We start from the raw sequence: 125,835 nt of genomic DNA on the forward strand, positions 1-125,835 counted from the left end.
AAGAAAACGACAGGAAGAACTGAGACTTTCCCGGTCCTTTATTTTCCTGAATATTATTTCCTCGAGCATTTTCTTCAAGCTTTTTTTTTTCTTGAACCTGTATCGCCCAAGTTCCGGTCCTTACTCCAGTGTCAGTTGCGCCATTTCATTAAGGAAGGACCAGCCAACCAACCATCCGACCAACCTTTTGGGGCTGCAACACTGAGAACGCGTTGATTAAATGTCTGCATGCTTCACATGAAACCTTGGATAAGACTAGTTGTCACTGATGAGTGGTAAGCTGTAGATGTGTGCGACAACCCCAAAAATATGCATTAATTAAAGAAAAGATTGCGTCGATTGCGCGGTTAGCTATAGCGGGAATAGCTGCATTGGATGTTGCCTATGTCGTCATTGGAACGCTAATTCAATCAGCAAAAATCAGCAATGAAGTTCGGTATTCAAATAGTTTCACAACATGCCTACTAAATCATGCTGTCTTTAAGCACAGCTATATATATATATATATATATATATATATATATATATATATATATATATATATATATATATATATATCGGTAGGAGCCATATTTTTGTTTTTCACATGAAGGTGTCAGCGCCCGCATATCTCCCGCCACTCGACATTAGGGAGTTTTCCGCACCCAAAGTTAGGCGACGAAAAGTATCCGGCGTATGAAAGCACGCAGGAAGGTATATAAAATAAAGCAAAAGGCCTGCAAAAGGACGCAAGCAGGGCGTGGGGGTTTCCGTGCACGCAAAATCGCTTGCGTGCGCCGTTTGAAACACTGCCCTATGTCCTCTGCAATATACAGGATAAACAAGATACGCTGAAAACATGAAAACAACACAAAACCATCGCACCCCACTGCTCTTGGTGGACTAGAACACATTCGATAAGTGGCGCATTTCACTGCCAAGTAGCGATACACAAGGCATGCTAACACGTGAATCACGTGCCGCGTTGGCGTATATAATAAGCTTCGCTAATTTCACGGTCACTGTGTCTGTCGTTTACACGTCACCGCGCCTTGCCGCGCTGTTCGACCCCTTTCAACTTGCCCTAGCCAGTGCAGTTCAGCATACTCCAGGAGTCCCCCGGGAGTATTGATGGACACGCTTTCACCTGAAAACTCGTAACGCATCCGCGAAGCGACTATATTAAACGTGACGATATCGTCAGCTGTCTCACAACTTCAGTGTCTGCAGATAGGCGAAGAAGTCACTCGAATGCGACCTGCGCAACGTCAATGGCCACACTGGCTGCGTCCTGATAGCCAGCTGCGAAGCCAGTTGTGTCGTTCACGAAGCCGTGCACATCAGACAGTTCATTCGGCGAAATGGTGAAGTTTATCAGCGTCATGTAGAGCACGATCACCAGGGCCTTGGTGATGAAGCCGGGTACGATCTGCCAGAAACACATGCACACAAGTGTTTAGTGCGCGCTCGTGTGCTCCCGGAGCATGGAGGACGCGGTATTTTCAGGTACCAACGTATGCCCGAACTTTGCGAAACCGAATATGGCGAAATATTTCTGTAGAAACCCGCAAATTCGCCGAGGTTGCTCAGTGGCTGTGGTGTTGGGCTGCTGTGCGGGATCGAATCCCGGCCACGGCGGCCGCATTTCGAAGGAACCGAAAAACGCCCGTGTATTTAAAATTAGGTGCACGTTAAAGAACCCCAGGTGGTCGAAATTTCCGGAGACCTCCACTACGGCGTGCCACAAAGTGGTTTTGGTACGTAAAACCCCATAATTCTAATTTTTTTAGAAACCCGCAAGGTGCAGCCAAGGCCTCCGAGATTGGGCGGCGCGCTGCTGATCTCGGAGGATAAGGGAAATTTTTCGTCAACCCTAGCGTAAGCCTAAAACTACAAAGCAAACCCATGCGGGTTTGTCAGAAAGAAAGCTTTGCAGTTGTATAAAAACTAAGCATGGTCCGTGAATCGAATCCAGCCACTAACCATTGGTCAAACACGTATTGAACGTCATTTCACAACTTGACGGGTCTGTCTCAGAGCATATATATTCTGGCATACGGCAGTAGTTTTCGATGCGTATGAACTGTGAACTTGGTTTACCATTATTACCAGTCTGGTCGTGTAACTAGTTCGCGTCAGCGTAACTCCATACAGAGGGCACAGATTAGTACAACGGGCCTGGAACAAAAGTTCGATTTTCGCGCGAAGTAACCTGCATGAGATCACTGCGTTCCGGAAGTAGCATCACTTTCGTTAAGCCGTTGGTCCCTCGAGTTATAGGTGACGCTGAAGTACCCCGTAATGTTGCATAAAAATGTTTCACAGCACGCTGGAGCATGGTGGGACATGCCACTGCCCAGTTTCAAAGGAGAATACAGTCCAACGTCACGTAATGTTTCTAGGCGGACTCATCATAGGCCATTTAACGGTATTTTGATATTAACGGTAAATTAGAGTGGTCGATCCGGTCCTCTGAGTCGGATTGCAAAAGGCTCAAGTCCGAGTCAGAGAAAGCACACGCAACCTGAACCATTCCGTTCAGTTTCCGGAGCAGTGACAGGGAAGGACACGATGGCGTAGAGGAGCTACCGGTGATGTCTGAGTGAATACCGCCGCATCACATTGCATCACGGTGAACTAGAACATGAGCCACATAAGAAATTTAAGGCTACGAAATGGCGACTACAGAGGCCATCGCTTTCAGCGTAGTCCTACGTCAGTACAGCAACTTTTCAGCACTATGATGAAGGCGCTGTCGCTATTTGCCTCTCGACTCAAAGGAAGAACTGAAGGTGGTGCTAACAAAAGCAAACGTTTTGTTGCGATGCACACAAATAATCATCATCATCATCGCCATCATCACCACCACCATCATCATCATCAGCCTGGTTACGCCCACTGCAGGGCAAAGGCCTCTCGCATACTTCTCCAACTACCCCGGTCATGTACTAATTGTGGCCATGTTGTCCCTGCAAACTTCTTAATCTCATCCGCCCACCTAACTTTTTCCGCCCCCTGCTACGCTTCCCTTCCCTTGTAATCCAGTCCGTAACCCTTAATGACCATCGGTTATCTTACCTCCTCATTACATGTCCTGCCCATGCCCATTGATTTTTCTTGATTTCAACTAAGATGTCATTAACTCGCGTTGGTTCCCTCACCCAATCTGCTCTTTTCTTCATATCATATTGACCGCAAATAAGACGGGGACAGAGGGAGAGAACACAAACAGCATGGGCTCGTGCTGTTTATGTGTTCTCTCCCTCTGTCCCCGTCTTATTTGCGGTCAATATGATATGCAGTAAATACCAACTAGGCCAAAGTGAAGTTCTTCTGCTCTTCTCTTGTCCCTTAACGTTTCACCCATCATTCTTCTTTCCATAGCTCGTTGCGTCGTCCTCAATTTAAGTAAACCCTTTTCGTAAGCCTCCAGGTTTCTGCCCCGTACCTGAGTACTGGTAAGACACAGCTGTTATACACTTTTCTCTTGAGGGATAAAGGCAACCTGCTGTTCATGATCTGAGAATGCCTGCCAAACGCACCCCAGCCCATTCTTAGTCTTCTGATTAGTTCAGTCTCATGATCCGGATCCGCGGTCACTACCTGCCCTAAGTAGATGTATTCCCTTACCATTTCCAGTACCTCGCTACCTATCGTAAACTTCTGTTCTCTTCCCGAGACTGTTAAGCATTACTTTAGTTTTCTGCAGATTAATTTTTAGACCTACCCTTCTGCTTTGCTTCTCCAGGTCAGTGAGCATGCATTGCAATTGGTCCCCTGAATTACTGAGCAAGGCAATATCAGTGAATCGCAAGTTACTAAGGTATTCTTCATTAACTCTTATGCCCAATTCTTCCCAATCCAGGTTTCTGAATACCCCCTGTAAACACGCTGTGAATAGGATTGGAGAGATCGTATCTCCCTGCCTGACGCCTTTCTTTATTGGGTTTTTGTTGCTTTCTTTATGGAGGACTACGGTGGCTGTGGAGCCGCTATAGATATCTTTCAGTATTTTTACATACGGCTCGTCTACACCCTGATTCCGCAATGTCTCCATGACTGCTGAGGTTTCGACAGAATCAAACGCTTTCTCGTAATCAATGAAAGCTATATATAAGGGTTGGTTATATTCCGCACATTTCTCTATTACTTGATTGATAGAGTGAATATGGTCTATTGTTGAGTAGCCTTTACGGAATCCTGCCTGGTCCTTTGGTTGTCAGAAGCCTAAGGTGTTCCTGATTCTATTTCCGATTAGCTTAGTAAATACTTTGTAGGTAACGGACAGTAAGCTGATCGGTCTATAACTTTTCAAGTCTTTGGCGTCCCCTTTCTTATGGATTATGATTATGTTAGCGCTCTTCCAAGATACCGGTACGCTCGAAGTCATGATGCATTGCGTATACAGAGTGGCCAGTTTTTCTAGAACAATCTGCCCACCATCCTTCAACAAATCTGCTGTTACCTGATCCTCCCCAGCTGCCTTCCCTAGACTATTCTCTCTTCCAATATCGCCGTGCCACTGGTACTGCATAAATCTCTATAGAACTCCTCAGCCACTGGAACTATCTCATCCATATTAGTAATGATATTACCGGCTTTGTCTCTTAACGCATACATCTGATTCTTGCCACAAATCACGACAGCACAATTACGAATCCGCCTAAGCGACCGAAATAGCACTGGCAAAAGCAGACTGACGAAAGCTGCACAACGCTCACGCGACCGGAAACCACCCGTATCACGTCTGTGGTAGCATTTCTGGGCGCCCCAAGTCGGATTTCAGCAATCTGAAATAACCAACCGAATGTAGTCGGAGCGCACGTTTTCGATCCCCCGAACAAAAGGTTGCCGCTTGAATGCTCCGAAACGGCAACCCGAAGATGTGAAACATACGCCGCGAAGGTAGAAAAGGGGGAGGGCGGGGGCAACAGGCTTAATGGCATGTGCCACCACACCAGAAGGAAATGCTGAATGCACGGCAACCATTCAATCAGCCATTAAAAGAAGTGCGGTTTCAACTATAGCGAGAAGCTGCGAAGGGACACATTAGCTTTTCTTTTCATCAGCATAATCATCATCATCATCATCATCGTCGTCGTCATCGTCGTCGTCGTCGTCGTCATCATCATCACCATCATCAGTCTATTTTATGTTAACTGTAGGACGGCGGCCTCTCCCAGCGATATCCAATTACCCCTAATTTCCAATAGCTGATTCCCAATTATGCCTGCAAATTTCCCACTTTCATCACACCACATAATTCTCTGGCGTCCTCGACTGTGCATACCTTCCCTCGGCACCCATTGTGTAAGAGACTACCGGTTACCTGACCTACGCATTACATAACGTGCCCAGCTAAACTTTCGCTTCGTAATGTCAACTAGAATATCGGCTCCCTACGTTTACTCTCTGATCCCCACCTGTCTCGCTGTCTCTTAACGGTACGCCTAATATTTCTCGTTATATCGCTCCTAGCGCGGTCTTCAACTTCTTCTCAAGGTTCGCTGTTAACCTCCAAGTTTCTGCATCTTATTTTAGCACTGGTAGAGTGCAATGATTGTACGACTTTCTTTGCAAGGATAGCAGTAAGCTACAGGTGATGGTTTGGTATTGCTTGGCGTATGCCCTTTAACCCATTCTTATTCTTCTGTAAATTTCTTTCTCGTAGTGCACTATAACGTAAACGTATTCAAAACTGTTTCTATTCCATTTCTGCAATCGGTCTTCCACGATTGGTGAGACATCTTTCGGGACAACCGCACTTCACTTGATAGTCACCCGACGTCACGAAATCCGCGAGAACTCCCCATCTCATATGACGTGTACACACTCATCAGGCATGACTAGAGCGAACAAACGATTTTTTCTTTTTCGATTCTACAAATTTTTTTGCCGTTAGCCCGCCGTTGTTGGTCAAAAAGCTTTCGAGCTGTGCCCCCTCCTCCTACTTGTCACGCGGCATCACAAACCTGCGAAAACTCACCAGGGGTGGCTTGCACGAACATTTAATAACGAAAATATAACGAATTTAAGAACGCGTTCTTGAATGTTCCGTAGACAACTCCTAGACCACACTAGAACGCATTCCTAAATTCGTTATTATTTAATTATTTTATTAACGAAAATATAACGAATTTAAGAACACGTTCTTGAACGTTCCGTAGACAACTTCTAGACCGCCCTTTAACGCGTTGTTAAATTCGTTATTTAATTATTTTAATAACAATAATAAAACGAATTATGGAACACGTTCTTGAATGTTCCGTAGACAACTCCTAGACCGCACTAGAACGCATTCCTAAATTCGTTATTTAATGATTTCATTAACGAAAATATAACGAATTTAAGAACGCGTTCTCGGATGTTCCATCGACAACTCCTAGACCGCACGAGAAGGCGTTCTTAAATTCGTTATTATTTAATTATTTTATTAACGAAATTATAACGAACTTAAGAACGCGTTCTTGAATGTTCCGTAGACAACTCCTAGACCGCACTAGAACGTGCTCTTAAATTCGTTATTATTTAATTATTGTATTAACGAAAATAGAACGAATTCAAGAACGCGTTCTTGAATGTTCCGTAGACAACTCCTATACCACACTAGAACGTGTTCTTAAATTCGTTATTATGTAATTATTTTATTAAGGAGAATATAACGAACTTAAGAACGCGTTCTTGAATGTTCCGTAGACAACTCCTAGACCGCACTAGAACGTGTTCTTAAATTCGTTATTATTTAATTATTGTATTAACGAAAATAGAACGAATTCAAGAACGCGTTCTTGAATGTTCCGTAGACAACTCCTATACCACACTAGAACGTGTTCTTAAATTCATTATTATTTAACGAGTTCATTAACGAAAATATAACAAATTTAAGCACACGTTCTTGAATGTTCCGTAGACAACTCCTATACCGTACTAGAACGCGTTCTTAAATTCGTTATTATGTAATTATTTTATTAAGGAGAATATAACGAACTTAAGAACGCGTTTTTGAATGTTCCGTAGACAACTCCTAGACCGCACTAGAACGTGTTCTCAAATTGGTTATTATTTAATTATGTTATTAACGAAAATATAACGAATTTAAGAACGCGTTCTTGAATGCTCCGTAGACAACTCCTAGACCGCACTACATTATTTAACGAAAATATAACGAATTTAAGAACACGTTCTTGAATGTTCCATAGACAACTCCTATGCAGCACTAGAACGCGTTCTTAACTTCATTATTATTTTTGTTAAATGTTCGTGCAAGCCGCCCCAAGTCAAAGTTGATGTGTGCGCAATAAAGATGCCATATTCTGCTGAGAGAGAGAGAGAGAAAACTTTTATTGTGAAGTTTGAGTGGAGTTTACTTTCCCAGCGGTGTGGGCTAGCGTGGCATCTGCTTTGCCGCGACGCTATCAGCCCATTCCGCCAACCGTATCTGGTCTTGCGGGTTGGAAGTTTTCGTCTTCGTCTCCCACTCGTCATGTGTGGGAGCTCGCCTAAAGAGTTCTCTCGGGGGAGGGTTCTTTTGGCATCCCCAGAAGATGTGATCTTGGTCCGCCAGGGGGCAGCTACAATGTTTGCAGTTTGGTGGATATTCACCACCGGTCATCGCAGCTAGCCTTTTTGGACTAAGTACAGATCTAGTCTGTACTCTCCTGAGGTTAGTGGCCTGTATTCTTGTTAGTGTCTCGTGCGCGGATGGATATATTCGCTTGGATTCGCGGTAATAAACGGTCATTTCGTTATAGGTGTGGATACCTTCGTGTCGGTCAACCCCGTCGGGCAAGCCCACCTCCCGGTTACTAGCTGCTCGGGCGGCTAGGTGGGCGGCCTCATTGCCAGGGTTGCCCGCATGAGCGGGTACCCACACCAACTTCAATTGATTGAGATTTTTGTTGATGATTCTAAATGCTCGAGGGGAAATGAAACCTGAGGTGTAGTTACGAATCGCTGTTTTCGAGTCGGATATAATAATCTTGGTGCCCGGAATGGAGGTGCCCATGGCGATGGCGGCCTCTTCCGCCTCCACAATGGAATATGTGTTTACCGTCGCACAGCTGATGGTGTGTCCGTCGCCATTAGTGACGGCTATGGAGTGTCGATCATCACTGGTGCGAGCAGCATCCACGTATATGGCGAGTTGGTTTTTGTAGCACTGCCAGAGTGCCGCCGCCCTAGCTTTGCGTCTACCGCTGTTTTCAGTGCTCATGTTTTTCGGAAGCGGGGGGATAATGATCTTGGTCCGGATAGTGTTAGGTATCCGCTGTCGTTGCGGGATGTCTAAGGCTGGGCGATACCCTAAGGTGTCGAGGATCCGCTGTCCCGCGTGTGTGCCGGATAATCGAACTGTTTGAGCCCATTTGTGGGCCTCTATGATTTACTCAACGTTATTATGCACGCCTGGACTCAAGAGTGCCTCCGTATTAGTCCACTTTGGTAGCCCAAGAGCCTGTTTGAATAACGTTCGGATTAGACCGTTCATCCGTTCCAAATCCCTCTTCCTGAGATGCAGGTAAGGGCAGACATACGCCACTCTGCTCAGAAAAAAAGCCTGGATTAGCCTGCAGGCATCTTTCTCCTTAACTCCGTGCCGTCGGTTGGAGACCCTCCTGAGAAGGTTCTATAATTGCCTAGCTGCAGTTTGGAGTCGTGCTACGGCTTCTTGGTTGTGCGTGTTTTGCTGGATCCACAATCCTGACACTCTGATTTTAGGAACGGGTGGGACCGGTTGTCCAGCTACCTGCACCTGAATGTGTGCGGGCATATTGGCAGCCAGATTTGCGGGATTTTTGTTCCGGACTATAAGCAATTCTGATTTTTTCGGCGAACAGCTGAGGCCATTGTTGCGAGCGTGTTTCTGCACTGCGTCAGCCGCTGCCTGCACTGATTCTGAAATTTCTCCATCCGACCCAGTGCACGTCCAGATTGTTACGTCATCGGCGCAGATTGCGTGCCTGATATGAGGAATCTTTTTGAGCTGTCGGGATAAGCCACTCATGGTGGTATTAAAGAGGAAAGGAGAAAGTACTGCTTCCTGTGGTGTACCTCTAGTGCCGAGCTCTATGGTTTTACTTTCAATATCGCCTATGTTTATGGTGGCAGTACGTCCCTTGAGGAATGTGGTAATATAGGTAAATGTTCTCTTACCTATGTTCATGTTGGATACGTTTTCTAGAATGGCTCGATGTGAGACATTGTCAAACACTTTGTGTATGTCTAATGCTAACACTGTTCGAGTTGCGCGTATAGGCGCTGGGTTAAGGATATCATTTTGTACTTGCCGCAGTATGTCTTGGGTGCACAGTTTGGGTCGAAAGCCGATCATTGTCTCTGGGAAGAGGCTGTTGGTTTAGGCATAGTCAACCAGCCTATTAAGAACTACATGCTCCATAGCCTTACCAAGATAAGATGTAAGGGATATGGGTCTGAGGTCCTCTAGACTGAGTGACTTGCCCGGTTTAGAAATGAAGACCACGCTAGCGTGCTTCCACTCTTGCGGGATAGTACCGTTTTGCCAGTGCTGATTAAAAAGCTTGGTGATCATTGTTATGGTAGGGTCATCTAGATTCTTGAGCATTTTGTTGGTGATCTTATCTTTACCGGCTGATGATGTCGTGCGTAGGCAGCTGAGAGCGGCGCGTACTTCGGCCTCGGTGATATCTTCGTCTAATGTTGTGTTTTCGTCTCCTCTGTACTCTATATATGCACCCGGCTCCCGTTCTGTATTAAGATAGTGCCCGATCAAGAGGTTTACGAATTCAGAGTCTGTTCCCAGGAAACTGTGTACGATTTTCTGAATCCTTTTATGAGCAACACATTTAGAGTGTTGTGGAGCTAGCATGTGTTTAAGCAGGGTCCAGGGGTAATTTTTACTCAACTGGCCATTCATGTTGTCGCATAATTGGTTCCACTGCATAGTGCTGAGCTCGCTAGAGTAGTCCTGAATCTCTTTCTCTAGGGCGGCGAGTTCGTGGCGCAGCGTGCGGTTGATCTTATTCTTTAGCCATCTCTGCTGAAGGTCTTGATGCTTTTCCCATAGACCTAGGAGTTTTGAGTCTGGCACGGGACCTTCCTCTTCTATCGGTGCCATGGTTGTGGCATTGTCCACATCCTGGATAAGCTCTTTCGTTCACTGCTGCTGAAATCTGCTGAATTTTTTTTTTTCTTCGGAATAGCTGGACACTGCCCCGTTCGGCCTACCGACCACTCGAACGCTGGCTACTCGAAGCTGCCGGGGAGCATGAATTTATTTGCATATAATAAGCATTCTTGCGCGGCAGCATAACATTGTGGAGTCGTTCTGGCACTTTTACGACATCGCACTGCCAACTCTTCTTCACGCAGGATCCGTTCTAGTGGCATTTTTAGCCCTTCAGTTGCACATCGCCGCGATTTTCGACCAGCCACGGCAAGCTGAACAAGGTGAAGCGGGTCAGTTGCACACGCCGGCACCACCCTCTTAATCCGATTATTTACTTTCACTAGACTAACTCGGCTCCACCGAAATTCTACCAACTGCTGCGTGCTCCTCGCCTCGTGTCAGCCAACTAGTTAAAAAAAAAAAACGGTCATGACATGCAATGCCGTTCGTTTTGAAAGCAAACAAAAGTGACTTCCTATAAACGAGGAGAGCGTTTGAGTGGTGTGTTCAAGTAACGCTGCGGGTCAACGCTCTATGCTTGCGTCGGCGTTTCTGTAAATTTGACGTGAGGAGATTGGAACAAGAAATTGGAATGGTTTTACACTATAGGGCCCATGACCAGCGTTTTCTTTTTATGTCATAGGCTTACCTCGGTGACGTTACGACTGGCCCCGATTGTCGTACGAACACGAAGCGAAGCAAAGTGGCACGTGACAACACCGCGCAGAATATGGTTGGCTTTGTGTGACCGACACTCATGACAATATACAACGACCTCCCGTTCTGCCTGCTCGAAACAGGAAGTGTTACTTTGGGCAGTGACAAAATCCGCCATGTTGTCAAATTCGCCATCTTGTCAGCTCTGTTAGGCTCAGAGGGCTGCTACGGCTTCTCTGATTTGTTCAAAGTGCCGCTATTGCAGAAGTTGACAACATGGCGGCATTTGAGAATGTCCACACCAGCACCCAGGGGATGAAAATTTCTGGCAACGTCGCTGCAGCCCACTAACCATTTGAAGCGAAGTCATGCTGCCCAACTCAAAGGCCATAGCGTTGTTTGGGCTCGCCGACGGGAGGATGAGGCTCAGCTGGCACATCACGCTCACCGGAAGTAGGAACAAGTGAGGTTCTCGATGCAGCTTGCGCGACTGCGTTGCATCAAGTGAACAATGCCGTGCCTCGTTAGCTCTTCAGCGCGTTCCAGCAAGGTATTGCGCGGGTTATTGGCTGCTCGTTTTGCGCATTCATCTCAGGGTAAACGGCAGTGTTGCTTTACTGCTTCCGCGCCCTTGGATGTGCACCGGCGTTGTGCGATGAGGATGTCTGCGACGTGCCTTACGGAAGTTCTGACAGTTCACAATGCGACGCATTCGGTGCCTCTTTACCAAGCACTTCGCAATAAGTAGATTACTGTCTCGCCTCATTCTGGGCATATTATATTAAAAATTATATTATGCAATGCCACGTACTGTGGAAACCGGTGTTAGCGAAGCTTTGATGAGCCTGCAAGACAAACCCGCTCAGCACACCACCGAAAAACTCAGAGCACTTCGGCGACGAACGCATCCTAACCAGCCCGTAACGGGTCTCCAGTCGCAGTGACGCACCTTTCAGGGGCAATGTTCTCGAGCGATTAATTTCCGATGTACTATAAACTTCGCGCGAGATTTGGCCTGTGTGGGCACCGGCTGCGTCGAAATAGACGGCCGATAGCGCACCTTTAGCACTCTGCGAAGATAGCGAGCTTGGCACAGTGCCAGCCACGTTTTCAGCCATATACACCGACACGTCGGGTGCCGAGTCACGCGAAATATCGGCAAAATGTATTTGCGACCGCCACAGTATGGTGCCTTAAGTAGCGACAGCTTTTGCTTGGCGAGACGGACGACGACACGCCAAATCACGGAGGGGTAAGCAAAGAAACCGTTGCCTTAAAATAGCAGTATCACTGACGGGTCTTAAGACAAGCAGGTTCTACCGACAGAACCACCCAGTGCTATATGCGTTAGTAGGGTTGGCAATATCGATGGATGATTAATCGATTAATCTATTAGATGTATCCGGCAAAACAATTATTCTTCATCGATGTCCACCTTTCACTTAATCGACATAATCGATTAGACCTTAATGAGAGCAGCATTCCGGGCAAGTTGGTAATCCAAGCCTCTTGAGGATCAATGCACGATTGTTTCCCGTGGCAGTACGCAGCTCATCCGTGAGATATCTGAAGCGCAGATGATCGCGAAATTGGGTGATGCGTGTGTTAGCTTCCCGTCCCTGGCTCTCACAGAAAAAGAATTAAGTTACATGGACGCGGCATCACATGACACGTAACCATGTTACATGAATTCGCACTTCATTTCCTTGTAAGCGCATGCGCGATCTACGTTGCCTACCATGTATAAAATGACGCAGTGGCACAATAAACTTAGTTGAAAGTTTGCGCTTGGTGTGTCGTTTTCTCTCACGTCCGTGTCGTTTTTATGTCGCGCAATATCATTTAAGCGATTAGACGTGTTCTATAAGTCGTTTTGGAGAGCTTGACAGGAGTGGCGTGAAAATTTTGAAATCACACTAGAATGGCGACGCACTACCACTGACTGTCTGGCTGTAGTAAAGCGACTGCCGACTGTTCGTTTTTTCGAGTCCCGAGTGACGCCCAGCCGAGCAGTTCTGTTATCTTCCCCTACACCAGACACACCACCCCGCTACCCGAAGCCTCAGGCTTGAAATGCCTTCGAAATTCAAGGCATACTATAGCAACCCCGTCGTTGGATCGTCGTGCCACTCCCAGTCCACTGAATACGTGACACACAGCAGGCGCGCCGGCATGTAGCATGTATTTGACGTAGCGATGGAGTTCATGTCGATTGCAGCAAATCTATAGCGTCCGAGTACCTACTTTCGCATGCTGGTTGTGTGCCATTCAAATTTTATAACATATATTGTTTATATTTTCTAAAGCCACCGGCGACAATTATATTAGTGTTTAACAAGTTAAAGATTATCCTTTATCAAACGTTTATAGACTCGTGTTTCAAACTTGGTTCCACCTCTCAATCATTAAGGTATGGCCCTACAAAAGTGTATAACTGTGGTTCGAGCTTTCTGAAAGTGCCGGGCAAAAATTTCCATTAATCAATTATACCATGACAAACCCTACATCAAAAGCGATTAATCGACTAAAGGTTAAAATGACGCATGATTAACCGTTATTGTAATAAAACGATAATGACCATCCCTACCCGTTAGGCCACATAGGCATGCACAGCACAAGAGAATAACAAGCTTATTTCACTCCTTCAAGCCCACGTGAGTCTAGCGCCTCGAGACGGTCGGCGCGTACGTCGCGTAAGCGCGCCTGCTTCTCTCATCCTTCCGTGTTGCAGCCAGTGCTTTGACACGCTGCGTGACAAGGCACCGATTTTAGGAGCGGCCCAGGTCGTAAAGAAAGATGTAACAACGTAACGCTGCATAGCCGGATTGCGATAAATTAACCTCGATGCCTGCGTTCTCGCCATCGTCGTCAACTCCTCGTCGTGTCGTCGCCTTGTTGCCATCACCCACGCTCGCTCTACGTGTTGCGCCATATGGTAACACATCGCGGAACCTCAAACGATGCTCATAGCCACGTGCCTGTCATATACAGGACGCAATTTTTTTAGCTGCACTGACTCGTTTTTTAATCGCCACTGTCAGATAGCCCCAATTCTAACCCTCAGTCTAAATTACTCGACGAGGCTGCGATTACTTCTAAGAAAATTTAAAATGCATAATTAAAGAATTAACATAACTAGGCTAAGCAACATTTTATGTAACTTATTTTAAGGCACATATTTGAATCTACGAATTATAACCGGCGAGTTCGCAAGGTGTATCCACTCGGAAGGAATTCTCAGGGCTGTTTCGACATATTTCAATATGTCCGACGAAATGCATTGGCATTCCAGTTATTTCTTTAAAAATGAAGGTAACTGGAACATTTCATCGGAAACTTTGAAAATTATTATCTCGAAACTGATGCACTCCTGAGAAATCGTTCCAAGTGGCTTGCGGACTCACCGGCTATAATTCGTAGATATAAATATGTGACACAAAATAATTATGAAGTTCATTAGCGTAATGATTATATATATATATATATATATATATATATATATATATATATATATATATATATATATATAGTTAGACATAGCGTTGTTTCGGCTCGCCGACGGGAGGATCAAGCTCAGGTGGCACATCACGCTCACCGGAAGTAGGACTGAGTGTGGCTCTCGATTCAACTTGCGGCACTGCGTTGCACCAAGTGCCCTGCCTCGTTAGCTCTGCAGCGCGCTCCAGCAAGATTTTGCGCGGGTTATTGGCTGCTCGTTTTGCATATTCATCCCAGAGTGTATAAAGACGCGCGTGGACGCGAAAAAACAAACCAGCAAGAACGCAATTTTAAGCGCGTAAGCGCTTCTTTTGGTTATCGTGTGCGCGTTTAACCCATGTTCCAATGCAAACTTAATTTTTTATGGCAGTAGTAAGCATAAAAAGATACCTGTTTCTGAATTGAAAGTATTGAGAAGCAACTTTAATCTCTACCCGCCGCGGTAGCACACACTGGCGTTGCGCTGCTGAGCTCGAGGTGGCGGGTTCGATCCCGGGTGCAGCGGCCGCACTTCGATGGAGGCGAAATGCAAAAACGCTCGCGCACCATGCATACGGCGTGCCTCATTATCAGATCGCCATTTTGGCTGATAGAACCCTAGAAGTTAAAGAAAAGCTGGCTCTCCCGTAATCGAGAGTAGAAGCAACCATGAAAGGGCCACCGGCAAAGTAGATTGGTTGGACATGATACTAGCCACGACCTTAATATAGGTGTAGTGCACGTTCGCAACGGCGCACCCCACCACACCACACCGCACCACACCATACTCCACACCATACTGGTCCATGTGGACGCAGTCCTTTCACTGACAGAACTTCATTGTAAGTCTCGTCAAGCAGCCATCCACGGAGCGCCGGACGCTACTGGCTTGGACGCTGCCGGACGCGTCGCAGACCTCCCGGACCGCATCGTTGAAAAGACCACAGGCAACTCAGTCTCAGCGCCAAAAGATGACAATAAAGTGTATAGTTGCCTGCATCTGCATTCTGAACGTCGCTATTGGAAATGACAAATAAAACTTGAGCGTACGAGAAGTTACAGCTTGAGTGGTATTGTGAACGAACATTTTGAAGAACTCGGGAGCAATACTTTTTTTTGTAATGTGTTTGAGAAGTAACTAGCGTATGTATACGCTCTTGACGGGTTGCCCGGATGAACTCATTTTGTTCTCACAACTTGCCCGGATGTTTTCTCTTTTGAGTGCCCGGATGAAGGATCTGGTTTTTGGCTCGGGGTCACTTGAAGGTCGCCGACAACGGGAGCTAAAAGCATTTCATGCTTAAAATAACTCTAATATCAATTTTTTTCCACCTGTTTCTATGTTCCTGTTGTTCCTACGTTCTTCTTGGCCTCCGGCATACTAAAATTTCTGCTATAATTCTAAAATAAAAACTGTACAGCTTCATTCTGAGCACTTTCTACTTTTTCTATGTATATTTGGGTTCAAGGATCCACACCATGCTGGCATATCAAAGTATTGACCGGACGTTGATAACACACGGCAAAGCGTTGTAGCTTTCGCCACAAAGTCCTTTTGATTTCCCTTCATAAATCCAACGGCGCGAGACGCTTTGTGGAGAATGGGATCAATGCGACGTTTCCAAGGTAAATCAGCGTTATCATGATAAATTCAATATATCAATAATAACAAGATTTCACGATATATATTAGAGTTGGGAATACATTTTACGCTGTTACCGCATTCGAAATCAGCATGGTCATTGAGCGCAATCATTTAACTTCTTGGCTATTTTTGTAGATGCCCTTTTCAGGCAAGATTGCTGAATTTTAACATATTACTGGGCTTGTTAATGCATCTCGACTGTATGGTTCGGCCAGCACAACGTAGTACAGGAACCCATGACTTTCTGTCGTGCACGTGTTATGTTATACTGGCCGAACAAATTGTCGAACTGTTCACAAAGCAAACAACTCATTCCGTGCTACTGTTGTGACATTCCTCCAGCTAAACACAACACCTACAAGCTCAGTGACGATAGCGTTCAATGCGGGTTCGGAGTGAGCATCGTTTAAAATTCACCGACGTACTATCCTGTATCCGATCCTGGTGAAGTGGCGTAGCCGGCTCTTGAATGTGGTCAGCTCACCGAAGCAGCCCATAATCAGCACCGAGATGTATTGGTGGTAGAGAGGCGGCATGCTGAGGTTGAACAGCTTGTCCTCGAGCATCTTGTACACGCCGTTATTCTGCGAACGGCAGTGGTGAGCCGATACCAAATCATGTTGTGCTTCCATTCAACCAAGTGCTAGCGCTTAGTTGAGCACATTTCACTGCCGGTAGTGATCTTAGGAATACATGTTGAACACGAAAAATTTCGTACATTCCGAAGCTTTCAGGAATTAACAGTTGAAGCAGAAAACACAGGTATAGTGGAAGCGAAGTGGGAAGAGTACGATAAACACTCGCCGGGACATATCAGATCGCTCACCGCAAGGCATGAGTGTCCGAGCCGTCAAAATGTCGAAGTGTGTGTGCTCTTCAAATAACTGCATTTGTTTAAGACAGAGATCAAAAGAGCCAACATTCCTGCGCTTGAGTTCCACAAAGCTCGGAGCGTAATCATGAAACGAGCGATGTAGGTCATTGACGTTTGGAATGACGCCTCATTTTCTTCGCATCCATAGAGACCAATTTCGGTTAACCCGGAGTGATAAACGAAAACGCCACAGCGCCCTCTGTCTGGTGCAAGGTGCTTATGCACGTCATCTAAACTTTAAAGGCAGAGTGATGATCGCTCAGCCAGAGGACAGTTCCCTATCCCAGCTCAACGGGGTTATTGAAGGGTGCCTGACACGGTCAGCCAATGTTCGTACTTCAAGGTTTATTGGAGTGTTTCACCACAGTGCCTACAGTACAAATGCCACACCACAGTACGATTGCTTGCGCAATAAATAGCTACGAGGGGCCTGCTTTGTACTACACGCGGTGGTTGCGGATGTACGCATGGCGCCGCATTGAGTGCAATGCGGTATACCATATTCAATGGACACGTGAAGGACAAAATTGAGATCACGTGAGAGTGAAGAGCACAGAAAGCCGCACCCAAGGAGCTGACGAGCAACTCAGAATAGTATTCATCTCACTTGGGCGAACTCGTTCTCACTAACGAAAAGTACGGGAGCAATTCACGTGGCGAGCACCGTAAATGGTTGTAGGATTGAATGAATTGGCTAACAATTGGCTAATATCGCGTTGCAGGATTACCATGCGGCCCCGAACAGTCGGCGACCACTGCGGCAGTGTGAGCGTACGATACGTAGTGTCCATATGGAAACCAAACAAGCAACAGATGGCAGAATGTTTCGCGCACAATAATACATGACTACAGGAAGCCCCAAGTGGCATTTACCGCATTAACTTAATGCTGCTCACTGAACAGCGGTCACGAAACGCCCCCGTATATGCAACCACTCACCTCTATTGCCGTGGTGACGGTGGAGGAACTGCCCAGGATGAAGATGACGCCCCAGGGAAGGCGCTTAAGCATGTCGGCCCACTCGATGATCTGCGTCTGGTGTGCCTCGGGGAGGATGTCCGCAGGAAAAAGAAAGGCCAGCATACCCACGATGATGCCAACCGATGCGTCCGTCACCTCCCTTCGAAGCGGAATGCACATTGTAACGTATCTGGCGAGGCAACAAGGCGCGTTGTGGTAAGCGAAAACTAAGCTTAGAAGTCTTATCACGTAGTCTTTTATGGCGACGTGAGCTCTGACAGAGTGTCTGATCGCTTGAATTGACTACGAGCACTAGATTCGATGTGTAGACAAATACGCTCACTGGTCGGCAAATTTTGTCAGTCGACACTTCGCGTGACAGACAAAAGCATGTGGTGCGTGTATTTATGCTCTCAGTGATACCTGAAGGCAACGGTAGTGATCCTTCAAGTGAATAGCAGCTGCTTTTTTGGCGCCTTTATGATGACATTACCAATGACAGGTGCATTCTCATGCAAGTGTAATCGTAATGTGCAGCTGGTTTCCTGCCCATTAGAGGTAAATATTCCTTCTAAGAGAACGCTAAGATTTTAATTAGCACCGTTTAATTATTTTTCTTTTCCCGTACGATAGAAAAAAGAAGTGTTTGGAGATTTGTTGCCCAGGTTGTCCGCAAGTAAACATCTAAAACAATAAGTCATATAGGTGTCTATGCGAAATCAGCCTTGTGTTGTCGCAGGAGGCACATGGCTCATAAAACACCGAAAACATGTCCGTGATGTACCCGCTCCCGCTTCGTCACTGCCTCCCATCCGTATGTCTCCGGCCCTCAGCAAGTCATGTTTGTCCGGGGAGCGAGCCAACAGCACAAAGGTTACTCCGAAAGTTTCGCTTCATGCGCGGTCAGTGCGTAGGACGGTTAGAGTGATCGGAGCATTTAGAGAGCCGGAACGGAGGGCGGTAGTTGCATCTAATTCAGAGTCGAGATGGCACCTCCCAATCCCAGTGTAAGGTTTCCTTGCTTAAAAGATAGCGGGGCTCAAAAGTACAGTGCCTGCACCAAGGTAGATATAAGATGTGTTCTACTGAATGTGAATGTTGCACTGCACACTGTTCTGCCACCGCGATGGCAGAAGGTCGAGCTCCGGCCGCCAGTAACGAATCAGCCAGGCGCCTCCGATAAAGCAGTGAGCGTCGAGCAAGGCGAGCCACCGCGGTACGCGAGCGGCGCAAGCAGCCGCAATAAGCACTTAGATGGCGGCCTGAATTTATGTCGTACGGTAGTCCATCCTACAGTTTAAAAACAATTGCGGAACGTCCTTGAACGGGAATTATCCAAGATATGCTTAGCGGTAGGCCTATGTATTAGGCTTCGGTTTGCTTCTGCTGCTGTTTCAGCTGTTTTGTAAACGTATTGTGAGGAGAGTAATTGTAGCATATGTGTGGGGAATCAAAGACAACGTATATAAATATATACACTCACGTAGTCTTGTATTTCCCATTCCATCTACGTACAGTCTTCTCTTTCCCTCTTGTGTGTGTATCGTACTTCTCCCTCGCGTTTCCCCTTGTGCGTGTTTGGTCCCAATATATACTGAGTACGGGTCTATTGGTGCTGAAGTAAGACACGTACTTTAGCGCCTTTACGTTTTGGATGCCACGTCCGTATACATGATCAATGACTCATCCTTGTCTTCTGCTACGCACGTACGTAGAGGGTGTTTGTCCGAACACTTCCTCCAGGTACTACGGCAACTCTGTTTGCGGGCTTTGATACCTTCACGTTGAAATCACCCACTACAAGCACGGGCGTTCTCTTTTCCACGGAACTGTCATAACCAGGAAGGCAGGAGTTCAGCGCGTACCGTGCGAGACTCACTGACAAAAGTATAGTAATGAGTCGTTATCACGCCACGTCTGCCGGCCACTGCCAAGCGCGCACACAATGGGCTTAAACTGCGCATTCTCCCCCTGTATTGGAAAAGGGTTCAATACCGGGCAACTGTCGGCCCGGTATTACACTATTTCCGCGATCGGCCCACATTTTTTGGCCACGGACAGATGGACAGAATTTTCGGGCCTACGTTCCCCATAATGATATATACGCATTAAAAGGCGAATGTCTGGCAGCAACAGCGAAAAGCCAATTCTGCTCCACGAAGAAACGCTTACAAAAGAAGGTGACCGCGTATTCACGGAAGCTTCTGTCGATCGTCTCTTTTATCAGCTAAATTTGTTAGCCAAATTTTTATGGTCGTTAGACGATTGAGTTTCAGTGTACAGCGCATTGAGGGGCACACAATTAAGCCAGGTGTTTATGACAAGATTGTTGCCTGCTCGCTTTTAGGCCACTGAAATTTAAGCCACATCCCGACCCACATCCAGCTGTCTTTCGGCGCCTAATGAAAGAACCCCGCTACTGTTAGGTAGCCAGCAAATGACGGTTTGGGTCATTTAATGACCCGAACCCGTCAGTCTGGCTCAGTTCTAACGCCCCAGTAATGCAAAATAAAAATAAATTATACAGACGATAACGTTGGCAAAATAAGAATATGGACCATAACAAGCCAAGGAGGGCAACAAACACGATGCTATGAAGGCTGTTCAGCCGCATTTATAAGAAACGGTTTCATGAAAAATATTTGAAAAGCATTGCAGCAATTCTCACCTTTCAATACCGAGCCAATCTCCCCATCCGGTGCTCATGAATGTAGGCTCCCGAAAAATCAGTAGGACCATGGCCGTGCCAACAAGGAAGGCGGCGATGTACTCGCCGTAGCTGGACGTTAAAAGAAAAGCATGAACGCCGCCGGTTTGGAACTATTCTAGGTTTACGTTCACTGAGCATGTGGCGGCAGTTTTTGCCGCAAAAGCGGTTTTACAGCTAAGCCTCGACCATATTAGAAAAAGCTTAAGTACATTTGCATGAAATGCGGGAACAACCATAACCCTTTCGGTTCTCACTTGCTCGGGAAGCTCGCGTCTCGAGACGGTTCAAACGCTTGTTCACGCTCACAAAGGCACAAATGTGTCACAACGCCTCTATGCATCTTTCTGGACTCCGAAACGCACCCTTGGCGATCAGCCATGATCACTTGAGGAATAGAGAAATCTAACAGTTTCAGTTTTGGTTACCGATATCCGCAAGGAGCCACCGGGTTTTGCGATGTTTCACGGCAACCCGCCATGAATCCATCGCGAGAATGCGTTACATCGATGGCGAAGAGGACAACAGGCTGAGTTAAGCCAAAACCGAGCAAGCGTCAGGCATCAGAAACGAGCAAGAAACGTTCATTTTGACCGCGCCACTCGCCCATACCGGGACTCACGCCAACGAGATTCTACTTCTACACCTCCTATTTGCACACAGCTTATTCCTGCACTGTTCAGAAGCATGAGCGTCTGCGGTCATCTAGTTTGTTTCAGTAATCAAATAAGCCTAATATTTTTTGTATGTGAATGGTAAAGACCCCTTGTGCTGGTGAGTCAGCAATTTTAGTGAGTCGCCAGAACGGGTGCTTTATAACTGTTCAGCGTTCTCCTTCGACCCCAACGTATAGTTAGGTGTGCTCTGTCGTTCTTCTCAATGGACTAGTAGAAGCTCATGACATAACATAGGGAAGCGCTGCAGAAAATCATCCGGTCTAACAAAAAAGTCGAAGAACGTGATGTTATGAAGATACGGCAGCCTTGCCATCATTGTCGCTTCAGGCTTTGCTACGTGCGCGTTGAGCGCGTAATCTACCGCCGCCATATTTATACTGGCGGGCGAATTTCTTCCAAAAGTCAAAGTCGGTACTTGGAGACCAATTTCCAAAAGCTACCTTGGACCGCATAGCAAAAGAAAAAGCGGTTAATCACCTCACAAATTGAAAGTCATCGTCGTTAGGCACGATTTATTTATCGATTGGTTTAATATTTTATGTTTATCTATCTATAGGTCTATAGTGTGATGTCTTTCACACTATAACGTCAAATTATATCAGTATGCTGATGACACTGTCCTTGTTTCATACGCTCGAAGTTACACTGACGCCATCTCTTCTTTACAAATGACAACAACAAAAGTAATGGACTAGTTGCGGAATAATGTAGTCGATATCAATGCATCCAAAACTCAACTAATCTGTTTCCACAACCCTGTCAAGCAAGTTACCCTATTGTCCCCATTATATTTGCACACATCACATTGCAATAATCCCTGTTCCTGTGACACTGTGCAATACGCTTGTTCAATTAAATACCTTGGTGTCTTTTTTGACACTGATTTATCCAGGAACTCACATTTCGCACATATTTGTTAAAAACTTCGAGCAGTGTCTTGTGTTTTGAATAATATAAAATTTTACATGCCATTGTCTGTCCGAAAGCTTGCAGTACATGCCTTATGCTACAGTGTAATCCGGTATGGGATATCTACATATGGTCATGGCGCACAACATTTGGTAAACCGGATCAATTCCGTCCTTCGTGCTATTATGAAGCATCATGATGTCTCCCCCAAATCTCATGTGTTCAAAACTTTGTCTTTGCTAGAAACTGTTGTCTTAAACCATTTTTGGATAAGCCAGTATAAAATTCTTTATGTGCCTGTTCGTTGCCTGAGACCAAAGAATCCACGAACTTGTGTACACGTAAAATACAGAACTAGCGCTCGAAACGATGGCACCAAAGCTTCTGACGAAATAAAACAGACACCTCCAACATGTCAGAAGCAGTTCTCTTAGTCCAGAATAATTATTTGATGTGGCGTAACAGGTGTCGCGTTCTAATTATTCCGTAACAAAAACGTCGTCACAAAAGCATAAAGACAAACATTTTGCGCGCTATATATACTTACCGACGTTAAAAGAGCAGTTTTGAAGCGGAACGTCCGCCTCAGCGTAATTCATTATAAATTAATAAATTATGGGTTCGAAAAGGTAATACATTAACTTGCCCTTTGTTGCGTGCTAGTTTCCGAGAGCAGTTTTACTCGTAACTCTGCATAACGCACCGCTAACGCAGTCCAATTTGACTTCTAGCCAAATATTTAGTGCGGTCGTATATGATTTCTATTTGTCGACATGCCCCACAGAACCTGTCAGCCTGTCGTCCAGTTTTCTCTTTTCGCGTACCTGACACGTCCCATGATGTGCAGTCGGTCCCGAATGACGACGTTGCTCTTGGGGGCGGTGGCAGTCTCGATGATGTCGCTGTTTACGAAGACAACGATGGAGGCAATGAAGAGGCACAAACGCACATCAGGAAAACTATACTTATGCCAAGATCCAAAGTGACGGTACTTACTAGTTCCGAGTGTGGATGTAATAAATGATTCTGGCGGCGATGACCATGAGCGTGAAGCAGAACGGGACGTGTACTAGAAGCCACGTGTAGACGTCCAGGGTGACGTTCGGCAGTTTGACGTTCCTTGAAGGATAAAAAAATATATAAATAAATATGAATACACAGTAAACAGCCTGAAGAGCGCCGGTGGGTGTGCGGAAATTCATGGTGACGGACGTTCCTCATAATATATATATATATATATATATATATACGCGTGCTGTCATTACTAAATTAGGTCATAAATTATGAACACCTCAGGCCAGACCACAAAATAATAATAATAATAATGTATGTATATTAATCTTGTAGTACAGGCCCGCATCAGAAGAAACTGGGCAGTTATCACGGCACCTGCACAGGCAGTAATTGAAATAAGCCAACACCGTGCGACCTACTCCATTTTTCGAGCTCAATCGTTAGCTGCATGCAGAGATGTCAGGACGTAATAACGCATAAAACAGACAACTTCATAAATGTCTGGCCGCTCTATAAAGTTAGGCTGGCTCTCTATTTCTATGCGAAGTAAACTGTCCTAGAATGAGAAAAATATCGTCTCCTTTAGCGCTACCACTATACTTATACCTCGTACACTTTCGCCAACGAGGTCCTACATATACGAAAGCTAGTCAAGAGGCAGAACCTGAAATATTCTTCTGCCTAAATTACTCGCGAAATTGAACTTTTCAGTTAGGAGAACAGCCTTGCGAAATAGTCAATACGGAGTCGCGTCAGGAATACGATACTCACATTTCTATGTACTTTTTCATGTAGACGTTAGCGTTGGACGCCCCGTACGCGGCAGCGGCCCCGAAACTGGCGCCGTACGTCAGTGCCAGTAGCACAGCCGCTCTGAGGTCTTTTGCTTTTCTGGGAAGTTAATAAAAACGTAGATATATGTGTATATATATATATATATATATATATATATATATATATATGTGTGGTGCTTTCTAGCAGTATAAATTCCGAGAGAATCACGAGCTCGAGCTGAACTCTGGAGCAATATTGGCAATGAAATATTTACTTATTTATTTGCCCAAACTACGCGGCTGAACTTATCAAGACTGAACAAACCGCAACTAAATAAACCACGACCAAGAAGAAAAAAAGAAAGGCACGCTTACTCTTTTTCCTCCATGATTATTGCTTCAAGCTCCCCTGTAACAGAAGTCCACCCAACCACTCAGAACACGCAGGAACTTTCGCTCTGGGCGAATTTCGATTTCTCTATTGAAGCATATTATACGAGATACTAATAAAAACGCCTTTAGTAGATGAACCGTTGAAATGAGATGAATGAAATTTATTGCAGTTAAGTGAAACAGCTCAAATGTACCGGCTGTTGTACGTGAAATTTTGATTTAGGGTTGCAGATCTCTGAAAAATTTTTCTGAAGATCGGTGAATTCAAGAACATAGCATTATTTGAGAGCATACATGAAAATCGCTATATTGATAACGTGAGTTTATTATAAACCATGTTTACAAGTTCTTGGTATATATAATGCAGAGAGGCATGCAATGTATCAATTCCGCCCTCTTTATTTCAGATTTTTTAGATGTCCCAACACATGAAGTTCACCGTCAGACGCAGTCATTCCTTTTTCTTTCACACTTTCAAACCTTCGACACTTTGTTTTGAAAGATCTGATGCCTAGAGTAAACTTCTGGCAAGAATCGGTAGGTTTACTTTTATTTTAGCCGAATAAGCTATCAAAATTGGTTCAGGGCATTTAAAATAAAAGGATGATCCTTTCATAAATATACAGGGTGCCCCAGATAACTTTAGCCAGATTTTAAAAAATATGCGAATGCCACGTAGCTGGACAGAACCAAGGTAGCGTTGTTTGCCGTTGCTTGGAGATACTCCACCTTTCTTTCATTCCGTCAAATTAGATAGTTAGTCTGAATTAATAACATTCTCAAATATTATAATTAGACAAAAAGTGTGAATGAGAAAATTGTAGAGCAACATGAAAAAAATCCCGCGAATACACGCAAAGGGCCTCGAGCGGCCAGTCACGCGGCAATTTTGCGAGCATTTGCGGGCTTCTTTCACAGTCGGAAAAACACTTCTATGTCGCACTTATTGAGCAACAGAAAGCTGCATCGAGAGTTTTCATGTCGCTTTACAATTTTCTCATTCACACTTTTCATCTAGCTATAATATTTGAGAAGCTGATTCATTAATTAGGACTAATTAGCTAATTAGGCGGAATGAAAAAGAACAATCTGAGCATCTCCAAATGATGGCAAACAACATTACCCTTTTTCTGTCCAGTTATGTGGCATTTTCATATTTTTATACTCTAGCTAAAGTTAGCGGGGCACCTTGTATAAAGAGCAGGTTCCATTTCGTCTTAAATAAGTCCTACAAGCGCCTGCACTTGGAGACTCCGGTGAGGTGCGAATAGCTACTGGCGAAGGTAGCCCAAACACAAGAATGAAAATCGAGTTTTACGTGCCACAACCCCCATCTCATTATGAGGCAGACCGTAGAGGGGAACTCAGGATTAATTTTGACCACCTGAGGTTCTTTAACGTGCACCCGGTGCACGGAACATGAGCATTTTTGCATTATACCAACGTCGGAGTGCGGATGCAGCGACTGGGATCGAGCCCGCGACCTTGCGCCATAGGCACTGAGCTAACACGTGCGATGAGCCGAAGAAAGTTATCAAGGAACTGTCACAAAATCTGCCGAGATTCTCATATCACAGATGAAGACAGACATTAAATGCGGGAACACGTAATGCATGCTACATGTTCAACGAGCCCTTGTGGAAGTGTATAAATTTTATAAGTGAACGGGAAAAACACCGAACGCTAGTGACAAGTCCAGATCAAATGCAAGTGGAAGAGTAATTTGAATAAAAATTGCAACCTCTCCGTATATCTGTATTAATGTTGCAAATATCTGCGTTAACACATGACCAAGCATTGCATAAGCCTTCCTAACATCGCGCGTACTTTTATTCATAGCATTTTGAATGGCGTATTGCGCAAGGGACAATATAAATGACATCGGAAACACTCTATCTCCCATCCAGCTTTCTTGTAGATAATTGTTCTGCTGGTGTCCCATATGACGTACTCTGCCGAAGTTTTCTAGCAGAGCATTCTGAGCTAAGAGCAACATTTAAGCCAGAATTGTGACGTGTTAGTTGCGCAGGCAACTTGCTTGCAAGAAGCATTAATTGATGAAAGTTTATTTTCCACAATAAGCGCAGTTGAACATCATTACTAGAGGTTAATTTGTGTCCCAGCTTTTTCTGCCACAGCGCGAAATCTCAGTTGACAGTCGGCATTTGTGCTCTCCTTCTCGCTTCCTTGTGCCCGTGCTCTAAATTCCTGCCATTTAAAATACTGAATCCTCGCCACTCACTCTACTTTCTATCGCCTAAGGAGTGTCATGTTTTCCTTGTTCTGCGATTTCCTTATATCTGCTCTGAGATTTACACTAGCCGGTTCGAAATAAAGTGCCGAGAGGCCCAGCTAATAGCGAAAATAGCACAATGGTATAATAAACGCCTTGCTAGTATATTTTAAACGCGAACAGTAAACACTTACTGCTAATTTTATTTTGCATGCATAACTTGCCCATAAGTGCACAACTCACGCGCTCGACCTCCGTGCTCATGGGTCTTGTTGACTTGAGCGTGGCCACCTTCTCCGACGGCACTCGCAAGGCGAGAAGTATCTGCAGCTTCCTCGTGGCCTCCCTGTTGATCATTTTCATCGTCACCTCCCGGATCAGCGCCTTGTTGACCGGAAGACTCGCGTTGCTTTTCTGGGCTTCTGTCGCTCTCACCCTTGGGGCTTTTCTCATTGTCCTCGCTCAAGGATCTGGCGTCCCCCTGCTTCTTAGGCTTCCGCGGTTCACTTTGGTCAGGGCGCGCAGTTTCCGCGACGGCAACCTTTGATGCAAGTTCCCGGGGAAGCAACGGCAAGAGTGGCACAGATTAGTTAGGAACTACTCATTCTCTTGGCAAAAAAAAAAGAAATACTACGTGAGCATAAGGGGAGGGGAGAGCGTTACTCCGATGGCCACTGCATATGGCGCGGCCGCGCAAGCCCTATCTTGAAAGCGATCTTCGATGCGGACGGAGTGCGCCGAGTGCTGATAGCTTCGTAAGCGCTGTGTTCTCACCGCTTAGTTAGCGTTGAAGCGAGAGGCAGCACGAAGGTCAACTCGCTCGCTGCTGCTGCCGCACTTCCTCACTCCAGCGTTTTTAGAGTTTCCGAGGTCATCGAGTAAGATATGTTAATGTTTGCTTGTGCACGCGTGACACCATGCTTGTTAATTTAATTAGTAGGCGAATGTTTAGAAGTTCATACGGCCGGTAAATCTACTAGCCTTACTTTCTATAGTCAATGTGATCAGTTGGCCTTGAGAGACGGATAATAAGTGTGGCGTAGAAATGAGAAGAAGGAATAGCTGTGAAGTTGCGAAACCTGCTGCTGATGCTCCTTCCGTACCGTTACCAAGGTGATGCGCTGTCTCTTCGTGTTTGCGACAGGCAAAGCAGTTGCTTTCAATCAGCTTATTTGAGGGCGCCGCTTTATGATGCGGGTGGGAGCGCAGCCACGTGCTATTCTTCATTTCTCGTGGAGTTTCTTTACCAGTCAGAAAAAAAATGTTACGCAATTAGTACATCGTTTAAAACACAGCAATTAGATGTAATTTGGGAATGCCTACAAATGCCTCATTGACATTTTGATAATTACGAAAGTACTTCCCGAGTTATATAATAAATTATAGTTGCCTAATTAAATCACAGTAACGAAAAAAATTATCGCGGCTACACCACTGTACTGGAAACAATATGCGCTAGGTTTTCTTCGAGTAACGCACCTGCTCTTTTTTAAGTCTTGGTGCATGATGGTTGGGACACCCTGGATAATTCACTCAGTAACCGAAATGAGGACAAGACGGATTGACTCCAAATCAGAATCAACAGCAGTCATGCGCAGCAGCGCTTATACTCGGACTCCCAGAGAAAAAAATGAGATGCTGCAGTTTCTTCGGAAAGGCGAATCACTATTAGTGATAGCGAAGTATAAAGCAATTTCACGAAGGAAGATTACGCCACGGAGAGATGCCAGATTCTTGGCGGTGCTAGAGGACTGAGACTGTGAAATTGAACTGTCTCCTACTACGAGGTCTTGCACATACTCATGTAAGGCCGTCACTTCAGTGAACAATTCTTCGAGGTCACACGAAGTTTCTTCAAGTGTAATTGTTCTTTTAGGTGATATATATAATGATATCTGAAACTTGGTTTCGAAGCAGCTACGATGTTGTTCAACTGGAAGGCTATACCTCATTTTACATGAATCGTCAGAATAGGCGAGGAGGCGGTGTCGCCCTTTATACTAAAGATAATTGTTATTATGAAATCGTGCCAGAATTTTCGTTCATAAGTCATGACTACGGTATGCTAACTGTCAAAAACACCAAGAAGGTGTTGTCAGTAATATACCGCCCTCCGAATGGCAGTATTGAGAATTTTTGAGGTTTAGTAAGCTTTTGGAATTCTGCTTTGTCGAAAATGTTCATTTTGTCTGTGGAGGTGATTTCAACATAAATATTTTGGATGACAATAAGTATGTACACGATATAAACAGCCTACTACTTTCATTTGGCTCTACTAATCTGATTACTACACCAACCAGGGTTACTCCTTCCACTTCATCTGCCCTCGACCTTCTCATTACAAATATAGATACACTACGGGTACAATTCCCTATGATATTAGTGATCATTGTCCAGTTCTTGTAGTGTATTCTATGAGTAACAAACAACACAACGAATTACTTACTTATCAACACATTTCCGATGACGCACTGGATTTATTTAGCCATGCTGTAATCACGCGCGACTGGAATTTCGCGTTGAGAAAAAAGAACGTAAACGAAGCATATAACGAGTTTCTTGAAGCTTTTGTGCGCATTTCCATTGCGCATTTTCCATTCAGACAGGTCAGACGTTCAAAAAAGATGCGGAAACCGTGTATCACCAACGTGCATGTCAAGCTGATAAAAAGCAAAAACCACCTTTATCATACTTTCCTGCACTCGAGATCAGAAATTAAACTTAAGGAATTTAAAAGAGAAAAGAAAATTATGGGGTTTTACGTGCCAAAACCACTTTCTGATTATGAGGCACGCCGTAGTGGAGGACTCCGGAAATTTGGACTACCTGGGGTTCTTTAACGTGCACCTAAATCTAAGTACACGGGTGTTTTCGCATTTCGCCCCCATCGAAATGCGGCCGCCGTGGCCGGGATTCGATCCCGCGACCTCGTGCTCAGCAGCCCAACACCATAGCCACTTAAGAGAGAAAGAAATAGATTGAATAAAATACTAAGGCAAGCGAAAATAGTTTACTATCAACGTGTTTTTTTCTGAAATTAACAAGAAGCGTCCGGATGCGGTTTGGAAAGTAATAAATAGCGTCTTAGGTCGTGAAACTAAAAGCAAAATATCCAAATCGATAACTGATAATAATCGTGAACTTAGCGGTAAAACGCTGGCTGACCACTTTAATGCTCATTTTGTAAACGCAGGCCTAGCGTACAGCCATGACCCCCGAGTTGCTTATTCAGTAAATAATAATATTGCTAATACTGTATTTATGGAACCAACAAATGAACATGAGGTGTGTACAACAATAATGAATTTAAATAACAGCAAAGGATTAGATATCGATAATTTACAAATCAAGCCAATAAAATACGTTATGGAACACTTGCCCTTCTTTCGTGCGTTGGTTCACACATTCAATTTAGCAAAAGAGTCGGCCACTTTCCCAGGTCGTATGAAACGAGCTAGAATATCGGTGTTATTCAAACACGGTGATGTAAGTAAAGTCTCCGATTACTGGCCAATATCTGTACTACCAATTTTTTCCAAAGCACTAGAAACAAATTATTTCTACATGCCTAAAAAAATTTCGAGACAAACATGACGTTATAACAAATTCGCAATTTGGCTTTAGAAAGGGAAGATCTACGCAGACAGCTCTTTTATCCTTGAAAGAAAATATTGTGTTAGCTATAGACGATGGGAATTTCGCCCTCGCGCTTTTCATTGACTTCTACAAGGCACTTGATTGCCTCAATCATGAGATTCTTATATCTAAACTTTCTATGTATGGAGTTCACGGCGGTCCCCTCGCCTTGATGAGGTCACACTTGAAAAATAGGACTCAATGTGTGTGTATCGATAATGTCCAATCTTCTTTCTTGTCAATTAAAAACGGGGTGCCACAAGGAAGTTTTTTGGGCCCACTATTATTTAACTTATACGTTAATTACTTTGTAGATATGGATGCTACAGTTTATTTCTTTATATATGCAGATGATAGCACTTTAGTCTTTACTGGAAAGGATGCGAACGAACTAATTATTAGGTGTAATGCACTGCTACGTAATATGTCTGAGTGGTCACAGTTAAATGGAATCAGAATGAATCCTGCTAAGACGAAAGCTGTTCTTTTCAGAGCAAGAAAAAATATTTTTGAACTGGAACATTCAATAACTTATTGAGATGAAGATATTGAGCTAGTTAACGAACATAAAATGGTTTGTATAACTTTTTCCTGTCATCTAAATTTGGATGCTCATTTTAATCAACTTCGCAGTAAATTTTCTGCAGTAGCCGGGGTGCTGGCTCGCTGTGGAGCTCTCCATGCCGGTAAATACCAAGTTACAAATTTATCATGCATTGTTTACATCCCAATTTAAATTATTGTAGTTTAGTATGGGGGACCACAACACAAGCAAACATGAATAAAATAATTACATTACAAAAGGCGCCCTCCGGCACATTGCCAGTATCAATGCCCTATCGACAACAAAAACTTTGTCAGAGAAATACCAAGTTATATAGGTGGACAGCTATTACGAATATCGCGTCTTACATATGTTTTATATTGTAAAAGAAGAATTGAGGAATTGGCTTACATCCATAGCAACCTTGCAGCGCCATAAAATACCAGTACATCTAAGAAACACTGATCCTTGGTATGTACCACGTTTTCGCACTGAATACAAATTACAATCTATTAAACACAATTTACCAAAAATCCTTAATAATTACGCTGACACTGCTAATTTTTATCGCAGGGAACTGAGTCTTTTGTTCGCATGTAAACATATATATTTCATGTATAACGATTGAAAAAATGAATGTTTGATGTTTTATGGCGCAAGGGCCAAGTATGACCAAAGAGCGCCATGTCCGTGGTAATGACTTCGCAGTGTAATCATGAGTTCGATGAAGTTGGTGTGACGTGGCTGTAGAGGGGCCTTAAAAATGGTGATGTATAACGATTATAATTGTGCGGTGCCCTTTGATGATTTTGTTTCTTAATCTTATCAAATATCTTTGAATGTTGTCTGTTTCTGTATCGCAAGACAATTACCCTGTCAATAGGCTTATATTTGTAAATGTTACAATTGTTTTTTGTTTTTTTTGTGTGCGGGTTGAACTGCTTTTGAACTGTTTAATGTTATAAAGTGCTCTCTGTTATCGCCCTGCCATGCACAACAACGTCTCTTGGTTCCAGTTAAGCTGCTTATGGCAGCTTTTAGCCCAGGACGACGTTTCTAGTGTACTAGAAGAATTAATAAAGTTGAAGTTTATATAAGCTGGTAGGGCACCAGCTCCATGCCCCGGAAAATTTAAATCTTTCCACCTATGCTGCTGCTACTACTACTACTACTACTACTACTACTACTACTACTACTACTACTACTACTACTACTACTACTACTACTACTAATACTACTACTACTAATAATAATAATAAAATAATAATAATAATAATAATAATCATTAAAATTAACTTAGCGAAACTCAGACTAAACTGTGCTTCTGCATCATTGTCAAAGTTGAGCGATTATCTTGCAGACCACCAGTAGTGCGAATAAATAAAGCTCTAGGGTTCGTATGCGGCCAAAAGAGGAGTGCCACCAGGTTCGTTCTGGGAACACTGTGGTTTTGTACGGACGTGAATGGTGTCACCTCGGTGAAAAGATATTCTTCGTTTTTTGCTTTTCCCCGATGAATTGGGACACTTACAGGATACTCCCCCCTCCCACCTCACCCCAGGACAACTAGCCTAGACATATGGTCTCTGTTCTGCCCCCGACATATGATGTCACTGTACCTGCTCATGTCGAGCGAACAAGAGGTTTCGCAGACTGTCGCCCCGTTCGGCGCAGAATCTGCTCAGTTGCCACACAAGCCCCGGTTTAGACCACACCCGCCTGAGTCGAAACGAGACGTCAGTTGCCAAAAGCGGGTTATGCCGTGATGTCTCGTCCACCCTGTCTACCCAGGCCTTGTCGAGAGGCGGTCGTCCGGCCTCCTCGCATGTGTCGCCTCCAAGATGGACGTTGTGGTCTGTGAGAGGTAGCACGCAGGCTTCGTCTTCGATCTGCGCGGCCTCTCTTGGCAGGTCCGTCGATTTGCGCTTGCGGCGGAGCAGCATTCGCTTAGCCCTCAAAACATCTTTGCGACGACGGCTACGGTGCTGCTGGCTGCCGGAGAGGCGGCCGCCGAAGTCCAAGACAAAGTCCTTGCCATCCGGCACACCGAAGAATGTCTCGGCGACACCTGGTCCTTCGAGCGTCTGGCAGTGACGTCTCGAAGGGTGCGTCTCGGTCCCGATGGCTTCGCCACTGCACGTGCTCGTGCCAATCACAGCCGTCGTGCTCCACTGCGAGACGCTCGAGTCTCGGCGCATTCCGTGAGAGGCGACAGGACGCCGCTGCTGGCACACTGTTTGCCGCTCTTCAATGAAATGAAAGCACGATACTCTTTCTTCCAGAAAACGACTGCTGAATGCTGATCCTGCAATATAAATGAAAAGAAGAGGCTCGATCATTATCTAAATCAGGAGAAGGAGACGCGCATGGTTGCACAGTGGAAACATCCATGCACCAGTTAACACCGCGCACCTCTCCCTGCGCTCAAAGCATTTTCCAAGGTACGCCTCCGGCTGCATGCTTCACGCCGCAGACACTATCTCCGTACGATAGGCGGAATTTCGATGCCTCGTCGCTCCGTGTAGTAACGCTGGCATCGAGGCATACCAACGCCATTAACAGCTTGACAAACTGCTTGCGCAAACGTCTAGCCTGCTTTGAAAGGCGTTCAGAATTGTCTTTCTTTTCAATGGTTATTCTCAGGGAGAATTCGTTCCGACTGCACTTATCAAGTTCAGTATCCTTTGCACCATAGCCTGTAACGTCGAATGCGCCGACAACTGCTTGCTTTGCTGCTCTAATATTGCGCGAGAAAGTCGCACCGGTAGCTCACGTAAGTTTCCGGTTGACTACCGACCTGTGCGCGAGGTGGCCTACCAAGATCTCGCGCAAGAACTTCAGTGAAAACAACAGATCGATTTCTTGTAATGTAAACATAATGAGAGAGTAAGCCAGGTGAATTCAAAAGCAAAGATGCTATGCTGTAGTTTGAGTAGAGTCGAATCCCGAGTCTTCACGGCGTGAGTTGTGCTTGTTGCCTAAGTTAGGTCACACGCTTAGCTTGCGGAACAGCAATACTCGCACTCCTCGAGTATGCAGACAACAAAACAACGCATCGATGTTAACACACGTCGAAATCTTTAAGCGCGATAGTGCCTGGCCCTATGGTTTTCTTAAGACTGAAGGATCTGAAAGGAAACAAGAGGGAAGGGGGAAGGTCTCTTTCTCTCCCGCTTTAGGATAGATGACATCTACAACGTGAATTTTTGTAGGCTTATCACTGGTGATTTATACAGGCATCTGAGAAGCAAATACGTCAGGCAAGAACTACGCGGGTTCTTGCGCACATGCTGGTGAACACGTGCACTCCTCTAATCGCGAGGTGGAAAAGTCATTGAGGCGCGCCTGCGAGGTCGTTATTAGTGGTATTGTGTCCTTTAAGTTTCCTCCTTCTACCCACTAAAAAGGCTTCGCGCAGTCCTACAGGAACAGAAATTCATTCATTCATTCATTCATTCATTCATTCATTCATTCATTCATTCATTCATTCATTCATTCATTCATTCGCTCACTCGTTCGTCGAATCAAACCGCGCAGCGTCAACGGTGCTGTGACCAAAGCATGAATAAAGCGAACGTTTCGCACACGCGGCATCTTTCGAGTGATGAATGACAAAATATGGCTGGACATATTTTCTGATGAGAATAATCTTCAACAAAAAGAAAGAAGTGGTACCGCTCCGTAGGAGGTCGGAGCGATAATTTGCACGCCCCATTTTTTTAATAGATCAGGTCCACTAACCTTCAGCGAATTTTCAGCGACCGCGAAGAATAATGGGAACGATTTTTTTTATATTCGTCATTCACAAGAAGCCTACAGATAATGAAGCAAAATATAATAAGCTTCAGGAAAAATAGCCGTTTCATGAATTGTTATGTACCAAGTAAGAAAAATGAAAACGAAAGTAGACGAAAAGAATTTGCCGCCAGTACGAGCCAGGCCCGCATCTTCAGCCTCACGCGTGTGATCGTCTACTTATTGAGCTGCAGCGGCGGCTATCACCGGCCGCTCTGTCGTTACTCGTGTGCTACATCTCGCCCTAGTAACGCACTCAGAAGCACGGTGGAAATCTCGTTGACTGACCGCGCCCTGTAGAGTCCAGTTTGGATGAACGAGGGAAAACAAGCGGAATAACACAGAGCGTACGTGAATCGAACTCATGCACAGCCGTGGTCAGAGCAACAGAGTTCACAGCCCTAGCCTCCGATGCGACAACCAGCCGATAAAGTTCCAACTTCGCTGCACAACCCAGATTCCGCTTTCACTCTGTGCATACGTACCCGTATCCGCCGCGGTACGGGTAGAAGCAGTGGCAGCGGGCGGTGCGCAACGGATCACATGCGAGAAATGGACTTGATACTGTTGCGATCCCGCATTCGAGGTGTTCTTGCTGAAGCTCTTAGTCTCCTGTATGTTGTGGCTCTTTGGCGAGAAAGAAACATCGCCGGTGGATTCGTCCTTCTCCTCTGGAAGGCGGCTCCCTCTGGAACCTTTCGCTAGCATGCCGTCATGCGTTTTGGACGTTCTGCTTTTACCGGAAACTGCGGTCGCAAGTTTTGCTCCGTCGCGCTGTTGCCTCAACTTTTTGCTGCCCACTGCTGTATCGTCGTCCGACGGACTATGTGGTCGTTCCGGCGACCTGCAGGAACTGTAAGTTGACGCGGGGTCAACCGGCCGAACGCAAAACAATACAGGCGCGTCAAAGAGCGGACAACATTACGAGGTACTCACAAATTTGTCTAGAACTACGGCGTCATGCCGCAATCCACCGCTCAAGTCTGGGACGTATAACTCAAGCAGTTGTAGTTTTAGGCAAGCTCGGCGGTTGTAGAATGCTGGCACTCGTTTTAAAAGAGCATGCTGAACGCCGTAATTTCAGCCAACATTAGATAATGGTTAGCTTTTTTTATTATCTGCTTGCAGTACCGTCTTCTATGTCCGTAGACTTCTGTATTAAAATCGTCACGAGACGATAAATTCACCACTTTCGCTTTAAATAACCAATTTCTTAGACAGCAGAGGAGATTGTTCCAACAAATGTTTTGGCAAGACAGTGCAGAGGAGGAGAAATACTCCGTGCCTCATCCTATTTCATTGTGCGACGCATTCAGTTATTGCTAATTTCTGCTCAATGGTTAATATAAAAATCCTTAATCGAAATTATCGCATTGCAGAAAGCGACGTCAAGCTCCAAGTTCGAAAAGTCACCAAAAATTCTGTCCGGAGAGGCCACAAATAAGCAAAATTAGGAAAGGAAGTAACCAAACTGCGGCTAATAGCCGTACTTTGGTTACCCTTTGCGCTGGTCAATGTGCGCACGGATACGGCAAGTTCCATTGATATGGAAGAAAACTTTGTATACGACGGTTGCTTACGATGTCGTACGAAGCGTGCACGGTTTTTAGAAATCCAATATTTCCAGCATGCTTATGGCACTTCTGCCTGACACTGATGCCAGAAGCGGTCAAGAGGTAGATGCGTATCAATATTCTACGTCCCAAAAGTAGCCAGTGTGGAGCAGAATAATCAAATATCGCAACCCGGTTTACAAGTTCGCTTTCGATACATCATTAAAAGTACTGAACCGTGCCGTTTGAGCGCAAGTGTTCTGGCTTTTCTCTTCTGGGGTATCTGTACACATCTTTACAGTCGATAGGATTTGCACTCTCGCATGCTGCGAACTGAGCGCTCTTCGAGTCACTGAGAAAACCTACTGTAGCGCGCGCCAGCGTCGCAAGGGCCGAGAAATCGCAAGGTGTTACATACCGGCATGCACAGGGTAACGTGTTCGAAAAGTTTTTGCCGCTGCGACCACGATACAAGCCTATAGGTTAAGCTGGTCTTTTCAAAACGATTGTTTCATTACTGATCCTGCCTTTCTTGGTTTTCAGAACGTTTGATTGTGTGACAATCAGACTTGTACGGAACTAATTGCGCGTAATTAATTACTTGCAATTAATTACGACTTTTTGGTAATTTTGTAATCTAACGATTACTTTGTTTACTCGATAACGCTCGCTGTAGTTCGTTTATTTTTTTCAGTAAACGAGTCACATATAGCCAGTTACATTTTTTTACGAAACAAGCTACACCAGGCGACGCAGCTTTGAGCCTTTAAATTTAGCGGGAACTACACAGCGTCCAAAAGCATGAAAACATGCACAATGGTTACTACCTCCTTCGCACAATCAGTGTAGCGCCGCTACGCCTCGATTGCCTGAACATCGCAGACTTGCAGATTTGCACGCCTCTCTTATAGGTCCGACCTCAGAGCTTTCCTCTTATAATAAATTTATCTCTCTCTCTTTCCTAAAGGCGCTTTTAGGCGGCTTCATGGACGGTAATCGCTGCTACTCAATTATTCTTCGCATAGTACAGTAAATGACTTCTTGGCGGTTAAACGCATATATTTCTACCTGCGTTTTAACATTTTAGAGCGCAGCTCTTTGGCGTCCGTTCCTGGGTTTCGCGTCGTCGTCGGCGTTGTCGTCGGCCTCGTAACCAGCTCCGCCCCCCTTTCATCCCCCCAGCGCTAGCAGCGACCGACTGATACCGCTGGATGCCGCTGACGCCGCTAGAGAGTCAAGATAACGTGACTGCATAGAACACCGTCGCCGCCATCCAGAAAGAGGAGGAAAGGGTCCCCCCCCCCTGTTCTTGTGTGGCGGATAGGGTGCTCTTCAGTTGCCGACGCGCCGGTTATTTCACGTAGGCCCCGGCACGTCGACGAATACGTGACCACCTTCCCACGGCTAGACCTGGTTCTTAGCGCTGCGGAAGCGAGGGTATCATATTGTTTGTGTCGGCATCGGCGGCGTTGTCCCTGAAACCAACTCCGCAGCTGGGGTTGACTCACTATCGGCGTCAGCGGCATCAGTCAGTCGCTGCTATCTCTTCCCTCCTCCCTTTATCGTGTTGTCCGCTTGCTGCGCGCGCTTCTGCCCCCATCGTTTGCCGCTGGGTGTACACGCCGCCCCCCTCCCCCCTCTTCCTGCGAGTCTCCGGTTGTCAAAGCGCCGGCTCGAACTTAATTCCTTTCTTCGCTCCTCCTCCAATGCAACCCCTGTGCGGTGGCAATCAGAGAGCCAGATCGGTGGCGGCGGATGTGTATATGTGCACCGCCCGAGCCGAAATTGCCGCTGCCGTTCGCCCTGTGCGGTGGCAATCAGAGAGCCAGATCGGTGGCGGCGGATCTGTATATGTGCACCGCCCGAGCCGAAATTGCCGCTGCCGTTCGCCACTGCGAAATTATCTTGCTGGTAGTAGCTGCCTACTTCGCCCCTACCGCACTCACGAAAGACGTCGTGCACTTCCTGCAACTCGCATTAACCGTCCATCGATCCACACCGATGTTAGTAGTGGGGGACTTTAATGTTGACATAAAGACAAACAGCAATTTCCTAACACTTATGCGGGAGAACATCCCGTTCCTCTCGCTCGTAACGCGTCCCACGGCTGTGACAACCTCGCGAGGCACTTGTATAGATCTCGTCTTTGAGAATCAAGCATTGGTGTACCAAGTCGAACATATATCAGTCTATTTCTCCGACCACAAAGCTTCCTTCATGACTGTCAAGAACTGTTAGTGGAGTCTTTGTTAAAGGAATACGTGTGAAAAATAAAAAAAAAAATTCTGTGATAGCGCATACATGTGTTGCTCGATTTCTTTGCCTCAATCTATCGAAAAGGTGAAACAGCTTATTTGCTGCGCTCAAATTTCGCATTAGGAAGTAACGTAATCGTCGGTAATTTTTTGGTTAATAAAATTTGTAAAAGTTGCAAATGGCACCCACACAAGTGTGCTTAATAATCTGCACCACTCGAAGAGGAGGACACTGAAATGCTTATTTGACTAAGTAACAAACTTTCTCTAATAAACTAATTCCTTTAGGATACATATTGCAATACACGGGGTGAAGACAGTGATTTCGCAAGGCATGTTCTTTTAGATATTTAGAACGAATTTCATAAGTAGCATCAGCGTCGATATATCCGATATTTAAGTTGCACTAAAGATGCACAGTTGCTCCGCTTACTTCAACAAAACTATTTTTCATGCTTGAAGCTCGAAAGTTACTGAAAGACCAATGCATGTCGTCGTAAACGTTAGGAGTGCATATCTCGAAATTGGTGTCATCTTCAGAATTCGTTCCAAGTGGTTATCACTTTCGACGTAACCAGCTACAATTCCTAAATTGAAATGTGTAAGAAAAATGTTATTGGAAAAATGCTAATCAGCAAACATTTCTTAATTGGTGAAATATTCAATTTGATAATGCCCGCCTCTGAGAGTATGTATCCTATCTAAACAAGCAGAATTGTGTTACATGCCACGGGTGGCTTTTAAAAATTCTGATAGAAAATAAAGGACCTCTCGTATACGTAACTCATATACACCTATACTTGCAATTATACAAACAGTATTTTAGGGCTGAATAATATGCAGCTTTATACTAAATTATTACAGATTGTCCCGCCTTTTCATGGAACGTGAACGTTTTCTGACGTCTGTTAAAATTTGTCGTTTACGTCTAAATTGCTAACATGTAAAGGGCCCCGGGAAGAGGTCCATGAGATGATGGACAAGCGATTCAAACGGCGCTTTTTATAGAGCAATGGCCATTTGTGACGTTGATGACAGGAAATCATCTATGGGCGATTGCTCACTTTTCACTGGCCCTGTCGAGAGCGCCCTCCCCAATCTTGTAAGCAAGGTACTCGTGCGTGACAACACAGCCATTCTCTCCAGCGCGCATAATGAGCGAGTCTTCAGTGTCGCTGCACGTGTCTCCACAAGAAAACGAAGGAAGGTTATCGAAGAAAATTTTGAAAATCCGTAGTGAAGATAGAAAACGTGTGAAAGGCTGAGGCCAGACAGGCCAGACAGGTTTGTACACATTACAGAAAAAAAAGTAACCGATTACAATTACGCTTACTTCATTCAAAAATGTAATCGATTATAGTTAACAATTAGTGCCCGACAAGAAGTAATTAAGGGACAACTAAAATATAATGGCTTACTTGGACGTCACTTTCATTCGAGCTTTTTATATTATTGCACAGATACCGTAATCGGAACGAGCTAGCCTGGCGCATTCATTGCGTTCTCTGTGGCGCTTTCTACATTGCTTATCTTCGCCAAGAATGGCTTTTGAGAAATTTCATCGGTCATCTTTCCTCGTTGTAGTCGTGAGTACATCAGCAGAGATGATGAAAACACACTCGACGTGCGCGCTGAGAGGTAGGGCGGTGCTGCAACGTGTGCTGGCATCCCGCGCACGCGATCGTGGTCACTCAGTACCTAACTCCTTTGCGAAGCGCAGCGCTTCGTTGTTTCATTGTTGCTGCGACTTGAAAAAGACGCTCGCGGTTGGGCCAGTGAAAAGCTGCACGAATCGTCCGTAGGCGACTTACTGGCATTGTCGTCCTAAGTGAATGTGGCCGTCGAGACATACCAGCCCCGATTCTATTCGTCGGCCTACATCTGGTACACCGTTAACACGAGGACAAAATACTGAGCTCCCGGGTTCGCCTTTAGGGACACGCGCATCCGCGAGGCTGCTGCCTAGTACGATCTCGGGCGCACTACTGTAGTTCGCCCCAAATTGAGCTTCCCCAAGCTGCGTCACCTGTTAGAGTGTCTCTCTTGAGTAATGTAACCAATGACATGTAACTGGTTGCTGAGAAAAGTAACCGAATTATAGTGAACGTTACCGAGTAAAAACATAATCGCTAACTTACAAAATTACCAGAAATGTAATAGATTACAAGTAATTAATTGCATGTAATTCGTTACGTACGAGTCTGAGGCCAGCTGATTCTATTTACTGTATTTGTGGAACGTTAGCAAAATAGGGAGGCAAGTAACGTTAAAGCAATCAATTACTTTTTAAGTAATTGCTTACTTCCGTTACCAGTGTGAGTAAGTGGCAACCGTAATAAATCATTTTTGAAAGTAATTGTAATTGTAATCGGTCGCGTTTTTTTTTTCTATAACGTCTACAAGTCTGGTTATAACGTATGTTTCCGTCTACTTGGCTTGAAGCTAAGTAACTTAACATAGATTAAATGTTTCCCATGAAATTCAAGCACCGTGTGTCACTTGTGACCACTCTGACTTGTCGGCTTGTCTTGTAATGCTGGCGTGCCACAAAGCTCTGTATTAGTACTGCCATTATAGCTCAATTATGTCAACAACCTTTATATTAATATTTCCTCTCCTAATAGACGTTTTGCTAATGTGTGCAAGTTATTGCGAGACTAAACAAGGCCAATTATTTTTTTAAATTTAAAGCTCATCATAACAATGTGTAAAATTTGTAAACATTGTGGTGGTGTGAATCACTAATGAAGCCAAATTGTACAATTTGCAAGATAGAGATTTTATGTAGCTGTATGACTGATAATATTCGCTACTAGAATAAGTTATTTTTCTTAAAACAGGAATGCGCCGGTGTCCAGATGACGCATACTATGTCGTGATTATCCCCAGTAATGCCAATCAAAATTTCTTCGATTTTTCTCACGCTCCGGTTTTTCTAAAATTAAGTGCGTATAAAATGTGCTCGTGAAGGTCTAAGCTAGAGTATGCTTCACGAAACTAGAGATCCTCACGTGGTACATTATTTTATCTGTGTTGCAAACCAACTGCAATTTTGTTCTTCATGTTTTAAGCCTTCCGAATCCCTCAAGAAAGCTGGCCTTGACCTTTCAAATTCGTCAATAAGGAAAACAACCACCCTTTAACAAATATTACTTTATACCGAGCCGAACTAAAACGTGGCATTTTACTACTATGCCTCCTTATGTATAAACGCCCAATCCTTGCTTACTAGCTTGTTTCGTCGTCGCTGCCCCTACTATTGTCGGTGAGGTCTTCCTTCTTGCTCGCTCTATGTTTCTGGTTAGCCTTGGTCTTAGGTCCAGAGCTTTTTTTCCCGTTGTCTTCGAGCATTCCGCTGACCTTGCTTCTGTCGCTCTCTCTTCTGCGTCCTTCGCTTTTTCCAACGGGCTCGCTTTCCTGGGTGACCAAGCTTAAATGGGTATCGGTGATCCGATTTTCGCCGTCCGCCGGCAACATGTCCTTCGTAACGGAAACATTCGTAGACGCGCTTCGGTAGTCCGCCGTCTTCAAGGACTTTCCATCCATGGTCTGCATAACGTGCGAAAAGATGTTTCGTGTTACGAAGTTCTTGCGTGCCACCTTTGGACTTCTCAGATCGCCGCAGCTAATGTACACTCTAGCTTAATGTTCTCAGAACGAAGCAGTGCCTTGCGCAAAAATATAATTTAGTGCTGGTTAACCATTTCACAACGTTGCACACCATCCAGGTATAAGACCCTTCAACGCTTCAGATTTGCTGGTATCTATACTGCAGCTGGAAATTCGTTTTTCGTGTGAAGCTGATACAAATTTCGATGGCTGTTCTGGCTTCATGCGCCGAGTGAACGGCGGCAAATTATCTACAAAACTTAGTGTGTGAGCTTTTTCACTCACTCTCGTCTCACTTTCTCGTTTTCTTGTCTGTAATTTGACAAGGCGTTTCTCATGCGAGGATTTTAAACATGACTGCGTCTATCACTGTGCGCTAACGCATTCACTGCCACAAGAAAAAAGGAAGGAATAAACATGACAGTCCCGAAAATCGAATAAGATGTTCTAATAATTAAAAAATTATAATTAAACTCTCGATCACCATTATATTCACGAGCGCGCAAGAGGCGCCCTTAGAAAAAAAAATGCAGACTTGCTGCAAAAATTTTACACACCATGAGTCACCCGGGATGCAGAATATGTGAATACAGGTGACAAACTTTCTGTCCGTCCCTGTTACTGGTAAAAGGGGCAATATATGTAAGCTGGCTGTCAGTGTAGGTACGCTGACGAAGTCAACACGGCTAGAAAGCTTCAATTGACAGACACTGGGAAAATCTTGGAAATTTTCTCAATTTGCGTGAAACGTTGTAATGGTCTTACAACAATTCGGTGTTTCGCGCATCTCCGCGGCCTTTACCGTATTTGCACGTAAATAACGTCACCACAAAATAATGCCCCGTGTGCTCCCACCCTGGCTACGCCACTGGCCCGCGCCAGTGGCGTAGCCAGGGTCGATTAGCTTGCTTTTAATTTAGATTAACTGGCGCATAAGACAAACGAATGACAGATTCGCAGATCTGTCCGCACATCTTCTGATACTCGTGGGATCTGCGAATGGCAGGTTGACTGCGACCAATTTCCGTCCATCATAATGTCACGTGGCGTGGTCAGGCATCCGACCAGCGAGGGCTAAAGAAGTAGCGGAAACCACTCACGGTATCCTGGAGCTCAAGCTTCAGTCCCATCTTCTGCAGGTCAATACCAAATGAGCGCAACGCCTCGGACACCTGCTCTCGACGCATCTGCGGGTTCTCCGCAAGTTTTGCCTCCAGGTCTGCAGGTTCTTGGCCCTTTTGAATGATAGACAAAAGAACGCGAAAGCGTTCGTACCATAACTTATTGCGGACACCACCGGTCATTCATAGTTTAGCATAGGTCGCGCGCGCGCACGCATGCATGCACGCACGCGCACACACACAAACACGCACCCGGCACGCACGCACGCGCGCTCGGAATGGACCATTCGCTTTCCAAAGCTCTCTCGTCTGCGCCCTTTATATCCCGTAACCGTGGCCGGTTATCTTCAACGTAGTCATAGTGGAACGCCTTGACGTTTTACGCCGTTTACTCGAAGCCACATTACGCGAAGGACACTTATGCTTGACCCTCGTTCTGCATCATTTATTTTTTCTGTTCTTTTTCCTCTGTTAACCCTTTCCATCTATGTCGTAAGCACTTTCTTGTGGTCTCTTTATTTCACTATCTCAAACTTACTGATTACGCGTTTTGGATCCTCCCACAGGTAATAAATTGTATATATGGTATGTATGTAAACGTCGAGTAAAGAAACGTCTCAGTGAATCATGCTCTTGTTCTTTAGTATATATATATATATATATATATAAAGTACATGAGTGGGCCAGCTGTTATTTGAAAAAGACGATGATACAAACTGGAGTCGTTTTCGTAAGCTAAAGCTAAATTTTATTCTGCCAACAGTTCCTAGAGTAGAACACTCTTCGCCAGGGCGCGTTGCTTGATTGTGTGGTGTTTCATCGCGGTGGCAAGGTGCTTCCGAGGCGGCGGCTCACTTCGCCCTCGCACACATTTGTACGAGAGGGTGGCCCGCTTTCCCCTTGCCCTCGGCGTGCTTCTATACTGGAGGCCGTTACGGAAACTTGCACGTGCGGCATAAGTCATAAACTGCTGTTTGAATTTTGACGCCGCTGGCGAATGGTGTAGCGCCTTAAACCTAAGCATTGTATGACCTTAATGTTGTCACCTGTGCGGTGAGATTGCATGTGGCATTAAGAAAATAAACAATTATGCACATCGTTTGTTAGTTGTATACCATTTCAATTAGCCGCTTCACAGTAGCTTCGCTTCAGGTAGATTTCACCGCGTGCGATGGATCTGCATTTTTTTTTTTTCATACGGCAACGCACTTGCTTGTCATCGATGCTTCGGATTACACTTTCGCACGACTGCTGTGTGAAATAGACGCTTCACGCAGCGGTGAGCGCCGTTTAAGAGCCCCTCAACAGGTTTGCATTTTGATATCGAACAAGCGTGGTGTGTAGATCAAGCGGTAACGATTGCGTTTGCAAAATATCACACCGATGCGGGGCTCCAAAACGCGAACAAATTCAAACGAAACTTCCCGCAGCCTCTTATAAGATCATACAACACTCGCCAAAAGAGACGTCATACCTCTCGCGCGCCACGCCAGTGTCTCGGCTTGGAACGCGCAAATATCCAGCAGCGAGTACGAACACGTAATTAACGTGAAACGTAGCGTGCACGAAACACGCACGAGAAATGCGACACACATCAAGGAAGGAGAAAAAGGAACCAGGGCTCGCGGCGTACACGATTACGTGGTATCTCGACTCGAGTGAAAATGTCCCTCGCTGACACTGTTGGGAAATCGGTCACAGTCTCTTCTACGGAGTGGCTAGCCAACGCCACCTAAAGAGGGTATAGGTTGCCTCCATGAATGATCGCCTCGCAACATTCCATTAGCTCCTACAAAACTTTCTTTAACAATTCTTGTAATATGACGTTCTGTGGACGGCGCTCTTTCTGGACGGCGTGTGCAACGCCTTCACGTAGAAACCCGGATTCTAATGAAATTAAATTAATGCCGCGCGCTGTCAGAAGTAATAATTAAAGCAAAAACCTGCCGCCTTCACGCCTTCCCCTTCGCTATCCAATAAGAATATAGGCCTTGGTCAACCACTGTACCAAGTGCTGCTTTGGCGACGCTGTCTGTTTGATCAAGACTGACATTTCAGGATAAAAAACGGACGCGGGGTTGACCACGGGGACGCGCCGTATAGCATCTGCTCTGATAAGCTTGCACACTCGTCGCCAAATTGACGTCAAAGCTGCGAAACGCACCTCGTCTCGATCGACGACCATGACAATCTTTTGGACGTTTCCCTCCGTGTCGACGGCGAACATTGGCTCGGCCTCCTGCGAGATTTCCTCCACGGTATCGTTCATGCGCGCCTCACCGGCCACTACGCGGCGCTGCTTGGCCGGGTCCTTGAACACGAAGTCCACCTCGGTCAGGGTGGCGTCCGCTTCCTGCGTCATATCCGGGTGAGTTAGCATGTACCAGTGCACAAAGCGCACATATATTGGCACTGATGAATATCCACAAATTAATGCAAGCAGCACAAGCTAACAGCTATTTATTCGCACGAGAGACGTTCCTCGGCGACGAAAAAAAAAAAATACACGATTAAGGATTTAAAACATGACATGCTAGTGCGTAAGGATGTGTGTAGTTTTCGTTTATTGATACTCGTATGATGATCTCAACTTGTGCGCTTTTGTCACCTCCACCCCACCTCTGTGCCGCCCCGGTTGTAATAAAATCATTTAGGGTTGTGGGTATGCGATGAATGAATGAATGAATGAATGAATGAATGAATGAATGAATGAATGAATGAATGAATGAATGAATGAATGAATGTTCTACATCGCTCTATATTACTACTTGGCTGCTAGGTTGTTATTTATACCTAATGAGCACAGACGAAAAAGACATTCGCAATAGCCTGAGCACGAGGAAGCCATTACAGAAAAGCGGACAGAAACAAATACAAGATGAAATAAGCAGCACAACATACTAGCCCTTGAACTACGACTTTACAACATAGTGATGAATGTTGGTGGCTTTTTCTTTCCAGGATACCCGTGCGCATTTTGCCTCATCACCGAAAGCATCGCGCACCTTCATGCTCAGCGTGCCATGTCAACGCGGTCATCACCTTGTTGAATTTCCGCCAGACTCGACTTTTGTCTCTGCTTTGATTAGTTACGAATTATTTTAATCATAGAGTTTCTCACTACATTACCTAGAGGGAAATCTGGCGCTGCTGCGCTGTGGTATGCATGGGAATGCCGGTATATTGTGGATTCGGATTGGCATCGTTCTCGAAGAGACAGTACACCTTGAAGACGCGCTTGGCAAGTACCGTTCCGTCTGTCACAATGATTCATTTTCTACTAGAACAGCACGTAAAAAGCTGTTTTAGCTTTATTATTACGCGAAAACATGTTTTGTTTAACTATGAGAACTTGTTATTGCGTGTACGACTATATGTTACGTAAAAAGTATCAGCGGGCCGCTAAAGTTGGAGCACAGAAGACAAGGTTCGCGCTCGCTTTGAAACAGTTGGTCGTCTGTTCTTGCTTTTCTTCGCTTGGTCATGCATCGTGGATGAGTAAAGATGTAATATGCGTGAATGAAAACATTTTACGAAGATTTTACTTTGAGAACGCGTTATTTGCGTAGCCATATCCACGTTTTAGACGAAGCCTCTTACAACACCAGCCAACACGAGCCTCGCAGACACATATGCCGTCATTCCCATGACGGCACGGTGCCCCCTTAAGAAACTCCCATAGACGGTGGCGCCAGATTACCCTCTAGGTGTTATAGTGAGAAACTCTATGATTTTAATCTCACAGTAAGGGAAGGGGTACGGTTGCTCAGCCTAACGCGGCAGGCGGTGTCACAGCGGTGTCACAGACACTCATGAGTCCAGAGCAGCATGTCGCAGGCTTGATTGTCGTTGCGGGGATGGCCCAGTTTTAAATTGAACTGATGGGCAGTCAAAAGGGCTTCTGTCAGAATTCTCTGTCCGGTAGAGTGCACACCCCGAGGAAAATGTCATCTAAAATGTTCCTCGGATGGTCGGTCGCCGTAAAGCTCTAAAATTAGCAATGCTAAAATGGTTACATGAGAATGCTGTGCAGCTACATTGTGGCTTTGATGTGCTAATTCTTCGACATATTATCGTTAGCGTCGCAACCAAATGACATTTTCCGGCGCAGCACCTCATGGAAGCTAATGTCATTTTGGCATATCGTACGCAAATGGCGATCAATGGGTCTGCATATATACGTGTGGTAAAATACGAGTCCGTGGAGTTGAACGCACTGAGCAGAAATGTACCGTTGCCAATCATATCTTTTTGCGAAGTAGTCACGGATACAAGGTGCCCTTATATTTTTTTTATCATATTTGGATGGCTAGGTTCCCGTTCTGTGAGCTACCAGACGCACACCGCCCCATGAGGAATGTCAACCTGCAGTATCGTTTGTGCGTCCACTAAGTGCATTGATATCTTACGACGTCTCTCGCGTCAGTGTATTCTGTATTCTACCTTGAAATCTTACTCCATTAAGCGTAGGCCTCACGTTAGCCCAGAGTGAAGCACTGCAACGTCGCGCACCTTGTGACCGGCTCGGACGTGCTCTGCGTATCGAATGCGTAGGTTGTTCGCGTAGATTTCGAAGATGAGCGGATCCACGAAGCCGGCCAGTATGCCCGTGGTCATCGTGGCGTCCACCAGCATGGACACGAGGAACACAAGCAGCATGACGCTGAGAAGCACGCGGCCCACGCGCACACCCGTCAGGCACAGAAACCACAAGCAGAGGCGGCGGCTCAGCGGTGACTTGAGCGCGATCAGACCAACCAGCACGGAGGAGATGGAGCGCAGGATCTCGTCCTACAAAGGACAAGGCCTAAGGTGCGTGTCACAGTGGCGCAATAACGGAAGCGGCCAGCGGCAGGACGCGCGCCACGAAAAATAAAAATCAAGGCAACGTTCTCCTGCCGCAAAACGAATGGGTTTCGAAGGTACTCATCCGGTACTTATGCCGCATGCCACCGATTGCGAAGAAACTAAAAGCGGCCAGTTAATCCACGTGTGCAGGAGCCATGAACAAGTAACGATCCTCTCTCGACACCCGCCAAAAGTAATCGCTGATGACAGCGGCGTTCATCTCCGCGGACAGCGAGGCTGTCAAGTCACTCTCACGGCGGCAGACACACCTGTCAGTGTGCTCAGGCCAATGGCGCATTTTGACACGAGTATCTTCCCTCCGGTAATGTGACCACACCTTGTAATAGGTCGTCCACACGGAATTTCTCCGTTGCCTTGTGAAAAAGTTGCACGGCCCGCAAGACACTTTCTGCCACCGGTTGTTCAGGAGCAAGGTCATAAATGGCATGCACAAACGTATACTAGGAAAACATATTTCAATTACATTACTACATATTTTGCTTTACGTCAGCAAGTAAATGAAGTTGCACTTTTCTAGGCCCTTATGTACGGCCTAGAAAAGATTCTGCCTCTATATAAGGTGTACCAACGCAAGAACTCGAAAGCACCATGCTGAAAAGAAAAATAGAAAACAGCATTCATGACTGAATGTGGGCATACATACTTCTGAATTCAAGACAACTGCAAAATAAATTTTCTTAGCTTGTAGACAGTAGCAAGGCTTACAGGATACTGAAGAACGATATGGAACAGAGGGGCTCAATGTTTTGTTAGTTACAAGCACACGAAGCCAACAGACAAGGCAGGGCATACGGGCCATTAACTCTTTTTTATTAAATGTAGAAATAAATAAAAAAACATAAATAGAATTGGACGAAATGACAACTTGTCGCATTTTGTAGAAACCAGAACATGTATCTTCAGCATTAATTGAGCAGCGCTCTACCAATTAGCTATAAGAGTGGATGTTTGTACGTGTGCTAGATATATCCCTAGCAGCGTTAGCCAGCGCACCACTCACGTCATTGATGAGGGTGTGCGGTATTGTGTTAACCACAGGCGTCACCGAACATGTGATTTGATAAATAGGCGACTGGTCAATAAACATTATCATGCTAGATCAAGGCATCACGGCTCCTATTATCGCAAATCAATCTATAGGAAGCACGCAACGTGAAGAAAGAAGGTTCATGAAAGGAAGAAATTGTCACCCACTCAACTTGCAGCATGATGCTACTGAGGAAACTCAAACGGGTTTCTCGGATAGAACGCTTCTCGGTTGGAAAAAAATTCGTACTGAGGTGGCTTGCTCGAACATTTAATAACGAAAATAACGAATTTAAGAACACGTTCTTGCGCGGACTAGGCGTTGTCTATGGAACATTTAAAAACGCGTTCTTACGTTCGTTATTATTTTCGTTATTAGATGTTCGTGCAAGCCGCCTCTGGTCCGGGAATCGAATCCGGAACCAACGCCTTTCTGGGCCAGTCGCTCTACTATCCGAGTTAACTAGGAGGCTAGCAGATCGCAGCGTGAGACCAAATTAATGCGCAACTCGGAGCACTGGGACACTCCATATGGCACACCAATTCTGCGCAAGGCGTCCACGAGTTGGAGGAAGGTCCATGGAGCGGATAAATTTCTGCGAATCTTTCTTTCGACAAATTTGTATGGGTTTGCTTAATAGTTTCGTCTTCCAAGTCATGTGTATGACATTTCCTGCCTTTTAGAGCTATTAGAGCCGAGACCCTCGCTATTCAATGAGCAAGACGAGTAAGGAGAACCGAGGGACTAGGATTTGTGTTAGGTATACAACTGCATGAACGTTATCCGAAATACTAAAGAGCAACTTTGCATGAACCTAATGCCTCAATAATATACCACGTAAATTTCACATTACACACGTCCACCTGCTATTAAAGAAACGTGTGAACGTAATTAATTTAGGCGCCGAGTTTGTTTTAGCATCACATAATACGTGGCCTCTCTAGCTTGCGTGCGCATGCCTACGATAACTTCACCCTGCTCGCTCAGATCGCGATACCGGATAGCGCTACGCCAATTCGCTCTATCAGCGTTTTTGCTGGATGTGATTGGCACTTGCGCGATTTTCTTTTCTTGCTCGAGGCTTTCTCTCGTGTGGAGAACGTACGTCCAGAGAAAGACCTTATTTTCCGACAGTTGCCTACACAGACCGTTGTATCTCTACTGCCAAAGACAATCCCTTTCATTGACGCCCTCATCCCGAAGCCCCACAGCGATCATGACGCCTTATAGAAAGGCTCCTTTCCTGTAAAGCGGATTTTCGTAATTGCTGGGCACAGCAACACACGCATGCGGTCAGGGTGTGACATAACGCCTTCACGAGTGTGTGGATGATTAAGAATCACCGACAGCCGCAATAACTTCGTGTTCACATCCCTGTCACGTCCGCTCTCTATTCGATATAAATCGTGCTGTTGAAACGCTTGCGCAGAACGACAACGTTATGTTGAATATATGACTCACATCACGTCAGCGCGCGCTGAGGGGATGCTTAAGCCAATGTGAAACAATCAAGTCTGCCATTCTCGCACAAATCAGGCTCTTACGCATTGTTTCAGCGGTATGTACGGGGGAGCAAAAACGACAACTGGCTTTTAGGTAAAATATAAAATCCGTGTATGGGCAGATTCCTCTGCAGAAACGATTATCAAGCAGAAATCAGACACCATCTTAGGTGCTGCTTCTGCACTAGCTCAGCTGGAATGACGGGCAGCGCGACAGCGTTCGTGACTCACGTTCATGTAGACGCCGAAGAGCTTGTGGGCCACGAGCAGGCGAGATATTGGGAACAGGAAGAGCGGCAGCATGCACGAGCACTGGTACGGGATCGGCTCGAGCACGAACAGTGTCACCATGGTGGCAACCACGAACATGCACTGCACATGCTGCGCGAAGTAATCGAGAGTTCGACGGAAGCCCGTCTTGTGAGCAAGGCTTCCGTATGGAAGCCGAAACGTTGGTGTACGTCTGTCTTTGTCATGTTGCGCGAAGCACCGTCACACTTCCGAGGTCTTCATATTCAAGGTTATCCCGACGCCGAGCAATACTCCCGTTTCGCAACATTGTTATTTTAAAGCTTGGCGCCGAATTCACGCCTATTTAATTATGACGATACAACAAACACAGAAAGTTAGTCAACAGCACGCACATACGCACGCACGCACGTGTAGTAGAATACATGTACAGTGTACGTATAAACATTGTGTCTGTGACCAGCATGGGTCTCCGAGTCTACAGTGTGCAAACGTTGTGTGCACAGAAATTATTTCAATAAAATTATCAAGTCAGAACGTGTATTAGTGCAGTTGATTCTGAAACGTAAAATTAGCCTTCTGTTATTTGCTAACTAATCGAAAGCTCTGCAGAGAAAAATGAACTGTGGCCCGCGCCCGCCAGTGGTCGTCAGTGCCATTCATGATCTCTAACAGGGATGCCAGGATTCAGTAATATGATGTTCCTATGCAGTGGCTTCGTTTCTTATGCAAACTGTTCTGCGTGCAATGAACATAGTTTCTTTTATATATATAGCAAGCGTATAAAAGAACAGCGTTCACGGCAAGCAGGCTTCGACTGATAATGCCTTCCAGAAACGTTGCTCGGCTATTCCTTGCGCTCTCTCCTGTCCCACCCTTTCTCCCGTCTCGTTCGCGCTAGTAACTATGTCACAGCAACTGCGTCAACACGAACTATCTCAACTTTCTGCGTTAATTACTATTCCTTACCGCCAGTTTCGAGGCAACGGCCATGATCATGAAGAAGCAGGAAAATGCGTATCCCAGCGCCATTCGGAGGGCCGGCAGGGCGTGCGCCGTCTCGTCCAACTTGTAGCCCACCTGCACCACCTTGACCACACCGGTCTTGACCTTATCCATGGTGGACGTTCGGCTCGCAGGTCACCGGCAGAGCAGCGAGGACGAGCGAAAAGAGCTCGGGCAAAGTGAACAACGTCCTCGGAAGAGGCGCGGCACGACTTCTTGTGGAAGCACGAGGCTCGTGCGGGAGCTCGAGGCTTTCAACGTCCTTGTCTTCCTCTTTACACGTCACGAGCGCTGAAAAAAAAGAAGCGGAACCATTATCTGCTGTGATGTCCACATCAGTGTACTATGCCGCGCGTGCTTTCATGCACAATGCAAAGGATTATCCAAAGAAGTGCTCGTCTGTCCTTATCTCTGCTGAGTGAAAGGATCAACGTACGTTTTAGCTTCAAGAACTGAAGGCATACGAACAATCACTGAAGCAATGTCTGAACGACTAAACACAGGAAATGTAGACAACCACCATACATCTGCACAAACATTTCAAGTTGCGTGCGACGCTCTACGAGCAATCCCAAGATCATCAGCAAGCGCAATTGACATCCCCGACTCATCAAGTCATCTCTGTACCGGACCATTCTGGCTCACCTTGGGTACCAGATTGGCCACCTTCGAATTTCTAGCCAACAGAACCATCATGGGACTCGATTATACAGATCGACGCATTTCCAATCCATCATTAAAAAAGGCGCGTTAAAACGAGCGACAGGGCGAAGAAAGAAGATGGGGCATAGGTGCCTACTAGAACTGAGCGTTTACTGGAATGACCGAAGGTACATACTCAACATGGAAAGGCAATATACATGCCCCATATGCACGTCTCTTTCATTCCTTCTACCTTACATGTTAGACAAAAAAGGGAAAATGTGGCATAAAAATATCACCGCCCAAGCGCTCCGTACAGATCGTCAACCAGTGAAGCTGAAACGTGCGGCCCCAGTTTTTATCCCTGGGCTAATCCCGACGGTTCATTAAACGACAGCTTGGTAGGTTGCCGGATCCTCGGTACGCAGTTTCTGCTTGCGCTCGGCTGCACGAGCCTGTTCTTGTGACCGGGCTGCAGCATCGGCACGGCGTAGACGAGCTCGTTCCCGGTTCTGCTGGCTGCGTTGCTGATCGAAAGCTGCCTGCTGCTCAGGAGTATGTATGACGCGCGGCCTACCTGTTTCGGAGCCGGAGAGAAAGTGCTGCGCGCGCGTTCGCCTGCGACGCAGAGCAACGACCTCACTACTGGCGCAGCCAATCGCCGCTTCTATTTTTTTTTTTTCGCGCATGCGTATGGGGTTGCGCCGGGGGAGTTTTCGACGTACAGGTGACAGACGGACAGACGAATCGGCTAGCCATATACAACTTCGCTGTAAAAGCAGCGCCCATGCACCCCGTACAGATGGCAAACCAGCGAAGCTGCAATGTGCGGACCCGGTGTTTATGCTGACGTCGACGTTGTCGCTGCTCTCCCACGCGGGCCCGAACCGCCGGATCCTGGGTCCGACGTCACCGCTGGCGATTTCGCTAGGCCATGACGTCGGCGGCGTAACGTTGCCGCTATAGCTCCGCTTCGCGAAGTAGCTCGGCCGCATGAGCTGCCGGATCGGCCCCAAATTGCCGCTTGCACTCCGCATCGAGGGCCCGATCTTCTGCCGAGGCTGCTGGCACGAAGCCGACGAGATCTCTCCCGCTGCCTGCTCTCGGCGCTGTTGCTCGTAAGCCAACTGCTCCTCGGGACAACGAACGATGCGTGGCCGTACTATTGGGAATTCGGAGAGAGGCTGCTGCGCGCTTGCTCTGCTGCGAAAGAAAAATGACGTCACTATTGGCGTAGCCAATGGCATGCCACACCTTCCACCAGAGGGTTTCGGTGGTCGGACCGCGAGCGTTTCGCCTAATCATATACAACTTAGCTGTAAAAATTCGGCGCCAAGCCACGCCTAACCTCCGTCGGCTCTACTGGGACTGTCCATGCAGCCTCAAAGGATCATCGTAATTCTGCCTAGTAGGGCGCAAACTCTTAATTTCCAGGAGGACTTATTCCCTCTGGAAAGCAGGGAAGCCATGTAGACGGCTTGCTGCAGTGCGCCCAGGTAAATTATATTCGCAATCGCATCTAAAAAAATTCCGACACGGCTGCGTGCCTTCCGCATCTCTCACCGAAGGTCGACGTTAATGCAAATAAACATTGAAGCAACGTAGCGACACACTGTGTAGCAAACGTCGAATCGAGTCATGCATGCCGAGTGTATGCAGCCGGGCTCCTCTCTTCCCACTCGACAGGCTGCCCCATCTGGCGGCGCCGCCACGACGTCGCACTACGCGGAGCGCGTGTGAATATGTATTCAGACAAGATTTTCTAAACAAACATGACACGGGTTCAATTCCGCCCAGTACTGGAGAAATATAAAAGTATATCTTTATTGTTTATGCCTAGATATACGAATCCAGTGAACCAAGTTGGCGTCAAAGAGATTCATCGATGAGTGGGACACACCCAGCGAACTAAATTGGCTCGAAAGAGGTTCACTGAAGAGCGGCACATACCCTTTGAGCCTCTGCTATCTTTTAACAAACCAAAGCCTATCCACCATTTTCTTACTTTTTTTTCTTTCTTTTTGCCGCCGCTTCTTTCCACTCCGAACAATGTTTCTCATATTTCTGACTTGTAATCTGGGTTTAGCACTCAGGACACCGAGCACCTTGTTCTTTGATGTCCGTCAATTAGGCACAAGCCACGGGTCTATTATAAGTTCACTCAAGTGTCCAGAAGTTTAAGTTGCTAGGGTGCCAACCATAGCGTAAATTATTCTTTCTATTTCCATTATTATTAATAAGCCCTCTCAATAATGTTGTTATGCTTCAGTTGTCTAAGGGTTCGTTTTTTTTTTGCGTTTTATCGCACTTTGTCTTTTGTTGGTTGCTCTTTTCATTAACTCTAGTGTAGCCAATCACCTTCGTGGGTATGAGCTATTTTTTGAGGCGACAACAACAAGAACAACGACCCAAGTTGGCATGAAAGAGGTTCATCGAAGAGCGGCACAAGCCCACTGTCACATAACTAGTGGCCAAAGTTGGTCCGACGGTTGGTTTAGACTCCTGTTCCCTCAGCACATCAGCCAAATGCACTACCCACTGCACCATGGACTACCCAGCGACCCAAATTGGCGGGATAACGATTGAACAAAGATTGCCCTCAGAAAGTGTGTGAAGTGTCCTAATGCTAATTGCATTAAAACCCCCTAGAGACATGTCCTTCTTTTCTAAGCGACCTCCCGTTCCTTTAGTTGCTACATAGCATTAAAAGTACACCCGCAATATTTTGGGACACCGCAGAAACAGTGTCGTAACCACTGCGCCTGCGCGAGCCCTCTAACGGTTCGGCTGATTGATGGAGTCTACTGCCAGAATGGACACCGGTGCCATGTAAGACGCCGCAGAGGTTGGCTGCGAATTAATTTTAACTACATGTGCTTTTTTAACATGTTTCAAAAGATCGGCAGACGAGCGCTTTTGCATACCACATGCACCTATTGAAATGTGGTCGCCGCCATCGGAAACTGAACCCGTCACTTTCTGTTCAGCAATCTGATAAAGAAACACACGTACGATGCACAGACGGCACAGAAACACCATGGCCACTACCTGGCGACTTGTGAAGCTTCGTATGTTGTTCTGTAGGCGGGTCTCTGCGCCCGTTGCCCAAGGTTACAGCGCAGCGGGACTCGGTGCGGTCGTATTCGCTCTTTTCTAGTAAATCGTTAGGAGCAGCAAACACCATGTCTCGCGAGATGAAAAAGGAAATGGAGAGCCTAGTCAAAGTACCAAAGATAAATTGGTATAAAGCTTGACGAGTAAGCAGAAGGTAATATAAAAGCAGTTACTTCATGCCTCGCTCCTGTTTGTTGACCACGTGCTACACTGACGCTCTCACTGACTGTTCCAACCACATTCATGCACACTTCAGGCATTCCTTGTTATGCCCTATCACCGTACGCTGGCCTCATTGCAGCCCAGGAGCAGCGTTTGATGCTGAATTTCTGGAAACATTAAGTGACCAAGCTTCAGACAGTCAATGACGGAATTGTGAAGAACAAATAAAGACGCAAGCACGAAAGCTGGAAATCCAGCATCTCGCGGATTCATGCAAGTCATGTAGCGAGCAAATCGGTCGAATTGATGTGGTTGCACCGGCAACGAAAAAAAAATGTATATAAAATAACTTAGCACCGCGTTCAATAGTCGCGCTCGTAACGACTCTGAGCGGGCACTGGGAGCGGTTTTCGCGATAGCAATCTTCAAGGTGCACATCGATTGCCTGACTCTCCCCAGAAACGGGACTACAGTGGACGCTTAGAATAATTAGGACGTCAAAATCTGTCCAGCAAATCACGCTATGCCCCATTTTATGTCGAAAGAACTCCAAATAAAATACCTGCAAGCTCATGAACTTCTGCGAAGGCTCGCTGATACTGAGTGAAGCGTCGTCATTCATAACGTCTGAAAGGAGGGAAGCGACTGGCCGCAGCTTCAGAACAGCAGAATGGTGAGGATAGCCGTCTTATACGCAATGAAGACAGATGTTGACGGAGCACTATATCTTTCCGTGTTTTCTTTGAACAGCCTAATAGCTGGCACTTGTACAAGGACGAGTATGTTAACAGGACGCTGCGTTTTACGTCCCAGCCGGTGAGTTCTTGATTCTCGCAACTAATGATTCACCTGCATGTTCACCCTAATATGATTAGTATGCTCGCGCTGCGAGCTTCACAAACATAACTTGCTGTTTTCCTTTTGTTGTTCTCTTCAAATAACACTGCCGTGTTATCAGCTTCCTCACATCGCCAATAAAAATCGTGACTCAGACGAATGACTCAAAATTCAGAAAGATAACGTCGATTTAGACTGAATAATGGCGAAACAAGGAGTACATATAAGGAATTATTAGTCGTGTACTAGTCTGTTGTGTTTTTTATTATTATGTATTCTAACGAAAAAAATACGACATGACCTTAGGCCTCGCAAAATCTGAATTAATATCGCATCTCTACTAAAAACACTTGCGCTTGAGGAGCTGACCAGCCATCCGAGATATGTATGATTTTGTGATCATAATAGAGATACAACTTAAGAAATATGCATAATAATAATAACATATATATATATATAAATAATATCTACAAATACATGTAATATGTCGGTGCAGTTGTGCATGTGTTCCGGTGTCATGACCGGTTGCCATGCGAAATTTGTTAGCTTGAGTACGCTTCTTGTGCACGACGATTTGTGTTATGGTTCGCTTTAGCTGGATGCTTTGAACCATTAGCGTGTATGCTTAAGAATGGTAAAAAATCATCGACGATTACGATAATCCCTAATGCGAAATTTGAACGCAGCTCTATGCGTGTTTTCATTTCGCGTTATGCTGACTGGCGTGAACTATCTGCCTCGTGCGGCACGTTGCAAGATGAGCGAAGTGTGGCGCGACTGCCTCGCTAATCAGGAGATCACGAGAGGCAGCGCGTGGGTGACGCGTGGACGCTTATCACAGCAGCCGCCGCAGATAGACCTCCGCTCATGGAGCGCTTTATTTCCATACAGACGATGCGCGCTACTCTGACGCCATTTTGTAGCCATCGTCGTCGCGAACCTCGTCTTGTGCGGTACTTCGCTTTTCTTCTAACGCTTTCGCCATACCTCCCCCTCCGCTTTCCTCCTCGCGCTCTCTTTGCTGTCGCCTTCTTTCATCCCCCACTGAGCTCCTCGTTCTCTCTTTCATCATTCGTTGTGCTCGTTCGCTCAGTTACGAGGGACGCCGACGCTTGCCGCAGGAATGGGCGCCTAAGAGCTGAGTTCTAAAAGGACAATGAAGATTTCCTAATGTATGATCTTCAAACTTCTTTTCCACATTGATTATTGTTGAGTGAGGTCACTGTCATAATCGTTGACATCAATAAACCTCACTACAATGCGTAAATGTTGCGGCATCACGTTCGTCCTGCCTAACTCCTCCGTTGACGCTCCTCACCAACACGAACCTAATTGAAGTAGACGTAGATGGTGTTCCGTTGACGGCATTAATCGATACTGGAGCCCAAGTGTCCATAATGAGCGCTAACCTATGTCGTCGCCTCAAAAAAGTTCTTACGCCTGCCATCACTCCAGCCATACGCGTCGCCAACGGCGCCACTGTTGCCGTCAGGGGTATGTGCACTGCTCGCATAGGAATTGCTGGCCGCAAAGTTCCAGTTCTGTTCACCGTGCTGACCAGTTGCCCTCATGACCTAATCTTCGAGCTCGACTTTCTGATGGCGCATTCTACCCTCATCGACTGTTCCACCGGTACGCTGTGCCTCGACCTTCCTCTTCTTCCAGACATTCGCCCCGAACAACCGAACACCCTAAGCACTACAGCGTTTGTTCGCTTACCTGACCTTAAAGATGCTAGAATGGCGACAATCCCTCCTTCACTCTTAAGTCTACTAGCATTATGTCCGTTCAAAAGCCACTGCGTTAATTAGGCTTATAAATCCACCAAATTGTGCACATCTAGCAGACTATCTTTATGTTCAGCGAGCGTATTGTTGAGTCATAAATTTCCGAGAACACATTCGCGTGATGTTACCAAAACACTCACGCGCGCACATGCGGCGACCTGTAACGGTGCCGATGTCGCAGCGGGATGGCACCGTTCGAATGGCATGTTGATTATGGTACTTTTAGTTATTATTACTGTACTAACAATGAGTAATAAGGAAATGCTAGCTCAGCACCTGGTGAACTCACATGTTCTCGTTATCATGAAAGCAGCGACGTGATGAGAGCGTCAAGACCTCGCGAATCTGTGCATTGTGAGGAACGCGAGTGGACGCAACGATGAAAGCAATGCGCACTTGTGAATGTTTCAGTGGCGCCCGTACTCGGTCCACCTGACAGACAACTACGATGAGGACGAGCTGTGGGGATTGTCCGGCTCCATCGTCGACAACATAACGGCTTCCATGGGACTGCGGTAAGCGGAAACACGTTAACGATGCAGAATGATGACCCCTCGTTTGGCAGGGATCGAAGACAGGTTATCTTAGGTAACCACGGACTCATGGCACGGCTTTTTCGACAAACTGAATATTGTTTTATTGTGCTTTACCTCGACACGTTCAGCGAGGGAGCTGTTATGCCTTGGGTATACGGAACAAAATTTCTCTGCTAAATGTGACGTCAAATGTATATGAATTGCTGCCCAAACCTGTGTAAATCATTTTAATGCCCTTCATTATTTTGCCGAGGTAAGAGCACTTTCACTCATTTCAGGACACAGTTATTTCTGGCACAGGCTAAGTATATATAGGAACGCCGTTTTGTAAAATATTGTCATTGTCATTGTCATTTCTTTGCTGACCGTCCGTACTGGTGCAACAGGAGGCATAATCGCGTGCAGGTACAAGTACAAGGCCCCAAAGGACAATATGTGGGGCTACAGGGTTCCCAACGGTACCTGGACAGGCATGCTTGGGGACCTACAGAGAAACGTGAGCTAGGAGGCACTTGTTGAATTATAGCTGTGTCCGTTGTGCATCATATTTGCACCGTACATACGTGTTGCGGTTGGCGCAGGAAAGCGAACTCGCCGTGGGTCCATTTCTCATCACCACTGTCATTGATGAAGAATTCTTGTTCGGCTCTGTGTTCCTTGTGGACAACTTGCGCTTCCTGGCCGGCCTCAAACAGCCCTTCTTCAGCGCTGTCTTCACCAGGGTCTCCCCTTTCGACATTGAGGTATGCACTGAAGTACACCATCTCCGTTCACAGCGATGGCTGTGTTTTCGGAGGTGCAGTAAGCATTCTGACACATGCGAAGAGCATCACCGGGGGGCCTCGCTTGGTACGTTAATGCACTGGCGTGCATGCAATGCACTCTAGTGCAAAACTACAAAAATACTTCTGCCACGCAAGTCTGCACAAGCAGCACCATAAACTTGGCATGACGCCTGAATCTTTCCTTGCTCTGTAGCTGTGGGTGCTGGTGGGAGTGACCCTCTTGTTGCTGACGTACCTGAGCGTCAAGCTGGTCAGGCTGCCACGTATCCAGCATAATAAAGGCTTCCTGCGGACGTACGGAGATATCTTCTTCATCTTCTTCGCCGCCACCATGCAGAAACGTATGTCTCTTTCAGCGGATGACGGCATGTACAATTTGCCTGACTCAACTTTCTTATCTTTGTAGCCGTGACAAGTCAAACGTGCACACTTTTTGTCAAAAATAAGCGGGTTACATTGCCTGAGACCGTCAAGCTGGCTACAGGCATTTAAAGTGAGTTCCTGATATGCCCCAATTTCCAACACCTAGGAAAATAGAATCTCGTATTCACCACCCACAGGTGTGTAGTGTCAGGATCCCCATGGGAACCACACCACACAACCGAAAGACATATATCATGAATGCACTGAATATCCCGCACACTTTTGACAAGTACTGTACACGTAATTCAATAAGTACACACAAGTAAACCAATATGAGATGAAAATAGTGCGTTCACAGTGAATTTTCTAAATTTCGTGGCGCGCAGAAGTTACGAAACCTGCGTAGCTGTCTCGTCGTTGGCTGACGACATCCACTACTTCTGTGCGCAGACTCACCAACTGAGCACGTGGGTGGGGGCGCAGTGTTCCGCGGCCTACATTGCCTCTGGCTGGTGGCCAGCTTTTTCGCCATGAACTTCTTCACGGCCAGCATGCGCGCCGACCTGCTCGTCAAAGTCGAGGCACCACGCGTACGCACGACTGCCGACGTGCTGCGAAATCCCAACACACGCATCCTGCTGTTCGGCAGCGCTGGCTTCACCGAACTATTTCTGGTGAGCTTGAGAACATTTTACACAGTTCAGAAGAGTCGATCACCGAGAAAATGAACTAAGGCGCGTCTGCCACATGTGTTGCATACGGCACTTCCCTAGTACATCGTCAAAGACATGTGCGGGCGGTCTATTGTGTGTACGTTGCAAATAGGCACATAAGTACTAACATGCTCGTTTCCGAACGTTCCTGTCTGTGTTGCCTGTTGCAGCCCCTCAGAGAAAATGGACAAAAACTTGCGTAAGGAGTCCGGCATGCGTGATCGCGTAACTCACTGCTCGGAATTACACCACGAGCTCTATTCTTTTGCGTTGCCTCAGCTGCACCAACTCAGTACATTTAAAGAATGAACTGCAGATGATGGCATCTAGGGCTGAAATGTTAGGTGAAAGTTGCATTAAAAGGTAACTGTTTTGATATGAGCAGAGTACTAAGACGTGATGTTGCCACTTTAGCGATTTTGTCGCTAGATTTAGCGACTTCCTTGTCTGTTTAGCGCCAGAGTATTTAATTTAGCTAATTTAACTTCAAGATTAGGAAAGTTGCTTCGAAAATAGCCTTTTACAACTTTATTATTGAAAAGGTATTCTGAGTGAACAAAAGCGGATGTATGAAGCGTAGCCTCTGTGGCCAGAGTTTCTTACAATTACTAAAGGGAACACTGGTGCTGCGATCGCTCAGCCACCATGGGAATGAGAGGTAGTACATAGATGTGTCTGACCTTCTTTCTCATGGGCTTCAGACTGTCTTGTGGCTTCCTTTATTACGCATTATCTGCGCCTATATTGGCCTAAAATTTAGATAAATTCATATTTTTAATGCAGAAGGTAATAAGACTCTGCAAGCACGCATAATCGCTGCTAAGTGCTGTGGTTCCGCTTGTCCATGCGTGCATGGAGTAATAGTTTCAATATCGGGCTTCTGTGCTAGAGGTCCTGTGTTCAAATCATACCGGCGGACACTCTTAATAATGTTTATTTAATTGTTTATAACGCAGTACTTCCTTTAAATTGTCATTTAAAGCCAGAAGGGCGAAGTTTAGGCAAATCCATGTACTACCCATCATTCCCACGCTGCTGGCTGAAATGCCTTTGCAGCTCCCACAGACACTAGCGTCACAGTTCCCTCCAGTAGTTGTATGGAACTCTATGTCTGTAAACATGATAAAGCAATGGGTGTATTCAAAGTGTCCGCAGTGTGCTCACAAAATGCATGTTTCTGTTTTGTTTTCATTTTTTACGAGGCAAATTTGAACGGGCATTAACGCTCCTGAGTTTTGCACTTTCACTAAATGCGTTCGATTGGTGAGCATGTTGAAATTTTACAGTGAGCTTTAGAACGCAGCAGGTGAATAATCAGATCGGTCGACTGTAGAAAGGCGTGTTATTAGGTGCAGTTGGGCTTGTTCACGCGAACCTTAACGCACTTCTTCCTTATGGCATGAGTTTTGGACAAATTAGGGGACGTATTCTGCTACGACCAGTTAGGTGATACTAGCGCTTTCGCGTGACGTAGTGCTCAACCAGCCAATCAGCGCGCACCTGACGGTGACACTATCGCCGAAAGTGATCGCCGCAGACAACGTCCCCAGTACTTCGAAGGGCCTTCAGGTAAACCAAGGGATGGAAGCGTAGAATTTGATCTGCATGAAGGTCGAGTAATTGTCATGACAGATTAAAGGGCCCCTCACCAGGCCACATAGTAAATTTCGGTTATACGCTGGAAGTTATTACATGCCCTCTATGGAGCGTTCTGCCCCAAGAATTTTTCAAATTGGTTCATTAATAGCCGATACATAAATATTTCAGTGCCGCGAACCCATGATTTCACAAGACGAGCTCCACTGCATAGCGAGACACTCTCTCCACTCGCCCCGTCTAGCCTCCGCAAGCGAAATTCTTTCCCTACGTTCTCCCATACCGGACCTCGAGGATCGCGTGACGCAAACATCAGTGGCCCCGTCTTCATTTTCTTGTCTCCTCGCTTTTTTGCGGCGCGGCGCACTTAGCTGACGGCGTCGCAGGCGAGCTTTTGCGTTTGTCTCGTTTAGCGCAGCACACAATTTTGCGCGCTGTGCACGAGAACACCTGACTAGCGGTATAAATCAGTGCTACGCGAATACTGAGACAGACACAAGTGGTTCATAGAGCATGATCACACGTTGGAACACGGTAGAAAACGACACACTTTCGTTGTCTAAGCCTGCGACGGCACGGCGTGAGAACAAGCAGAAAAAACGGAAGTACATCTCTCTTGCTGCGGTGCGAAGCAAAACAAGAACACGGGGACATTCGGTTTGTGTGTTTTATTATTTCTTTAAACTTCAATTCGTCTACTGAAGCAACAGATTACACAAATAACAGATGTTGCCTTGAATAATTATCGAAGTCCCGTGTCGCTACGATCGACGTCACAGCAGTGCGATGTACGTAGGCGCACTAGCACGTGTACGTCATCCCTCCAGCCTGGAGCGCGGCGCCCGCGAGGAGGAGGGCAAACGGAGTTCGGTTTGAAATTTCAGCCCTTTCTGCGGCGCGTAGTGATGTAATACTTGGCGGACACGATCGCTAGCGCGCATTGCATGCACGGCGCTTGTCAGCTCAAAATGGCCAGTCCTTGTGAGGGTCCCTTTAACATGCGATCTTGCGCGCCTTGCAAAATTTTTATATTCTTTCGATAGCACCGACTACCAAACAACTTGCAGGTAGAATGGGGACCGAGTGCGTTTTCGTGCTAGGAAAATCAGGTTGCTTGTGTTCTTTTGAAACGCGCTGTATTTGGAACCTCACAATCTGAGGATAAATGCGGAATTTCATCTGTCATCGTCTGTTGTTAAAGCCCAATGCATACTGCTGGTAAGTTAACATCTTATTTCTCATTCACATGGACCCTAGACAAATGTTAGACGTTTCAGGAAATGATTTACGACATTCTAGCTTACATTACAATGTTCCAAAACGCTTACGTTACCTAAAATTTACTCAGAAGTGCTAGTGAAAATTTTAATGATTTTGTAGCAAAATTTTGCATCCGCGCTTAAAAAAATTAAGGCAACACTACTACGAAGTTATCTCTGAAAAATATGGAAAGTTTTTTGTTTGGCATTGCAGGATAGAATTTTACAATAAGTGCGTCTTAGCGCAGTGAAAAGAAAAAGATGACTGTTTGCATATTGGGTTAGAATTCGTGCTTTCGATTTTAGCAAATAATATTCGTTGGCTTTCTCAGAAGCTGAAATGAAGAATTATAGACCATGATTGAATATCGCAACCGACACTCAATGTTGCTGCCACGGAGATTCAGGGGCCCTATAACGTAAAACTATTCCAATATGTTTTTATTCCAATCTCCTGACGTCAAATTTGCGTAACCGCCGACGCAAGCATCGGATGGTGACCCGCAGGGTTGTCTGAACAGATCAACCAAACGCTCTCCTCGTTTATAGGCGGTCACTTTTGTTTGCTTTAAAAACTAATAACATTGCCTACAGTGAGCGGCTTGTCTTATCTAATTGGTTGACAAGAGGCGAGGAGCACGCTCAAGGGGAGAGAGATTCGACAGGGCCGAACCAGTGCACTGAAAATAGACAACCGGATGAAGAGGGTGGTGCTGGTATCTGTGATTGGTCCGCTTTTCCTTACTTAGCTTGAGGTGGCTAGTCGAAAATCGCGGCGACATGCAACGGAAGGTTAAGAATGCCGCTAAAACGGATCCTCAGCAAAGAAGAGTTGGCAGAGCGAGGTCGTCAACGTGCCGAAAGTGCTCAAAAACGTTATACATCCACGCAAAAAGTTTTATTTTACGCAAGTAAACCCATGCTCTCCGGCATGTGTGAGTAGCCAGTGCCGGAGCTATCGGCGGCAGCCATCTTTTATTCCTTTCGGAACGGGGAAAAAATTGAGAAAAAAAACCAGTTTTGTTCGGCATATTAATGTATCTTTAAAGCGTACACGTCACTTTGACGCTGCGAGTTTTCGCGGTTTTGTGACGTCGCGTGACAGGCAGGTGAAGTGGGTGCAGCCAAAAACTTTTGACCAATAGCCGAGGGCTAATGGCGAAAAGGCTTCGAATCAGAAATAACTATTTTTCTTTTGCTCGGTCCAATGATGCATAATCAGTGTGTAGGCGTTATATCAGATGGGCAGTCATCGCGGTTTCCGTGACGTCGCGTGATAGACAGGCGAAGTGAGGGCATTCCAAAAAAGTTTTTGACCAATTGTGGAGAGCTTATTGCAGAATTGGAATAGAAAAGTTTGGAATAGCTTTACGTTATAGTGCCCCAGGTCGCGTACTCGTCTTGCAAGTCCACAATCTTGATGGAGGGAATGCGCGAAGCGGCTCAGATGACCGGTGCATTAAACTGAACGCAACGATTACTTAGAATACGGAATTTGAGCAAATTCAAGTATTACGTCTGTTATTCACATATGGTCCCTAATGCCTCCTACAATAATGTCAAAGAAGACAACGGAGCCTTACAAAGCACCCCAACGAGGTTTTTCCGCGCATGAATCTTTTAGGTTATTCTTTCTCTTTGTTTCTCTCGGCCAATCGTTCCTATACATTTAATTTTGCTCGTTGAGTCTAACCTGTGGCATGCATGTGCAGTACACGGACGAAGCCTCGTACTCGGCCGTGTATGATCGGGTGCGACGCACCAGCGGCGAGCTCCATCCGTCCGAGATATACACGGACAGCAACTTTCGCGACGTTCTCGCACAAAAGACCGTCATGCTTCAGGAGGTGAGCCCCTACCGGCGCTGGCACATTGCACTCATTTCAGTATCTCCCGCTGCTCGCGACAGCGTAGTTCACTGAGCGGTGACGGCCTAGAATGTGACGCTGACATGGTGAATAGCGTTATATTTAAAGACATGTAGTAAGCCAGACTAGAGCCACGTAAGGTACAGCCTTTGTCGGCAATGGGCAGCTTGCCTTTACTTTATTGCGACAGGGTGCACGCATGTATCAGAGGTCGGATGTATTACAAACATAATGTGCTGCCACTACATAAACGTAACTGCTCGTGTCCCATAGCAGACACATAGAGAGCAAGCACTTGCGGTTTTCTAGACACACGTGCAGGCTCGCATAGTGAGCGCGGATCAGACCACATTTGCGGGTGCATCACGGGCAAAATATAATTTTCCGAGTGCGGGTGACTCTCGAATTATCAGCTAACAAAACAATGTCAACCGAGTACATTAAGACCGGGAGACGTTGCTCCCTCACCGTACCACCTCACTTATACGAAAGATTATAACCGAACTTGCTTCTACAGGAGCTAGAAGCAAGTTTTCATGACGATCATAAATATAACAAAGAGGAGTGGTAAGAACGGGCAGTGCTGGTGCAGACTATTTTCGAATATCGACTTCCTTTGTTAGCGTAACTGCATTATTACGGTACATGTCCTTTAAAACTTATATATAGCTCCTTCTAGAAAGCCTCCTTCAAGGTTGCTCCACAATATATGCCGAGTGGCGTACGAACTTGGAAGCTGCAATACTGTAAACCTAAATATAATTTCCCCTTGGACTTGTGCAGTACATGTTTGTTTTTCGTACGCTTTACCACAAAGCCTGACACGGAGCGCTCCTGCCAAGGGGAGCGGAGCGAGCCACCGCGCAGCGCGGGTGGGAGGAGGGCAACGTAGATGCCGCTTTAGTGGCCGCAGACCAATACATAATAACACTTTCGTTTATTTAATGTGTTAATAACACGTTGACTTATTGTAAAATACTCATTGGAAGTTATAAAGAAGTTCACGTTCATGACTGGGCGAAGTAAACTCAGGATCGAGGTGGCGCGTACTATAAAGATCACCTCCCTTGCGGATTACCCGATTACCATTACAATAAAAAAGTTGAAAATGCGCAGTAAAAATTTTCTTTGTTATTGCCAGATCTGGTTTTCAATCGCTCGTTATGAAACATTACAGTCTAATGTAGCAAATATTTTCTTAGGCGTGTCGCTGAAGTGAGACGAGAAAGTCGCTAAAATTCTCGCTGTAACCGTGAAGCGGATTTTAAGAACGTGGGTGTTTAGGAGCACTCTAATATAAGCTAACGTGAAGCAAATCGTTCACCTAGACGTTTCATGTTGGTCTAATGCCCGTGCAACAGAAGGAAAACAGTAAAGTTACTAGCAGGGTATAGAGGGCTTTAGCTATATTAATGTGTGTACTGTAGGGTGGGCGAATATTCGAAGTTTCGAAAACTAATGGTTGGTGTGTAATATTTTATTCGGTATTTGAAAAAGAACTATTCTGCATTTTCGAGTATCAAAACTAACCAAATATTTCCCAATAACCGACTGGTAAAATCGGGTAACTGTTCTCCACCTGCTGAACAAAGTATCGCAAATTATGATACTCAGAAGTAAAACAGCAACAAAGTTTTTGAAGCAATGCAGAAATAAAATTGGTAACGCAAGCTTGGTTTTCGGTCTTGCAGTCTAAGTGTTGTGCTGGTTAAGACTCCTTGGTACATGTACATAAATACCCAAGTATGCATGGACATGGAAGCTGCTGTCGCCGTAACACAATTGGTAGCGCAACGCGCGCATAATGCAAAGGTTGTGGGTTCGGCTCTCACCACCAGCAATTTATTTCTTCCATTTCCCTTGAGCTTCTCATTTTTACACTTCATATTAAAGCTACAAATAATTTCCCTTGCGCTTCGCTTTTCTTCATTGTGTGTTGGTTTCAGATGGTTCTAACTAGAAAATATGTGCGAGCGTTCTTACAAAAACGTTGCCCTTACAAAACCGCGGGCCCCTCGGTTCCCCTTTTTTTCGTCCAAAAGTTTGGAGGACGCTTAAGCTTCGCCTTCAAGAGTAGAACGTGATAGCATTCAAAGATCTCTGACTGCTTCTCACGCTTCCCGGCAAGTGTAGCTTATGTAGCCGTAATGTTTACCGGGAAATGCTGGCGGCGAACGCTATGCACGAAGGCGAGCTTTGTTGTTGTTGTTGTTGTTGTTGTTGTTGTTGTTGTTGTTGTTGTTGTTGTTGTTGTTGTTGTTGTTACCATGTGCGAGGAACCGAGGGGGCCATGCCGCTCCTACTAAGACCGACCTGAAACAGCAGCTGGAAAACGCTATCGCGTTAAATGGGGTTCGCGTTTGAGTTTCCGCGTATCAAAATTATGTTTTCTCATATATTCAAATTGCAATCCAACGCTATCATGTCTGTAGGTTGTGCGTAAGTCGTACATTACGATTTTTTCTGACGCATTTTACTTCGAGAACTTCAATTAGTTCAGTAACTTCTTTGCGCTACACGGAGGGCCTGCGTGGTTAGGTATGCGTGGGTCGGAATAATTATTCTTAAAACGACGCCGGCGCCGGATTTTCTGCGAAACGGGGCCCTTAACGCTATCGCGTTAATACATAAGACCCCACTATTATTGCTTCTGTCCTGCCAATTAGCCTTTCTTTAAGTCTAGTCATGTCGTAGTTTAATCTTTTACCTTAGAACCAGTGATGTTTTATTGTGTCTTTACACCCTTTATTGTGTCTAGAGCACACAAATACCTCATTAGCTTTTTCTTTTCCTTTTTCATAACTTCTAATATTTTTTCAACTATTCATTTTGAATTTTTGGAAGGTTGGTCATACAGCAGCCTATTCTTATAATGCTTGTTTGCCATCATGCTCTAAAGGTTTCTAGCGGCTATTCGTTCTTTTTTTCTTGACGGTTGTAGTGACCTTGTGTTTAAAGCGATGCTAATTGTCCGTGATAGTTGACTGTCTATTCAGTACAAATGTGTTCCTAATTATACTAAAAAAATACTCGTGCTGTAAATATGAGCGTCCGCGTTTGTTTGTTTGATATTTGATTCGATATTCAATACTTGCCACTCGCGTTCGATTCGTATTCGAAAAATTCAGTATTCGAGCGCCTACTTGTAATATTTACGTAACGGATTATGACAGTTTAACTTTTTCATTACATTCACATTGGAAGGTTACAAATACAGCGAGATTCAAAAGAACACAAGAAACCTAGTTTTTCCTAGCGCGAAAGTACATTTAGTCTACATATTATCCCTCAATGATTTGTGCTTCTCGACGGTCGCGGTAGCAGAACTAGATACTGCGGAACGCGCTTGGCCCTTGTTCTCAACGCAGCGATGACAATTACCAGGGCATTTTACAGATAACAGACCACATTTTCTCATAATGCAAAAAAGGGTAAAGCATGCAGACACAGACACAAGAGAAGAGAAGTGGACAACGCGAACGCTTACCCTTTTTTGCATTATGAATCCTTACCAACTAGCTCAGCTTTCTGTCATTCTATGCGCATTTTTTCCCTTGATCTGCCAGAATGCCGCCGTGAAGCACTGATTTGTCCGAAAGCCGTGAGAAATTAAAGTGATTTGTCAAGACGTGCGTTAAAGAGCTCAACCATTCCAATAGTTAGGTTTTCTTTTACGCAGTCGATATGTCTTGTTCACTTCATGTGTTCTAAATCTGAACCCAAAAATTTATTCTATTTGGTTTTGGTAAATCAGCCCTCTGACACGCTTGCGCATGTCAACCAATCGAATGGACTTAGTGACACCGCTGAACATGCAGCGTTTAAACGCATTCAAATAGGTTTTGTAAGTAATGACGAAACCTCAGTTTTGTGAGCACAATGTGAAGGCTATGAAGGACACTGTGCTCTCAAGCACAATCACAATGTGAAGGCTAGCAATGTGAAGGTAACTGTTGCTTCACCATGATCACGGAGCTTATGCGTCGTACATCGGATTTCTTGCACTTAGTATATGTAGCTTTTAAATATTTAAGTGCGTTCTAGAAGCCCATTTTTCAAGCAGCCTTCCCAACTAATAAGTTGTTAAAATATCGCCAATTGTTCATTTCAGTCACTAAATAAATCGCTTATTGCTAAATAGAAACTTTGCCGTAAACAAACAAAAGAAATCACTAAATCTAGCGACAAAATCACTAAGGTGGCAACACTGGTTAAATACTGGCAAATTATAGAAAGCACATCTGATTTTGTTTTTCCAAAGCTGGTTAGGTTAGCCGACCCCAACAAACACGGGTTGATGCAAGGGATGGCGGATTAAACTTGATTTGGACTGCCTAGCGACCGCTTTCTCAGCAATGCAGGCTTGCAAGGCACGCCTTGCGGGCGTCTCGCACCGCGAAGCGCGGTCACCCTTACCTGCTTAGTGCGACCGGCCGAGCATCATCTGCTACAGCACGTGGAGGCGACGCCCGAAACACAGTCCTAGCTGCCCAAGCAGATTATATGTAATACAAGAATCGTACCTATGTGGGCGCAATTCTGAGAGAAAACTTGGCATCAGCGGTTGTTTGGTTGGATTTGTCAGTGTTCAGCCGACAGTGCCCGTTTTAATAAGCGTGTGTGTAGGGGGGTGGCGCAAATGGCCTACTCTTCCCGTTTACTTCTGACTGTGGGGGAGAGAAGTATGCCTCCCCTCCCCCACGGGTAGATGCCCCTATCACAAGCATGGTGTCACGCACGCAAAGGTCAATGTAAACACATCTCACTCGATGACCACGAGCACTCGTTGCCGCAACGACGGCGTGATGGCATTTATCAACTTGATCAGGAACTTTAGGAGCCTTTCAAAACGACCACAATGCCCCCAAGGGTAACCCCCGACATAGAACTGCACCAAAGCGACGCATACAAAAATAGAACAAAGCAGAACACGGCTTGCCGATTTTGTGTTTCTGTTTTCTGCAGGAGAAGGGCACGATGGAGGACCAGATTCGGCGCAATTGTCCCGCCTACATGGGACGGGGCTTCTTCTACTTCAGCGAAGAGTCATTGGGATTGCTGGTCCTATCATGGGTGACCCGCAAAGACTTCGACCCCATAATACATCGCGAGATGAACTACAGGTGCGGATGGAATTTTTAAACCGCACTATCATTATGCTGCTATTTGTCTTGCAATGGCTGGCCTCAGGCCGTTTTTACTACAACATGCGGGCCTGACATATCTTCGTCAGAAGCCTGACGAGTCCCCTCGTCGAAATTACTACTGCTATTTTTATTATTATTATTATTATTATTATTATTATTATTATTATTATTATTATTATTATTATTATTATTATTATTATTATTATTATTATTATTATTATTATTATTATTATTATTATTATCGTCGTCATCACCATAATCATCAACAATAACACACTCTATTCTCTTTTGTAAGAACTCCATTACTCTATACTCCATCTGTACACGCGTTGATTCATGATCTATAATGTATCGCATCTATGTTTTTCCATATTAAGCAACGCGGTCGGCCGTTGTCTTACTAGTTGCCGACATTTCCCTCTCGCTTTACCGAAAGCACACCAGGTAATGCACGCGGTTGTTACGGAGGCTAATAATAACAATCGGTGCTTCCCATGCCAAAGAGAAGAAACTACATAGGAAACCAAAAGTTGTATTAATTCTTGCGCTGCGTATTATCCGGGCAGCGAGTTTTCGTATTGATAATAACCTATATCCTATTTCATCGAAGAAAGCCAGCCCCCTTATGGAAACGTTGACCCCAACGAAACTCCTTGTTCGACCGCTGTTGAGCCCTTCAACACTGCAAGCATCTTCCTGTGATCCCCTGTCTTGTTTCGCTTTGATCTATAGGAATGTGCGCTTGGCGTTGCAGGATCCGCTGGTTGGTGGACACCGGAATGGTGCAGCTGTTCATGCGCGACGTGTCCCCAGGACCCACTGCGTGTTGGCTGCAACAAGGTCAAAAAAGCGACATGGACGGGCGCATGCTGGGATTCGAGGACCTCGAGTCCGTGTTTGTCCTGTACACGCTGCTACTGCAGTTTGCACTCGCTGCCTTCATCATCGAGTGTCTTAGTGCTGCCTACGCCAGAGGCTGTGGTCGGTTCTGCCACGCTGTGAAACGCAGACGTTTCTAGCTTTCTTTATCGCTCGGCGCTGTCGAAGTTGTAAACGCTCGGCTGGCATGGACGATGCGTTATTACGTTTGCACTGCTGCGGCAGTGCGTCAGACAGAAGGTAAAAAGCTACGGACAGTTGACTCTGTAGCGTAGTTTGTTAAAAATTTCGGTTTATGTTTAGGTGCCGTCTAGATTGTGCGCATTAATAAGCAGCTGAACATAATATAATGCCTAGAAAACACTAAGGCAATCTCGCAAACAACTTTTACGCAACTTTCGGTCACTATGCGATACTGAGGCCGTCACATGAATGAATATTCTCGTCCAGACATTCAGGAAGCTAGAGTTATTCTCGCAATGAGACACGAAAGCGCAGCGAGGAAGAACGAAAGGTCGCTCTACACTAACAACTGCATGGCGTTTGCACGAAAAACGTGTAGCAATGATGGCAACAGGTAAAAGGAATACGGAGATCCGAGGGGCTGGAACTTCTGTGGATATGAAGGCGCACTAAATGCAGCAGAAAGTGCACGAGAACACAGGGCGATGCGTAAGACACACTTGGAGGCAGTGACGTACTTGAAATTGTGTTTGTTATTTGAATCTACTTTAAGTCCTGGTGCGGTTATGCGACGACTGCACAGGTGCACGTCGTGCGCGGTCCTTGGAATCTGCCCAACCTTGGCTCCTTGTGCACCACCTTCTGTGCTGGCCTGTACCACTGTTGCTATGCGCGTGCATAGTGAGCTCATTGCCGACGCAGCCATAGGCGCATATTCAACTTCGCGCAAGGAAACGGACGCGCAGGATGAAGAAAACAGCGGCTAGGGGAGACTCGAGTCTTCGCTGGTGAGAATTCAACAGGCGCAAGAACAAGATGCCATGACATGGAGGAGAGAAGAACAGGCCTGGCGACAATGTGCAGACAATGTGGTGTATATTCAATCACTGAATTTTGCACTGTCTGAGGAAGCGTTTAATGAGTATTGTAGCGTGTGTGAATAAAGTAAACACACCACATAATTCGTCGCCAGAACTTTCTTTATGCAAAGAAATGCAGCGCATATTTGTGCATACGATAGTGCAGACCATTCCTGCGAACTGTAAGGCTTGCCGTCTTCTGTCTCCGACGTGTTTTCAACATCACCTGAGTGCTGCGCAGCAAAGGTAGGAAATTTACGGTGGCTGTTGAGGTGTCCCTCGCAGCAGCTGTAATCTGCCTGGGACAACGTCGGTGGCAACATTGACGATGACGAACAATTGCAATGCCTTCATTGTGGGTATAATTCTATTTTACCATTTTTATATAAGAGCAAATTTGTATTTAATTTGAAAACATTCTTTGGAGGAAGTCGTGTCGTTACTGTGGTAGTTAGCGCACTTTAATATGTTTACATGGCGCTTATCCGCAATAGGGGAAAGAAGAAGTTAGCATTTGCCACAGATAATAAAACTAGGTAGATTAGTTATTTGAGCCTTGTCATATAAACGCATAAAACTTGGGGAATGGCCAAGAGTCGGACAGCTTTCGCATATGTTCCAAGTAAATAAATTTAAAAATCCGTAATCTTCATGAATTGAAGCGAGTAAAATCCAAGGTGATTCAGTAAACAGTCATTCTAACAACACAAAAGAAGAAAGAATATATATATATATATATATATATATATATATATATATATATATATATATATATATATATATATATATATTAGGTTTATTGTATGAGTGCCACTTCTTTCTCATCTGCTTTAGTGGTTTACGTGTAATTCCATGCGCAACATCAAGGTGTAAGGGCCTTGGAACCTCCATAATAAGCATAATATACCATGGTTAACATCTGCCGTCTTTTAATCTTATCCACCCGATTCTTAAACATTTTCCCAAAGTGAGTATAACCAGTGGGATAGATGGACAACGACGACGATGACAACAACGGCATCCGTGAAGGACAACGAAACGAAACAACGCCTCTGAGCATCGAGTGCATTTCCTCCACATGATCCCTCGTATGCAATATTTTGCATCATGCGCTAAATGTACAACGCAGAAACACGACCCACGCGGACAAACAAATTCGTCCATTTGTTCGACAACGTGTGCTGCATTTCCATGTCATAGATAGCGCAAGAATATATATATATATATATATATATATCAACCTACGAAGTATATGGCTCATTTGATCCCCCTTTTCTGACTTCACTCGTCTCAGCCCATCGCATCCTACCGATCGCGTATTATTCAATCTGGTAGGCCCATTTGGTGGTGTGAGACGGGTTTCCACCTTCAATAACACTCGCTCTTGGTACATTTTTATCATCTCTTCTCGGCTCTCACCACATTTCTCACTGCGTGATTTTATGCACACTATGCATTGGGGTTCCTGAATATACGTATATCGCTTTAATGAGTGAAAAATGTACCACGAATGCATACTAATAATGAAGAAAGCAAAGAAAGTAATACGTCATGGTGGATATGATGGTCGAAAAGCGAGTTTGTAGAATGGTGGTTCCTGGAGTCGAAGGCGATTTCCATGCGTTCTCTCCCTCGAGAACTGCTGTACTATGAGCTTATAGCAGCTCTGGCGGCAGAAAGATATAACAGCGCCATACTTAGATGGTTCTTTCATGTTAGCTTCAGCGGCCGCATTTGTCGTCACGTGATGATGCATATACCATTAGCATTAATTTAAAGAAAAACGCGAACAGGAAATAAGCGATCAGGACGCCTGGTTTGTGTGATTACATAGAAGTGAAAAGCGCGATCACTGTGTAGCCGGTTTCCCAGTATGGAGTATGCCTAAGTGTTCGTTTCGGAGTAGGAATTAGGCTAATGCTGCTGTTACATTAGAGTAGTTAAGACATCAAATATCGGTCAGGTTCAGGTTTAGTCTATACGTTTCGTTGATGCCATCACAAATACTGTATTTTATTACTCGTATAGGGCTCAACAGTGCTAACATCCGAACGCTAGTAACATTCAAAAAAAGTCTACCAGTGCCCTTGAAAGCTTTAGAAATATAAACTCTACTAGAGTTCCGTGATAGATCCGCCTCTACGGCTTATTGGCTAATAGCATTGCGCTGCTAAGCATGAGATCGCATTTTGATGTTGGCGATATGCAAAAAACGCTCGCGTACTTAGATTTAGGTACACGCTACAGAACCCCAGATGGTCAAAATTAATCCCTAGCCCTCCACTACGGCGTGCGTTATAATCAGGTCGTGGTTCTGGCGCCCAAAACGCCTGATTTTTTTTATTATATATGCGGTCTTTGCAAATTGCTCTTAGTGAGTGAACCGTACATATACACGTGCACGCTCGCGACATATGCATAAACTGAGATTAAAAGCGATCCCTAACATTTGAACATACTTACTTCACGATAAAACGGTCTTCAGCTCAGAAATGCACAGCATAGTGAAGAAAAAGATAGGATATTTTGCATTTTGGGTGCCTTGAGCTGAACTGCTCAGAAAAGTTAGCGCTGCGTTATACCAGATCACTAGCCGACTATGGATTATTGAAAACTCGCCGCCATGTTCTGTTAGTCGCACTGCATAGCCCATGCAATATGGACACAACTTGCGCTCTCCAAGGCCGTATCACAACCATTTATACACGTGAACCAGTATACGTGAATATGCGTGCGTGCTGGTGAGAGAAGCCTTAAGCTTAACTGGAGGGGTTAAATGTGGGAAGGCTTGGCATGCTACTGAAGGTTTACCATGTCACAACAGATCAAAGATGGAGAGCAAAGAAAAAGGCAGCGTGCATCTTCCTCTAGCTACGCCAACGTTCCCTTTCTTTGACATTAAAGAAAATCGAAAGAGCAACTAATAGCTTATCAAGGTAGGCAATATATTTTTCACAGGAAACCACAATATCATAAATTTTTGTTCAGTACTGCAGGTTATCGACTGCCAAGACCAAGGACAAATTATGGGACACACTGCCTAAGCAATTTGTTTTCCTCGCTGAAAAGAAGAAAAAAAGATATTGAAACTGAAATTCATCAAGCATTGTCTCTGACACACTTCAGAAAGCTACATTATAGAACTTTGCTACTAGACAAATCTCAACCTGTTATTTTTTTCCAGATCTCAGGAAGTACGAAACTTGATGTGGTGACACAATTTTGCATATTTTTATGTTATTTATTTATTTGTTTGTTTGTTTGTTTGTTTGTTTGTTTGTTTGTTTGTTTGTTTGTTTGTTTGTTTGTTTGTTTGTTACATACTGACAGTCCCAATGGTGACTATTGCAAGAGGGCAAACCAAAACGAGACAGAAATAACAATTATAGATAAAGAAAGTTTCATTATTCAGTTACAGATTTTATACAATATTATTTGGGGTTGAGGGAGAAAACGTAATATCGTAAAAGGATTACGAACCGACATACAGCCCATAATGATCCCATTCAAGAAGGGCACTAGTACAAAGGAAAAGCACACAAGATTTTAACAGTTGATGGCACTCAAGTTATTTTTAAGTAATGTTCAAAATTTATTCAAATCGTTACTACTAGCTATACATTCTGGTAATCTATTCCATTCTCTAATTGCCTGTGGGGTAAGAATAATTGAGACAGTTTGTGTTGAAACGGTAGTCTTGTAAGGTTAGTGGATTTTTGTGGAATAGTTGTCTAGTTTAATGCTTATATATAAACCTTGAACTGTCGATCTTAAGCTGCTTATGGAGTTGAAACAGCATTTTTAGCACGACAATTTAGCGTGATTACTTACAACAGTCCAGATATTTCAATTAACTCTGAGGGTGGATCGAATAAACCATATTTGTTGTAGACAAACCTAAAGAATTTTCTTTGCACAACTTCCAGCTTGTTAACTGTAGTGCTTGTGGCCGGGAACCAAACTACGTTAGCATATTCTAGGCACTGCAGGTTAAGAGCTCTGGTTTAGGAGGTGCAAAGTGGAGTCGATATTTAAGGAAGAATAATCTCTTTAAGGTGGACGATGTAACATAGTTTACGTGTGCCTCCTATTTAAAGACATTGGAAATCCCTAATCCGAGATACTTGTGCTGCTAATTACGCGTAATCCAGTGGTGTAGAAAAAATTTGGTATGTTTTGTTTACGTGTTGTTCTTCGCAAAGCTGATTTTCTTACATTTAAATTCATCTGCCATTTCACGCACCATTCTGACACTGACATCACTGACATTTAGGCATTGTTTAGGGCGATATAATCAGACGGAGAGTTAATTTCTTTATAAATTATTCAATGAGCGGCGAAAAGCTTTATGTTAGTTCTGATTGATGAGGGTAGGCCGTTAATAAAAATTAAGAATCAATCAAGAATCACTTAAGAATTAACAATCAATACGCTGTCCTGCGGTACTCCTGATGTAACTTGTGTTAACGGACTTCTGCTGATTTATTTTTGCTAACTTTGTCCGGTTGGTTAGGTACGCGCTAATCCAGTCTGTAATTGGTCCTTTACCTATTGTCTCCTGTAATATGTTATTAGTTTTTTATGTGATACCCGGTCAAATGCTTTAGAAAAGTCAAGTGAGATAAGGCCGGTCTTCTTTTGTTCGTCGTTGGCCAAAGAGATATCGTGTATTAATTCGGTTGATTGTGTAACTGTGGGAAGACCTTTACGAAACCCGTGCTGAGATTGTGACAAAATGTGTTCTTTTTCAATGTAAGTAGTGATATGTTTAAGAATAATATGCTCGAGTAATTTGGACATTGTGCTCCTTAATGACATTGGGCGATAGTTGGCTACACAGCTTCACTGCCCGATTTGTGAATCGGTGTCACCTGTGCCATCCTCCACTCATATTTCAAGGAACATGAGGTTAATGACATGTTGAAGATTATATGCAGATGATTGGCTACTCATTCAGCGTAGCGGGTGAGAAACTCTCCTGGTATATTATCAGGCCCTGGTTGCTTTTTGATGTTTATTTTTACAAATGGTTAAAGATACCTGCTTCGCCTATGTGAAGAGGCTCCTTGTAGTTGGCACGACGAATCTAACATGTGGTGAGACGTCGTTGTCTGTGGAGAAAATTGAGTTAACGTAATTCTTAAATAAGTTAGCTCAGCCTCAACTTTCTTTGGAGGACATTGTACGGTCTTTCCAATTTTCATATGGTGCATGATTTAGAAAATTAGGTAACGTGAAAGCAAAGTAGTGATTTCTGGCTGCGGTTATTTTCGACCTCTTTGAATTGATAGCTTCCGCAAGATTATTTCTAGATAGAAGATTCAGTTCTCGTTTAGAAGGTTCCCTGAGGCGCTTTACTTTGCGTTTTCCTGAATAATGTCGCGATTTATCCATGGATTGAATTTTCTTGTTTACTTTATTTTGGTTGGTATGTAGTAAGAAACGCTTACAACGTCTTTAAATTTCTGACACAACGATTCAATATCAGCGTCTGGATTGTAAGCAACCTGCTCAAACGAACCAAATACGTGAGATAGGTGATCGACTATGCTAATATAATCAGCATTCTTGAAATCTAGAAAAGTTCAAACTGATTTGGAGGGCTTTATTTATGCGATTACGCAGCGGAATGGAACACAATACTACCTTGTGGTCCGATATGCCATCCATTAACACAACGTTGGCTTCATCAGAGGGAAAATGGTCGCTAACTAACAGCAGGTCAAGTATATTTGAGGAACGCCCCCTGCACACGGGTGGGCTGCTTAATAATTTGAAAGAGCTTAAATGTTAGCATAGTATCAAAAACGATAATTTTTTTTTTCAATTTGATTCCAAGCTATATTTCAATGTATACTCAGTTTACGCCACAAAAGATGGTGGGTGCTCTTTGCCTCTAATTGCATAATAAATTTTGTTCAGTTATGGGAGCTCTCTTGAACTCAGGATTTCAACTCCATTTCCGTTGTGAAGGAAACATTCGTTTTGTTTGTTGTTTATGTACTTCTTGTCGAGGTATATAAAATGTTTTTGCTAGAGTGCGTGACAATTCATGTCTTATTGAGTTTCTTTTTTTTTATCCGCGCCACGCTGATACGATGTAACATTTGTTGCTCGAATGTAAAGGATATTTGGGATAGGGACCTAGTCAGGTGCAGGCAAGTATCATTAGTTCCTCGTTTCCATGGTCTCTTCCTTTCTCTTTATCGCACTTTTCTTAATGTTCCTAGTGAATCCGAAACAAGTAGACACGTGAGACGAAAATAGAAAGTGAAACTGAAATTAACAGTAAATTAAAATGGGGCGCGTACACGTCGAAACACGATAATTGCATCCAAGTCGTCGTCGTTTTGTTCGCGCTTGAATTTAGGCTGACTGTTCGACACGACGTGTTTCCCACTGCTGGAGCTGGAGCCCGGAAATCAAAATTTTCGCGCACCGCAACATGTGCTGGCAGCGAGCTTACTCAAAAAGTGAATTTGTCCAAGAAACAAAAAAATAAACGATAAAAATGAATGTATTAGCATTAGAAGTGTTCATGTTACATAAATTGTCCAATTTATGCTAATGCTAATGCATTTATTATTATTTTTTCTCGGACAAATTCACTTTTTGCATAAGCTCGCTGCCAGCACATGTTGGGGGGGGGGCGAAAATTTTGAGTTCCGGGCTGCAGCTCTAGCAGTGGGAAAGACGTCGTGTCGAACAGTCAGCCTAAATTCAAGCGCGAACAAAATTACAACAATACAATTACAACAATTACAACATATATATATATATATATATATATATATGTATATATTGAGCTCTGGTGCTTGCAATCGCACTCTCGATGAAGGCCGGACCTCGTCCGCAACGACGATTGTTTTTGCTTTTCTACGTGCGCCTATACTTCTTTCAAATAATTAAGAGGAAACTAGCTCGGGCCCAACTCCGATGCCGCCAATTCAAATACATGTAAAATGCAGAAACGCCTTTCTGAGGTAACCACTGGGCCGATATTAACGAAATTGGTTGCTTTTGAGATAGAAAGTTAAATTTTAGTGACTGTTGGAAGCGGAATTTCGATTTAGGCATTGAATGTTTTAATGAATTTATTTTTTAACTGACAAGTTTGAAAAAGAAATAGAAGCACGAAGTTTACAAGATCGCAGCTCCGCACTTCAATCAGATATCGCAGTTCTGTAAAGTGAATCCATTAGAGCATTCAAAGCGAACAAATTTGATAAGTCAGTTTTTGTCTTACATGAATCTGTCACATTGTCTGCAAAGGTTTTGCAAAAGTCCTACTCACGTATTAGTGATAAATTTGAGAGCCATGTGTAATACATCAATTTTGCCCGCTTAATATATGTTATATGTCCACTTCAATTTACAGATTTTTTATATGATTTTTCATTGCTGACTTACGGAGTTCTAAATATTATAGTTTCGTTTTCTGAAAATTTGCGATATGCAACAATTTTAATTAAAACATTGACGGCCTAGTCAAAAATTCGCTGCCAACAGTCACAAGATTTTGACTTTTTCTTTTAAGTGCAACAAACCTAATCAAATTTGTTGTACTGGCTGCCGCTAAAAGCGATTTCTCCTTTCCCATGTAATTAGACAAAAGCCCCTGACTTAAAGCTTCCTGTTAAACACCGGATCTGAATAACTACTTACTTCACACACACACACACACACACACACATATATATATATGTGTGTGTGTGTGTGTGTGTGTGTGTGTGTGTGTGTGTGTGTGTGTGTGTGTGTGTGTGTGTGTGTGTGTGTATATATCATTCTCATCATCAGCCTGGTTATGCCCACTGCAGGGCAAAGGCCTCTCCCATACTTCTCCAACTACCCCGGTCATGTACTAATTGTGGCCATGTTGTCCCTGCAAACTTCTTAATCTCATCCGCCCACCTAACTTTCTGCCACACTCTGCTACGCTCTTTCCTTCCCTTGGAATCCATTCCGTAACTCTTAATGACCATCGGTTATCTTCCCTCCTCATTACGTGTCCTGCCCATGCCCATTTCTTTTTCTTGATTTCAACATATATATATATATATATATATATATATATATATATATATATATATAGTGCTACTAATGGTAATGGTGACCTTCGGTGTACCACTGTCTGTTGTACTTCGTTCCTCGAAGAGACATTATCTGAGTCGGGTGAGCTGCTGAGCAACACTTTGCAATGTGGTGAAGGTGGCTTAATTAATGCACACGGGACTTCAAAGAGGTGCACCGAAATGCTAACGCATTTCTCTCACATTTACCGCTAAATCGCTACTATTTTTTAAATCAGAACCTCATTAACGTCTGCCCATCCCGACATTACGCGTATTGTACACCTTTATAAATGGAAATCAAACTACAAACCCCATCATTCAGTTTTTAATTATACGTGCTAATAGTGAGTAGTACGACTCTCAATTCTGACGCCAAGTTTTGTTTCCATATTGAAGAGAAAAATACATGACGTTGACCAAGTATAGCCCGCAAATGTGCTAGAAAAAGAGGCGCACATCATACGCTTCTGTATTTCTTACGGAGAACCACGTGTATAGGCTTCTTTATCGAAGCAGTACGTGCATTGAATGTCCAGTGTCGCTGATACGTGCACTGAATGGTTGGAAGCCAACAAGCTTGATTTTGAGACACTATCGCCACGGACTCGCGTGCCGGGCGATTAATATATCAAAGGCCCTTCTTTTCCTAGAGCCAGTTTTAACCGCACATCACGACGGCACATTACAGCAAAGTACAAAGGTTCAGAGCCTCGAGGAAACAAAATTGAGAGCTCTCTTAAAGCGGTTCGCGTCTCACGCACGTGGTGAGCGAAATGACCCTGTAAGACTCGTCAGATGATATCCACGCGCCAAATTATATTCGGCAGAGAAAAAAACAATTTTTCTGAGTCGAAACTCCGCTGTCTTTCTTTTGTGGTTGGTTTCAAGGCCCGTTATAATAAAGCACGCATTCCCGTCTCGCATTCATATCCTTGGCGCAGAAGCGAGATGGTGAGCCTTTTTCCTTCGCAGTTTGTAGCGTTTATTGAGCATCTATTAACTGCCAAAAGTCGAGAAACAGGAACACAGGTTCGCACAGCCGGCTTACTCTTGCATAAATGACATTGTCGCTATGATTTGCCTGACATTAAGAAGAAACGCTTATACGTTGCTACAAAGTAACAAAACAATGACTTTAAATTATATAATGCTAATTAGGTTGCGATTCTTTTCAATCACGACGCTACGACGGCTATACTTTGCTTAGTCAAAGAATATTTTAATATTTTTATGACAGAATGACGCGCACATATCAGAGCGTAGGAAGAAAAAATTACAAGGCCTCTTTGTAAGGAGAGACTAAAATTTGCAGTATACACTGCTGATCGTATCGTAGAAGTGAACCACGTATTCTAGTGGCTGTGACGTAAGCAACAGGCATAAAAGAACCACTGCGACATAATTTTCATTCTACTTTGAGTAAGCACGGTTACCTACAGGCGTTAACCTCCTTACGTGTTGTTACCTCAGACGTGCCATAAGGCACGTTTCTTGGCACACTTCGTTTCTTACATGTAATTCGCATTAACGGTCTCAAACCGCGTCTTAGGTAGTCTATGACGAAGATCTTCGCTTTGCCCCCTCCACTGCACGACTGCTGACATAGAAAGCATTAAACCGACCGGAACTGCAGTATAAGCATGGACAGCATGGGGCCCTCACCAGAGAAACTTAATAAAACAATAGAATATGCTCAAAACTGTGCAGAAAGGCTAATTTTCTACGATGATTCATACCCTTCAAATGTCACCGAGTTGAAATGTCACCCAAAAAATGTGTTACCTTTAACTGCGACGCAAATACGCTATTATCTTGCATTTTTTTACAAGTTTTGTCACGGAACATCTCGCATCTCGTCCGTAAATGAAGCTCATCACCACGCCCGTTCTATTGACAGAGTGTGTAAGCGCGATTGAACGAGGACGTAGAAAGAAACACATACACAGAGACAGCGCTTGAACAGCATTGTATTGAACCATGACAAAGCTGTACGGCCTCCGCTAGCCCATTCCATATGTGCATGTGTGCGCATCGGAATGGGCTTTTTTCCTTAACTTCGACGGATTGAAATGCTTTCTGAATCAACATGGTGCAGCACTCCGATTCTGCTCAATATAATTTAGGACTGGATTGTCGCTGAACTCGTCTGTTAACTCTATCGCTCGTATAAAACCTCTTAAAATGGGGCGATTAAGGTATCGAATATAAATAAGCGAAGAGTCATCACAAACAAAAGCACAGAAGCACGGATAGTGTTGCGAGCGGAGGGAGTAAGTTTTGTCACAATATACAGCTGAACAATTTTTGGTAAACAACGGTAACTGCTGGTAACAGAAATGCGATGAGGATGTAACACACACGCTTTGTCTGACAGCTCGGGCATTTTTCGGATGTCTATATACCTACATTAGCGAAGGCTTCCCCTGCAAGGCATGACATACGATGGTGAACATTACAAGACGTAAAAGGGAATGACGTAGGAAGACCTAGAGGACAAAAGATACCACGCCAATGGCCTAGAGATTAAAGGACGAACTTCTTACCTGGTGGAATAGAATCCCGCAGGGGTAACAGTAGTTATGAGTGTATTTTACAGCGTTTATTTCCTCTTTGCTCCGAGGTAGGCGGAAAATGCTTGGTTATATTTACTAAAAAAATTATGAAGTATTAAATTTTTTAGTGTGCACATTATGTTTGCGGACAGAACGGTCACGAAAAAAACAAAACAGAAAGAAATATAAAGAACTGGTTTGTCACTTGTCTTGATTCATGATAGAATTACAGTTCATACTGCAACATAATTTAACTTTGACAGCCTTCTTTCCCGCAGAACTATGACCCAAATTCACCGAAGGAAAAGAAGAAAAACACGCTGTCTGGGATCTCCCGTGTCTCTCGGTGCGTGTTTCGAGCATGGAAGTAAAGCGAAAAAAAAAAGTGTCGCATGCTACTGCGACTTTTGTCGGTAAATAGTCGCCTCCGCTGGCCGAAACACATTGGGTGACTTCCAAAGGAATTAGTTCAGCCTAACTGTGTTATCATACCCCAGTATATACTGAAGTTCAGGTCCAGCTCGATGAATTCCTTGCTTTTAAATAATCCAGGCTCCATCTAAACGCACAAGCAGCTTTAGGCGGGACTGGTTGAGTCGTCACGACTGGTCGTGCGGCTCGCGTGGCGTCTTTGCCATCAAAGCGAGATATTGTTCGACAGCTCGACACTGTGAAAAATGCCATATACCGTGAGGGTGCCGAAAGTATTTCCGTTCTTTCTTCTTACGTTAGCTGGCTTACTGATTCTTCTCGCCGGACATGACTCTTCTCATAATGCATTCTTCTAATCATGATTCTCACCACACAATATTTCGTCAGACTCTCGACTAAACAGCGGAAATTACTCACCTGCCTCTGCCAGTAGCTCGCGACATGCTCTGCCCACGCTTGACGACAACTTCGCGAATGCATTTAGCAGAAGTGTGTGACTCATTCCTCTTGCTGTAACGCACATCGCAGCCGAGCACCTGGCCACTCTACAAGGAGCGCTACGCCAACTACACGCTGCGCTTCACGTCGACACCAGTGAGTTGCGTTTGCAAACTTAAGAGGAAGCTTTAGCTCGGGTGCTCCTATCTAAATACATGTAAAAGCAGAATTCGTTTTTCTCGGCAACCACTGCACCAAATTTGACAAGGTTTGTTGCATTTAAAAGACAAACTTAAAATCTAGTGACTGTTCGTTTCGAATTTTTAAGTTAGGTTGTCAATTTTTTATTAAAAATTGGCAAAAATCGAAAATTTTCAGAAAACGAAACTATCACGTTTACAACTCTGTAACTCAACCACTAAAAATGATAATACAATTCTGTGAATTGCATCTAGTAGTACATCTAAAGCGGACAAAATTGATATGTTACACATGAATATAAAAAATTTAATCACAGGGAAATACAACTTTTGCAAAACCGTTGTAACCAACGTAACAAATTCACGTAAGATGTAAAATGACATATTGAATTTGTCCGCTTTGAATGATCTAATGGATGCCGTTTACAGAACCGCGATATCAGTTCTTGATGCAGAGCTATGAATTTGTAAACTTCGTGCTTCTATTTTTTTCAAACGGTGAAATATTTGAAAATCGTTTTAAGAAAATTCAAGCCCTAAATCGAAATTCCGCTTCCAACAGTCACTAGAATTTAACTTTCTCTTTCAAATGCCACAAATTTCATCAAAATCGGTCCAGGGGTTATCTCATAAAAACGTTTTTGCGTTTTACATGTATTTGAATAGGCCGCGTCGGAGTTGGGCCCGAGCTAAAGCTTCCTCTCTCTGATTCGGGTGGCAAGCACCTGTATGATTAAGTGACAGTGTTGTGATCTTGCAAATCCCGCGTCGCTTTGCGGAGGGAATTATGAGTGACACAATTATGCGCAAGCTATGCACAGGCATGTTGACTTGTAAACAATATAGACTCCTGATATGATAAAGGTCGAGAAATCGCTAATCAGCACATGTACGTCTCATAACCACATTTTGTTTATTGTTTGTTCCTATGGCCTATTCCGAAAGATTGAGCCCGCCACAATAATTACCATAGCAGTGAGTGAAGCGGCGCTGTGTTCGGTGTGAGAGCGTACCCCGAGTGTATAGAGGGCATTGCAGGCTATAATATACCGGGTGTTTCTGAGAAGACTAGGCAATTTTTAAAGATTGCCTGTGGCACATAACACAGTTCTGGTTCTCCAGCTGGTCTTTTTCGAAGAGGCAAGCATTACTTGCACAAAAAATCGAAATGCATTCTCAACTGATTAACAAAATCTCATTAATTTTTAACAAATTACTGCGTGGACACATTGCAATTTACAAATTGTAGCCAGTGAAACTGCAAGGCATATTCAGTGTAAAATTTCGACAGCATGTTACATTCCTGTAACGCGTGAAGGCGAAAGCCTGGTGCACACTTGGCAATGCGCCGTCTCGCATCGTCGCGTTGCTGCTTTCACAGTTTGGCTTCACCTCGTTTTCGACACTTAGCTGCGGCTTCCCGCGCTCCTGTAGCGGGGTCAGACTCGCGCCAGCGACGCTTCTCTTCGATTTCACGTTGCATCCTCTCAGTAGAGACCTGAAACGTATGCTGTTTTGTGTGTTGTATGCGTGATTTCAATTAATCTACGCACTGTTCGCTTCACTTTGCTGAGCGCTTGTAGCCTCAGACATACGGGGTCATGAGCCATTGAAATTTTTTGCTTGCTTACGGGGGATGAGCACTTGCTTACGGAGCTATGCGCCGTTGAGAAGGTCACGAGAGTTTTTGTGCCACTTTTTGAACCACCGCGTTTCTGTACGTTGTATGCGTGATTCCAATGAATGTATGCACTGTGCGCTTCACTTTGCTGAGTGCTTCTAGCCTGGGCATTACGAGAGGGAAGTGCCATTTCATGTTTTGCTTGCTTACGGGGGTATAAGCCAGTGCCGATGACGATAGTTCTTGTACCATTGGACCGGACGACGCGTTTTCAGGGGTATGAGCTACTTAAGGCTTTCGCCTTAATATATTGTGTGGATGACACCATTTCCGAGATATGCGGCAACAAACTAGTGGTAAAAACGCACTACCGTTCCACTTACTTTTTCAACAAAACCTTCTTCACATCCAATGAAAAAGTGACCAGACCATCAATGTATTTCTTCGCAAAGTTCAGGAAATAATGTCTTGAAACTGGTGTCATCCTCAGAATTCGTTCCTAATGTATCCGCCTTACGAACTCTCCGGCTAGAATTTGTAAATTGCAATATGGGCCATAAGGTAAAGAAATGTGCGCCTCTTCGAGTAGATAGCTCAAGGATTATAACTGTGCTATCTGCCGCAAGTAATTTCTAAAAATTGATCAGACCCTTCACAGAAACACCAGGATAGAGCGTTTGCACAGAATGCCCGCCGGCCTCACATGAAGAACCACCTCCGACGGTACACAACATTCTGATAGTGTCAGGAGCCTTTCTGCGATGCTTTCTCTCTTTTTTTTTTCTAGAAACAAGTTCTTCCTTTTTTCTCTGTGTGTGGAAGGAATGAGGCGTCAAGCTTTTGAGTAGCTCACCCCGCGGTGTTTTGGCAAATTCAGTGGAGTTATATCAGTGAGTTCTTCGAACAATAAACTGGAGTATCCTTCATGCCGGCGTTGCAGTGGCCCCCGTATGTGATATACGTCAAAGACGAGTACGGGCAAGACAGGGTGTGGGGCATCTCCGGAGCACTCATGGGAAATATGACGGAGTCCATGGGCCTACGGTAAGTTGCGGCGCAGCAACGTATGCGCATTCCACATGCAAGGTTCCAAGACACCGTGCACGTTTTGCCACGTTTTGCTAGGTGCCGCCGTTTGAATAAATAATGTCGCACTGCGAAGGATTATTTCCGAGTTCTTTTGTATATTATTTTTCTGATGCAAACATAGAAATTAAACGCTTGCTTTGACCTCATTGCTACAGCTCTCCGCTTGTCCTTAAGGAGTACTTCATATATTCGCCTCATACTGCCAACCCACCCCTCCATTGCTTCATCTTGCTTTTCAAATAAACTGGTGTTTCTCTATTTTTTTTTCTTTTAGTGGGGGGGGGGGGGGAGGTGATATGGAAATCTCCACCGCTCTTTTTGTTTTCCAGTCCTTCGGTCACAATCACAAGGACACGGCTGAAAACGTGGTGGCGAAATATGATAAGAACTATACAAAGTTATTTCCTCGTTCTTCTTTTCATTTGTTTAATCTTTTTAATCATTCGGTTTATATGTATTCGTCTATTTCATCTAATTCATCTGTTTATTATATTCATCTGTTTAATAACGCATCTCCACTAATCATTAAGCCATCTGCTAATTGTCTCTACTTTCCACGGAATAATCTTCCCATGGTTCTCCTTTACTTGCATCGACCATTCTGCATAATGAAGCATGCTTTAAGTTGCCTGTGAAAGTTAAGGTGTCAACCCCGCCTATGTCTCTGTATATTGCTTCATTTGCCATGCTGCCTTGCACATCTAAAATAGGTCTATTGGCAGTTCTATGCCTAATATTAGTGCTAAAATTGTTGTCTCATGCCAGGTATCATTTGTAGGTTTTTCTTTTTACCGCAATCATGGCGCAGCCAAAGGGCATGGACGAAAGAACCGACACAAGGCGAAATTTCGATACAGTTGAGCGCGAGTTTGGTGAGGTCTTGTCAGATTCTCGTTACTGTGTCTTACCCGGCGTTCGCTACTGCGGCGAAATTCGGCGTGAACAACTCATTAGCGCGTTCACTCTAACAGCGGGCCGCTTAGCGCCTTTGGAACAACCTTCAAGTATATTCCCGTTTTTTCGTCAGTTTGTCGAGAGACAGACCCCTGACACTGTTTAAAGGCACGAGTTCCAGCACTGCACGTGACCTGACGGTAGCTGAAACAGTTAAGCATACATCTGTTATATATTTGAGTATAACACACATATGCTTGGTTGGTTTAGTTACCTTTAGTTACCGCTAACGTGTGTTACTTCTGAAGACTATTTATCAATAGTCTTTAAAAGTAACCCCAGTTAGCAGATAACAGTCACCGCGTACCGTTCAACGAAGTTTGCCTTCGAATCGGCAAATGAGGTGTGCCTTACTCAGAAATTGACGAATGGATTTTTTGATGTCAAGGTACGTTGTGAAGAAGCCCGCCGACAACCAGTGGGGGTACCGGATGGCCAACGGATCGTGGGCAGGCATGCTGGGAGATTTGCACAGAAATGTAAGCGATACGGGCGAAACTTTACACGTTTTCTAGTCTATCTGATTCACTCCTTGCAAAGTCAATCAGGCCCCAATAAACTTCCTTAAGAAAGTCGCGCGCGAGCCTCGCGGATGCCCGCCGAGAAGCCCGGATGAAAGGACTCCGTCTCCGCTGTCGTCTGCTACTGCTATGTGCTTGCATGGTCCTTGCAACAGGCACAGCAACCGTCTACTCATTTTTCTGTCGTTATAGGTCAGCCGGTCATGCGCGAGCATCATGAAATTTTCCGCAGATGCGCAAGTATTCACACGTCATGCTTCAAGGCTCAAAAAGCCATGTTAGTCACATTTCTTACGCCGTTTGTCCCTGCGAGTGTTGCCTCCCTTGTTTAGCTTTTCGCTGGGTTTTGATACTTTTATTTCGTGCGTGTTGCATTGGCATTTGACGCATACTTGAGAGAAAGGGTTTGCAATACTGATAACATATACGCATGAAGACATACATATTATATACGTTGATACGTTGTACGACTTTCGTCCCCACCTCGAGAAAACAAGTTAATGGAAAAACGCGTTTACCATGTGCTTTAAGTTGCTGCTAATGTTGGACGCGCCAAACTTCCTTTTCTGTCATGCTGCTTACGACACGACACGAAAACGCATACTTTATATGTTTGTTTGTTTGTTGTTTTTTTTTTGTTTGTTTTGAACTCAGAGGGTCCCAACGTGGGACGTTACATGAGGGGTGAGCGTTGCCGACGGCTAATTATGTGGTGGTTGTTGTGGATGGGCAAGAAGCTTGAGATTTGAGAAAAACAAAATCAGCTGCAGAGGCAGTAAAAGCGGGAAGACGATTCTAGTCTCGCGCAGTCTTCCTCAAAAAAAAAAAAAAAAAGATGGCGGGTACGTATACGACTATATCAGACCGCGTTCACGTGGCTGGTTCTGGTGATGCGTAGGGCTGGGTGGTGAACGCGTTATCAAGAGGCAAGGAGTGATAAAAGCTGTGACAAACACGAAGGCGGGCTAAATTCACTGCGAGTGCCTAGCCGGTGTCAATCAAGCTAGCATTTTAGAAGCGGAATGCTGGTGGTGATAGAGTAACCAGATACTATGAATCGTACGGCTCAACGCTGTGCTGATTCGAAAGCGTTGCTGAAATTAGAATAATGAGAGTCGAATACAGAACAGCCACGTTAAAGCTTAGGTCACACGAGTGTTTTGTAGGTGAGAATTTTCAAGTCAGGCGGTGCTAAGACTGTATTACGCCTATTAGTAGATCAAGAACACGATTAGTGGAATTCACGACGTTATTAATACGGATAGACCAAGTTAGGTCTGGAGAAATGTATAAAACGAAATACTCCTCCATATCAGTCGTGTTAATTGCCGTATTGTTAAGCTGCATACGGTGTTTGCAAGCATGCCTATGTGCGTGTTACTGGCGTAAATTGCGCATAATAATATTGTCACGCACGCCGTATGGTGGCTCGTTTTCCGGAGCGCACAAGCGAGATTGCACCAAGAATGCTTTGGCAGGTTCGCGCTTGCCCCGTGTGATGCAGTAGTGTCATTAGATTGATGCAAAAACAGTGACTCGTAAGCTGCCAACGCCACCTCGGAGTACCGACACTACAGAGTGTGCCGATCGCCGGCGGCCGCAGAGATCGTCTTTGGTTCCATACCTTCAGTCTTAAGCGCATAGCATCACAACCGCGTGTTCGCGCCACCGCTGAATCTAAAAGCGATATGCAACTGTGATACATCAACGCGACCTAGAACTATTAAAGGGAAGCTGAAAGGTTTTCCAGAAAAAATGAGTGAAAATCTGTACATAATGGTTTTCAACTCTCCGAATTCGAATATCGTATCGAAATTGAGCTTAAGAAAGCGCAAATATATTTTATTTCGACGAAAAGTGCAGCAGCGGACACCCCCAGCTCGCGCGTCTCGTTTTCGCCTGTGATTGGTCGGGCGCCTCGTGACGTCAACTCTAGTAACCGACCGCTGCCGCTACACATGAAGCGCGGTGCCAGGTAGTTTGGTGCTATTTTTCTGAGACGGTAATGGAAAATTTATAGAGACTGCGTTTTTCTGAGGAGTTCGGCGTTACTCCCTACATGTACGAGCCGATTGCGAAGAGCCGGCCTCTCGAAGAAGCAAACGATGCTGGTGCGAGCAGTGCTTTCGACGCGAACGAAAGCAAAGTCTTGGGATCTCCTCGTGTTGGAAATGCTCTTTGGTGAGTATGTTTTTTGCAAAGCGATCTAGTGATCTCGCCGATCTTTCGCCGATCTAGTCAGCTCGTTTCCGGTCAAACAACTGTAGTGTTGTGTTCCTGCATGCCTCCTCGTGGAACGTAAGCGGGGATGCGATCGTCGGCATTTGTGCGCTGTCCAAAGCTGTCGGCAATCTAGAAAGACGGTTTAAACGCGTGAAAAGCTTCCCGGTTCATGCAGTACGTGTAGTGACCTTCATCTGTTGACTACCACGTTGACTACCACTCACGTTGATTACCACTCACGTTGACTACCACGCATGTTGACTACCACTCTACATACACGCAGACACACCAACAAAGGAATGCAGGGTCGATCGAAGCACATTACGATGGCACGCACGCAGAAACAAGCGCGGTCAGGCACGGTCGCGGACGCTGCGAAGGAACGAAACACTAGAGTTGACGTCACAACACCGCGGTTTCCGGTCTCCGCTCGCATCGTCAGCGTCAGCAGAAGCGCGCGGCATTCGACGCGGGGGCGGAGCTACAGCGCAATTTCAACCGACGATTACGTGGCTCCTAATTGAAAAAGAAACCCAAATTTTACCTACGTGGTTTATAATGTTCCCGCATCCGTATATGAGCGTCTTATTGAATTCGACAGACTCTTCAGCTTCCCTTTAATGGACCCAGCACTGACGAAAGCCGACTGCTTGCCACAAACGTAGATGACCTCCCTCGCGCATTAGCCGCTATACAAGCCCGTCAGAAAGTCTGAAGAAACTTCTCTCGGATTAGGCACCAGAATTTACTCGTTTATTTTACCTTTTGGAAAGCAGAAAAAATGCAATAATGAACAATTTCACGCAAAGTTTAATAGTCATGCGCGTAACGATAAAGCCTAGACTGCAACACGCCAAGCGAACACTTGCCTTCGCAGCCGGGTAAAATGCTTTGCCGAAGGTTAAGCAGTGCGCATGCTTACAGGCCGTAACTGGTGATCACAAAGATAACTAAAAATTTCAAAAAAAGAAAACAAGAAAAATTTGTAGGTCACTTTCACGTGCCGCGTAGACAGAAGCTGCCCCGCGCGCCCTCTCGCCAAACGATGCCACCGGGAAAAAGCGCGGCCCTAGATGTTTCCCAAAAGGCCCACTCTGAAACACTTATTTTCTTAACAGGGAAGCCTTTATTGCCTTAAGGTCACAATGTTATGAAAAGTCCCTCACGTGCGAACGTCTCTGCCTGAAAGCGCTTCCAACTGAAAGCACTCTATTGTCGCGTTCGGCATGCAACATCAACAATTATTGATGTGCAGTGCTAGAAGCTGAAGTTACTGTGGTTAACAATTCCAACTATCTATTCCACCTTCTTAAGACCCTGAAAACTAAGTGAAACCAGTCTACCGAGCTCAGAACCTTTATATACAAAACGATCGCACGCATTTGTTTATTGCTGTTACATATCACTGTCAAGCACACGTTTATGCTGCCAATTAGTGCGATGTCAGGATTTTAATTTAGAACCTTATTGTTGATTGCTTCCTGCCCACGAAACCGTCCTGGTTCATCGCCCCGAAACACGTCCTCGTCTTCTCCGCTCACTTTGACAACGATTCGTAATTTATAAACTGGAGCCACAAAATTTTGAATTTAGTGGATTTAGTGGATAAACTACTTACCTCACGTGGCAATGTATGTGGTCTAAATAGAAGTACTACGACCACAGAAAAATGCAACATTTTAATTTTTCTTGGCAGGAGAGCGAGCTTGCCGTGGGACCTTTTGTGATCACGTCTGGTACTGCTTCACATTTCCCGAATGGCTACATCTACATGATTGACACATTCAACTTTATGAGTGGCATCGAGCACCCATTCGCTACTGAAATTTTCACCAGGATCTCAGCATTTGACATTCAGGCAAGTACAGGAATTATCGATATACTTTCTTTACAGAACCTAAAAGCTAACCTACACGGTACTAATAAATAATTGATATCAGTGCCTGTGTAAATAAAATTGGTAGAGCAGGTAAGCATGTGCTCATTTACACAACAGTTTCGCACCTTTTGCCAGGGGCGTCGCGAGAGGGTGGCACACCGAACCCGTGTCCTCCCCCTACCCGAAATTTTTTTGTACCAGGTATATACCAGGTACCAGGTACCCGGTTGTGTACCAACGTGCGACAAGACTCGCCTACCCCGCCACCTCTCGCGGTCAAGTGCGAATGCCACCCCTACCCCGCCCCCTTCCGAAAAAAAAAAAAGAGATTTCAGGCCATGCCGCTGCCAGAATATAGTTCGTGAGACACGGTAAAGCCCGTGTAAACACAGTGACTTCCGAAGCCTTGTAGCTTGTCTGCAAGAATCGTCAGTAATAAATACCAAGGTATAAAACTCAGTCAAATGAAAATTGTCTAAATGTATCAGTTAGCTCAAGTATTCGGAAGGTTCCAAAGAAAAGACGATGTGCGTGGAGGATGAAAGCTGGTAAATAATACAGGATGGATGCCTTCTTGCAAGCGTGCATACAGAATGTTACAGCGAAAATAGGCTTCTCAACGGCCTCCCTGAAATCAGCTATTAGCCTTCCCTGCTTCAGCTATACGTTCTTCTGTGCTTCTGTTCGAACATATCTGCTTGCAATATAACTAATAAACACGTGCAAAAATTATTATTTACTCCACGAGGCAATCTACTGAATGCATGCGTAATGACAGCGCGTTGTTTCTTCTTTACTGTGACTTTACAAAGTCATGTACCGAGTCTTTTTTTATTATTATTATTGTTCCTTCAGAAGGCAACCAATAAGCTTTTGTACATTCTGCACACTGCCCTTTATTACGGTCGTTATGCTCTCCAGGTAAATCTCTCTCTCACCAACTCACAGAGCTAATATTGCACGTCAGCGCTAAATTTTTTTCTATATGACGATAACACCTCCCACGCAATGAGAACCGCAAATCGCGACGTGTATACCGGAGCCGAAATGCGTTCTCCCTGCGCAGATGTGGGCCCTGATGTTCGCGTACATGATCTTGCTGGCATTCCTCAGCCTTCGTCTGCTGTCCGCAAACGAGCAACGGCGCTCCACAGCCGGCTTTCTCGAGCGATTCGACAAGTGGAACGACATGCTCTTCCTCTACTTTTCCGGTCTCATGCAGAGAGGTATTCTATGGCCCTTTCACGCATTAGGTTATTGAGGCACAGCACATTTGATCAAAAGAAAGCTGAACCGCTCGTGCTAACAACATTCATTATAGCCCTTAGCTGTGATATGTGAACTTTCAAGTCAACTAACGTATAGCCCGCTGCATGAACACGGCAAATCTAGAAACAGCAAGTGTCACTCGTGTGCATTTGACGTCGCAAGAGCATGTTGTCTCATCGGAATGGTATTGTGCGCGACAACGCGAAGATGGTTGCTTAACAGCCAAACATGCTTAGGAAGACAGTATCCATCAAAGCGCAGTTAAATCAAAGTGAAAGAACAAAATAACGTTGCGTGCAGTTTCAAAACAGCGGAGCTGTCTTTTTTTCAATTCCACATAATAATGTATGCCTTATATAGAAAACACCATAGTAACTGAAATGAATCTAGTATTGTGACTTAACGGTGCGAATTGTGAAAATGCTGTAAAATTCAATAAAAGAGAGCCTGTTATCGATTAAGAAACCGTAATTTTTCCCCTCGTGGCACTCACCATTAATGCACCGTTCCTAACGAGATATAAATTAACACGCGATCATTCATAAATACTCTTAAACAATCCACCTGTCGGCCTGTCCGTCTTAATACGCGAGCAGGGGCAACTGGTTCCTTTAGCGACGCATCCGAAACTTCTTCAAGTCGCGTATGCGTCCAGCTTAACTCATAAGAATGTGGTAAAGGAGTAAGAGAATCCCTTCTCCCTTGTGAACGAGTCATGTTTGTGTTCTGTTGTACGAGTTTCATACGCGCGTCACGCCTTGCGCAGCCTCCTCTCATCGCGACGGCAGCAACACGAGCGCCCTGTTCCATGGCCTGCTGTGGCTGTGGCTGGTGTGCAGCTTCTTCGTGATGAACTTCTTCACGGCCAACATGAGTGCCAGCCTGATGGTGAAGACCGAGGCGCCGCGCATACGCACAGTGGCTGACGTGCTGCGGACGCCCGACAAACGCATACTGCTCTTCGCAGACAGCGGCTTCACCGACCTTCTTATGGTATACGCGCACGTGGTCCTATCAACAATCGGACTAAGTTGACGACCTGTAATCGTCGCAAGGCAGTGGCGCGCAAATTTGCGCCGCGTAGTCTGTACTGTTTAGAACGCGCTCACTCGCAGGACTGTTTCACCTCATCTTGCGTCACTGACCACTTATGGTTTATTCCTTTCACACCTAATTCAGTGGATTTCGAGCCGTTCTCTTTCATCGCCGTAATCTGTAAACGAAGTTCCAGGGACGAATCCGCGCTTTTCTTATTATGCTCTGACCCTTGAGAGAACGTCCCCCAGCGACTGATCCCCAGCGCAAGTATATTCATTTCCCCTTCCGGGGATTCTTTGAGTGTTGGACAGATTTGATCTGAAGCCTATCAACGTATGGGGCAGCAGCCCATTTCTTTCAGTGTACTCGTTTAGCCTGTTAAGAATGACGTGTTCCATACCTTCCCCAGGCAAGAGGTTAAGGAGATAGGGCGGAGATTCTCTAGCTCCAGCTTCTTGCCTGGTTTGGGTATGAAAATTACGTTTGCATGTTTCCAGCTGGTGGGTATAGTTCCCTCTTTCCAGTGGATGTTGAAATTCAGCAAGATATCCTACATCCGGGCCCTATAAGAGCCACCCGTACAATTCTAGGGCTGGACGTGAGTAAAGCGTTCGACAATGTGTCACATGCTTCAATACTCACAAATCTAGCCCAAATGAATGTCGGGAAGCGCACTTATAGCTATATTACAAGCTTTCTCAAGGATCGCACTGCAGAAATACATTTTGGGGGCATTAAAAGCGGACAATTTCAATTAAAAGCGGACAATTTCAATTAGGTACAAGGGGCACCCCTCAGGGTGCGGTCCTCTCCCCCTTCCTTTTCAATGTGACCATGCGAAACCTGCCTCCATTACTGGAAAGGATCCCGCATATCAAACACTCCATCTATGCCGATGATATCACCATCTGGACAAATAGCGGTTCCGATGGAGAAATTACGGAAGCATTACAAGCGGCCGCGGATACCGTACAAAATTTTGTGCGACAGAATGGTCTAGCGTGCTCGCCGACAAAATCGGAGCTTCTCGTCATCCATGATAAATCAACCAAACACGCCACCGAAAGGGACGCCACCTCCCCTATACGAGTCAGTATGGAAGACGGCCCAGTTCCGCCCGTACTGACTATAAGAGTCCTGGGCATGCTAATTCAACATAACACCCATAATTCTGAGGCGATTGTCCGATTACGGACGACAGCCCGCCAAATATGTGGCCTAATCAGACGAGTAGCCACACGACACCGCGGTATGGAGGAGGCTGATATCTGCCATTTGACGCAGGCTTTCCTGATCAGTCGCGTCGTGTATTCCTTTCCTTACTACCACCTACGCCTTTCTGACAAGGAAAAGGTTAACAGCATCATTCGCACAGCTCATAAAGCTGTCCTTGGTCTCCCGACGTATGCGAACACTGAACGATTACTTGAGCTAGGTATATACAATACCCTAGACGAACTCGTAGAGGCCCATAAAACAGCCCAACGTGAACGACTCTCCCGCACCGCAACTGGCAGGGTTATTCTAAGTAAACTCGGGCTGAATCCCGTTATGAATTCAGCAGGAAGAACAACATTACTCGGTGCGGTCAAACGCCGTTTGGTTATAAAACCGTTACCCAAGAACATGCTCTCTGGGAGACACGACAAGAGGCGGTCTGCCAGAGCCAAGGCCCTTCAAGAAAGGTACCAAAGCAACCAGCACACCGCTTATGTCGATGCAGCAAAGCAAAATCACCAAACTTACGTAGTCAGCGTCGTGACCGGAGAGGGAAGTATCCTCAACGCCGCGACCATAAAAACAGCGTCCACCGCGGAAGCGGAAGAGACTGCCATTGCTTTGGCCATCATGAATCCCTCCGTGCAAACTATCATAAGCGACTCCAAAAGGGCAATGCATCTCGTCTTCTAGTCCGGCTGTGGCGGCTCAACGCAGCAGCGCGGGCCATACCATGGAGGCAATCTGCGGTGGATTTGAAGGCTAGGGGGCCCGAGATACGAACGAACGAACGAACGGAATGATCATGATGATTTATGGTCTCTAATGGCACAAAGGCAACAATGGCCATAGAGCGCCAGAGCAATGGCTCAGGGTAATGAATGAATGAATGTCTTTGTTCCAAAAAGGAAGTTTGCTTATTAATTGCTCGCTAACTTTTACTTACTTCTTATTTACTTGCCTTTATTTCTTTAATTACTTTTACTTACTTACTTACTTACTTACTTTACTTACTTACTTACTTACTTTACTTACTTACTTTACTTACTTTACTTAAATATTTACTTTAATTACTTACTTACTTTACTTGCTTGCTTGCTTGCTTACTTACTTACTTACTTACTTACTTACTTACTTACTTACTTACTTACTTACTTACTTACTTACTTACTTACTTACTTACTTACTTACTTACTTACTTACTTACTTATTTACTTACTTACTTACTTACTTTACTTACTTACTTACTTACTACTTACTTACTTACTTTACTTTTACTTACTTACCTACTCACTCACTCACTCACACACTCACTCACTCACTTACTTACTTACTTACTTACTTACTTACTTACTTACTTACTTACTTACTTACTTACTTACTTACTTACTTACTTACTTACTTACTTTACTTACTTACTTACTTTACTTACTTACTTTACTTACTTACTTACTTACTTACTTACTTTACTTACTTACTTACTTACTTACTTACTTACTTACTTACTTACTTACTTACTTACTTACTTACTTACTTACTTACTTACTTACTTACTTACTTACTTACTTTTACTCCCTTTTTACTTACTTTTACTTCTGTATTGTTTCCTGGACTGAAATAATACAGAGGCACACGCATACACTTCTGCGTGATAGCGTTACGGCTATCATAGTGCCGGAGCTTCTACAGTCCCGCATGGCGCAAACTGCGTTGCTCTTACTATATGACTCTTTGGCGCAGTACTCGGATCTGGAGTCTTACCGAGCCGTGTACAGCCAAATCATGCGGACGGGCGGCGAGGTGCGACCGGCGGACGTGTTCCTACAGAGCAACATGCGCCGTGTGCTCAAGCAGGACGTGGTGATCCTGCAGGAGAGACTAACGCTCGACGACCAGGTGGGGCGCCAGTGCTCGAGCCTCGTCGGCCACGGTTTCTTCTACTTTAGCGATGAGTATCTGGCGACGCTCATGATCGGCTGGTATGCTAGAGCTGACTTCGACCCCGTGCTCAAGGATGAGTTTGACATCAGGTAATCATGCACTGGCAAAAGATGTCTTTCTTTTTTCAGTCTGTCTTTTTCGCAGATATGATTCACCAGAGCTCCTTCTTACGAAGCATTCATGCACACGAGAATGGCATTTACGTGGATTATCCGAAATGCATCATCCATATACTGTCCACATTTTTTTATATTATAGGGTGCACCAGCTATCGTAAGCCAAGCTGTTAAAAGAAAAGAAAATGGGCTCCAATCTACGCTGTCAATTTGGTTGGCCAGCGAAGCTGTGGTATCCCCTGATCCGATAGACCAATGTGACGTAGCCTTGAACAGTGTCCTGCGGAGCCTGAACGTGACGCCATTGTGCGTATTGATGTTGCTGTTCCTTTCGTCGTTCATCGTATTCGCGCTGCTCTCTTTTGTCTTGCGCTAGCTCATTCAGGTTGCGCCTGCAAATTTCCTAATTACATTGCCCCCCTTAATTCTCTGCTGTCCTAGACTGCGCTTCACTTTTCTTGACAACAATTCTGTAACGTTAATGGCCACCGTTTATCTGCCCTGCGCATTACATGGCCAGCAGAGCGCCATTTTTTAAATCCTAATGTCAACTGTAATATCAGCTACCCCCGTTTGCTGTCTATTCCACACCATTGTCGTCCCCCTCTCTTAACGCTACGCCTAACATTTTTCGTTTCATCTCTCGTTGCACGGTTTTTAACTTCTCAAATTTTCTTGTTAGCCTCGAAGTTTGCGTCCCACCAGTAGAAAGCAACGACTGCACACTTTTCATAGATAGTGGTAAGCTGCTGGTCTTGATTTCATAATACGTGCCGCATGTTCTCCAGCCTGATTTTATTACTATATAAGTATCCTTCTCATAATCAGGATCCCCTGTGAGTAAATCACCTAGATAAACATACTGATGCACAGATTCTAGAGGCTATAGCTGCCAATGGAATGAATGCTAGTTCTCTTGCCAGGCTATTGGACATTACCGTTGACTTCTGCATAGTAATATTCAACGCTACGCTATTCAATGATATTCAACGGCTAAGGCCCTCAACCATTTGTTGCAAGTCATCCCCAGTGTTGCTGAACCGGACAATGTCATCTGCAAGCCGTAGGGGTCTGTAGTATTCGCCGTTGATCCTCACCTCCTAGTCCTTTCCGGTGTATAGTGACTTGAACACTTCTAAGCATGCAGTGAGTAGCATCGGGGCAATTCTTGTCTCCTTCAGACCGCTTTCTTGATGGGCAATTTTCTGTTTTTGTGCGGACAATTAAGGTCTGTGGAGTCGTTATAGATATTTGCTTCCTGTACTAATTAACTATATACGCAGTGCCTTTAATGAATGCACGCTAGTATCTCTACTGAATATCTACACTGCGTTTGATAAACTACGTTATATTTCAGCCTTTTCTTTACCTCTACGTTCCGAAAAGTTCCGTAAGCATAAGTCCGAACCTGCTTGCAGGCTGAAGTGGTTTGTGGAGAGCGGCCTCCTGCAGCGGTTCCGGCAGGAGATCTCCCCTATCGGTGAGGAGTGTATGCTGCGCATGAGCGACAAGGCGGACATGCAGCACCGCGCCTTGCTCTTCGACGACCTGAAGCCGCTGTTCTTACTCTTGCTACTGCTGCTGAAGGCAGCCGCTGTCGTCTTCGTCATCGAGCTGCTAGTTGCGACTGCGAACCGAAGACGTGCAAGGCCTCGGCGCCACTGCACATCACAGACCGCCACCGGAAGCTACAGCGCCGGCTCACTCGAACAAACTGCACAAACAGCCTGAACTATAATCTTTAAATCCCGTCAACAGAACGCAGCCTCGCTGAATCACATGGTATTCTTGAGACAACCTTCGACCACGGCCGGAAACATACCGTTCACAGTAGCGCATAGCTTTACACCCGTGAACGCCTTCAACACAGCGATTTCCGCAAATCACTTAGAGGGCCACATTTCCTTTAACTTTCACGCATGAACGGAGCACACATCTCTGTCCACTCCACGAATTTCTTACTCCTTGTCAAGTTGGTTATAGTTAGCAAAAGCTTAGTTGCACCGCTACGGCAGGCTTTGCGGTGTAGTTTATCAAGTTTCTTTGTCCTTGTGTGTCGGGAGAGAGGCATCAGCGCGTAATCCCTCGGGAGGACTCGTTTGGCGGATTCGAGGCCGCGCGGCGACAATGTGTCACATACCGAGTGACCTGGAAGAGCCAGGGGAGTGAATACACAAGTAATGCGAAACCTAACGCTGCTATGATTTGTGTATGTTGCTCTAAGTGTGTCAGCTACGGAGTTTGGCATGTAGGAGGTAGTTCGGCGAGCGGTGCTACTTGTAGTGAGAATTTAAGGACGTTGATTTTGTTTCACACGTTGTGACCACTGTTTGTACGAGTCAATCAATATAGCTGCACCTTGTACTTCAGTTACATAAATAAAGTTTGTTACGCTCGTCAATTCAAAGCGCCTGTCTCATTTTTCGGCATTGAACAGCCACAGCGCACGAAATAACCTCTACCGACATCTGGAATTCAGTGAATGCTTACGAATGTAAGCGTTACTCTATGAGAGCTAACAGTGGTTTACATTGAGCCCCTATCACGAATGTTCAAGCGCTGCGACTTCCAAATACGCCGTATTTCCACAAGCTGGCTCAAATAAACACCTGCAAGAGTTCGAGTCCGCATCAAAGACGACAAGTGCCACGGCACCATCAGATATTGGCAAAGCAGGAAGCCTGAATAGAAAATCAAAGCAGCACCAATCCACTGCAACAAAATGAGGAAAATTCACATGACGCGCTGACAGAGCTTCATGTTTAGGCAACGTTGTCTAGTCAAATTTAGTCTCCATCATTGCATGAGATTTTTATCATTTAGTCGGGATGGGGAATCAACATGCCCACAATTCACAGTAAACGTGATAAACCGAACGCATGTTCTCCCCGAGATTTATGGATACCCATAAAGTCATGCTTGACCTGCAAAAACATGCCCCTTCTCACCTCCCCTTACTGCAATATACTTAATAATATTTGAAAAAAAGTTGACAACCCCGCATGACAAATAAGTTCTTGGATGTGAAATTATGAGCCACAATGGGTCTCCGAATTAATTTCAACCCTAGGGGCTGCACATCAATCCCAGCATTGAGAGTTTTTCAATTGCGCTTTCACTGAAATGCAACCATCACGGGCGATAATTGAACACACCGCATTTTTCTGAGAGCGTGTCATATTATCTAAGCTACCGCAGTGCGTCTGCTCTGCGCTATTTCCTTGACGGTGAACAAGCCATCTGGCCAGGGTGGCAAGGCGTGAATATAAGTCCATCCATTCATTAGATTGGGGATCTGCGATTTCTTTTAAGGGAACCACAGTCGTGCATTATTACCTGCCCCAACTGATGTACGGTGTTGAATGTAACGGCGGCAAGCTGATAAGCAGAAATATCCAATCTAACCACGGAGTTCAATCTAAGGTGCCCTGCGCAGCAGTTGCACGCGCTACCGCAAAGCTGCCGCAGATGTTTGAAACGAGGCCCACAAAGCCGCGCATGACTGCTTTCCCGAGCGTCGCGCCCTCTCCAAGAAGACAACGACGCCTGTTGTAGTGCCTGCCTCTATCTCGCCCCGACGTTCACGATCATCAGAAAGCCCTGGACCAGTTAAGTACAACGGAGCAGCCGAGAATGTCGTCCGGCATCAAGCATGTGGAATCGTCAGCAGCTGAGCCAATAAATTTAGAGTAGCAACAATGTTTTGGATATACCGAAGGATGTAAGAAGTTAAGAAAACTCAGACAAATTCCAATGCAAAAATGTTGCTTTAACAAATGTGCAAGCTTTGAATGTAGCATTCTCGGATTGTACAAGCTGTGCTAAGCACCTTAAAACCGTCTGAGCTGACGTAAACTATTTAAATTGTGAACAGTCCCTAAACTGCACAGCTGGCTATGAGCGGTGCCATAGTGGAAGGCTGCAGATTAATTTCGATCCCCTGAGCTTTTTTAGCGTTCACATGCATCTACACCCCCATGCGTTCTTGCATTTCGCATCAATATAAATGCGACCGCCATGGCTGGGGAACGAACCCGCGACCTCATGCTCTGCAACAGAATGCCACATTATAAAATATGAAGACGCCAAATAAACAGACAAGCACAAAAGAAGAAAACGGGACAGGGCGCCTTTGAAGGCGCCCTGTCCCGTTCCGTTCAACAGCCATTGAACCAACAAGGGGATACTGAGAAAAACTACTTGTTGTATAACAACGTAGCAACGTGATCTGTCAGCAGTGCCAGAAGCACACAACAGCCGCAAATACTTCTATAATCCCACTGCTCTGAGGAACTCGCGAATTCCTTCTTAAATGAATCAATGTCATATTTATTATTTCTATTCTTCAAGACGACAGATAACATAAGGGATAAAAATACCTTGTTCTGCCCCACTCATTGGAACACGCATCTTCGCTATAGAAAAGGGGAAACAAGCAGATATCGAAAGGTTCCCACAAGAAAGTTGTATGACCATGAAATAGAAAGAAGCAACGCGCTGGTACGGTAAAAGAGTGTTTCAGTGTTTCTTATCTTCACTGTGCCAGGATTGTATCGCAGCTGCAGCAGTTTTCTTTCTCTCTTCAAAGAGACAAAATTTTCTGCAGCTTCAGCTTCAATTTATCATCATGTGTTGGAGCTGCTATCACAAAAGCTTGTTCAGCAACACTTTTATGTATTGGTTTCAAATAAATCATTCAATTTTATTTTTAATTATACGCGGCGTGCTGTATTCAATATTGAACGGGTAAGGAAGGAAGGAAAAAGTGAAGGAAGGCAGGGAGGTTAACCAGTTTCGCCTAACCGGTTTGCTACCCTACACATGGGAGCGGGATGGGGGGGATGAAATATGGGGAGAAGAGATAGAGGGCACATAACACGGCACACACATCGTTGGTTACAGTCTGTCACTCTTGTGCGGTACGTGACATCACTGTCACAGCCGCTTGTCCAAGCCCGTATCCTTCATAAACCGAAGTAGTCCCTTCGTCGCCTTCAGCTGCGATGTCTTCAGTTGGCGATATGTGAAAATGGTTGCAACTGACAATGGTCTATTGTCAAGGTGCGCTAGAACGGACGCCATGGACTGTCTCTGAACATTATATTCAGGACAGTCGCACAGAATGTGTTCCAGCGTCTCCTCGCAAAGACAGGCATTGCAGAGAGCGTTGTCGGCCATTCCAATGCGAAACGAGTAAGATTTCGTGAAGGCCACCCCTAGCCATAAGCGATAAAGCAGGGTGGCCTCACTTCGGCGGAGTCCGGTTGGCATACAGAGATGCATCAAGGAGGGCAGGTCGTGTTGATGATTGCTGCGGTTGGTCTGGCTGCTTGGTGTGTACCATAGAGAGAGCGTGATCTCCCGTGCAAGCACTTGAAGTCTGCTGGCTGCGTCGGACCGTGAGAGTGGTATGGCCTCTTCCTGTGTGTCTTCAAGAGCTCTCCGAGCGGCTTTATCGGCGTCTTCATTTCCGATGACGCCGCAGTGACTTGGCAGCCACTGAAACGTCACGTGATGTCCTTTCTCATGTGATGTATGGAGTAGGCATCTAATATCGAATACGAGCTGTTCGAATGGCCCGCGACGCAGAGCTGATAGTACAGATTGTAGGGCTGCCTTTGAGTCGCTGAAAATTGACCATTGTCGAGGTGGTTCCCGATTGACAAAACAAAGTGCAGCTCGAAGAGCAGCTAGTTCCGCAGATGTAGATGTCGTTGGGTGGTCAGTCCTAAAGCTGATGGTAATACCTCTTTCTGGGACGACTACCGCACCGGACGAACACTGGATGTTTGTGGAACCATCAGTATAAATATGTGCACTGTCTGCGTACCTCTCGTGCAGAAGAAGCAGAGACAGTTGTTTCAGCACAGGCGACGACAGCTCAGATTTTTTCCCGATTCCTGGTACGCTGAGATGGACTGTGGGGCTGACAAGGCACCAAGGGGGTATCGATGGTTTAGATGCCGCGGTGAAGCCCGAGGGAAGTTTGTCGTTGTACTTGACGATAGTTTTTGAGAATGATGCTTGGTGCCTGTCTGAAGGTAGTGTTGCAAGGTGGTGATAGGGGGCCCGTGCCAAATGTCTGATATGCGTTCTCAGTGTTTCCACCGTGATGTGAGTCTGCATTGGATGGTCCCGAGCAATCGCAATAGTTGCCTCAGTTGACGTGCATCTCGGCAAACCAAGACAAACTCTGAGTGCTTGAGCTTGTGCTGCTTGCAGAACACGAATATTTGTCTTGCAGGTGTTGTTCAGTACAGGTAGACTGTATCTTAAAAAACCGAGAAAGAGAGCTCTGTAGAGTCTCAACATTGCGTCTACTGACATCCCCCACGTCTTTCCTGTTAGGTATTTAAACAACTGGGAGGTTCCTGTTAGGCGTCGTTTCATGTAAGCCACGTGCGGGCTCCAACAGAGGTCTCGGTCGATAATTACGCCAAGAAATCTGTAGGTTCTGACATAGGAAATGGTCCGCCCATTGATTGAGATGACATAAGGCGTCATTGGTTTGCGAGTAAACGCCACTAGGGCGCATTTTTCTGGCGATATGCTGAGACCTTGTTCACACAAGTAGCTCGCTGTCAAAGTAGCCGCTCTCTGAAGCCGTGCACGCATCTGAGGACGTGTGACTGCCGAAGTCCAGAGACAGATGTCGTCTGCGTATACTGAAATTTGGTGGTAGTTGGCAAGTGTTCAGCAAGCCCAATAAGAGCGAGGTTGAATAGAGTCGGGCTGAGAGCACCGCCTTGAGGAACGCCCTTGCTGGTATAGCGTCGCGTAGTTGGGCCATCGTCAGTTAATACATAGAATGATCTTGCAGATAGGTAACTTGCAATCCATAAATATACTCGACCACCTAGACCAACCGTCACAAGAGCGTCGAGAATAGCCTCATGTAATACGTTATCGTATGCCCCTTTCACATCTAAGAATAAAGCTGCAGATAAACGTTTACGGGACCTTTCGTGCTGGACATATGAAACGAGATCAACTACATTGTCGATGGAAGAGCGGTCACGTCGGAAACCAGCCATGGAACTCGAATAAATCTTGTAGTGTTCAAGGTACCATTCCAGGCGGCCAAGGATCATCCGTTCCATTATCTTTCCTACACAGCTGGCCAACGCTATCGGGCGGTAAGAGGTGAGCTCTAGCGGGGATTTGCCCTGCTTCAAGATTGGCACCAGGCGGCTCACTTTCCATTCGTCAGGAACATTTCCCTCCTGCCATGAGGTGTTGTAGAGACTCAATAGTGCTATCCGTGCGGATTCTCCGAGATAGCACAAGGCTCGGTATGATATACCATCTGGACCCGGAGATGATGAGCGCCTGCTGAGAGCTAGTGCCGCCACGAGCTCCTCCATTGTAAAAGGAAGGTCCATGCGGCAATCTCGGGAATGGGGGACATCATCTCGGGCTGGAGGATCTGGACGTGTCGCTTGGTCTGCCATTCGCGCACAAAAGTCTTCTGCGACATCGATGTCTTGCCGCCCTTGGAAAAGCGCGTAAATTGAACGGGTAGTGGCTATGCAGACTATGATGTAACAGACCATGGCCTTTCGTCGAGCTTTCAATGCAGCCTTTCACTGAGGGGGCGAACGTATTTGTAAACTTTAAGTGAACGCATTTACAATAAATTGGCGGATACACAGTGGTTATCAATCGGCTCGGTACAGTCACATCCGCACATACATTACATTACGCTTACGGCTTTGTCTCGAAACAATTGCTCCACTGGGAGCACATCCACATTCTGCATGGCTGCGAAATTACTGATCAGCCCATGACCAAGATGAACATATCGAATAGAAGGCTGCCAGAATTACAAGGCAGAAAATTAAAGGACTCTGATGTGACGTCCATGTTCTTTCAACTGTCCTTTTAGAGGATGCTGCTAAATGCTTCATAAAAGAAAAACCGTATTCGTGTCGGAAAAAACGCACATTCTGCGGACTCGTCTTTGAATATTCTTTAATTACTTTATTCACGTTGAACAGGGCGGCCTGGACTTGGCTCATCTTTCCGTTGCACAGCTTGTTTCTCAGTTTACTTTTTCCGTAACGCTAAACACACGTTTCGTTTAGAAATTATGCAGCTCCGCAGTTCATCATCTTCTGGACGTACCATTAGCCCTTAAGTGGGTGGAAAAGAGAGCTATATGTGCAGGTGAATTTCTGGCCGCATCATGGACGAGGATGAACTACGGATGGACAAACCTAGAGCTATGCTAGACGCCGAAGGAAGAACGATGTGCCACCTTATATGTATATCAGCAGTTATTAAAGTGCGGCAAAATGCCTGTGGCAGGACTGCTGTAAAATTATTTACGCAGGCTGTTGCACAGTATCGAGAATGCCGTTTCCACATGGATGCTTTTGCGCAGCAGTATGGAAAGGTTGGGAGCTATCCTACGTGAGCCCCTGCTTCTCAGGGCGATGTAAAACGAGTGAGAGCATATGTGTACTCGATACAAGTCACCTGACTCCATTGCCCTGCCGTCCCGTGGCATCTACGTAGAACTAGTTGGCAGATGTGTCAATATCCGACAAAGGGGGCATCCCATAACGCGAACGAAGAAGCCAAAAGCCATTTTTACGGACATTGTGGCAAACGTCGGCAAGCAATTGTTTCTATAAGATATGGTTTGTCACAATGCTGATCTAACACCATGAGTGATAGAAGCCTACTACATCATAAAGAGAACTGAAGAAAGCCCCAGCAAACCTCCGGTGACGTTGTCTTCTCAAGAATTGAATTCAATTGACAAACTGTTATTGTATAAGGGTTTAGGAAGCAGGTGGGTGGGGCCCCTTGTTCAGGGCTCCACTGGCCTCAGCAGCCCACCGTGCTTGGTCGAGGAATGGCTCTTTGGCCTCTTCTTCCTTTTCCAATGCTTCGTTCTGGATTTTTACGCCGGAATGTGAGGCGTATTAATTTTGGGTGGCCTGAGCTCGCACTCCCACGTAATGTGGGCGAGAGTTGGCTGGCCCCCGCACAACGGGCAAGTGCCCACGTATACGGTGGGTTGGACGGCATGTTTTAACCGTAGGTGCGGGTTAGTATTTGTCTGCAGGCGGCGTCACTCATACGCTTCCCTTAAGCCTAACTGAGGGTGTGGTGGGGGGTAGCGCTGTTTTTCACGACATCCTAGTGCTCTATGATCTCCCGGGGCGTGTGGGGCGCCTGGGACGGGAAGAGTGTGTCTGGGCGGGGGACACTTGCTCGGTGAGTCATATCTAGAGCTGCACTGTCCACTCTGTCGTTCCCCGTAGCTACGATGTGTCCCGGGCACCATATAATGCAGTGTTCCTGATGCAGCGTTGTACCAAAGAGGCGGGCGACACACACAGTAACGCGGCTGCTAGTAAAATAACGGCATTCTATTGAGAGTCCGTGAGGATACTATACCCCTGCCTCATGGCTTCTTTGCATTTGATTGCGAGGGCGACCTCTAGGGCACGTGTTTGCTTAGCAAGACTTGGCTGAGGCGCAGGTGAATATACGAGGCCTGTGGGCCAAGCCAGCAAAAAGCTGTGCGTGCCGCAACGGGCTTCGTCCATGTAAAGTGTGTCTGGGTCCCTTCCTTACTGTTTTGTCAGTTGTCTGACTCTGGCGTCGCGACGCGCTCGGGGGTACAAGGGATTCACGTTTTTCGGTATATGCGGGGTGTGGACTTGGGTTCGGATACCGGTGAAAAGGCATACGAGTTCCTCATCACTGTAGTGCGCCCGCATGGGATACCCCAAGCCATGTAGGAGCCCTCTACCCGCGGGTCTGAGGTTGAGTCTTTCTCGTTGCAACATGATGACCGCGGTCCTCAGCTCCTCAAAGATACTGTAGATCCTTAAGGCTCGAATGTGGTCCGTGGGCGTTCCTGTGGTAGTCCGAGGGCAGACTTGTAGGCGGCACGGAGGAGCATATCGGCTTATTCGACCTCGGCCTTGCTAAGCTTTAGGTAAGTCAGACCATACGTGATACGGCTAAATACAAAGGCGTGGATTAGGCGGAGCGTTTCCGCCTCTCCAAAGCCTCTGCGTGGTAGGTTACTTTGTATACCATGCGTGTAATTCGTTTAACTGTCGTACGAAGAATTTTAGGTGTGTGGTCCGCGCGCATATTATCCTGTACCCAGAGACCAAGTATGCGTGCTTTGACTACCTCGCGTATGGGGTAGTCACCAACTCCCAAGTCGAAGAGTTTTTTGCCTCGGTGACATTTGCCATACAACCGTACATGTTCCGATTTTCCCGGGAGCAGCTCATACCACAGACCTCCGCAAATAGATCTACTGTCTGTGCGTTTTCCTGTAGAACATGTTCTTTGTGTCCGAGAGAGCTTATGTTCGACCATAGTGCGATGTCATCGACGTACAGAGCATCGCCCAAGTCTGGTATGGACTCGAGCTGTCGGTCAAGGTGAGTCATTCCAATGTTTTAAAGTGGTGGAGGTAATATGGCTCCTTAAGGCATTCCTCTATTGAGCGTAGTGAAAGCAGACACAATAGCCATAGGAGAAACCAGATCGTCTTAAGAGATACACCTCCTTTAGGAGGCACAAAGTATGTTCATTTTCCTGCTTCCCTTTTCTGACCATTACTTTTGTTAATTGTACAATGTGATTATAGATGCAAAACACTTAGCTCAATGCACGTACCAGATGCTGTATAATATGTTAACACAACAGAAATTGCCTGAGGCATATAGCACAATTTAAGTCGTTGAGCTGGATCACTGAGAGGGGCGTACTTTATTTGGGAGAGAAATCGAAATTCATAGCTCACTAATTGATAAGTTTTCCCTAACTACATTTTTAACAATTGCTTTAGTGTGCATATTGCAATCTACTAACTGAAGCTGGTGAATCCACAAGACACGCTCACTCGCAACGTTTATTGAAGCTAGCACCAGCTTTCTAATAAGCACCATCAAACGTGTGGTAAAATGCACTGCTGTTCTACCTATTGTTTTAACAAAACGCCTCCTTAAGCATTGCAGGAGAAATTTTAAATGAATATTAAAGCAATACATTGTAATATTTTGGAACAAAACTATAGAACTTTGTGTCCAACGCGCAGAGTTTATTTGATTGTTAAATAAATATGTATTTATACTCTCAATAATAACACAGAACAAATATGATGCACGTCACCATTAACCACTCCTTTATTCCCCCTATTTCCCGCTCCCTGATCTCTTTCCATATCTTTCTTCTTCAACTCGATTCCCTCCCCCAACTTTGTTTTCATCCCTCCTGGGACGGCACTTGAAAACGTTGGCGATAGAGGCTGACTCTACAGCGTCGTTGGGACCAACGTACCAAACAGTATTTAACTGCCCCTGTTGTTTAGCCGTTTTCACGACTCGATATGGTTCCTTGCGTATTGAGTTTTACCCGAGGAGTGCGTTCCTCACCAGCACCTAGTCCCGCACCAACAGTTCAGGCAACACAGGGCTTTGCCTTTTGTTGGAGTTTCGTTTGATTCTTGCGTGGTACTTCGTTTGGCTCTTCTCATTTCTTTTGGTTTCTTTAAGTCGTACCGTTTTGTCCACTCTCACTGCCAAGTCAACTTGAAGGTATGTAGGCTTCTCTGCAGCGGTAATATTGGCGTACATGCTATTCCCGTTGTGTAGGATCGGTTGTGATGGGATAGCGCAGCCTCAAGGCAACATTTATATCCACCTGGAAATTATGGATACATACCCACATATTGCTTCAGATCACGAATGACTCTCTCAGTCAAGCCGTTAGCTGCTGGATGATACGGTGCTGTGAACCCCAGCATGATTCGCGCTGTTCTGCCCATTCCTTCAGTATACGGCTCCTAAATGCTGGCCCGTTGTCGGATACCATTGCCTCCAAATTACTGAAAAAAATTTCGGCTCATGAAAGAAATAACTCTCTTAGCGTCCTCTCCTCCCGGTTTCGCAGCCACCATCCTGGCGCATTCGTCGACACATACCAGGAACGCCTGGGTTTTCTTGACACGTTCACTTTTTCCAGAGCTCAGCGGAGTCCATGTGCACAACTTCAAACGGTGTTTTCGAGTAGTTAGGCAAGGTCATGTGCTGAGTAGGCTGCCTACATTTCGCTTTATTTATTTGGCATTCATGACACGACTCTATGTATCTCTTGCCATCTTCTTTCATTTTTGGCCATGTAAATCGTTTTGCAAGCTTCATGTATGTTCTCCAAAAGCCATCATGCCGCCTGAATGAGGACTGTTATGATACAGATCTAAAACTTTTGGGGCCAACGTTGGAGGTACTGCAATTCTTCCATTCTCAATGGGCTGCAAAACTTCGGTTCCCTCCCATACCTTGGCGACGCTTATTGTTTCCTGATGAGCTTCCTCTTGTATGACCGCCAACCTAGATAGGGTATCAGCGTCTTTCATTGAAGCACCCGGACTGTGATTGACTTCAAAGTCCAACCACTGAAGTTCGCCTATCAAGCGTGCAATCTTGCCTTTAGGCTCTTGGCATGGGACAAACCAAGATGTATGCACTGAAAGGTAAGCAGGGTAATATCATCAGCGATCTCGAAGATATAGTAAAAACAGCGGAAGAATTCTATACTGGCCTGTACAGTACCCAGAGCCGCCACAATATCTTAATTCTAAGTGCTAATGAAGACGTCACAGAGGCTCCTTCTATAACTAGCGATGAGGTTAGAAGTGCCTTGCAAGGCATGAAATGGGGCAAAGCGGCAGGAGAAGATGGAATAACAGTTGATTTAATCAAAGATGGAGGAGGCATAATGCTTCGAAAACTGACGGCCCTTTATACGAACTGTCTCACGACTTCAAAGGTCCCAGAGAACTGGAAGTATGCAAACATTATACTAATCAACAAAAGGGGAGACGCTAAAGAATTAGAAAATTATAGGCCATTAGCTTATACGCCCAATATTATTTACAATATTCACCAAGATAATTTCCTATAGAACAAGGCCAACCCTGGACTTTAGTCAACCAAGGGAGCAGACTGGCTTCAGGAAGGGATATCTACTATGGATAACATCCATGTCATTAATCAGATAATCGAGAAATCCGCAGAGTACAATCAGCTTCTTTATATGGCTTTCATAGATTACGAAAAGGCATTTGATTCAGTAGAGATACCAGCAGTCATAGATGCATTACGTAATCAAGGAGTACAGGCCGCTTCCATAAATATCTTTGAAAATATCTACAGATATTCCACAGCTACCCCACACACACACACACACACACAAGAAAAGTAGGACGATACGTATAAAGAAAGGGGTCAGACAAGGAGGCACAATCTCTCCAATGCTATTCACTGCATGCTTGGAAGAAGTATTCAAGCTATTAAACTCGGAAGGCTTAGGAGTAAGGATCCACGGCGAATATCTCAGCAACCTTCAGTTTGCAGGTGACATTGTCCTATTCAGCAACACTGGAGACGAGTTACAACAAATGATTAAGGACGTTAACAGAGAGTGTAAGAACGGGGTTGAAGATTAATATGCCGAATACAAAGATAATGATGAATAGCCGGGCAAGGGAACAAGAGTCCAGGATCACCAGTCAGCCTCTAGAGTCTGTGAAGGAGTACGTTTACTTAGGTCAATTACTTGCAGGGAGCCCTTATCATGGGGTGTAAAGTTACAGAATAAAAATGGGTTGGAGCGCATACGACAAACATTGATAGCTCCTGACTGGAAGCTTACCATTTTCATTCAAAAGAAAGGTGTACAATCAGTGCATTCTACGGGTGCTAACATATTGGGCAGAAACTTGGAGACTGACTAAGAAGCTCGAGAACAAGTTCAGAACAGCTCAAAGGGCGATGGAACAAAGAACGTTAGGCGTAACGTTAAAAGACAGGAAGAGAGCGGTGTGGGGCAGAGAGCAAACGGGGATAGCCGATATTCTAATTGACATTAAGAGAAAAAAATGGAGCTGGGCAGGTTATGTAATGCGTAGGTTAGATAACCGGTGGACTATTAGTGTTGCAGATTAAGTGCCAAGAGAAAGGAAGCGCATTCGAGGACAGCGGAAGACTAGGTGGGACGATGAACTTAGGAAATTCACAGGCGTTAGTTGGAATCGGTTAGCACAGGGCAGGGGTAATTGGAGATCTTCGTCCTGGCAGTGGACATAAAATATGATGATGATACTGATGATGATGGTGATGATGATGATGATGATGATGATGATGATGATGATGATGATGATTTTTATTATAAACGTGAGCGCTTTGTGATCAGTGAACAGCTTGAAATGTGTGCCTTCCAAGTGTGAACAAAAATATCAAATGGCTTTCAAAACAGCTAGTGTACCCTTCTGTTTTCGTGAATGTGTAACTGCGGTAGCCAACTAAACGAAGTTGCTGATTTCTTGCTCGGCTGCAGTATTGCTGGTACAAAACTGCTCCGGTTCCATAAAGAGAAGCATCTGTACTAAGTTCAAAAGGATGGGATCAGAGGAGATTACTTAAATCAGATATCTGTGGGCCGCCTCACACTCCTCCGTCCAGCAGAAGGGTACATCCTTTTGTGTTATCCTTGTCAAACATCTTGTTTCCAGGGCGTAATCTTTTATAAATGCCGTCAAGTGGCCGGCCAAGCCAAGAAACACCCGGAGTGAATGGGGGTCGCATGGTTTCACTAGTTTTGTGATAAGTGTTACAGAACCTTCCTTTGTGTTTTTGGTGGTTCCATCCAGTATTCCAGCCAGAAAAGTTACTCTGTTCTTGAATTCACTCTTCATAAAGTTGATTTTCAGAGTTGCCGCTGAGAGAGCTGTGAGCACATGTGCCAGGTGTTTTCCATGTAAAAGCTTATTCTTGGAGTATACAATGATGTCGTCCACGTAAACGTTACAAATATGGCCAACGTAGGGTTTCCGGACAGTGTTAGTCATCTTTGAAACCAGCTTGGCAAATTCTTCCAGCCAAACGGCAGGCGATTGTATACATATATATATCAAAAGAGGGTAGCAAAAGCAGTGTACTGTGTTGTCTCTTCTTGAAGTAGCATTTGCCAAAAGCCTTTGCGAAGATTGATCCTAAAAGAAACACGTGCAGCCACCAGTTTCATCAATATTGCTGTCTATCTTGGGCATTGTAAAAGGGATCAGTAGCGTTGTTTTGCTGTTAGGTATCCTATAGTCCGTAGAGAGCCGCAGGCTACCATCTTTCGGAAATATTGTTATCGGTGATGCAAATGCGGTCACGGACGGCCGAATGATGTTTGCACCGAGCATCTTTTGGAGTTCTTTGAGCTACGCCTTCTTTTCCCTCGTCAGATTGTATCGCTCCTTTCGCACTACACTTGTGTCATTTAATTTGAATGGAACTTGAAACTTGGTTGTGGCTGGCGGGTATCCTATAAACAGACTAGTTCTGGATAAACATGGCGAATGTCGTCCCTATTCTTCGGCACTCGAGATTGTTTAGAGCTGGGTTCTGCATTCACGCTATCCACACCAGGGTACACCGAGACACAGTGTCACCATAGCAAATATTCAGTTTCATTAACTTAATGTCCGGGCGCGTGAGCAGAAAATCGCATTTCCTGTTTTTAATAGCCAAAGCTAACACTTCCATAGTCTGTGACTGATACTTCAACTTAACGCGTACTCATTCACAGTGTTCACGTTCCTTGCCGTCATATCCCCGTACAAGTATTCGTTTGCCAGGGAATGTATGTTCAGGTTTTGCTTTGCTTTTATTGGTGATGGACACCGAAGTACCCCTGTCCACAAGAGCTCGCATAGGTTGTACGTTCACATCTAGCTGAATATACAGCTGGCTTGACAACATCAGCAACACGGTCACCGTATCCAATAAAGGCGTACTTTTGATATTTGTTGTTGTTTTTTTTTTGCTCTGCTTTGCCAAATGTTTTACCACATGTGGTAATAATGGGTCCTGAACACGTCCGAAGCAAGTTTGGAAGTTTCTTCCTGCATCTCCTGTGAAAAGCGTTGGTAAGTGGCGTGAAAGTTACAACTTGATATCTCGTGAGGATTTTGGCGACATTTTTTGGCTCTCTCCACCTAGTAGTGCGGAAAATCTTGCAACAGCTCTAACTTCGAGCGTTTCGGGACATTTAACCTGCACCAGCCAACGCAGTTCCTTTGGTAGCTTATGGGTGATGAGTGTCAACACAGATTTTAACGGCAACTTCGGCTCAGCAATATGAAGGAGGCATTGCTCTTTAAGGAAATACTTTAGTGGAGTACCAGACTTGAAGCGGTAGTAAATAGCCTGGTCCTGTCGTTCTACTGAATTTCTTTGAAAGGTTGTTATACAGCTTGCTTTCCATTTGGACCATAATTCGCATTTCCAATCCTACAGACGAGACCCATGCCATTTTCTTACTAGTCCCGCAAGAAATGGTCGCATGTTAACTATACAGTCTCTGTCTATCTGCCATTCATGTGTTCTGCAGCCTGCCGGTAGAAACCTATCCAACTTACTGAGGCAGTCATAGAAGCCATTGTACACCTCCGGTCGCACACTTTCGAAACGGCGACTCTCACGAAGGTTCACTGCTGACTTTAACGTTTCAATGAGCTTGTTTTGCTGCAATATTTGCTGCTGCTGTATCTCCAATGACTTCAGAATAGCTGACGGTACATCAAATAAAGATGACTCAATGCGAGGGCCTGTCTAAAACCGCGTCAACACAAGTTGGCCCAATGAGGGTGCTGGTGCATTTACTTTTGCTGACCCGTTATGGAGAAGTTCCTTGGACGACATAGAGGCTTCAGCGAAGACAGGGCCGACGACCTCACCTGTGGTTATGTGTTCAGGAAGGTCGAGGGCATATTCGTCTTGGACCTGTGGCATTTCTTGAAAACCAAGCGGCCACCACAGTTTTCAGCACAGAATGTCACCCACATCCCGGTCTCTATTGTGGGCTGCGCCAAAAGATGTAGTGATACTCTTCACAATAACATAGAATAAATATTGTCGTTGAAGCATGTCGCCATTAGCCGCTTCTTCTTTATTCTCCCCTATTTTCCGCTGCCTCTTTTGTTTCCATCTGTTTCCATCTTCTTGAGGTCGCTTCAAATATGTATTCAAATAACTTCAGATAACTCACCAGCTCCAATCCGTAAATTCTAATATGTGCCCTGAAGTGATTAGCTTTCAAAGTTAATAAGTAATATTTGTTAGTTATCAGTACAGCATTTTGATTTCTTTTACAAGAAATGTCCACCGCTTCGAGTAATCCAGCTCAAGGAATAGAATTGCGCTATCTGCCAAAGGCGATTTCTTAAATACTTAAATGTTTCTAAATAGCGAGAGCGCCAGCGTCCGTCTTATCCTATGTCGCCCCATTTTCGCCCTACGACCGTAGGTGGTGGTAACAACTTTATTGAGATTCTGCTCAGTTATCTGGCAGGCCCGAGTCCTAGGATGGCCCCTCACGAGGAGCGACCCTTTCGGCCCAGGCAACGAGGGCTCTTTGTAGTTTTTCATCCGGCGTTCTGAGCAGCTCCTCCCACGTCTGTTGTGAGGGAGCTAGCAGGAGCGACCTGGGAGGGGGTAAGCCCTCGCACCCCCAAAGAATGTGATTTTGGGTAGCCAATGTTTGATTTGTGCAGTCTTGACATATTGGGTTCCATTGCCCGTTGGTAATTATGGCGAGCCAATGTGGGCTGGGGAACGACTTAGTTTGGATTCGACGCAGAATTGAGGCTTGCGCTCGCGTGAGGCTTGCGTATTATGAGCCTCCAAACAATCAGATGGCCCGCGTTTGCCTTTTGCTTGAAAATCTTCAGTACACACGCTCTTTTTGGTATTTAATTCTGTACCTACATTACACCCGCTTTCGATGAGGCATGCTCGCTCCATATTGAATTTTACGTTTTGAAGACTATATAGACATAGGGACAATATGTCAAGCAGTCCACGTCCGCAAGACAAGCATTGGTGGAAATCAGCGCTTCATTTAGTACACAACGCAGAGCGCTGCCTGTGTTTGGATGAGTTTACACGCTATGGCGATTTCTTTTTCTCGAAATATGCAACCCAACAACTCGCTCGAACTGTACGGTCAATCGTTCACGGGACATGAGGAGGCTATTAAGTTCTCAATGGGGCTTCGTTTGGAATAGAGCCATCCTGAAGACGCCTATCTTCCTTCTTTATCTATCACCCGTGCTATTTGTCAGCTACACTGCGGGAAAACCACAGCGGATGACCTTTATTTATTTTTATTTTTTCAGGTTCTCATTCCCTGAAGCGTATCTCGGGCAAGATCAGTCAGGGACTCCTTTCCATGTTGCTCACGTGCTGAACACCGCCAGAGAAGACGCGGTTACAAAGCTTTTATTTTTTCCTGTCCGCATAGTTAACTTCTTGTACATCGTATGAATTTACGTTTAAATAAGAACGTTCTCATGACTGCAGCCAGTATTGCGATTCTTGGCAGTGCAGCACGATGGTAAGCATGGGACCTCCATTCGTTCACTGCTACCCAATTTACAAGGAGCTCATTAGCATCCCAGTAGAACTTTTTTTCAGTTGGCCACATTGTTAAAAATGAGTTTAGGCGCGTGACGGAATCAGTTTGCGTTTGTTTTTCCAATTTGTCTTGAACGCATAATCTGATTCTGATTCTGATTCTGAACCTCTGTGTCTGCAATTACGCGGGTGGAGGTCGGCCCGGACGTGGTTCGATCCGACATTAAATGCTTGTCAATAATTACACTGATGCGGCTGTCCGAAGAACCCTTAAATACGTGATGGAGAGTAGAATTACACATCTCTTATGCCATTTTACTAATTGAGTAGGACTAGTACAGCAGCTTCGTTGCTTATGCTTATTAAGGCGACACGAATTTTTTTTTTCTCTCTGAAGCCATTTATAGGATTACGCAGCTGCTACTCGCAATCATGTTTACTTTCCTGCTAATGCAAGACAGAGAATTGGCCCAGAGCACCCTGCGTGGACTTGTTTTAATTCGCTTCGTTGAAGAGGGATTTCAAGGGATACCCGCCGCGGTAGCTTAGTGGCTACGGCTGACGAACTCAAAGTCGCGAGTTCGATGCCGGACACGGCGACCGCATTCTGCAAGGGAACGAAATGCGAAAACGCTCGTGCACTTAGATTAAGGTGCACGTCAAGGAACCCCACGTGGTCAAAATTAATCCGAAGTCCCTCGCTACGGCACGCGCCTCACAATCTGGTCGTGGATTTGGCACTAAAAAAAAAAACTCACAATTGAGTTTCTAAATTCAAGAAATCAGGTTTTTGCGAGTCTTACTTTGTGGTTATGGAGCGAACAATCAAAAAAGTTTGTCTCGACAATCATATGGAAAAAAAAATGCTAGACGCGACCGGTACCAATCACATGTTCCATCGCTATCGTAGTCGCGGATTCCGGTCTTGTTTCGTCGTCTTCCTTTTCTTCTTTTGCAAGAAAAAACACCGGAAATTCCCGCTGCGTGGAAAGTCACGCTACGAATTATAGTGCTGCACCGAGCACCAGCTGTGCTTCATGAGCGCGTGGTGTGCTGCTGCCTTTGAAATACGTGCATGGACATCACCACTCTCTGACACTGTGTGGCGCTTGCTGGAAACGGTGTACAACGGTACAGTGCGGTACACTGTTGCATTCAGTGCCCCTCCATTTGTTAGATCCTCCAATGTACGGCTCTCACTTTGCTCACGCTCTAGCTACAAGCGCCTGCTAAAGCCATGGCAATGCACTAGAGGGTGGCGTCCAAAGGTGCCAGTGCCACAAGTCATCTGCTGCAAAGTCGGGCGGTTGTACACTTGCAAGAGGAATAAAATTAGCTTATGCACTACACTTATCTGTTCTCTTCTAAAAGTAAACCGCACTGCGCAATCTTAACAGTGACTGAGTTCGGCCAACGCTTGGTGTAACAGAAAAAAAAAAAAGAATAGCTCAGTGGTTAAGCGATTCGGCTCCCATATTGCAAGCTGCCGCTGTGGCACGATTCCAACTACACTAAAGTACCGGTAATAAGCCATGTACCCTGTTTTATAAAGCACGTGATGGCATCCTAGCCAGCCTATGACCCGGTGACTGGCGGATAGCGAGTGTCTTCTTTATTGACTCTCGGCAGTTAAGTGAACGAGCCACAGGTACCTGATGCATAAACCTGAACTAAACGAGCTCGTTAATGTTTCATACAAATACCGATTGCATGGCACTAACAGCTTGCCGTGTTGGCAGAGTTTACCACCTTCAGGTTTTTCTCGTTTGCGCACTGTTGATCAGCGTTTTCCTCGTGTCAATTCGGCCAGATCCCTCTTATAGCGTGTGTCCGTCTCAGAGATACAGTCAGTCTCAGTGTTCTAATTCTAATGCAAAACTGACATAATTTCGTTCACGGAAGGGCTTCCAGGAATCTACGATCGTGCACTGGCCATTGAAATTGATTTATTATTGGCATGGAGAGTGAGAAGGTAAAACGCGCGCCATCTGTCCTTCCCGATTTTAACACGCATAATAAAGGGTTTCTAAAAGACATAACAGCGGCATAAAAATAGGTCACGTCGAGATTACGCCAAGCCATCCCTCTTGGCGCGGGCGGTTTAAATTGAGGGACTCCTACGAGACCTTCGGGAGCAATTTACTGCGCAACAAAGTGATATACTGGCACATAGAAAGCGACCATTCTAGACCTCAATTCTAAATTCTAGACGAATACTCTATCCTTCTGTTTCAACTTATATTTTCATTTACTTTCCTTTTAACCTACACGCTAGGAAGAATTGACGTGCACCTACTGGGCCGGTATTTTGTAGCGATGCCTTTTCCCATTCTATGCTTTTTCCGGCTTTTCGCGCTTGGCCAGTGGTCAGAGCGACGGTCTGCCCACATTATCAACGGGATCAGGCGGCCCTGTGTGGTGGATGATAAGAATAGCATAGAATAAGGCATAAGGCATCGCTACAAAATAGCGGCCCTGCTCTTTTCGTCGCAACTGACTTAACCTATCCGATTCTGCTGATTCTGCCCCATCCAATTCATAGCCCTTAAACTGAACACAATCAACAATCACAGCATCGTTTTAAACCAGAAAACCAGTACCGATGTGACATCGTCTGATAATTTTCGGTGCAGCAGAGTCAAGAAACATGACCGAATTGGCAGACGAAGACACGCTCCTTGTGACTAAGGCTTTAAGCTCACACATGCACAATATGCGGGAGAGTGTTACTAGAAATATTTTGGTTCAAGTAACGTTGATATGATAAACTATATTTGCGCTTTACAATCTATCCATGTTTGCCGACACACAACACAGCCCAGCACGTGGCCCCTCTACCGGAATCGCTACGCCAATCACACGGTGCGCGTCTCGTCGTCACCGGTGAGCCCTCGTTGAATCTTATTTCATAACGTTGAAATAGGGCCCATTTCTTACTTATTATTGCAGCAGCAATTATACGGAGACTCCAGGCACATTTCCGCCGTCGCCGTCATGTTGCGTGTAAAGCCAAGTGCGATAACATCGCGGCAGCCCGCCGTACGCTGTGGGCGTGAGTGAAAGCATGCAAGGGTGAGCCGAGAAGGATGCTGGCTTGGGAGGTGTTGACACACGGCAGCAGAGGCGGTACGGGAGGGGGGGGGGGAGAGGGGGGGAGGGGCACTCTACTCCCGCGGCGGCTGCGTATGGAGTGGGAGCGGCTGAGCGCGGCCACGCGCGGGCCCTATCTTGAAAGCGATGTGCTGTGGTTACAAAGTGTAGGCAGTCTTAAGCGCGCCGATGGCCGATGGCTTCGTGTGCGCTGTGCTCTCGCCGTTCGCGATTAAGCGAAGGGCAGCACGAAGGTCAATTCGCTAGTTGCATGCTGCCGCTCTTCCTCACGGCAGAGTTTTGACTGCCCGCGCTTACCGAGTGATATGTGTTCCTGTTTGCCAACGCGCGTGACACCGTGCTTGTTAATTTAGTTAATAATGGAATGTTTGCAAGCTTATATAGCCGATAAAACTACTATCGTTACTTCGTATATAGCTGTCTAACAATCTGACTTTTTTATCTTTTATATTATTTATTAGGTTCGAAAATAAACACCACCAGGAAATGCACTTACCATGAAGGCTTCTGAACTTCTTTAAGATCAGAGGGACGTTTCGCAAACCGTTATTCTCGCCGGAATAAATTGATGAAACTATTTTGAGCAATCGTGAAAGCGGCTATCAAACGGGTAAAAAGTTAAGTCACTGCAGAATAATTTTTTTCACGTCCATATTTATTATTAAGTGCTCATAAATGAATGCGTAATCAAAATTTTACTTAGGATTCTTTGGTGATTCCATTGTTAAACCACGTTGCTGATAAATTTGCTTCCGGGCTGATTTAAAGCAGTCGACAGATGCTTTTGAAACAGGCTTGTTGGTGGTATGTGAAGCCCTTGTTGAGGTCGACTGATCGGCGATCTTATGCTGTTGGGTCGCTCGCTATCATTGATTATTGCCTCCTTGAAAGGAGCATTCACTTTCTAGTATATCGTATGAGTCAATGCAACTACTAGGATGGTATATGTAGAACTCATTAGCGAACCAACCTGCTCCTATATATGCAAGCGAAAGAGATCAACAATACTTTCAGCTTTTTGGTGCATGGCTATTGCAGGCCGTAGCGCTTAAGATTAGGCAAGAAGATAACACTCACCCTTTTCGGCCTGCCACACACAAAGGAAGACTTGAATCATGTTCCCTTCCTTTTTTCGACGTTCTGCTGCATTTGTGCTTTCTCCATAATCCTTAGCTATGCGCTGCGATAGATGAGAGAGCTACCCGATGTAACAAAGGTTCGCAAGGTAGAGACTGAAACATGCTGAAAGTGTTACCGGTCGTATGCCACTGGTGTCGCAGTGGCCCCCATACTCGATTTACGTCAAGGATGAACACGGACAGGACAAGTTCTGGGGAATCTCGGGTGCGCTCCTCGGTAACCTGACCGAATCCATGGGCCTCAGGTGAGTGAGTGGTGTGTGTGTGCACAGCGGGCCGCGCAAACGCGCAGCTTCACCCCGCAGTGCACGTATCGAGTGGCGGAACGTCTTGCAAGTGGCCAAAGACAAGAAGGTTCATCTGTTTAGTGCCCACTGTATCTCATGTCTTCACATATCGTGTGCTATGTTCACAAAGTCGCGTACTTTGGTTTGCTCTTGACATGGTCTGCCGTTCTTCGTTGCATAAATAGCTTTCCTTACGTGTTCGAACATCTCATGGTGCTGCGGAAGGCCATGGATAGTGTCCTTCGCAGAATACACGTCGCTTACAGTAAATAGTGCACTGCATAATCCCGCATGGCCTAAACCCAAAATCGCGCCGGTGCTGCAGTCATCAGTATCTTTGTGTGCAATTGACATGAGTCCCAGTGAGAATGAAGTTTATTAGAAATTCCGAACCAACGCGCGGTCCTGGTTCAGTACACGCGTACACCACGGAAATCTTCTGTAGAAATTTTGCACGCGTGATGCCGCCATCACTGATCTCTCGTAGGGAATCTTTATGCTTGCCTTCAACAGACCCGTTGGCAGATGAGGCTTGTCAAAGTTTTGTACACGAACAACGGAAGAACATTCAAGAAAGTCTCGAAGGACATCAAAAGACTGTGGACAAATAAGTCCAAGCGTACTTTACGAACCAGAATATCCAATGGAAGTTCATTCCAGAACAAACTCTCTGGTGGGGAGGATTCTGGGAAATATTGTTTCGTTCAGTGAAGACTACGTTGTAGAAAGTACTCGAATAAAATTATTTAAACTTTAAAGAGTTGTTCACAAGACTCACGCAAGTGGGCGCAATAATTAATTTGCGACCAATAACTTCCGTCTACGATAATCATTGTAAGCCAAGCCAGCTTACTCCAGGATATTTGACATTTCCTGATCAAGTTGTCGAAGACCAAGAAGTGAACCGGTTAGATGTGGAACCGTTTATGCAATGTTGTTGTTGTTGTTGTTGTTGTTGTTGTTGTTGTTGTTGTTGTTGTTGTTGTTGTTTCAAAACAAAGCGCTAAGCTTCCGTCCCTCCGGCGCTGCTATTCCAACTTTGTTCTCTTTTCTTTTGGTCTGGTGTGGTCTAGTGTAGCCGATGGAATAAAGTAAAATTAGAAGAGTGCAAGAAAGATCACGGACAAAATTAAACAGCGTTATCAGTGGGATCAGCTGGCCGTGAATTATGGATTATAAGAGCGGCGTAGAATCGAGAGGAAGGCATTAGTACAAAATCGCAGCCGTGCCCCCCCAAATGTCAACCGTGTTACGCATACGCAGGACCAAGTGTTCCAAAACAATAAAAAACACAGATGATCGCAAGCAAGGTCCAGGCACGTCTTACATCGTGCACGCGTCGACGAAGTAAACAGTTAAAGAAAACGGAAAAGGAATTCTGTATTGTTTACCTCACTCTGCCTGCTGCGACAATATCTCTCCCACTGTAGCAAGTAGGTGACGCCCCCTCGGACATAATCTTGGTTCACCCGCCATGCTCGGCGGCCTGCTATAGCTCGGCAGGCAACAGTGGTCACCCGCACCACAATAAACACCGACGAGCACGGCAGCTCGCCGGTCAGTAATCTTTCAGCACCACCACGCTGAGAAGCCCTCCCTTGTTCACGACCCGGGGTGGATCGTGACACTGGCGACGAGGATGGGATCCTCGTGACTCTGGCGAAGAAGCTGGCGACAAGTACCTACGGAGCGTCCCACGCCGCCGCGAGCGGCGAAACACCGCCCCCCGTTGCTGTCGCCATGCCGCTGTACGGAAGGCTCGAGCCGTTCGAGGGAGATGGGTCCGCCTGGCAAATTTACGAGGAGCAAGTCCACGTGTTCTTCCGGGCAAACGACACACCCGAGGCCAAACAGCGGGACATTTTCCTGGCCAGCTGCGGGACCCGCGTCTTCAGCCTCTTGCTCGACCTTCTGAAGCCAGCCACGCCGCACGTTAAGACGCTGGGTGAGCTGCTTGCCATACTGCGCTCGCATTTTAACCCAGCACCGTCCACACTAATGGAGCGTTTCCGCTTCAACAACCGGAGCCGCCGGGAAGGAGAGACCCTCGGGCAATTCGTTGCTGCGCTACGAGGGTTAGCGAGTGCCTGCGCCTTCGGGGACCAACTGGACTCGCTGCTCCGGGACCGTTTCGTCTGCGGAATCAACAACCCCGCCATGCAGACGCGACTCCTGGAGCTTCCCGACCCGTCGCTGGACGACGCCGTGAAGGCAGCGCTGGCAATGGAAGCTGCCGCCAAGGACGCCGGCGAGATTTCCCGTGCGACTGGCTCACCGTCGGCGGAAGCGGCGGTCAACAAGTTCGCGACAAAGGGCAGTACCTGCGGTCGCTGTGGTGGTGCCCACTCCCCTTCACAGTGCCAGTTCTCTCAAGCACAATGCTTTACGTGCGGGAAAACTGGGCACCTGGCACGTGTATGCCGAAGTGGGAGGACGAACAGCAAGCAGCAGCCGGATTCAAGCCCAGGTACAACACAAGCCCGCGGCCAGCGTAGCCGTCGCAAGGGTACGCGGCCGAGGCATGCGGCAGCAAGCTCAAGCTCTTCCGCGGCCAGGCTCCACGTCGTGGCCGAGGACCCGCCGATTTTCGACATGTGGCACACAGGCTTTGTACCGTCGTCTGTGCCGCCATACATGCTGACCGTCGAAATATGCGGGCACCCCATTTCCATGGAGCTGGACACGGGGGCCAGCGTGTCTGTAATGGCCGGGAAGCTCTTCAAGCGGACTTTCCCCGGCGTGTCCGTCGAGGCTTCGGGCGTGATGCTGCGCAGCTCCTCCGGGCAACTCTCCCAGGTCCAGGGTCAGGCACAGGTCAGCGTTCGTTTTGGCGACAGGGAGGCAACCCTTCCCCTTTACTTAACGAAGGGGTCGTCGCCGACGCTGCTGGGCCGAAACTGGATTCATGTACTGGGCATTCGTCTGCCAGAGTACCCGGAAGCCAGCCTGCATGTGATGCAGAGCTGCCAAATCTGCCAGGAGCATCAGCGAGCCTCGCGTAATGTGGAAAGCACCCCCTGGCCGTTTCCACAGAGGCCCTGGTCCCGCCTACATGTGGATTTTGGGGGCTGTGGCGGTGGTGGCGGAGCAGCCTCCCTGCGCTTGGAGGACCTGCAGAACCAGCTCGAGGAACAGCGGGAGCTGGCATCGGCACGGCTGCTGGAGCTGGAGCAGCTTCAGCTTGACCACAAGGAGGCCCTGAAGACGGTGGAGCAGCTGCGGATAGAGCTGCGGTCGCTGCCCAAGAGCCTGGTGGTGAGCACAGCAGAGTACAAGTGCCTGCAGAGCCAGTTCTCCGTGCTGTACAACGAGAGCATGCAACTCAAGACTCAGCTGGACGAGTGTCGCTCCTTGCTGTCGACAGCCAAAAACTCACACCTTCGCCACATTGAGCAGATGGAAAGCGAGGAGCTCGTTGTCCAGAAGAAGCTTCGCTCGGAGGTCATTCGCCTCGAGGACAACATCGTGCAGATTCGTCAGGAGTACGAGAATCTACGCACTGAGTTTGAGGCGTCGTCGGTGTCCAGCGAGCAGGCTCAGCCAATCAACCGGGAGATGCGGCACATTATAACGAGCCTGCAGAGCCGCAACCGGCAGCTCAAGAGCGAGGTCTCCCACAGTAAGCGCAAGCTGCGCAAGGCTCAATCAGAGAAGCAGAAGCTGGCTGCTGACCAAGGGTGCCGTCCCGGGCAATTGCCAGAGTTGGGAACTCCAGTTGTCGCCAGGAACTTCCGTCCTGGCCCACCCTGGTCTGCCGGACAGGTGGTGTCTCCTGCCAGCGCCTCATCGCTGCTCATCCGCATGCCAGATGGGGCCATGTGGCACAGATACGCCCACCATGTCAGACCTCGCCTCGGGACCTGGCCAGCACCCTCAACTGCCACTGAGTTTCAGCCCGCAGGAGGACTAGTGACAGCACCAGTCGCTTCTAGCGGAGTACCACCTACCTCGGAGGCGGCAACCGTAGCCAGTGGTGCGGCACCCGTTGGACCGGTGTCGAACTCGGCACCACTCACGAGGCCGACCACTACGGACCCTCCGGATAGAGCGAGGCTGGTCCAGGCAGCACCCGGCGTTGCCACACCCGACCCGACCCGTCGACACCGGTACCCAGGCGGAGTACTTGACAGCGGAGGCCACCAGACCGTTACTCGCCTGGGTAGCAGGCACCGTCGACCCAGCTAGGGTAGAGGCAGAGCCTCATAGTGTGAACTTGGACGTTTGTTTTTTATTTAACAAACAAACTGGGGGTGAGGGGTTGTAGCAAGTAGGTGACGCCCCCTCGGACATAATCTTGGTTCACCCGCCATGCTCGGCGGCCTGCTATAGCTCGGCAGGCAACAGTGGTCACCCGCACCACAATAAACACCGACGAGCACGGCAGCTCGCCGGTCAGTAATCTTTCAGCACCACCACGCTGAGAAGCCCTCCCTTGTTCACGACCCGGGGTGGATCGTGACACACTACGCGTAATTCAGCCTGTTCCATTCAGCCCGCTGACAAAGGCTTGTGATGGTTTGTTATCTCATAGAGTCGGGCCTCTGGCTGCTATAGCATAAAAGTTTAACATATAATTTATATTCCATTTCTGTGAACGCTTAAAAGAACAATTATACAGCTGTCCTTTAATTTATTGGTAGCGTTACCCGTGCAGAGAATGTAATTAAATCGAGTTATTACGACCAGCGCCTAAAGCGAGAAAAAACACACAAGCAGATGTGAGTTTTGTCACTAGGTAAAAGGCCCCTAACGATCACCCACGATCTTCCTGAAAATCACTTGGTCAGATTTCTATAGACATCAGAATTCACTTCCGGGTCAGTCGCAACTGCTGGCAATGTAAACTACGGGCCAACGAGCCATTTTTGCGGTTTTCGCCTGCTCAATCAATGTTAGTGAAAAGAGCCATAGCAAAACTCGCCTTTCTAAATGCACTCAAGAAATCACGTCACTA

The 125,835-nt window shown here is 45.6% G+C and overlaps 6 protein-coding genes across 6 annotated transcripts in view; 4 read left to right on the forward strand and 2 right to left on the reverse strand.

The window, feature by feature from the left end:
* Positions 1–568: 568 nt before the first annotated feature.
* On the reverse strand, positions 569–32,921 carry LOC126536851 (Na(+)/dicarboxylate cotransporter 3-like). The gene is made up of 11 exons (XM_050183870.2): positions 32,242–32,921; positions 26,686–26,983; positions 24,192–24,225; positions 23,815–23,934; positions 23,026–23,148; positions 22,854–22,931; positions 20,405–20,515; positions 17,716–17,896; positions 16,328–16,486; positions 11,133–11,270; positions 569–1,408 (listed from the first exon to the last, which is right to left on the reverse strand). The coding sequence occupies exons 1-11, from the start codon at positions 32,818–32,820 to the stop codon at positions 1,223–1,225; spliced, it is 2,007 nt and encodes a 668-aa protein (XP_050039827.2). The 5' UTR covers positions 32,821–32,921; the 3' UTR covers positions 569–1,222.
* An 8,374-nt stretch (positions 32,922–41,295) lies between these two features.
* Positions 41,296–45,486, reverse strand: LOC129386333 (uncharacterized). The gene is made up of 3 exons (XM_055074189.1): positions 45,120–45,486; positions 42,935–43,069; positions 41,296–41,774 (listed from the first exon to the last, which is right to left on the reverse strand). Exons 1-3 carry the CDS (start codon positions 45,333–45,335, stop codon positions 41,454–41,456), a joined length of 672 nt encoding a protein of 223 aa, XP_054930164.1. The 5' UTR covers positions 45,336–45,486; the 3' UTR covers positions 41,296–41,453.
* A 9,945-nt stretch (positions 45,487–55,431) lies between these two features.
* Positions 55,432–65,323, forward strand: LOC126536710 (glutamate receptor U1-like). Its single transcript, XM_050183732.2, has 8 exons — positions 55,432–55,473; positions 56,276–56,341; positions 58,561–58,664; positions 59,091–59,181; positions 59,267–59,428; positions 59,664–59,811; positions 60,284–60,507; positions 65,114–65,323. Exons 1-8 carry the CDS (start codon positions 55,432–55,434, stop codon positions 65,321–65,323), a joined length of 1,047 nt encoding a protein of 348 aa, XP_050039689.2.
* Positions 65,324–70,250: 4,927 nt separating this feature from the next.
* LOC129386334 (uncharacterized) lies at positions 70,251–71,690 on the forward strand. Its single transcript, XM_055074190.1, has 2 exons — positions 70,251–70,392; positions 71,171–71,690. Exons 1-2 carry the CDS (start codon positions 70,283–70,285, stop codon positions 71,433–71,435), a joined length of 375 nt encoding a protein of 124 aa, XP_054930165.1. The 5' UTR covers positions 70,251–70,282; the 3' UTR covers positions 71,436–71,690.
* A 14,888-nt stretch (positions 71,691–86,578) lies between these two features.
* On the forward strand, positions 86,579–99,632 carry LOC126536625 (glutamate receptor ionotropic, kainate glr-3-like). Its single transcript, XM_050183656.2, has 7 exons — positions 86,579–86,697; positions 88,085–88,175; positions 92,137–92,298; positions 93,386–93,545; positions 94,355–94,581; positions 97,585–97,874; positions 99,320–99,632. The coding sequence occupies exons 1-7, from the start codon at positions 86,579–86,581 to the stop codon at positions 99,630–99,632; spliced, it is 1,362 nt and encodes a 453-aa protein (XP_050039613.2).
* Positions 99,633–114,607: 14,975 nt separating this feature from the next.
* Positions 114,608–125,835, forward strand: part of LOC126536626 (glutamate receptor U1-like) — a 25,659-nt gene continuing 14,431 nt past the window's right edge. The window contains exons 1-2 of the mRNA XM_050183657.1: positions 114,608–114,787; positions 120,736–120,839. Of these exons, the coding sequence (XP_050039614.1) occupies positions 114,608–114,787; positions 120,736–120,839 (284 nt within the window). The remainder of the gene's footprint in view (positions 114,788–120,735; positions 120,840–125,835) is intronic.

This window comes from Dermacentor andersoni, chromosome 4, assembly GCF_023375885.2.
Source record: "Dermacentor andersoni chromosome 4, qqDerAnde1_hic_scaffold, whole genome shotgun sequence".
NCBI lineage: Eukaryota > Metazoa > Arthropoda > Arachnida > Ixodida > Ixodidae > Dermacentor > Dermacentor andersoni.

Excerpts from the sequence above, each read along its gene's own strand:
- LOC126536851 (XM_050183870.2), bottom strand. The coding sequence starts at position 32,820 with ATGCGCCGAGACTCGAGCGTCTCGCAGTGGAGCACGACGGCTGTGATT. Across the intron at positions 24,226-26,685 it reads TGAGCACGGAGGTCGAGCGC|GGGAGCTTGAAGCAATAATC; the intron begins GTGAGTTGTGCA and ends CTTCTGTTACAG. Across the intron at positions 22,932-23,025 it reads TACATCCACACTCGGAACTA|CGACATCATCGAGACTGCCA; the intron begins GTAAGTACCGTC and ends CTTCGTAAACAG.
- LOC129386333 (XM_055074189.1), bottom strand. The coding sequence starts at position 45,335 with ATGCTAACTCACCCGGATATGACGCAGGAAGCGGACGCCACCCTGACC. Across the intron at positions 43,070-45,119 it reads TGGTCGTCGATCGAGACGAG|GGCCAAGAACCTGCAGACCT; the intron begins GTGCGTTTCGCA and ends ATCATTCAAAAG. Across the intron at positions 41,775-42,934 it reads AGCTTGAGCTCCAGGATACC|ACCATGGATGGAAAGTCCTT; the intron begins GTGAGTGGTTTC and ends CACGTTATGCAG.
- LOC126536710 (XM_050183732.2), top strand. The coding sequence starts at position 55,432 with ATGTCTCGCGAGATGAAAAAGGAAATGGAGAGCCTAGTCAAA. Across the intron at positions 56,342-58,560 it reads TGCGTTTTACGTCCCAGCCG|TGGCGCCCGTACTCGGTCCA; the intron begins GTGAGTTCTTGA and ends TGAATGTTTCAG. Across the intron at positions 59,182-59,266 it reads TTGGGGACCTACAGAGAAAC|GAAAGCGAACTCGCCGTGGG; the intron begins GTGAGCTAGGAG and ends CGGTTGGCGCAG.
- LOC129386334 (XM_055074190.1), top strand. The coding sequence starts at position 70,283 with ATGGGACGGGGCTTCTTCTACTTCAGCGAAGAGTCATTGGGATTGCTG. Across the intron at positions 70,393-71,170 it reads CATCGCGAGATGAACTACAG|GATCCGCTGGTTGGTGGACA; the intron begins GTGCGGATGGAA and ends TTGGCGTTGCAG.
- LOC126536625 (XM_050183656.2), top strand. The coding sequence starts at position 86,579 with ATGCCGGCGTTGCAGTGGCCCCCGTATGTGATATACGTCAAAGACGAG. Across the intron at positions 88,176-92,136 it reads TGGGAGATTTGCACAGAAAT|GAGAGCGAGCTTGCCGTGGG; the intron begins GTAAGCGATACG and ends TTTTCTTGGCAG. Across the intron at positions 93,546-94,354 it reads TTCCGGTCTCATGCAGAGAG|CCTCCTCTCATCGCGACGGC; the intron begins GTATTCTATGGC and ends CGCCTTGCGCAG.